Source organism: Mchenga conophoros, linkage group LG10, assembly GCF_057382185.1.
Source record: "Mchenga conophoros isolate Kocher_MC1m ecotype Shallow Benthic linkage group LG10, M_conophoros_male_GT1.1, whole genome shotgun sequence".
NCBI lineage: Eukaryota > Metazoa > Chordata > Actinopteri > Cichliformes > Cichlidae > Mchenga > Mchenga conophoros.
In genome coordinates, this window is record NC_140535.1 from 27,189,124 (window position 1) to 27,327,795 (window position 138,672).

General features: G+C 40.5%; 5 protein-coding genes across 13 annotated transcripts; 3 read left to right on the forward strand and 2 right to left on the reverse strand.

The window, feature by feature from the left end:
- Positions 1–7,556: 7,556 nt before the first annotated feature.
- On the reverse strand, positions 7,557–27,779 carry macroh2a1 (macroH2A.1 histone). Of its 2 annotated transcripts, none has more exons than XM_085289625.1 (9): positions 27,639–27,779; positions 26,132–26,332; positions 25,514–25,620; positions 25,223–25,414; positions 24,354–24,461; positions 18,542–18,632; positions 16,376–16,465; positions 11,235–11,409; positions 7,557–9,106 (listed from the first exon to the last, which is right to left on the reverse strand). In XM_085289625.1, exons 2-9 carry the CDS (start codon positions 26,301–26,303, stop codon positions 8,941–8,943), a joined length of 1,101 nt encoding a protein of 366 aa, XP_085145751.1. In that variant the 5' UTR covers positions 26,304–26,332; positions 27,639–27,779; the 3' UTR covers positions 7,557–8,940. The 2 variants fall into 2 exon arrangements, with proteins under 2 accessions (XP_085145751.1, XP_085145750.1); XM_085289624.1 differs by lacking the exon at positions 18,542–18,632 and adding an exon at positions 20,796–20,895.
- A 7,696-nt stretch (positions 27,780–35,475) lies between these two features.
- On the forward strand, positions 35,476–47,483 carry faxdc2 (fatty acid hydroxylase domain containing 2). The gene is made up of 9 exons (XM_085289635.1): positions 35,476–35,589; positions 36,601–36,644; positions 38,243–38,340; positions 38,861–38,964; positions 40,162–40,283; positions 42,919–43,124; positions 43,554–43,659; positions 45,754–45,920; positions 47,072–47,483. The coding sequence occupies exons 1-9, from the start codon at positions 35,565–35,567 to the stop codon at positions 47,226–47,228; spliced, it is 1,029 nt and encodes a 342-aa protein (XP_085145761.1). The 5' UTR covers positions 35,476–35,564; the 3' UTR covers positions 47,229–47,483.
- Positions 47,484–48,197: 714 nt separating this feature from the next.
- On the reverse strand, positions 48,198–106,086 carry larp1 (La ribonucleoprotein 1, translational regulator). 8 transcript variants are annotated; one of them, XM_085289632.1, is made up of 21 exons: positions 105,404–106,086; positions 75,587–75,651; positions 73,959–74,024; positions 69,359–69,430; positions 66,396–66,546; positions 64,228–64,362; positions 63,537–63,689; positions 60,886–61,048; positions 59,255–59,399; positions 58,583–58,763; positions 58,235–58,401; positions 57,802–57,882; positions 57,277–57,603; positions 56,223–56,346; positions 53,614–53,819; positions 53,409–53,515; positions 53,059–53,216; positions 52,788–52,932; positions 52,474–52,583; positions 52,236–52,363; positions 48,198–51,507 (listed from the first exon to the last, which is right to left on the reverse strand). In XM_085289632.1, the coding sequence occupies exons 1-21, from the start codon at positions 105,798–105,800 to the stop codon at positions 51,283–51,285; spliced, it is 3,306 nt and encodes a 1,101-aa protein (XP_085145758.1). In that variant the 5' UTR covers positions 105,801–106,086; the 3' UTR covers positions 48,198–51,282. The 8 variants fall into 8 exon arrangements, with proteins under 8 accessions (XP_085145758.1, XP_085145756.1, XP_085145753.1 ...); XM_085289630.1 differs by having other exon boundaries at positions 57,802–57,885; XM_085289627.1 differs by having other exon boundaries at positions 57,802–57,906.
- A 13,777-nt stretch (positions 106,087–119,863) lies between these two features.
- LOC146566087 (15-hydroxyprostaglandin dehydrogenase [NAD(+)]-like) lies at positions 119,864–123,029 on the forward strand. The gene is made up of 7 exons (XM_085289637.1): positions 119,864–120,018; positions 120,678–120,801; positions 121,255–121,361; positions 121,440–121,536; positions 121,682–121,758; positions 122,542–122,699; positions 122,812–123,029. The coding sequence occupies exons 1-7, from the start codon at positions 119,926–119,928 to the stop codon at positions 122,933–122,935; spliced, it is 780 nt and encodes a 259-aa protein (XP_085145763.1). The 5' UTR covers positions 119,864–119,925; the 3' UTR covers positions 122,936–123,029.
- Positions 123,030–126,692: 3,663 nt separating this feature from the next.
- LOC146566088 (15-hydroxyprostaglandin dehydrogenase [NAD(+)]-like) lies at positions 126,693–132,661 on the forward strand. Its single transcript, XM_085289636.1, has 7 exons — positions 126,693–126,872; positions 128,228–128,351; positions 128,819–128,925; positions 129,141–129,237; positions 129,351–129,427; positions 132,147–132,304; positions 132,448–132,661. The coding sequence occupies exons 1-7, from the start codon at positions 126,780–126,782 to the stop codon at positions 132,578–132,580; spliced, it is 789 nt and encodes a 262-aa protein (XP_085145762.1). The 5' UTR covers positions 126,693–126,779; the 3' UTR covers positions 132,581–132,661.
- Positions 132,662–138,672: the final 6,011 nt, after the last annotated feature.

Below are 138,672 nucleotides of genomic sequence, written 5' to 3' on the forward strand. Positions count from 1 at the left end.
AACTGTCATGTTGAATGAAAGCTTGGCTCTAGTCCTGTCTGGCAGTGTACTTCATATAATACTGCGCATATCTCGCCTGTGACATGAACCAGTGTTTGCCATAATAAATCCTTAAGTCTTAACCATACTATTATAGTTGTAGCAATTCAGTACTGAACAACTTCAGCTAAATGTGATACTAATACAGTATATATATATACAGGCTATTTCTGAATAGAAAGCTAGATAAGGAAAAGCACAGAGTTTAGTGTAACACGATACAGCTCAGTTTAACTAAATATAGAGTTGAAGTAGCCTTAAGTGTAGTTTAAAGAGACTTTTTAAATATTGAAAGATTGTAGCAGTATGTTAGATAGAGGAGAAGAAGAAGAAGAGCTGGACAGCGTCTCCAGGACTGTGTGGGTGTGATTTGATCACATTTGACTGATGGTGGCATTTTCCTGGCGGCAAAAGAAAACAGCAGCAACTGCCATCAGCTTCTGATTCCAGTATTGCTAACATCTGCCATTTCCCCAAAGATCGCAGCTCACTTCAAACCGACGGGGCTAGCGCAAGAAAAACAACAAATTTAGAAAACTATCATGTGAAACAAGCAAAATTGGCCTTTAAAGAGGTTGGCAATGATACTTGTTTTGCATTTCAGCCAATATCAACATTTTGTAAAGTGAGTGGGGTTTTTTCAAAATGCAGAAGTAAAAGCAGTCACATGTTATAACCCCCCAAAACTGCAATTACTTTCACATTTTGGATGTTTAGCAAACAAATGCTTAACTCAAATACTGCTAAATATTCAGTAAAAAAAAAAAAAAAAGGACTCTGTGCAGTCCTGTGAAAACATCTTTACAGCTGCTAATCAAATCAGATCATCAAACAAGTGTGAGCACCTCCATAAAGGAGGTTATGCTGTGTGTTAATACAATTCTACAGTCTTCCCAGCAAATTCTGACTCTAAGGTCAAACTGTCCAGCACTCAGAGAAAATGCAAGAAACAAACAAACATCTGAACAAACCACAAGACCTCTGAAGCAATGTCCTTTGGACAACATGACCAAAGTGGAGATGTTTGGCCATAAAGCACAGTGCCCCACCTTTTGTCAAAGCCAAGCAAAGCCTATCAGCACAAACACCTTATACCAGCTGTCAAGCAAAGCAATGGACAGGTGATTATTTGGGCACCTAGCTCTCACTGAGCCGTCTGTATACCAAAGTATTCTAGAGTCAAATGTGAGGTCGTTTGACAAACAGCTAAAGCTTGACCAAAACTTGGTCATGCAAAAAAAACGACGATCCCAAGCACAGCAGCAAATCTACAACAAAAAGACTGCAAAGGAAAAAAATCATAGCGCTCCGATGTCCCAATCAAGGTTCAGATCGAAGGAGCTTAAGAGAACTGAATGAACTGAAGCAACATTAAAAAGAAAGAAAATTTAGCCAAGATTCCTTCACAATGATGTGACAGGCTCATAAAGTCATACAGAAAACGATTATGTCAAGTTATTGCTGCTGAAAGTGGTTCTGCAAACTAATCAGTCATGGTGTGTACATGGGGTTTTTCACATGATTGGACACAAATTCTTGCTGGACGATTCAGCTAATGTTTTACATGGTCTACAACCTTATTGTATTAAAACAACTTTTTATTTTAAAACTACCGTAACTGTTAGAAACCAAAGTTTAGTTTTATCTTAGATGAAATTCACCCCTGTTGCTATGATGCCAGGGAGTAGAAGAAAGCATGTGAAAATAGAGCTCTTTAGACACTAAAGTTTGTCATTTTTGGACACAATTCCTGTTGTCTTTATGTGGTCAAACTGGGACCATCCGCTCCTCCAAAGAGTTTAAAATTTACAGTATACAGGAAGTGATTCAAAGTGAGTCTTTTGTTAGGTCTGCTTTAAGCCCAGATTCCATGGTTTTCCCAAAATAACCCACTTGGGTCACATGAGGTCAGATGCAATATTTTTTTGCTCATGTGTAAATCCATCTCTTGAGTTCTTGGAAATTATCAAATTTCTCGCCGTGCTTTTGTCCTCGACCACATGAAACCCCAGCTTGACCAAAAAACAACCAAAGGCTACTGTTAAACCGTCTCAGAGAAGCACAAAACACCAACCATGCTCACAAATATACTTCACAGAGGCTTTATTTCCTGCTCGACTTAAAAACCAGTTGCACCGCAGAGGGTTTAGGAGGTTTTTATTAACTTATTCAAACATGAGAAGCAGTCTGGTACACAGGTTTTTTCAAAATGTCCTTGGAGCTCTGAGAGGCACCATGAAAACGTAAGCTGTGTATTTACACTGGAAAAGTGACCAAACTGAACATGCTTTTTAAAAATAGTCATAATAATTTTTCTTTAAGTTTATGTTAATGTACAGTTTTGTTTCATTTGGGGGGGGGGGGGGGGAGCAGGAGGTTGCAGCTGAAATGTAAAAAACTGTAGAAGATAGTGACAATGACATCAGAAAGAAGCCAGAGTAGTTTACCAATAAATGCTGCTGATGAAGTTCTTTATTTGGAGGTTTTATGTTTTTTATGCCACTGAATGATCTGTATGTAGGGGTGTTTGTGTTGTAAGCTACATATGTTAGCTTTTTAGAACATCCTGCAATTTGCAGAGTCCGAAAGTGGCCAATTAATGGAAACTGTTTTTATTAAAAGAATAGAAATATAACATTTTCTTCCTCTTTGATTTCAGTTTTATGAAATAATCAAAGTGATAACACCTTTAACACACTTGTTAGCCTTTTCTTTGACCCTCTATTAATGACTCTTTCTTGTGTTCAACTCATCTCGGTGCCAACACGTACACTTCGATGTCCAAAACCAGTAGCAGTTGGAACCAGACTGTTGCTGTTATTAGGCTCCAGTCAGGACTCATGGCTATAAAGAACATAATATTGCTCTCGTCTTATGAATACAATGAAAAGCGGGGCAGATCTCTGATGACCAGCCTCTTACCCCTCATCTTTCTACTCCTTGATCTTTCCTCACTGTTTGCTTTACTTTATTTTCTGTTTTTCCTTCCCCCCCCTCCCCCTGTAATTTTTTCGTGCAAAGAATAAAATTTCATCTGCGCGGGCTCTGGGAAAGGCGACCATCGGATTGGCCCTTGCCCGTACAGATGCTTTGAATTTATGGGGCTTTTCTGCCTGCGAGCTGAAGCGGGGTTGGATGGAGGGATGGATGGTGAGATGGAGGAAAAGAGATGGGAGGGGTTGGAAGGGGGTTGAAACCTGCCTGTATTTCCTGGGGATTAGGCATCAGATGGGCGCCCTCAGAGGAGGTCTCAGGTCCCGGCCTCCCTGGATGGCTGGGAAACTGACCCCCATCTGACTTCCATGGTCTTCCCTGTTCCCTACCAGCATGTAGCCCCAGGACAGGACCAAGGCCTGGGCTCTATCCAATAACCAGCCGGCTCACCTTTTCCTGCATGGTGCACCAAATATAGAATGTTTATTTCATGTTTTTTTATACCTTCAAAGACTTCAGGTTTAGTGTAACTGTTTTTACAGTTTTTCTTCATCATTTCTATCTGAAGTAACAATATGATTACTGAGAGCTGGGAAAATCACTGAAAAAAGACAGCCTGTTTGATTTTGTTGGAGCAATTTTCCTCAGTAAATAAGACCGACATTAAAATGACTGAAATGATCCAAAAACTATTAAACCTAGCCTGATTTAAATGTAAATAAGAGGGGGGACACAAGTATACAGTTGGTTTGAGAAGTCTGATTCACAGATAATATACAGATGAGGTTGAAAAGCATGACATAAACTTGACACAGAGGACGCTCGCCTAATGTAATGTGTTGACATGTGTTGGCTGAAGCACTGAGGCACAATTTTGACCTTTGTGTCAATTTTGTGTCACATCTTTTTTCTCTTACAGTTTCTCTGCTTATAGAACCATTGGTAAGTGTTGGTAGACCAGTCTGTGTCTTCCAAAGCAATCACACAGCGGTTTTCGGTACAGAACCGTATGCCTCACGTCAGCCAGCTTTACCTTGGGACAGCAACCATTCAATCGGGGAATGCCAATTTTTCCTGTGGTTGCCAGACTGCCACCAACTGGTCTCCAGGCCTATGCCATTGAGGCCTAATGGTATAATCATACGAGGGAAGCCAGTGGTTGGACACGCCAGCGCAACCAAATTACTGCAACTGTGAGCAATGTTGCCTATGACAAGGTTGCTTTAGTGACAGGTACCAGGTCTGTAGTCAATCACCATCAGCTGCTGTCTTCAAAGCAACTTGGGCATCAAAACAGAGTTACAATTGCAATAAAACTGAATTTGCAACAGAATGGAGTCAAGTTGGCATTTATATGCAGTCTGTTTGCGATAATACAGCCATTAACTGAGATAAACCAGCTAAAATCACAAATCTTTTGCTGTTTAGCATACCAAAATTAACATTAACTATTGACATTCAGACTCCAGCCTGAGGCTCACAGATTTGAAATTCAAAGATTCCTTCACAAATAGTGAAACAGTTACTATAGAAACTATCGATTCAACTTTAAACTCATAGACAATCTGCAACGTTGCTTTCATGCAGGAATATAACCAGAAAACCACCAGTTGTTGAGTCCCGTATTGCAAAGACACACATCACAGACAAGCTGCTCAGCCCATACTGACTCAGATTGATTACACTGTGTTGGCAATCTGTCTGTGTTTATCACGTAGACCCAAATTATTTCCAAACCCTAACCAATCTGTCTGAGAGTGATTGCAGCCATTCCCAGTCTGGCCACAATTGTTGGGGGTGTTGCACGCTCAAACTCTGGGCAACCAGTTGGTCACTGCAACCACTTGGAGTCACTGTGAAAAACACTCAGTGCGATCACTGAGCAACCACCGATTTTTCCTAGGTACAAGGAAGTTGTCGTCTTGTTTTCACTATAGTATGACTGAGACATACCACAATTTTTTACCAGCAATTTTAATGAATTTTATGTTGCAAATATATTATTACTACTGTACCGGCAACATTTGTAGATCAACAATGGATCACATGGTGGTACAATATCCCAGTTTCCTTATTTTCATCTTTCAGCTAATTTTTGATTTTACCTGCTCTACATGCCCAACACCAAACAAGCTAGAGACAAGATAGCACCTGGTGGCTGAAATCAGTTGAGAACATAACTTCAATTTAATTGAATTTAATTGAAATTTTATTTATATAGCACCAGATTAAAATAACAGTCATCTCAAGGCGTTTTAATGAATTTGTTATAAAGAGCTTTTAATATAAGAGTGAGAACATCAACTATATGACAGTCCCCTGTAAACAAACTCTCCTCTTTAATAGGAAGAGACCTTGAGCAGTAGAGTCAGGAGATGAGAAAAACAGATGAGAAAAAACGAGTTTAAAAAGTAGAGTGAATATTAAACCTGTTCACCACGTGCCAAGTAACACAACTCTAAATGACTCCAAATGTTTTGTACTTGTTGAATGAGTCGGCAGAAAACACACACTACTTTAAAAATGATGGTGCATCATAATTATGCATAGAGGCTTTTTGCTCAAAATACCAAATGAGTATTTCAGAGGGCCAGCTCAGGTTGAGCTAAGATGGTTTGGACATGCAGGGCAATGAAGAGCAGGGATAGGGGAAGAAGACGACTACAGAGAAGGTCCATGGATGTAGTGAAGGAGGACATGGAGAGGGTTAGTGTGATAGAAGGGGATGGTAGGTGTAGGGTGAGATGGAGGTAGATGATCTGAATGTGTGGCACTTGTAGGTCGCTTTGCTTTCACTCTTCTGTCCAGTTCATCCCAATGATGAACGATGGGGTTTAAGTCTGGAGACTGTTCTGGCCACTCCATGTTTTCAAGCTTACCATCTTGTTCTTTTTTCCTGAGGTAGTTCTGGCAAAGCTTAGACGTATGTTCTGGGTCATTATCCTGCAGTAGGATGAACCCCTGATCAATTAGGTGCATATCAGATGGAATTGGATGGCGTTGCAGGATGCTGTGGTAGCCCTCTAGTAGTAGTTTGGTTCAGAGTGCCTCTCAGTCTATTCAAGTCACCGACCCTGGATCCATCATACATCCTCGTCCATGTTTGACAGTGGATGCCACACACTGTGGAGCCATCCTTTCACCTACTCAACAGCGTGCAAAGATCCTGCGTAACAATTTCAAATTTAGATTCCTCAGTTCATAATACCTCTTCCAGTCTTCAGCAGTCCAGTGGCAGTGTTTCATTTGTCTTATTCTGACATCTTAGCAGTGGCTTTCTTGCTGCAACTCGTCCTGTCAAACATGCAGCTCGAAGTCTTCTCTTCACAGTTGAAACTGAGACCTGATTACCACGAACACTATTAAGCTGTGCTTTAAGCTGTTGTCCTGTGAGTCACCTATCATGCAAGCTGTTAACTCTCAGAAACTTGTCCTCTGATTCAGTCGTGGCTTTGGGTCTGCCAGACCTCCTCCTGTGACAGTTTACCCCATTTTCTGAGTGCCTTTTAACGGTGAAGGAAGCTGTACTCACAGACACCTCGACTTTCCTTCAAATTTCTCTGTAGGAAAGATCGACATTTTTAAGTGTTACGATGGTCTGTCTCTCCTCCATTGTTATTTGCCCTTTTCTTACCATTTTTGTAGCAACACACTACTTTCTGCAGTACAATGTGGTGCAACTGATGCTCACGGGGGTATGTTACCGCAGTGTTTTCCAACACTGCTTTCATGCAGACAGAGGGGGTTATAAGTAATCCAGAGAAGTTGGAACACCTGTAAGAATTGGTAGCACCAGCTGTCAAGGCTTGATTAACCTCCAGCTTTAAATTGTGTTCCCTGAAAAAGGCCTTTTTGTATAATTCTGAAATGTACATTATCTTTCAGTTTTGAGTAACCTTAACTTTTTTTTTTTTTAACCATACCTTTGTACCATTTTAAGCTATTGATTGGACTCGAACAACTTGAATTGCAATAAGTAACTGGAAAAGTTTGGGTTTTCTACGATTATTATTTTAACATTTGCCTCCTTATGTTCCATTTTACACTGATGAAAATGGGAGATATGCGAGAAGCTCATGTGAAAAAATCTGTAGGGAAGTAAAAGTTAAGCAACGATGACAAACTCATCCTAACCAAAAACAGTTGCTTTAAGTCTTTTGGATTCATGCACAACTTGAACCAATCTTAAACGTGTGACCCTAAATTAAATTAAAAGAGAAATGAAAACTACTCAGGATTTCTTCCAGTAAAAAAAACTCGTTTGGGCCTCCTGAACACAGACACGCATATGCTCAATGAGCTGAGATTCGTGAGGCTTTCGCTGTGGCTCTCAGTCAAATCAAATAAATGTAGCGTGTCATCTTTTTGCCATTTGTTCTGCAACACTTACAATTATGCTCACTTTAAAACAGTGGAGAGGGATTTATTACTACATCCAGCATACACACACTCTTTTCCAAAGGGGACAACAAAGGCTTCTATTTCAATTAAACTTCACGCTCACACATGCATTTTTAATCATGAAGCTCACGGTTACTGGCAGCATCCCACAGATCTGCATGAAACACAAAATGATCTCAGAATTTTTGAAGGTATTTTATTACCGGAGTGTGTACAGACCTTTTGCAATCATCAATTGTAGCAATTATTAGAAAGCACCTTACTTTTTTTTTTTCCCATAAAAAGTTAGACTGTTGAAAAGTCTAAATGCAGCAAAACAGTCCGGTTCCTCATGTACGTTCAAATAGTCCCAATTCAAATCCAACCTCAAATCAACCGCTGTCTGTGTGAAGAGGTCTGCTGCTGCACAAGAAAATGGCTGAGATGGAAAGTCCAATTTGTGATTATAGGGCGCCATCTGGTGGTGGCTGAATGGAAAGAACCAAAAACCAAAAGCAACAGCAAGACAGCCTCTGAATGAGTACATACTGTATGTTTTATGGCTTAACAAAGACAAACACACTTCTACATTTTTTTTTCCTTCCAAATACCGTGCCACTTAGAATCAGTCAGAAAATTAAAATAGAAAATAAAAATCTATGTTACAGTTCATTATTTTACTATAACATTTCACAAATACTCCATCTATATAAACACTTATAGGAACACACAATATAACCTATTGTTGCTCTGCAAAGACCTCCAATCTCCACTTATTCAATGTAAATGTACATTTTTCCAGGTGCAAGTATAAACTCTTAATATTAGGGTCAAGACATATCAATAAACTCTTTCCAATTGAGGTTTTTTTTGGAAATTGAAGGCATCTGCAGCACACTGCGAAAGCATCTTTTGCCTGTGGAATCAAAGGCAAAAAAAAAAAAAAAAAAAAAAAAAAGAGGAATTTGCAACACACAACACAAAAACAAAACTCACTCCTTTAGTCTTTAACACCGATCTCGTAAAGACCAAACCAAACGGAACTTTTCTTTACGCTTTTCATTACACAGTGCGATACCAACAGAAATTATCCAAAAATGTAGACTTAATACCCAAAAAAATACAACACACGATTAAGTGTCCTGTGTTACTAAGCACGAAAGAATGAGGGTAGCTGTTTTTATTGACTGTACTGTGTTTACATGCATTAACCCGTATTTATCGGCCTTCTCTGGAAGCCTTTTGTACTTGAGGTGTAGCAATGTCTCATAGCATCTTTTTAAACCGTATATGTTCTGAAAATTAAATCTTAGAGTGAGTGTTCTCACTTGTTCAATCTGTTTTGTGTGGCACTGTGTGTTAAAAGACCGCAGAATGAACAGTGCACGTCTACATTTAAATGCCAGTGATGACAAGTAAATAGGAAATTAAAAACAATATAGGAATTTTACAAACTTAATGCAAAAACAAGTTCCCAGCCTTAAGAAAAAATTTTCTTTTTTTCTTCTCTTCAAAATTAATCGATCACTAGTAAATGCCGCCTTCTTTCCTTGCAGGTAAAAACAAGGAGGGGAATATTCCGTACTTTTAGCTCGTCTCCAGCTTCGCCATTTCTTGCACGTAGATCCCGATGCTCTCGCTGTCAAACAGCACGAAGTAGACTGTCTTGATGGTGGAAGACATGGTGGCCACAAAATAACTGGAGATGGCCTTGAGGATCAGCTGGGCTGCCGTCTGCTTCGGGAAACCATTCCTGATGGGAGAGTTCGCACACACTTGGTGAAATGTGGTCTCACACGCACACACTGCAGAGATTGTCATTATGTTAGTGGTAAGGATACACATGAAGGTAGTTATTTACTAGGCACATATTATAGATTGAATTTGGAACCAAGTTTTACTGCTTTCAACTCAGGCACCAATTTTAAGCTGTAAAAGGGTGAATGGCGAGGTAAAGTTTTTCCTATAGCTGTTCAAACCTCATGAACCTGAACTTTGGCTGCCCACCGTTATTCGCTGGTTTCCAACCAGTGGCTTAACAAAGGTTGGGAAGATCAAATCTGAGCTTCTGATTATCAAGATAAGAAATGAGAAAAAAAAGGTTTCAAGCTAAATGCTAATGAGAACAAAAGTAAAAGTGCTAAAAAGTTTAGCAGGCTAATTACACATCGTTAGCTAAAAAAGTCAGACGTAGCCAGTATAACATCATCCACTGGTCTTGAAATTGTCGTCTTGTTGGCATTTTGGTCTTTAGATACTGAATGCAGCCACATTTGGATGAGTGGGTGGTGTGGGTTAACTAAAGCTCATGCTAACTATCTTGTTTAGACCTCAGTAACACAGGCCTAAACTGTGCGACCATCTGACGAGGTTAAAATAAACGTTGACTAGTTTGGAGTACATGCTGAAGGTTTTTGCGTGAAGCTGAGTTAAATCTGTTGCAAAGAAGGTGCAGCACCAAAAAAACCTCCATGTGATTGCTTTAGCAGATTGCTGCAGTTGTCTGTAGTTTGCAGGAAAAATGACGACTTGTCTGCAAACATCCGCCAATTTAATTTCCCAGCCATAGTGAAACTTGGAAGACGTTCACGTTCAGCAGCCTTACTACGGCAAACATATTTCAAAAGGCACAGCTTTCACTTTAAAAGGTGAACAGCCTGGGCCACACTTTTCAGAGTTTCACTCCTGCTAAATAAAGACTGAGTTGCAAACAAGTCAGCATATTCCATGTAAACTACTACCACCAAAGAAATCGCAGAGGTTTGCAAAGGATTTCATGCTACCAATAGGCAACTGGTCAAGGAATACACTCTGGATTAAATCACAACCTATTTTATCTCAGTCTCCTCTAAATGAGGCCATAATTATCATTTCTTCATTAAAATTAAATATCATTTATTTCTATGAAAATGCAAAGATGTGGCTTTAGACCAGAAAAAGCAATCTGATTGCTATGCAGGAGTCAACTTCTGCAGGCCTGTTCATCTTTTATAGAGTTTAAGAAAACAACAAGTGTGTAAAGACATAAGATGTTTGCAGATCACCAAAAATTTTGCCAATTTCTCCTCAGACAGATGTGAATGTGTGTTAAGTTGACTAATGTAAAGCCACATAGCATTTTACTTTGGAAAATGTTGCTTTATTGCTTAATTTTGATGCTACAACATGCAGAGTTACCTTTTCAATCAAACCTTTGTTTGAACTTTGAACCATTGTCAAATATTCAGTAAAGTAATTCTGAGTAATTAATATCAAGTATGTAAATCTAAAATGAAGATTGGCACTAGAAGCGGGTTTGATTTCAGCCTTATAGGGAAAAAAAACGCTTAAAATGCAACATCACGTACAGTCAGGATGTCATGTTGGTCATCTCCATCTTTTACATACAGTCTATGACCTCATTGTGCTGCTCTCAGTGCTTTCTATGGGATCAAGCTGGATGTGTTCACCTCTGTTGCCAAAGAATTCGTCTCAATCCCCATTTTAAGTTACAAAATAAAAGAAGGAAAACTGTATGGGTACGCACATAAACATGAGCATGAACAATATTTTCTATAGCCGAAGATCCAAGAATGCTACTCAAAGGAGATCTGAGACGTTTCTCCCAGCTGGAATGTTATTTCAGGAGAACTCAGTACAGTTTTTTGGGTTTCCAAAGTGTTCATATTATCCCCCTTTTTTTAAAAAAAAAAAAAAAAAAAAAAAAAAAAAAAAAAACACTTTTAGCTTTAGACCAAAAAAAAAAAAAGTAAAAGTAAAAATGTCCTTAAGTGGATAATCATACTGCATACTGGTGATATACAGGATGTGGACCAGATAACATTACATTTTCTAAGAGTGTCTTGTTTTTACAGGCGTCTTTCATCTGCGTGTTTTCTTACCTTCCACTCCCGATGGAGGGAAAGGCCACAGACTTCAGTTTCTTCTCATCTGCCAGAGCGAGGCAGTTCTTCACCGTCTTGTCCAGCATCTCCTCGCACTTGTCGGAGCCCCAGCCTGGACTGTTACAGTGGATAACGTACTTAGCAGGCAGGCCAAAGCCAGCGGTCAACACGGCTGAGAGAAGGGGGAGGAAAGAATGGTTAATCACTATGAAGGAAAGAGGAGAGGAAATTGAGACACCAGACGGAGAAGAACTGGGAAACAAGTAAGGATAAATACTATGCTTGCACAAAATGCCAACATTTTTAGTCTTGTTGCAATTATGAGTTTTTTGAAACACAGCCCGAGATTCATTTAGTCAGAACAGTCAAATGTCACAGCTTCTTTCACTCAGTTTTGTCAGAAATAAAAACCTACAAGTTGTTTGGAGGCCAAAGGTGCTAAAAGATCACTGCTTAGTGGAAAATCTCCAAAATCTCCAGGATATTTCAGTGAGGTGGGCTGTTCCTCCAGACAGCAGAGAAGAAGGGGGGAAAAGAAAAGTAGAACAGCAAAGACGGGGAAGAAAAAGGAATGAAGTGAAAGTAAGAGAAAGAAAAATGAGAGAAGCCTGTACTCTGTTGTTTAACATTTAGCTTAGTCTTCCCTCAAACCCAGCAGCTGTAAAAAGTGTAACTCAGCCAAAGCCTCTGATTCTGTGAAGTGCAAAAGCCTCCAGTCAGAGTTTATTAGCCCACAGCGAACGTGTGACTGGACCGAAGTCAACGCTGAGGACGAGTTCATTTCCAGATGGCTCAGAGAGGACGGAGAGACTTCACACAGCTGAGCGAGAGCCAGTCACGCCGCATGTGTGATCTGGTTGTGAGGTAAAGTTGAAGGACGATGATGATTATGGTTTTCATGACTGCCTGCCGAGTCCAATTTGTTTTATGGTTTGGGTGGGAGGAAGTGTGTGTGGTGGTGTTTGTGCACTGCGCATAACCTGCCGATCAAACGATGATGAAATCCAGCCCTGCAACACTTATGTGGATTTTCTGCATCTAGGTGCAAGGAACTTATCTGGTTACGCTAATGATCGCTGTCTTTTAATCAATCTGCCACTGAAATATGAACACCATCACATTGCTGCAAGAGACAAGAACCTTCAGGAACCCAGCATGTACCTGTGGGTCTGATACTGCCATTTACAGGCTAAAAAAAACCAAACAAACAAAAAAATATATATATACCCAGTGCCAGCTGCTGGTCGATGGCCAGGCTAATCATATTGTGCATTTAAATTTTGATACTCATGTTAACCCTTTATTGACCCCAGGTCTGTCAGTCTTAATTTCTCCTAGAGACAAAATTCAGATGTTTCGGAGAGAAGAATGTGCTTTTACCACGTGCACTTCACATTAGCTTATCCCTCAACCATTTTGTGCTAGAGAGAAAATTCAAATGGTTCCTGAAAAGATGAAACTAAATTTTTGTTCAATTTTACAGACAAAATCCATCCATCAGTTCTGTATGAAACTTTGTTGATTATTATATGCATCCACTGGAAACATGACTGGCATTATGTACTGTCATCTGACATATATTACAAAAAACAAAACACTAAATATTTTTATTACATAAACACCTTTTTATTTACCCTCAGACCTTATTTGTTTCATCTCTGCTGGACTGGGATGACCCATCCAGCCTTAGGGTTGCATGGGGCCATCTAGAGCAGCAGGATGGTGTTTGTGGGACTAATTGTGAATAAAGTGCAGTGGCAAGTTCCTTCATTAGTCACGCAGGAACATGTGCAAGAGTGTGGTTAATTCCTGCAATTTTATAGTGCTGGACAACAATGGAGCTTTATGGCACTGATGATTAAGCCATATCGAGTTTTGGCTTCTTGTTAATAGATAAACCCACTGCTGCTTTTCGTGCAGAGTGTATTACAAATGAATCTATTTATCCTCTAAGAACAGTAAATGTTACAGATTTAATGAGCTAACGGTAAATCAGTAAAATTATCAGTTTTGCTGTTTATTCAATCCAAAATTCAGAATCTTGGCTGCTCATTTAAAAAATCTTCTATAATCAGCAGAGCAAGTCAGGCTTCGCAGAAAACTAATGAAGGGAAATTTCATGCACTCTGAGCTTTGCTGTATAAATAAAACAATTAGCTTTTACTTACTCAGCTAACGTTTTCTTTTATGTTATTATGCAGGCAGCAGCAGTAATTTTAGAAATTACCACCTAAAAATCACTCGTAATTTCAGAATATTAAACTAAATGAATAACCTGGGGTTGAATAATTCACTTTAGTACCTGCCTGGACTTAAAATGTGAAACTTTGCTTGCAGAGAGACAAAAATGTTGGTAAAAGACATCACTGAGGACCTTTTGGACAGCTGTCCTGAGGCAGGTGTGGTCAGCGTGACCACAGGGCCGATCCCAGAATCCCCGTCAGGCGCTGCTGGCTTGGTGTTCAGTCACCTGGTTATCTATTTACGAGCTCCGCATAGAAAGCAGGATTAGGATACTGAGCGAACTTGGCTGAAGGTGGGCAGCATTTGAAAAAGTGAGTGTGAGTGATGAATAATGAGAGAGATAAAGCGAAAGAACCAGAGACAGATGGAGAAAGAATAAGAGGCACTAAGAGCGAACAGACTGAAAGATAAAATAATCTTTAAGGACTAAAATAATATTGCTCTCTGAAGGACAATCCCTGTAGCTGCAGACTAAAGTCGCCAAGAACAGATGCGATGTGCCAGTGCTAAATGTCTTTGATCACAGTCATGACCAAAAGGAAAAAAAAAAGTTCCTGGATTCACGGTTTCAAGTTCAACACTGAGCTTTTAAGTAAAGAATGAATTAGTCCAAGTGTGTAAAATCTAGGCTTCCATGTCCAAAGAGCTAATCCTGGCTGCGGTGTCATTTTCTTAAGCTGGAAGGCCAAAAAGACCCTGCCCTGCTCTGCATGGTGTGCTAGATGAGAGATTTATGAGACACGCTGACATCACTGTCATACGAGCTGGGTGGTGCTCGAGTGGATCAATATGCACTTTTCCAACCCCTTTCAATCATGTAATCAGATCAAAGTGTGGAAAAATCTGATGCAGTGTGTGAATGTTAAAGTAATTTTTAAAAAGAGGCAGTTTCAGCGCATCTTAGTGTTACGCTCATACTTCCTTTCCAGCAAACCAAATGTTTCATTAAAAAGATAAAAAAAAAATTTTACAAAAAAAATCTAGAAACAACACTGATCAAGAATGTTTCTGGATACCAAATTACAATAAACTTGTTAACATTGTTAAAAAGACCCAGGAACAGTTACAATACACTTCGAAAAGAAGTGAGAACGAAAAGGTGGGAGTTGTTATTGAGCACTTAAAATGTTAAGCTAATCCTGTGAGGTGGCAAAATTCATTTTTATTTTATGGACAGTTTTGGTTTTTCATCACAGTGTGTGTGAAAGCCAGAGATTGTTTATTCCTAAATAAAAGGAAGACTTTGAAAACACACAAGACGTCAGGGTAAAGAAAATAACTGAATAATCATGCTGGATTTCTCAACTGACATCATGAACTGTGTGTGTTCAGTGAATAAGTGGATGCCACTTTGATTATGGAAATCAAAATTGTCAACCTACAGGGGCCTGAGTTCAAAGACACACCGAAAATCAAAGTGAAAAAAAATATTTTGGCAGGTTAGTCAATTTTACTGTATGGATGGACCAATCACTGACTTCTACAGACATGGAGATGGACCCACGTGTTTGTTTGCATGTTTGACAACATCAGGGCGTGCTTCTAACGAGACAATGTCATGGATACAGTCCTGGGGGATCTGGAGCCGGACAGTCTGAGGTGCAATCTGACAGCATCGGATAGGTCCCCTAACAGCAGTCAGGGTGCCGTCGCCTAGCCCGTAGAAGCCTGTGCGTCCCTCGACTATCATTGACCCGTCAGCAAACCAATCATGCTGAATGTTACAGGCAGCACAACGTTCTCTGTTGCTTCTCTGTGCTGGGAGGTGCAGCAAACCTTCTGGAAAAGGCACCCTTTGATGTATCAGGAGTTGGACTACTTGTGCCACCTCTGTAGGGTCCAGGTATCACCTCATGATATCAGTAGTGACACTAACACTAGTGGCAGCACCTATGGTAGGAATTTAAAATTCCTACATTGCTTTGTTCTCAAGTTATTGCATTCACAAATTTGGGTGTCCATGTCCTCGCCTGCCCACAGGTGGTGCACCTGTAGTTAATTTCTTGTTAACACCAAAACAGCAACAAACCTCTCTGCCATTTATCTGACCAGATCAATAGCCCAGATTTTTAAATGACTTGATGCCACAGCCTTATTAAAAAGTGTTCCTCTAATTTTTAATCGAGTAGTTTAAAAGTTTAAAGAAGCACATGCTTATTTGTTACTGTACAAGCCAGTAACAAGAAGACAGTGAGAGGAGCACTCTGATGTGATTGGAGGATAAGGTTAGTGTAGGCAGGTTAAAGCAGTAGACCTCATCCAATCAGCAACTTTTTCAGACTCCAAAGAAAACTAAACTCTGAACCTGCTCGCTCATCACATGGTCTCATAATCATTACCAGAAATTATAGGAGTTCTTGTCACTCTTCAGAGGATTTATCGAGCCTGAAAATGTCTAAAAAAATTATTAAAAAACAAAAAAAACAAAAAAACTCACTAGGATTATCTGGATATTCCATCATTGAGCAGGCATTTAGTTTTAAATTTCTGGATTTGGATCTTGTATTTATTTCTAAGTAAAATATATCATTTCCCCTTGTTCAGCTGATACTTACTCAGTGACGATGATGTTTCAGTTCACCTGTGTTGCCAGCCTAGCATCATGTAGCAGGTTTTTATACCCCTGTGTTTATGGCGATTTATCTTTTTATATCACTAAAATACACCAGCGTTTATTTGAAAGAAAAAAAAAAAAAAAAAAAAAACATTCTGCCAAATTTTTATCATTTCCACATGTTTATCTGTATGTGGTGTTAAAATAATGGTGATAGAATGATTTAATGTCTTATTTACAGTACCACAGCCAAGTCCGAGCGAGATCTTTCAGGCCTCCTGATATAACCTCTACTTTCTGTATCTAAAATATAAATAAAAATAATCCTCTGTGCACTTACCACCAGCCACCTCCAGAGGGCCGTTTTTCTTCTTCAGCTCTTGCACTGCATCGGCGAACTCTTTACCCCCCTTTTTCTCCAGAGCAGAGCCTGCGAGGGGAGAGAGGACTGAGGTGAATGCATCCTCACATACTGCAGCGAGAAAAACAGCAAGCAAGAAGAGAGCTGACTGGTGATCATGCAGACAGACAGGCAGGCAGACACACAACAGACAATGATGCTGTCAATCATTTCCCCCGGCCTCTCTCTGAATCTCTGCACTCACATTTATAATCAAACATACATGTTCCTGTTACTTTAATTTTAAGAGTCTGGGAAAGTCTCATAAATGAAGTGTAAGGATTCAAAGCTGCCATTTTCAGAATGACTCATTCTGAGAGTTAAACTAATGTATTAAAGCTTCAGTCTATAATTACTTCCCTCTGTCCTTCCATAGTGGCTTATATACAGTGAGAAGAGTATTTTCTTTCACTCTCAAAATAGCAACAAAAAAAGTGGGTGAGCGAATATTATAGTTAACAATGTAAAAGCTTTGCAGCACTGATGAATGGACTTAAAGTAAAATAGTCCTAGCAATTTAAGTTTAACTAGGATACTTGATTTCATGTGTATTCATGTCTCACTGACGACATTTATACCACTTTAAAATGCACTCAGAGCTAAAGAGAGAAGAGGGGAGGCAATTTAACGTCACCAGAAGCAGACAAATGAATGCTCTGGCTGCAACAATATTAAAAACAGGCAGGGGGGGGGGGGGGGGGGGGGGGGGGTAAAAATCAAGGTCTGGAAGTAAGAGTAAAAGTCAGCATTTTAAAGAAAAGCCCCTGAAATCATTTAACAGTCATTACAAGAAAAGCAGACAAAGGGTGATGGTCCTCGTAGGTAAAGAGCTAGTTAATATTTGTTCAGTCATTAATCCAAATTGCCACAAATCAACCCTGACGGGTTTTAATATGAAGCTTCAGGAAAAAGCGTCTTAGACATTTTCTCTCTTTCTAACCGTCTGAACTGACAGCACAGTCAGAGAGGTTAAATGTCACAGGAAATGAAGCGAGTCCCAGACTGTCTGCGTTTCAGTCGAGTGGAACAAAGCAACAACAAGCAGCAGCACTGTGTTAGGATCACACTGAGAAAGTCTGTGTATGCATTACTTGATGCTTGGACTAAGAGAATCACTAGGAGAAGCATAAACATTGTGTACATTGTCTTTGGTGGGAATAACTATGAAAGGTTGTTGGAGAGAGCACAGCACAAAAATATGCGCTACCCAGGTTAATTGTTACACATTCTGCAGGCCAGCTGGAAATAATACCTGGATGATGTGATAATAAACTGGCAAAGATTTGAAAGTTAGCCGAGACCATGAACGTTTAATGCAGTCTGATTTAAGATTTTGTGGCAAGGAGCCAGACTCAAAGCAGGAGGAATAATTTAGGCAGAAGATATGATATGACTCTGAAAGCTTGTTGAACACGCTTACAAAAAGCTTATAACACGCTACGCTCCAGATACATCTCTGAAAAGCTGTCACAGAAGTATGTGGCAGTCCAGCTTTTCATCCACATATAAACCTCACACAGTGTCAGCGCTTCGACCCCTGGTGCTGACGTGGGAGTTCGAGGTCACCCAGCTAACTACAGTTACACTGCTTTGCGAATGAGAACGAGCGGGAACCAGTTTCGAAACATTCTGAGTCGAGATGAAAACCAAAATTTACATGAACCAATTGAGTTGAGTGTCCACATTTTGTTTGCCTACTGGCTTCGGTTTGTGGAAAACATCGCGTGTGAATGCAGAACATTTTTTTGGCGGCCAACTTTCAGATCTTGGCAGTTACCCACAAGTACCTCATTGCACTAATCTTAAAGCCTTTACTTGCACTTTTCAAGCCTCTGCAAGTTAATTTTTCACTGATAATGAAGGATGGTTTTTCCTCCCTTTTCAATTTTTAACCATCGAGCAATTCTGATCATATATTCTGTGGTTATGCTTTTACAGTAAGAACAGCAGGGACCTTGGTCGTGGTCTAAAAAGCGCTTCATTAAAGAATAAAAACTGTGCTGCTGCTGTGATGTTTGCCCACAGACTGCAGCGCTGACCATCTGGATATGCAGAGGGAGAGCAGACAGGCAGTCGTGGTGTCTGCAGTGTCAGTGGTTCCTTTACCTACTTCACCACCTGTATAGAGGGAGGAGTTGGTCGGGTGAACGACAGCGTCGCTCTCCACGATGGAAATGTCGGCTTGGACAACTTGCAACTACAGACAACAACAACGACAGGCAAACAAACATGGTGGTAAAAAACACAGTGAGTGACCAGGAGCAATAAGATGGCAAAAAGAAAAGAAATAAATGAATGAAAGAGAAGAAGAAAAGAGAAAGTGAGCACGCTCCTTATTGGCTGAGGACATCACAGGGAACAAGGAGGCAACTGAGGGAATGGTAGGTCATGTTACAGTATGTAATCAGGAAGCAGGACTGCACAGTTGGCTAGATTTGCTTAAAATAAAACAAGAATAGAGTAAATAATCCAAAAGCGTGTAATCGTCAGGGCATATAACCACACCCCAAAATATTTTTATTCCTACAGTTTTCCAGCAGCAGAATTTATTCCGTCCAACTGTGTCATCCCGAGTCCTGAATGTTATGATCGCACTCCAGGTGAACAACCTCACAGTCAGGCTGAAGTGAGCGCCTAAATGAGGCTCGTGTCGGGTTTTCTCTCGCTCTACTTCAGTGCACTACACTGATCTTCAAGCATTACAAAAGGTCCTGCAGCCCTTTGAAAGGAGGACAACCTGGAATGAACCGCAACACATTTACACAACAGGAGGAGCAAGCAGGATCGCTGCTCTGAGGAGCTTTGAGAAAATCCTTGAAAGTCTCCACAGAAATCGCTTTCTTCTCCTAGAAGCGGCATTTTATCCATGCTTTTCTATTGATTTGAAGGAAAATTTCCACCTTTCTGCTCTTATATTCACGAGTCAAAGAGCAGGAACGGCTACTTTAAGAATCAAAGCATCTCATAGTTTATTCACACTGTGAGCAGTTCTGTTACTTCCAAGGAGCTGACCATCCAGCAAGCATCGAATAAGTCTACTAAGGAACGTTTACAGGAGCATTAACCAAATAGATTATAAGCATAAATAAAAACAAGACGCAGTTATTTAAACCCACACCCCCAAAAAAAGATCTAATCTAACATTTGGCGTTTACTAAGCTTTAATATATCTGATCTTCTATTTCTATTAAATAGAACATTATACAATTATAATGTTATATTTCATTTACATATAATTTAGAAAATTTCATTACTTCAGTGTTTTCAGACTGCTGCCACAAACGGTGTGTCTCCCCATGAAACCAATAAACAAAATTAGATTATTAATTTTATTTCCACAATTTGTGTGCACTTGTTTCATTTCAGTGCATTGTGAGTGTATCTACTTTTAAATGCTAGTTTACCCCACAGTTCTCTTTAGTGCATGTATGAGGGAGACACAGGAGAAACCATTTTCTCCATGTAGCAGAAAAGAGGCAGTGTTACTTAAGTTTCTCTGAAACTGTTGACCTAATGTCAGCAGAAAAACAAACTATTGAAGTATTAATTTGCCCCAAACCAAAGACGAACAGCTGATGTCATACAAATCTTATGGCAGGGAAGTTTTAGCTACAGCACTAAACGTCTCGATGCATTCTCAATCATCCAGGGAAGGAAATCTCCAAAAAGTTGATTCTGTTCATCTGGACGTAGCGTTTTGTGGGAGAAACGTTTCGTCATTCATCCTAAAGTCACTTGGATTCACCCACAAAACGCTACGTCCAGATGAACAGAATCACCTTTTTGGAGAGCTACAGCACTAAAGAACCTCTGTCTTTGAATGACAGCTGAACAGTGCAACTGCTGCAGAGGACCACCTGCCACCTCAAAGCAATCAACCCAGAGGAAACGATGATAAAAATCTTTTCTGATTTTCCCCCAATGGCCATGGGTGAACATAACTAAAGCCTTTTTGCAGTAGCGTCAGCATAGAAATGTCTTAAGGAACAGAAAATGTAGATAAAAATGCATCTCAAATACCTGCTGATTAGAAATCACAGTTTAATACAATTAATGTCGAAACTACAGACTGGTTGTGCTACAAATTGCATTTTAAAAACCTGATTTTCACCTTCTGTTAAACCGAAACCTAAAATATCTCTTCCACTGTCCACCATCTGAACCGAGCTGCTCACAGTGTGAAAGAATGGAACGGGTGGAAAAAGGCCCTCTAAGAAGCTTGAAACTTTGATATTTTTTAACCCAGTAAGGATTTAAGTTAGAAGAAGCTGTACTGTTGAACCTTCAATGATTTTGAATATCTAAGCCCACGCGGACGAGAGGGGGTGAAGGAAGGAGGGCAGGGAGTTGAGGAGCTCACCTAGATCATCTTTAAGTTCAAGTTCAGCATTGGTGGGGTTGATGACCCCCTCCACGTCAAAGCCAGCCAAGTTACTGACCTCGCTGTGGATGAGGTTGAGCTGCGAGGCGGAGAGCAAAGGGGGGGAGCAGGCATGCCAAGGAGGAGGTGGACAAGAAGGAAGAGGTCAGGAAGCAAAGCCATTAAAACCAGAGTAACACTGCAGCTCAGTAGGGATACCTTGACTTTCTGGTGAATTACAGAAATGGACACAGTGCACTTTGTTTCCTAAATTTAGATTCAAAGCCAATTTTGCACAGGGCATGCAAGAAAACACCTGAAAACTCCCTGAAAATGATTTAGTTTGCAAACCTTATATGCATTTATTAAACACTACTTTAAAGCTGAATGTTACCGTATCTAGTTGAAAGCCAACTATAAGCACACTGGTCCTTTAAATGACATGATAAAGTGCTTTCATTTGCAACTGTATATTGTCCAGAGGGGATGCAGCCTATGGTATTCTACATCTAAATGCAATGACTTCTTTTTATTGAACGCATTTTAAAACAAGCTTATATTAGTAGGATGTCCCGTGGTGTCCCACAAGGTTTCCAACTCCTACATGTCCTGCAATAATCTTTGTAGAGTACAAAGGAGAATCCTGCTGCATTAACTGGAAAAGATAAATTTGCTTCTTTGTTGACTTGATTTTAAAGTTTTATTTCATGGCAGCAGGACCAACAGTTTCAAGAAAAAGAATTGAAAATGTCAAGGTATTCCTCTGAATGTTTATCATTTCAAACAGACATCCAGTAAAAGCACCTCTCAGCTTAAGATTCAATAGTCATCTGCTATTCCCCAGACACTATATTTCAGCAACAAGCATTTGAAAGTCAGAGTTGATGATAAACGCCCAGATTGTGCCAAAGACAAACAGAAGCCAAGAAGATCAGAAAGAACGATAGCAGTTACAACAATTGAATCTTAAAAAACACACAGAATAAAAGACTAGATTTTCTATTAATGACTTCATTATCATAGTCAGTGGGAGGTTTATTGCATTCATCTGATTAATTATCATCCACTGATGATAACTGCTGCTGTAATCTTTGGTCAGCTACACAATCAAGCACTAATACTCTGCTGCTGCCGAGTATAATATTTCCAATCCGCAAATGAAAAGCTGAAAGCTTTTAATATTTTCAGCATCTAATCATTTTTTTAATCCTTCACTAAAACACTACAGTACACTACATGCATCATCAAGGAATGCAAGCACTTCATTGTTCTTTGTTCTTTGTTACAGCTCATAAAAGATTCACAAGCACGGTGCCAAGAGTAATTATGCTTTTAAAGTACCAGCGGTAGCAGAAGATGGCAGCTAAATCAGGGCAGAATCAATTCTAATTCACTAGCAAGAAAATGTCAAGTTAATTAGTATGAAATGACATATTAGCATCAACATACGCAGGGCAGAACAAAGCATGCAGAGCTGCCAACTGCCAGGTGAAAGCTAAACCCTCGGTCACACCGGGACAAAGAAGCAACTCCCTGGCGCATTTTTCCTTCGCAACCGGTTGTTGCTGACTGGTTCCAAGTCTGTGTGACTGAGGCCTGAGGTGAAACCTTAAAGTAAATTACTTCTCCCAATGCGTTTTTTTTTATTTTTTTTTGCATTAAAACAGTGTAAGAACATATTTTATGATTCAAGAATTTGCAAAATAAAAATGAGTACACTTAGTGGACACTTTGTTGGGTAAACCTGTTCTGCACATGTAGATATGGTCAAAATGACCTGCCGACATTCAAACTGAGCATCAGAATGGTTGAAAGACAGCTGATTTAAAAGGGGTACTGAATATGGCGTGGCTGACTTCCAGGTCTACCAGGATTTTCCTGCACAAGGATTTACAGAGAATAGCCAAAAAAGAAGAAATATCAAGTGAGCCAGGTCAGAGAAGACTGCTTTAAGCTGATACAAAGGCAACAGTAACTCAGATACACCCTTTTGTTACAACTTAGGGTACGCAGAAGAGCATCTCTGAATGCACAACACATCAAACCTTGAAGTAGATGGGCTACAGCAGCAGAAGACCACACCAGGTGCCCCTCCTGTCAGCTACAAACAGGAAACTGAAGCTTCAGTTTGAACTGGCTCACCAAAACTGGACAACATGAATCTAGAAAAACATTGCCTGGTCTCATAAGTCCTGATTTCTGCTGTGACATTAGGCCTAAAAACTAAAGCATGGATCCACCCTGCCTCATATCGGTGATTCTGTGTGGTGGTGGTCTAACTGCTACTACTGTCTAATACAAGTAAAGTGTCCAGATGTTGTTATGTCATTACTAATGTGTGTTTAATTTGTGATAAAGTACCAAAACATTTAGTGAAAGGTGAAAAAAGTCAGACTGGTGTTGACAAACAGGAATGCTGTTCATTCAAATATTTGTCTACACATCAAAGAAAAAAAAGTTAGCACAAAGGGTAAGAATAAGGGTCAGATTCATATTAAATCAGCAGTTATCTTCAATTCTCAATGTGTGAAATTAATAAAAAGGGAACCGGTGGCACTTCTTGCATCATTCTTGAGTCATTCATTCTCTAATACAGTGTCACTTCAGTGCCTTTTATGTGTTTTTTTTAAACCTCCAGTGATTTTCATGAGCATCTGATCTGATGACAGTCTTATGCTCTTGAAGTATATTCTGGAAAAAAAAAATCTTTTGAAGGAATTCTGATTATGACTTGTTGCAAACTTACTTTCAGGTTTCAGCTCAGCCAAAGGGTTAAAAAGCAGTTTTTAATGCTCAGCAGGACCAAAGCAATGGGAGCTAACGGATCACAAAATATCTCTGTCATTCATATCTTTATCTATCTAACTATCTATCTATACTCCAATTTAAGCCTATTAGACCTTCACGTGAGTTACAACAAAACTATCACAATGTTCAGTGTGAGGAAACTTATATTAAACAGAAACTTAAACTTCCTTTTAAGACACCAACTGAATGGCTTCGATGTTATCAAATCATCTTTGTCGGATTTCCCGTGTTAGATCTAGTTCAGTCATGAGGGAGCAGCACAGATAAAAGACTGAATAAAAACAGTCGGACGTAATATGGAGGCAACAGTTTGTAGTCTATTGAGTCTACCAAGAGCCTGAGAGACCCTGTGGCAGCGCATGAAGGATTCTTTTCTGCTTCTTATCTGATTTGAGTTGTACACACAGAGCATTTGGTTGCTAAAGAAACACAGGTCACATTGAAAACAGAAGAAAACTCACAACTGAAATAAGAAAAACATTATCTCAAGCTGTCCATCCTTTAGATGAAAAGTTATTAAACGCTGACCTCAGCATTGCTTTTTAGCACAATAGAGTCCCCTTAAAACCCTCACCAGCCTTTAATATCCAACGTATGGCTCTACGTATGTTTTACTGCATCTATAAAAGATTTGTGTAGACTTTCTTCGTAAGCCTCATGAATCACCATCTAAAACTTGAACTCGACTCTGTATAATTAGCGGTGACCTGTGTTGAGGTTAGTGCATGTCTGAATTGACAGAGGACTGACCTTTTGACCCAGGAAAAGGCTCTTGGTGGAGAGCACGGTGAAGCTGTCAGATGGAGATCCCTCTGTAGTGCTGTCTGCTGACGCCGCCTTGCTCACCTCACCCTGTTTCTGTTGAGGACACAGAATACATGTTGACATGTGACACTGCAGCAATAACGCCCCCACCATGGGAGGGTCAGAGGTCAGCTACTGCCTCTGTGTTAAAGCTGCAGTTTTTAATAATATCTTGCCTCAGTTTTGTGCCTTCAGTTGCATATATTTCTGAAAGTTAAAACAGTAAATCCTGCAGTGCCATTAGTTCCCGTTTTATTTTCCTACAATGTGGAAAAGGATGAAATCTCAATTTTTAATAATAATTTCCTGATGTTACCTGAATGCAAATTATTTTGTTCCAAACTTAAGCTCCAGAAGTGTTAAATCCACTCCAGACATAACTGGGGCAAAAAGGTTTGCTTAAACATTGTGTATGTTTTGTTGAAGGCTGGGGGTTTTCTGCTCCTACTTGTCTTTCCAAATTTGATTAGTCTCAATTTGCTTGGTTTGTGTAAAGAGGGTGTATTTCCTCTCTTACAGCCACAATGGGTCAAACGTGTGTTTGTGAAGTGGTGCAGCTCCACAGCTATCAGCAGGAGAGCTGCAAGCACTTTGGACAGGAATAGCTTCCCTGCAATCAGCAGTGGAGTGTCTAGCATCTGCCGCTATGGTCAGTATGGATGCTTTTTTAAAAAAAAAAAAAACCCAATAGTCTGGACTGATTTTGAGACATGCCCGACAATTAAGCGCAGTAACGACTAATGATACACTTCAAACAGTTAAATTCAGTCACAGTCGCTCTTAAAGGCATCAGTCTTGTTCACATTAAGGCATACCTTAGCCTTGCCTCCTGCCTTTTTCCCACTCAGTTTCTTAGCTGTCGTTTTCTTGACCGACTTGGGTTTCTTCTCGGGGGCAGGTGAGACAGGCGTCTCCAGTTTCCCCTTGGCGCCTCTCTTCTTGGCCAGCAGCTCTGGATGGATGTTGGGCAGGACTCCACCTGCTGCAATGGTCACGCCTTTTAGCAACTGAAACAGTTGCAAATGTGAAATTAGACAAACCAAGACAATGTCCATGATGCCCTGCACCACCTGGAAGTTAGGATCATTATTTATAGAGCAGCTCACCTGGTTCAGCTCCTCATCGTTGGCGATGGCCAGCAGGATGTGTCGTGGTGTCACACGGCCTTTTTTATTGTCTCTGGCCGCGTTACCTGCCAACTCCAGAATCTCAGCTACATGGATTTTTTTAAAAGAAAAAGAAGAAAAAATAATCAAGGGTGCTTTAAAAAAAAAACAGCTTTGTGTCCTGAATGCTGAATGTATGAGTGAACCTGATTAACTTTCATGAGGTCTTCAAAGAGTAAATGTGCCTCCGAATGTCATTTGAAGCAAACATCAGGACAAACATGGGTGATCTCTGAACTGTGAAATCCCTCAATAAACAGATTTCCAGTGCTTCCTCATCAGTATCCTCTAGCATCACCATCGCTAATAGCAGCTAATCTGCAGCACTTTGCATTCTATTGGATATCCATCTATTGCTATCCAATAGATTTACAAATATGTAAATAACAAAGCATGCTTCGTCACAGGGATTTTTCTTTCTTAAAGTGCCCTTACATACCCCTAAAATGATTTTAAAGTAGTCATTTGGTAGTTCTATTGTCTTGATTCTGGAGTCAGTCCTTGTGTTGCTGTCTGTTAATATTTAACCACTCTCTTCCATTGCAAAATAAATCTCACCAGTAAGATACTCGAGGACAGCAGCCAGGTAGACAGGAGCTCCCACCCCGATGCGGTATTTAGGCAATCCCCTCTTGATGTAGCGCAGCATACGCCCCACGGGGAAGATGACCCCGGCCTTGGTGGACCGCGAGGTCTTGGTCGACTTCTTCTTTCCTCCTCGGCTGGACATGATGCTGTCACTGCTACCAGCGTCAGGCTCTGCACGGGCACATCAGCCACGATCCATTGACAAATCTGAACAACACTGATCTCCTTTATTACAAACAATAATTTGTGCATGACAAAAAGACCAATACCCATAGCCAAATATCAAAAAGATTTATCTTTATCAGCTTCTTAAATTGCTGCAAACATTGTGGACCAGACCCAGTACTCTATTAAGCAATCTGCCAATAAACAGAGTAATCCTTTGATAGGAAAACGTACCCCTGCTTTAACTTTCCTGTGATTGGAGCCCCTTTCTTGGATTTACAAAGTAAAAATTATAAATAAATACACAGATAACAAGGACTGGGTGGAACAGCCATTAAATTCCAGACATAAATGAGTTTGATGTCATGGGTGCTTCTTAAAGAAGGGGGGGGGGGGGGGGGGGGGTTTAGTACACACAGTATGCCGCTTTCCCTCGGGACTCCTACTCTTTTGACCATTTGATGAGAAACTGCAGAGGACCCAAATAAGCCTTTCATTTTATGTCACCATGGGGAAATTGCGCAACCCAAATGTGACATTTTACGGTCCAGACATCTCGAGAGAGGTCGCTCATCAAACGTAAACGTGATACGCACGCGGTAAGGCAATAAAAACTTCGCAAGTCACCCCGCCGCTTTACGAAACGTAAAGATTACTGCGAGCGAAATCAATGCTGCTGCACCAGATGCAGACACCAATTAGCTGTGTGGTAATCAATTAGCCCACAGCACAGGCCACGCCACCCCTCCCCTCCCCAAAAAAACCCCTTCTCCCAACGCAAACACTCCGCGCGCGATACAGTGTCCAAGCCCCCGTTTCCCGCGGCTCTTCAGCTTTTCCCCCCACCAACACACAGCAAGCACGTTTTATTTCTCCCGCAACATCTGCGGCATTTTTCTACTCTGACCAGGTGTAAGGTGGGCTGAACCGCCACTGACAGCTATTTCCGCGTGTCAACAGCCCGCCGGATGCCTAGCGCGCGTGCGTTTAATTCCCCCACAGTCCGTGCGCGTGACTAACGCCAAATACCGAGCTGTCAGACGACCCGAGGACGATTTTAATGCTCGGGTCAGCGGGCTCTACCGGGGTTATTTCCACCCGAGAGTGGCGGCAGCTGCCCGCTCCTTCCCTCCCCTTCCTGCCCGTCAGCCCCAGCAACACGGTCTCCCTATCGGCCTCCATGCCAGGGAAAAAAAAAGCACGAAATGGCAACGTTAACGTCTCAGCCGGGGTGACGGAGACCGGCTCGATCGACACGAAACGCCAACACCAGAGCTGACACGGCTGTGCGCGAAGCTGGCGGATTACTTACAAATGCGAGAGAGGAGCGGAAAAATTTTCCTCTCGGTCTCCGGTAACAAGCCTGGGCAGTGTCCCCGTCTCCCACAATCCACAGCGAGTTGAAATATCGGAGCGAGCCAGCGCTGCTCGCAGAGCGCGACTGCTGAGAGCAGAGAGCAAAGCTGCTGAATCTGAAGCTAAGATTATCCTTAACCCTTTACACCTTTTTACTTTTGTCAAAAAACACGTGGTTTGAGTGGAAATACTGGACGTTTCCCGCGCATATCGATAATAATATTAAGCAGATTTAAGCTGATTCTTTCACTGTACACCAATTAATCCAATATAGGCTACCTTGATTATTTTCAGGGGTACAAATATTTTTCGTCTACATCAGACTACAATATGTTTATCTTTTAATAACTTATTTGAACATCCTTTAAAGACCCTACCTTATGAATTTATAATAAGTGTCCCACATGGACATCATTCTTGGACGTTTCAGCTAGCTTTTACTTGTTTACCTAATTTCTTTTAATAATGATTTCCCCAATAGTCTTAAATCTGGTGTACTGTTGGATTCATAACCCTTTGGGCAGTTAAATTTCCACCATCACAGTGGATTTTAAATCAAGCTTACATAGTTGTAGAAAAAATATATATATTTGGAGAGATGAAACCCAGGTTAACTTGTACCAGAATGGTGGAAAGAGAAAAGCATGGAGCAGGAGAAAAACTGCTCCTGATCTGAAGCATATCACATCATCTGTCAAACGTGGTGGATGCAATTTTATGGTAGTGGCATGCATGGCTGCCAGTGGAAACAAACATGTAGAGTTTATTGATAAGGAGATTTCTGATAGAAGTAGCAGGATAACCGAATAATGGCCAAAGTCAGTCATCCAATAGAGTAGCTTTTTAGTTAATAAATACAGAAACTGTCACACCAACCCTCTGCATCCATGAATCTTCTCTGTGGTCTTCCTCTTTTCCATCCTTTGTCCAGTGTATCCACTATCCTTCCTCGCCACATGTCCAAACCACCTCAGCCCTGCCTCTAACTTTGTCTCCAAACTGCTCAACTATGACTCCCAATGAAAACCTTAACTCTGCCATCTCCAGCTCGGCCTCCTGTCTTTTTGTCAGTGACACTGTCTCCAAGCCATGAATCATAACAGGTCTCCCTACTTTCTCTTTCCCTCTTGCTGCCATCCTTCTGTCACAAATCACCTCTGACACTCGTCTCCACCCACTCCACCCTGCCTGCACTCTCCTGTTCACCTGCCTGTCACCACTGCGAACAAGAAGGAGTTTAAAGCCGATCCCTGATGTAATCCTATCTTCACCCTGAATCCATCTGTTACTCCTATTGCACAATGTCTAGCCATCCTCATATATATCCTCCACCATCCTCACACACTTCTCTGCCATTGCTGGCTTCCTCATACAGTATCACATTTTCTCTCTTGGCACCCCACTAGGTCTTTCTTTATCCACAGACACAGTGCACCAACACTCTCAAAGGAAACATCACATCTGTAGTGCCCTTTCTCTGCGTGAAGCCAGACTGCTGCTTACTGATCATCAGCTCTTTCCCATATCTTCATGTTATGAGCCATCATACCATGTCGTTCCTATTGCTCTGCATATCACCCTTGCTTTCACATATTTGTGCCAGTATGAATGAAAAGGGCTGTGGTTGCAAAACAGTCAATGCAAACCTTTGTTTAAATGTTAAAGTCTGCACTTCGATCACATATTGAGTGTTTGATTTAAAATACACCGGTGTGCAGTGTGTGATATGAAAACACAACAGAGGCTTATACAGTTTACAATTTAAGCACAGTCCAGAGGCCTGTAGTAATAAGGTAGGTCCAGGAATACAATACATATGTGCACATGCTACATAATGACAGAAGAGATGATATAGAAAAAATATAGCGCTGATTTGCTACATATTTCAGTTGATCTACATGGACTTTTAACTGTATAATCCTAACGTGTATCTAAATATTACTTGCAGATCTCCACTGGATTTTAGCATCACTGCTGCTCTAACCAGACGGGTGTGCAAAGCCAATGATGTGGTGCAGTGCTCAGCACAGTGCCACAGAATGTTTGCTCACAGGATAGTCTGAGATTCTGTCTGTACGGAGAGAAAAGATTAGCTCATTGGTCCACTTTGTCAGAAATGTAAGCAGCAGAAGGAGGAAGCTCAGTTAATAGACTTATGGGCTTCATCATTTGTCTCACTTTGGTCAGATTTCTGTCACTGTTATTGAATAGTATCTTTAATAGTTTAGCTTTTACACGTGAGACCTGAACCTGAGATCCTGCTGTTACCTCTGCAAGACGCTTAAGATCACTGAGTGCATCAGAAAGGTCTTCTTCTTGGGTGTCACTCTTTTTTCCACTTAATCAGGCAGTGCATCACCTGAATTCAGGGGTGTAATTTCCAGGGGGGTGCCCCCCCCAAGAAAATTATGAATTATCTTGTGTAAATAGGCTGTTGATTTTCCTTACTCATTTCAGTTATTACCAGCAAAACAGTTGCATGTTTAATCACCTGGAATTTACCCAGATTTATTTATTTTTTTAGACACAGATTTTGACACCCCCCCCCCCCCACCACCACCCCCCCAATGTTCAGCACAAAGTTACACTGATCAAAGTCAAAGACCAAAGATAAAACACATGTCATCAACAAGTATGAGCTAAATCTTCCTTGCATCTCCTGGTGCTGAGAAAGTTATGCAGCTAATCCGTCGGCAGAAGTCCCAAATAAAATATGGCATTTATTAAAGCATTAATACTCCAACGGTGGAATCCCACCACCATCCACGTGATCTGAATAAAATATTTAAGCTGCAGGAAAAGCATAGAAAAAACCACAAAAACAAACAGATAATGCTGCTGACCACCCTTCTTCCAAAGGTTTATCAGCTGTTTATGTAAGTAGTTAGGCAGGTACCAGAAATCATCTAATACTTCATGACTGTTAAAAACTGTATATGTGCATATCAAACCTGAAAAAGGGAGATTTAACACAAAAATAAACAAACAAAAAAAGCTGAAGGACATTCAAAGACAGTCAAGGCTGTGCAGGACTCACATCCGATGGATGTGTGCACCATACTGATGCAGTGCGCACAGTTTCTCACCAGAGGTCAGACCTGAGCTGTGTAGTAAATTTGTATCAGCGTGAAAATACGCTGCAGGGACCGGATGAAATCGGACTGACTAGATCTCATTTAGTGCATAAAAATCTAAATCAGACTTAAGATGAGTTTTACAACAAATCTATTGATCCGTCAAAGTCTGCTATGCAGCATTTACAGTGAAACTATTTGACCTAAACTTGTGATGCATACTTCAGTTTTCTGATAAACCAGTTAAGTTATTTGTGTGTAATATAATAGAAAAGTACTGAGGATCATGTCTCCTCTTTCCTGTGATTCCCAACCAAAAGAAAGACAGAAATAACAGAAAACATAATATAATAACTAATATTATAATTTTTTAAAAATGCACTGTAAATTTATATTTATTAAATCAGATCCTATGGCTTGAATAAAATTTGGTTACACCATGAAGGTTGGAGTAGAGTGAGTGGAAATGTGTCGCCCCCTCCTGGAGGGTCTGAGTCTGGATCTGAAAGTGTAGGCTGATAATACAAATAAATAATAAATTAATTAAAAAATTAAATCTGCCGAGACTTTCATTTAGTTCTGGCTAACTGATATCAACAGTAAAATACTAAAAGACTACACTGCTGATATAGCACAATGTGTCATGTAATACAGGAACGGAGTCATCCAAAGGAATTAATGCAGTTGCCAATTTCATCAGTACAGGATATCATAAAATGTGTCATAAATGCATTAATTAAACAATTTAGAATCATAGCCAATAGAAGAATAAAACAGCAATAAATCTTCAGACTACAGATGAGAGAAGCTCCTCCGGGATGTAAGAAGAGCGTCACCTCTCTTTCCACATTTTCTACATTTGATCCGCAGAAGTGTTTAAAGCATATATTTTTTACAGTGTGCCGATTGCCTGTTTCACAATGATTGGTGATAATAAAAGGAGCCACATGTTGCTGACAAATCTGAATATCTTCTTGATAAGGGAGTATTAAATGATAACTGCACGAGCAGTTACAGCACGGAAAATAGGGGAAAGTGCATGCACGTGCATCCTGTAGACATTCATGTCATCTCTGTAAAGCTGCAGTGTTGTACATGGAAGTACAGCATTGTGAAGTTTGACCACCCCTCATTTGTTCATATTTTGCTAGAAAATTTTAAAAGATTTAGAGATTTATTGAAAAGAGTGCACATATACATGGAAATGCATATACAGAGAGCTTTGCAACGAGCTTGAAAGTAAATATTTAGTACCTTTATTCTTCGTCACCATCTGACATTTGTTAGGCCGCTTTCTTGTAATTTCTTTATGTAGTGTTTAGGAACAGTTCTCCGGGCTTCTTAAAGGACATCCAAAGCTCTTCTTTGGTTCTTGGCTGCCTCGTGTTCTATTCTCTATCAGCTGCTTCAATAATGTTGAGGTTCGGGCTCTGGGGAGGCCAATCCATGACTGATAGCGTTCCATTGTGTGTTTTTGGTTTTTCTGCACTGGCAGTGTGTTTGGGATCACTGTCATGCCAATTTTGTAATGTCAATATTAACAGGAGGCCTCATTTTTTTCTAAATGATAAAGCAATGAAAGAAATCTAACAACATGGCTCTTTGGACCTAAATTGTGATGAATAAATGTTTAAAACTGCAGAAAAAGCTCTGGTAGCTCATCACCAGCCTACCCAGTCACAGTCATTCACAGAAAATGTATTATCTATTTATTTATGCATTTATTTATTTATGTTACTGTGGAATCATTGTAAAAACCTGAAATATATAAGTAATTGTTTATCTCATTCATAATTACTTTGGTGCCATGTGAATGATCACGTGGGAGATCTTTATTAGTAGCAAAAGCTGTAAAACTTGTGAAAATACAGTTAAAGGTCTAAAGTTTATGCCTTTCATCACATTTTCCAAAACCGTCCTGTGGGACAGATTGGAGACAATTACTCTTGTAACTTTCTCCCGACCTCCTCCGTACATGTTGATGTGTTGATCCAAAAATGTTACATTTTGATTCATCACACCGTCAGACCTGCTACCACTGATTTTTAGTCTGGCTCTTTTGTGATTTGCCATACCTCAGCCTTTTCTCACTGTTTCCCTTTCTTAAAAATGGCTTCTTGAAAGCCACCATCACATCACACTTAGACCATTTCTGGTCTACTAAGGCTTCATTGTAGATTTAGATGGATCTACTGGAGGGTCAGCTGCATCTCTCAGGTCATATTTAGGGCCTTTGCAGGATTTTTTTCTCCATTTTTCAGATACTGTTTATCTATTCCAGATAGTTTTTTTAGGTCTGTCTTTTCCCTTTTTTTGCACTCCACTTGTCCAGTTTCAGCTAATAGTTGTTTGGAAATCACCCTATTGGTACAAAACCACTATTTTATTCCTGTCAAACTGTGTTACCGTTGGTATTTTTCATAGGTTCAACTAAAGAAAGTACAACCAAATCATATAGTAACAAAATGTCTAAAGATAAAATTTAAGATGGGTTCTTGACTAATTTGTTATTATGTCCAGCTATAACACTGGTTCATCCCTTGAGTTTTTTTGTTTGTTTTGTTTTAAGCGATAAGTCTTAAAAAACACTGATATAAGAATTGGATTGAAAAAGCAGCCACAGTCCACAGAAACCAGGTATGCTTTTACTCTACTGGACCTTTGAAACCTTTGAAAGACCTCCAAAATGCAAGAAAGATTCATCACACCATCACACAAATGCCAGAAAGACTGTTGCACAGAACTGTCCTTCCAAACTGAAGGTTGGACTTTCAGAGTTAAAGCAATACTTTGAGTGATTAGATAACAATATACTTTGCCTTTAGGATATTTTAACTATAATTGGAAGAAACAAAAGGGATAGTTACAGGTGCCGTCGGTGCAAAGCCTTACCTGTTATCTGTGCATTATAGCTTTATTGTTGTTCAGGCGAGGGGTGGAGCAAAGGTACGACCACAGCCACCACAGACTAACGTCTCACCGGCCCTCTGACCATTTTACACAACCAATGGTGAAGCACATTAGGATCAGCAACTCACAGTTTACAGTAGGGAAAGCACAATGTGTACAGCATACAGACCCATAGTGTAGTACAGCATTTTCAGACATACCACTAACCTATTAGGAGATGCTTTCTACAGTAAAACACAGCCATACCATATGTGAATATATTTAATATTTATGCACCATTCTATCAAATACGCTTTTGATGTATAGAACTTCAGACACATTTTCCTAAAATCTCCTTTGGAAATTTAAGCATCTCCACTAGAATGTGAACTGGAACTGCCTGCTGGCGCTGTTAGGAAAGAGCATGGCTCTGAATGAAGAGTTGAAGATTTTAATTCAGTTTGAAAGCACAGCTGAAAGAGTCCCAGGTCTGCGTTCACTGAGCTGTGTGAGCGTGAACGTGGCTGCACTGGTTTTAAATGGTTGGAGTTTTCTTGCATTAATGAAATGTTTGTTTGTTTTTTATGCTTTTTTTTTTTAAATCATGTGCTCCCATGCCCCTGCAGTTTCTCAGTCATCTTGGTCATGGTCGTCTACAGAGTTCGAACTAAGAAGACAAATGGAAGAAAAATATGTGCTCTTAATTTGCAAATTATTATTGTTTTTGTTCTTGTTAATATTAATTTTTTAAGGGTTTAGGTCAAGTTCAGTTTTTTCCATTTTGGGGGGGATCTTACACATTTAGTTATTTTATTTCATTTTATTTTTTTGTTGAAAGCTAATTGCCAGCCTATTCATTAAAAGCTCTTTTTTTGGATCTTGGCTGCCTTTTGTTCTGTTCTCTGTTAAGATGATCTCACTGTTCAGGTTAAGGTTCAGGTCCGGGCTCTGGGGAGGCCAATCCATGACTGTTGGTGTCCCAGTGTGTGTTTTTCTATCTGGGTATGCTTTTACTCTACTGGACGTGTGTTTGGGATCACTGCAGACTATGGTGAAAATTGAAGCTGCTGACAGTCAGATGCCTTCCAGATGGTATTGCATGTTGTTTTAAAATCTGGGCTTCAGTGAACAGTAGATAGATCAAATGAAATTCCAGATGCATCTCTCAGGTCCTGTGGGCTTTGAGCTTTTCCTGTTTCTTAAGGACATGACTTTCAGATGCTGTTCGTTTGCTGTAAATAGTTTTTGGAGGCTTGCCATTTCTTTTTTTGTCCTCTATTCTTTGAGTTTCCTTGTTTTGAGGACACATCGCACACCATGCTGAAAAATGCATATTAGCGTTTCAGCTAATAATTGTTTGGGAACAACCTTGTGCAGAAATATATTTTTAGCTCGGTTAAACTGTGTTCTTTGGCATTTTTTGCACATTTAACTGAGGAAATGAGAATAAATGATGTGGTTTATGACAAGCTGCTAATAATAAAGTGCAATAAAGATAAATGATCCTGCAGTGAACAGTTATTATCATTAATGATTAATCTGGTGGTTTGTTTCTGTTTTTCTCGGCGAATCCAAATGAAAAACGATTTCCTAAAGACGACAATTTTATCGTGTTGAACAAAGTACGAAAATAAAATATCCAAGGACTCTGACAGCGGTATTCACTTAATGAGACAGCTATCTAATGCATTGGATCACAGCACTGACCGGACTCCGCTGTGGTTTCAACCTTCACCTGGATCTCACGTGGACCGCAGGAAAAAAAACACACCGAGCAGGAAGAAGTCTTGTTTTCCGGGCTTGGGTCAGCTGACCGGGAGTCAGCCAGTGAGAAGTCGCTGGCTGTTGTAAATAAACTGCTTCTTTCCAGAGCTGCTGAACAGCAGCGGCCAGTGCGGGACTGTGAGCAGCGGGCAGACATGTCGGTGGAGACAGCAGCCAGCGGTAAGTCACCGCAGACTTGAAGCGCTAACGTCAGGTCAGGTTTGATCAGCGTGAAAAAGCCATTACTAAAACTGGGCACAGCCGTCTTTTTCCTCACCTGTAGGCCCAGTGATGCATAAGCAAAGGCACCTGGTGCGTTCAGGTACACGCAGTTCAGCTCGCAATATATAAACTCTGTATTACACTCCTGTAAGGTGCACAGCTGAGCATCATCTCAGTTGTATTAACGATTTTTTTTTAATATTTCTGTTTAGGATTACATGCCTGTTAGTTTTAGTTGAATAATGGCGTTATAATAATAATATAGGTCACCATAATTTGCTCGTGATTTAAACTGTGATTAAAAAAAAAAAAAGGTCTGTGAATGATTGCTGTGAAAGTAATTATTAGTTGGATGGATGTTTGTGCTTTTACACCGTTACTGCAAAAAGAGATGGGCCGAGTGGATGTAGGGCAGCCTGATCCCCAAGAATTTCACTAAAAACGTCCACACTCTAATAATAGGATTATATTTAATCCTCCTGTGGTACAAATTTGCACATGCACTCGGATGATTACTCTACAATGGAAAGATACAAAGAAGTTTGAGACAAAAATGTAAATGTTTTTGAGAAATGACAACATTTCAAAGAGAAACTTAATCTCTCAAATGTAATCACAAAAATGTAATAAAAAAAAATCTCCTGTTATCAAAGAGTCTTATTTTGAAGGACAGCTGGAGTTAGACCACTTTACTTTTCCAATAAACCTTTTCGCTCTGTAATTAGTTATTTTGAGATGGTACACTTCCTTAGGAGTTTTTGCTTCCAGAATCATAGTTTGATTTTTTCTTCATTTTAAAATGTGCTTCCCTGGCAATTACTGATAGATCATAGTTCCTTACAATAAGCGCCTTGAGGTATCTGTTGTTGTGATTTGGCACTATGTAAATAAAACTGAATTGAAATTGAATTAAATATTTGCTGTAGCATCTACGTGTTTTAACTCTTGTATGTAATTTTGTGTTTGCAGGTGCGAGGGAAGCTGAGGAGAGCAGAGGAAGCAGCGGCCGACAGGTAAGAACAGATCGTCCTTGCAGCCAAACACCTTGCTGTTATCACCATTCAACTGAAAAGATTCACAAACGGACAAGGCGGCAACACAATACAGCGAGTCATCGACAACACAGGCACAACCCTCGATCCGTTATACATTACATGACTTTTTTTTCCCTCTTAGCTGTCCGATGTGAATTGCTGGATTACTGCTCATCTGTTTTTGGGGAGGTCGTTGTTATGTGTATGTTATGTAATGTAATTTTGCCAAACAACTGCAGATACTTTGATGCGTGCAAAGCTTCAAATGAAACCTGTCTCATGTTGCCCTACATATCTCTATATTCCCCCCGGGGGCTGAAGCACACACAGAAGCTGATGTTTGGCAAATCCTTTTAAAAAAATCAAATCTGGATTTCTCACCTTCCCTGTGGGCTAAATACAAGTCAAATTTTAGCTTATTCTATTAGTTTTCTGCATACACTACTTGTTCGTGCATATTTTTCTAAATCACATCTTTAAAGGTTTAATTTTTATTTTTATAGCTGCAGCCTGATGTGTCTAATTAAGAATCTTTCCATCTGACTGCTGTTTTTAAACCGTGACTCCACCGAGACTTGCCCTCTTTGCTGTATGTTGTTGACAACAGGCTTGACCTGATAGGCACGTTCCTTTTTTTTTTTTTTTTTTTTAATTTTTGAATCTATAGAGGCAGCAAACAGACAAAAGCAAATACTGGATTGTGTGTATGATCGTGAGAAAAGGAGTGTTTTGATCAGTGAAGCGGTAGAGACGGGTTTTGTTGTCACGTGGAGCAGAAAAGCAAAATGAGTGTAGCTCACAGGGAAACGATAGCTTAGTTACTCAGTTTTCAGAAAAAATATATGGGTAATAAATGTAGTAAGCAAAAATGTCACAATAAGTGCACAAGGAAGCATGGGTGTATTTGCATCTTCATGATCATGATTGCATCTCTGAAAACGACCAGCTGAGGCGTGAGACCAGCACGGCATTTGTGTGACATTGTTCTCTCTGTTGTCGTGGCTTGGATGAGGGCAGCTGAGGTGAAAAGCTGGCATTTTAGAGAGTCTAGTGAATGTGACATCAATCCTTGGGCTTACTTCCTGCTGAGTGAACTGATCCGCATTTCTCAGTGCAGATGCATTTTGTCAGAGTCATCGTGCACATTTTCTGTGTAAACAGCTATATTTAGACCTTTCTAAACAGGTGTAAAATAGTGTTATCCTTTAACTGAGATGCTCTTTATGATGATTGAAAATGCACTATAAATGTACTGTAATTGCCTAAGTAAAATACACAGAGAGAGTTTTCAGAGTCTGACTGTTTCCCCTCCTGCTGCTTTGCATTCTGGGTTATTAACTTCAGGCAGTTCCTGAAAACCCCACACTCAACAGGAACCACTCAGATCCACAGTGTTCTCGTCCTCCTGGCGAGATAGAGGTTTCAGTAACAGTCTCGCTGTTGTTTTTGAGACATTTCTGTATCAGGAGAGGTTTCTGTGGGGAAATGCTAATATAGCGAAACATCATGAGATTGCATTCTCATCGCCGAAGCAACAGAGGGCTTCACACAACGCTGTTTCTTTTTCTGTCTCCCAGGAGGGCCCCGGAGGACTGTGGGACTCTGTGAAGAAAGCCGGGTTTGTCATTGGATCTGGGATCTTATTCTTGGCTGCGTTCGGGAACTCACTGACATGGTATGTCACATTTGCAAAACAACAGTTTGCCCTGACATAAACTGGAGGAGTGGCATTGCCAGGTTGTTACGTTATGCATAGTAGAAAGAGGCAGGCGCTACATGACAAGGAGTTGGACCCAACAGATGAGAACTGGATGGGAGGAGTGAGAGCAGGATGGTGCAGAGCCAGGACTGGATAGACGAGGACAGGACAGTACATGTTAGGCTGGTAAAGGGTGTAACGAGAACACAGCATTACATGAAATTACAAATTTCATCACCTGAAATTATGTAATGTGTACAAGTATTCAGATTGGAGTCTTTGCTGGACTAGTTGTAGCTGCAGTTGTTTGACACACTGTCCATCCCTGGGTGTTTTTATTGGTGGTTAGATTTTTGTTTGGAGGGGCTGCTGGAAAGGAGAGAGCATGCAAGCACAAGATGTGTAGACAAGTGTGTAACGAATAGTTTCCACAGAGGTTTGTTTAACACGTAGTCAGTTTTGTGAATTTAAAACTGAGCTGTAATTCCTCCTTCAGGCACCTTCAGAGATTCTGGGGAGCTTCGGGAGATTTTTGGCAGAACTTGTGGACCAAGTTGTACGTGGCATACGAGGGCCACGACGCTTCTTTGTTCTTCCTGGGTAAGAAATAAAACCAGAGTGCAACATTGCAAATGACTGTGGATTTGCAAGCACTGCAGACTGCTTTAAACATGCAAATAACTTAAATGACCTCCTTTTGTATCATATCATTTAGGTGGTTTCATCAATGCATAGATTTTTTCCCCTATATTTTGGACACATAAGGTCACATTAGCCAGCACAGAGGAAAAATCATGTTTGTGGAGCACTAAGAACACATTAGTTCAGATTTCTCACTTGCTGTCTCACAGCGAGCAGCTTTTGCACAATAGGTGGTTTACCTCATTCAGATGTTATCTAGAGTATGTAGGACATAGGATGTGTGCTAGGTAGGGTATGTATTTTCAGTTCAGTGTTTTCAGTCCACATAACATCACACTATAATAATAACATCACTATAATAACATTATCAACTATAATATAAGAATTGGGCGACCGTGGTTCAGGGGGTTGGGAAGCTCATCTTGTAACTGGAAGGTTGCCGGTTCGATCCCCTGCTCGTTGTGTCCTTGGGCAAGACACTTCACCTACTGGTGTTGCTCAGAGGTGATGCTAATAATGCGAAAAAAAAGTGATATGGCGGCCTCACTTCTGTCAGTCTGCCCCAGGGCAGCTGTGGCTACAACTGTAGCTTGTGAATGTGAGAGTGAATAGTTGAATTGTAAAGCGCTTTGAGGGTCTCGAAAAGCGCCATATAAATGCAATCCATTATTAATAATAAAAAGACCAGTTATCCAGAATATCAAAGAACTGGATTTGATATTAACTAAATACTATCAAAGCTAAAAACTCAACACACACCACGCATGAATTGATTCCCTTGTTAAGAAAGCTATCTGGACCTGGATTAGGGTGTAATGATATCATCAAGGGAATGTTTCCATTAATTTTAATTAATGAAAATAATAATCTCAGTGAATCATTCCAAAAATCTCCAGATCGAGTGATTAAGTTTTGGATCGACTCCAAAACTGAATCACTCCTCACCGGCTGGAGCAACACCTTTGGTGATATAATTTAATGCAAACAAACAAAAACAGCAGGGTGCACAGTGATGATGTCATTGTGGAAGATTTTGCCATGGATTTAACTTGAAATCTCCTCCTGATGTGTTTGGAGTTGTGCGTAAATGAACGCATAATGAAGGCCCCGGTTGAGTTAAAGGTTCTCTAATAGTTATCTTATTTATCTCCATAGGGACCATGCTTGTTCCCACTCTGGCCTTTTGGGGGTCAAATGCTCTCCTGCTGTGGGTGGACATCACTGGCACACCGTCCTTCATCACCCGCTACCGTATCCAGTTGGACAAGAACAACCCAGTAAGCTTTTTTATTTTTTATTTTGTTTTATCTGCACTGTTACTTGTTTTATTTTTTCATGCCATCTACATAAAATGTACAAGCTTATGATATGATCACATGATATCTTTTTTTTTTTAAGTGAATATGAGATTTAAAAATGAAAACAATTACATTTTAATTTTGAGTCCTGCTATTGGGCATGCTGCTGTAGGCCGCTGCTCTACTTAAAGATCCACACCATGCGCGTGTGTGCTGATGTGGTTGATAACATCTGCAAACGATGGGGCTCTCCACATGCCCGTCTGACCAAAGTCCTCTAACTGTGTTTGATTAACAGATGTTGTCAGACACCGCAGAGATAAAGAGGGGCATTACTGATAACCAGGGGTTACTGTGAAAAGTGTCCTTGTTAGTGATTGTTTTTCCAGTGCACAAACTGGAGACTCACTTTACCCAAATGAAAAAGACTTCCAGTTTATTGTTTTCCCCCTATTTTCTCTCGTTTTCCCATCAGAGAGTGTGTTATCGCTTCAAAAATCCCTCCTCCTCTGATTTGCATGTACTCAGTGGAATTTGCCGCTGTTACAGCTTGACATATATTTCTGCGGCCCTTAAATTTTATATCTTTAATGATGAGGTAATCTGCGAAAAGCTGCTGTCACAGTGTTTCTCTGTGACTCCGAGCAGAAATACTGCAGGTCAATGATCGAGAATAGCTGTCTGAACTTGGGATCTACTGGTCATAAACAAACCAGGATGTGCTATAATGGAACAAGATTATAAAATTGGGTAAAAGTGCTTGTGTACTTTAAAAAGCAATATAACTGGTTAAGAATGATAAAATTATATGACTTTATCAAGTAATGTAACTGTTTATCTAAATTATCTGATCAATGTGTCAGAGCCCATGTGTAGTGATCACACATTTGCTTTAGAAACTGCTAAATAACAAGTGCATGTCACTGGTGAATGAGAAGAGCTGTAAATTTGAATGTATAGTCACACTATCTCTAAGTGTAGGAACATTTATTTATGTTAAAATTAGCATTTTGTGGAGCTATTTACACTAGATGATAAAAAAATCAATGTAATCTACTATAGGTAAACAGCTAATTCAGCATGATAGTTATCTTAAGGGACTTTATACTATAACGCAAACACCCTGTAGATTATAGGGAACCAATGTTTCCCTTGGCAACAGTGGGGAGAAAAAAAGGCCTTTCTAAATGGAAGAGAGCCACACTCGTGGAGCTATCTGCTGCAGCTGGTTCAAGTAAAGGGAAAAAGATGTCAAATAAAAGAACATTGAGAGAGAAAACAAAGAGCATTCGATAAAGAGTCTGCACAGAAACAAAGTCTGCTGTTCAGAGAGCGTGTGTGCGTGCATGTTATGGAAAACACACAGATGTACAAAAGGTCAGTGTAAGCTTCAGAGACACACTGTTCTCACACTCTGGAAAGTTCATTATGACATGGCATGAGTTTATAACTGGGTTCCAAAGGTTGGAGGTAAAAGGGTAAATTAGCTGATACAGATATCCACTCAAAGACCACTTTATTAGGTACATCTTGCTAGTACTGGGTTGGACCCCAACAGAAAGGCCTTAATTCATCATGACAACAATTCAACAAGGTGCTAGAAGCAGTCTGCAGAGATTTTGGTCCATGCTGACATGATTGCATCACTCATGCACATCCATGATGAAAATCTCATGTTCAATCACATATCCAAAGCTGCTTTATTGGATTTTTAAGATTATTATTAAGATCTGGTGTGGAGGCCATTTGTGATGTGTGTTATCTTGCCGAACGCAGCCATTGGAAGATTGGTACAGTGTGGCCATAAAGGGATGGGCATGGTTGGCAACACTACTCATCTTGCTGATTTGGTACCGAGGCACTCTAAACATGCTGAGAAAATGTCGTCTAGGGCTTTACACCACCACCACCAGCCTGAACCGTTGATACAAGGCGGGATGAATCCATGCTTTCATGCTGTTTACACTGAATTGTGACCCTTCCATCTGCACATTTCTGTAGAAATTCATACCAGGAAATGCTGCTTAATGGATATTTTCTCTTTTTCACACATTCTCTGGAAACCAGTAGATTGGCAGGTTTCAAAACACTTTATGCCTTATTCAAAGTCACTTCAGTCGCCTTTCTTCCTCTTTCTGAGAATGAACTTCTGCAGATCATCTGAACCATGGATAAATGTGTAAATGCACTGAGGCGCTTTCATGTGATTGGCTGATTAGATAAGTGCATTAATGTGGTTGGACGGGTGTACCTAACAGGGGATGTCAGATGAGTATAAAGACTTATTTATAACACACTCTGCAGCATAAACAGAAACAACAGTATGGAAAAGGATAAGACATGAAATAAGAATATATATCAAGTATTAAGTGAAGATGATTAAATATGCATGATAAAGATACAAATAGAAAGAACTGGTCTGACCTTGTTATTGGTCGTCCTTTTAAAGAGAGAAGCTTTCAGTTTTTAATGTTTTCCTCTCTTTATGAAATAAAAAGTGTCTTTCAAATGAACGCAGTGTCATGCCATGTAAATTACATTTGTCAGTTGAAAGGGAAGCTTGGTAGTTTGAATAGTTTTGATACCTCTTTTGACCTCTTCATTTGTCTTCCAGGTGGATCCAGCTAAGCTGCGCCAAGCCTTGAAGTGTGTCCTCTTCAACCACGTGGTAATCTCCGGGGCCATGACTGTGGTTGTTTACTACCTGATGAGCTGGAGAGGAAACCCCTGTGGCCCCGAGCTGCCCACCTTTCACTGGGCTCTGATGGAGCTGGCCGCCTTCGCCATCTTGGAGGAGATTTTCTTCTACTATTCACACAGGTAAAGAACATTTATTTTTTACTTTAAACACCCATGACACATCAAAATGAAACATGCAATCAGTGGATCGTTGGCAGTAGATGACATTTCTTCCTCATTTCAGAGATGGAGGCGATTGTGATGTTAACACTATGCTGATCTGTGTTTCTTTCATGTGCGTGCAGTCACTCTGTTTTATAGTTATATACTGTTTTAATTCACCATGTTAGATTTTTAGCGACAGGACATGGACATTAGGTGCGATCCGTATAAACATTGTTTGTAGACTCACCCTACATAAAGCAATGCAGCCTGCAACATCGTCTATCAGCGTTAATCCGATTTTTCTTATGTGAGCTCAGAGCCTTTGCCAGCGCACAGTACAAACCTTGACGCAGGATAGGGTGCAGTCGTTTTATGCGTTCATTTTGTTTGTTTGATTTTCCTCAGGCTGTTCCACCACCCCAGCCTCTACAAGCATTACCACAAACAGCACCACGATTGGACCGCTCCCATCGGTATTGTCTCCATCTACGCTCATCCTCTGGAGCACGTGGTGAGCCTTCCTCTTTCTCCTACTCAACAAAAAGAAATGAACCGTTTCCCCTGTGAGTGTCAAAGCAGCTGGAACTATCTCACGTAAACAAAACAGATTCTTATTTATACCTTTAGGAATCTGGTCAGACCTGATCCTGAAAGAACTCTCTGCACTCTTAGCACAGTTAGAGCTGAGCGGATTAGTCCCTGAAGCAGAGGTGTGGACTCGAGTCACATGACTTGGACTCGAGTCATTAATTTTATGACTTTAGACTTGACTTGAAAAAATGTTCTAAGACTTGGGACTTGAATTGGACTTGAACCGGTTTACTTGAAAAGACTTGATATTTCACCCCAAATATAAAATTTAACATGCATATTATATAGAGATTGAAAATGTGACGTCATTCAGGGGTAAACCGCAAAGAATTCTGGGAACTTGTGGCAAGAGGTACTAGAGCACGCAGGTTTTCAATTGAAATCAGTTATACAGCGATAAAAAGAAACACAAAAAATGTCAAGAAGCTGTTGTATTATTAACTGCAATAGCCGGTCGCATGACAGCCACGGGAAGCCGACGGGTAAAGAGATCGGTTGTTATCGGATTACGTCGTTGAAGAGAAATTGTTCGAGCCATGTTTCCGAAGTAACAAAGACGCGACGGATGGCCTGGATTGCAGCCATTCAAATATCAAATATAACGTCCCAGAACACTACAGCTCACAGGTTAGTCTGCTCCAAGCATTTCCACGAAGGTCAGTGTTTTTTAGTAGTTAATACGTCATTTTTCATAACATAATTGGTGATATAGGTTACAAGCAAGTCTGGCGCTGAACAGAAATTGTCGCGCTATGCTCCTTTATTTATTGTGCATAAATAGTGAATTGTCCTGACACAATATTGCGTTTCGCTTCTGTTACCATGGTACATTGACAAAAACATATACTTTTATTCACAGGATAAAACAGGTTTTTTGTATCACCAATTGCCCAGTACGATTACAGCATACAGTATTATTGTCACTGCTACATTTCTGTGATGCTACCAGAAATTATTTCCACTACTAATTAATTACCGTTGAGCTCAAAGGTCCTATTAATAAACTGTTAACGAATCTGTATTTATGACGACAATTTGTGAGACTGGTAAACTTATGATACGTACGATGGTCTTTCGTTCTACACGGTGCATTTCAAGGTCCTGCACCCATCCGTCGGTAAACTGTACCTGGGCTTGTTGCAGTGACCTGAAGTTACTAAACTTCATGAGTGTATGCACTCACTCCAAGAACCGTATGATTATAAATATGCATATAAATATGCTAAGATGAGATAGCTGACTTCATCTAACTAGCAAATGTTGTCCAGGCTACGTTGGTGATACAGTTTTTTTTAATGTGTATGATATTTTTGTCATGCGATTTTAAAGCCAGTCCTACAACCGCATCCAAGAATAACATGCAGCTTATCTCAGAACCGTCGGTGAAAATTATTCTTGGAGCTAGGTTTAATTGAGCTGCATTTTAAAGAGGTGCAATTTCACAATTTGTGTATATTTTCTAAGTTCACTATTTTGTCATGTGTTGAGAAAAACACAGATTTAAAAATTACATGGTCTAATATTTACATTTAGCATAACTGCAACATTCTTTTTTCTTTTTTCTTTTTTTTTAAAGACCCGAAAGGACTTGAAATTCAAAGTTTCAGACTTGTGACTTGACTCGGACTTTTACACCAGTGACTTGAGACTCGACTCTGACTTGCCTGACATTACTTGAGACTTGACTTGAGGATAAAGACTTGAGACTTACTTGAGACTTGCAAAACAATGACTTGGTCCCACCTCTGCCCTGAAGTATCCCTGCTGGCTCAGTGATTGCCACTGTAGTTGATATTTGTGTTAAACAGCAAAAATGGATCAAACGTGCAGATACAGATCACACGTGTACATTTGCTGTAAATCACAGAGACTATTTCATCTTTAAATATGCAAGAGAAGAATAAAAGAAAGAAAGAAGAATTGATAATTCACACCTCAAACTCTCGCAGCACTTTACTTCTGCTAAGGGTAAGTGTGTTTCTGTTAAACGTACTGGATTGTTCTCTGCTGTTAGATCTCCAACTTATTGCCGGTGGTAAGCGGGCCGGTTCTTCTGGGCTCCCACGTATCCACCACCTCCATGTGGTACTGCGTAGCTCTGGTCAGCACCACCATCTCCCACTGCGGATACCACCTTCCTTTCCTGCCTTCTCCTGAGTTCCATGACTTCCACCACCTCAGGTGAGTTTACCTGTCCTGTCTTACAGAGGTCCTGTTCTGTTGTTTTGAAGGTGATATCTTAGAAATGCTGCTTAAAAGTTTCTTTAACTGGTGCAAATGTTCAGTTGGACTCAAACAGGATGTCACACAAAAGTCTGCTGGAGAGAAATAATGATGACTTTGCAAATCCGAAAGGTCAAAGTTCACAGTAACTCGACCGGATGGGAAGGCGGTGATGCTGGTACAGTTATCTTGTTTAGATAAGACCCGTGAAGGCACACAGAACCTTCACGTGTGCAAAGACTCGGGTGAAGCTACTCCAAAAACTTTTACCTCGACGAGATGAAGCTGATAAATGTATAAGTTTGAAAAGGCAATGTTATGTACTGCACTTTGTACACAGTGTTACTCATACAGGAGAAAGTAATTATGTACAGTCTGGGAAGTCTTTCCATGTGGCTTAATATGGCATAAGCAAGACACCAGATTAAGTAAAAAATATAGTATCTTGGTGTTTATGCTTGTATGACTGTGTGACTCTGAAATGATTTTTAATAGTTAGTGGGACAGCACTGTAGGAATAATCCACTATCATTGGACAATTAAATCAATGAAAATGTCCCATCAAGAGGAAGACGAGTAACACTGAGTTGGGGAAGATGCCAAATTACAGTAAAATGCACAAGAGTATTTGTTGTGGCATGCACTCTATAGCTGTAATATTGTAAGCAGAGATAATATAATAATACAGAGAATTCCCCAACAATCAGCTGAAACCCTAAGAGCAAGCACCTGGCGACAGTGGGAGCTAGAAACTCCGTTTTAACAGGAAGAAACGTCCTGCAGGACCAGGCGATGACCGGAGGAAGAAATGTTACTGCGTTTCCCCACATTTATAAATTCTATGCAAATGTGAGTTTGCTTCACAAAGCAGAATGTAAAAGCTTCAAATTAGTATCTGAGTTTTCACTTTGATACACAACAGCACTCATTGTGCAGTGCAGTGAGGATGACAAACTGAAGTCCACTATTATTCAGCTTTTTATAAGTTTCCTGTAGTTGAGTTGTTTAAAACTTAAATCTGAATTTGAAAATTATTATTATTGGGGCAATTGTTTCTAATTCTGCTTGGTGGATAACTAACAGTTGCCCTCACTTGTCTCGGTTTTCAGGTTCAATCAGTGTTTTGGCGTTTTCGGCATCCTGGACAGGCTCCACAGCACAGACAGCAAGTTCCGTCAGACCAAACAGTACGAGCGCCACACTCTGCTCACCAGCTTCACCCCGCTGAACGAGAGCATCCCTGACACACAAAAGAAGGGCCAGTGAGGACTGCAACGGTCGAATCTTATGCGGGGATATGTAATTCCCAATCGATCTTAAAAACGTTGATTTTTTTTTTTTTTTTATATTTTGAATCTTCAGTCAAGTTTGACTGTCAAAGTTTGCCGAGCCTCTGCAGTCACCCACCTGACTTTTATGTGCTAGTGTGTGGTCATTGCACTATAACATACAGATGTGATTTTACTTTTAAGCTCTGTTACCTGTTAATTTTTAACAATAAAAAAAAAAAAAAAGAGAGAAGTCAGGATGGAAACAAGCTTTTCCTTTTTCTTGTCCGTTGTCTTGACATTTGCTTCATTTCACATCTTTGAGTTTAGTCTGAATTAGTCATCGGTGACTTAAGCTACAGCACATTTGAAGTCTTTCTGTGATTAACGGGGTGAAAACAGGAGTGGACCGCACTCTGCAGTCTCACTATTTGCTGGCACTCGTTCTGAATGCATTTTTACTTGTACCCAACTGTTAAACCGTTTGAGGAAACCACTACAATTACTTGGTTTGGACAACAAATGCTCCCTCGATGGATGTAAAAGAGGCGATATTATCACCGCAAGAGCATGCAAGACAAATGTGAATGTTCCTGTTTGATGTATCTTATTGCAGTTTTAAATGCAATCGTTAATTTCTAATGAATTCTTTAACTTTTTGTAAGTTTAGTAAAAGCACTTTCACCCATTCAGACTCTTCTGTTGCGTTCACTGACCACTGGGACAGACGAGAATCTGTATTCTTTGGCAAATGACAAGCAATTCCTTTGCACTTTGCATATCTGTGGCACTTATACTTTCAGAATATCAATGTCTTTTTGGATTACCAAAAAAGTGATTAATACAAATGTAACAAATGTTCTGATAGAACTGTTTAATATTAAAGTATTAAAAAAAAAAAAGCATGTGGTCTTTCTGTGGGTTTCATAGACAATAGGAATGATCACATGACACCTGGTGTTTGAGGTTTTTTTGTGCGTTTTGTGGGTTTTTTTCTTTATTAAAGGAAAAGCATAATTACTACAAATTACAAATAACACTAATAGCGAATCACGTCAGCCTACAAAGCAGATATTATGAATATTAAATGTTATAATACAAGATCTCATTCAAGTATTTTACATTTTTCCATTTTATATATTTTTTTGTTCCTTTTTTCCTCGTTTTCATCTTTTTTTTCCTCATGACAAGCCTAGGATACTGTAATGTAATGAACTATTGATGTTCATATACAGTTATTTCTTATTCATATGGCTTTATGGAATTTTGTCCTCCCAGTCTCCAGCCATCATAACCAGCCATATTCCTCTGAGCGACATCACATCTTGCTCAGTTTCCTCTCTTCCTTCCATACGTCCATCTTTTATCCCGCACAGCTGGGAACTCTGACCAGCTGAACAGGCAGCGCCCCCTAGAGTTTATATGGACAGCAGCAGTTCAATGCCGATAGAGATGGATGAAAACTCCCAACGCACCTGAATCCCCTCAAATGTCCCGAGACGAGTGATGATCACATCAAAGGCTTTGCCGGCTTTGGGAAATGAGTTTTCATTTCTGAATTATTTCATAGCTCATTTTTTTCCTCCTCTCCAGTAAACACTTTGATGTTTCAACTGAAACTGATCCAAATCTCCCTGAAGATAAAAGATTAAAGGGGAGGGTGGGCAAAAAATAAAATAAAAAGCAAGTACAGCTTCACTTTGCATTTAAATACAACTCTAAATTTAAGAGGAAGAAACTGAACAACATAACACTGACAGGACAATGTGACATCCACCTCTGGGCCCCCCCCCCCCAAAAAAAATAAAGACAGGCACAGGTGTCTGATGCAGTTTCAAACTGAAGTTATGACTGGAGCAAACATTAGCTACAAGCACTCAGTAGGTCAGCAGGAAACACTTCTTCCCACATGTCTATTTGCACATGTGCATTTTTTTTTTATAATTTCTTTTAACTAGAATTTGATGAACTTCTGGTTGAGTTCAAACCCAAAAATCAAAGAATTTTCTTCAGTTTTTTTAGACTTTGCATACATTCTAATTGTAGAAAAACTGAAGGCTGCATAAAAGAGTAATATTAGAGATGTTTCTCTCATCTTCACTAAAAAGAAAATATCAAATCAACTGATTTCAACATGAAACACTAGAAGCTTACACATTATTTTTCGTTTTAAACATTGAAGACCCGTTGACGCCCTGATGTCAACTTTCCCTTTTGCGATGTGAGCTACGTTCCCATTTCTGTTTTTATATCAGCCCGACACAGAGCGCTCCTCCAGCATTACAACACTACAAACACTGCAAATTGAAATTAAAATGCATTAAAGATAAATCATGAGACCATTAAAAAAAAAAAAAAAAAGTTAGAGTACGTACACATGTAAGGCAAATATATATCTGTACTATAGACAATAAAACAAGAGGTGGGGAGCTGTTATCTTTTCTGTTCATCTCTCAAATTTCACATTTACACTCGTGGAGGAAGAGTCGCTCTTCTGCTTGATATCATCAGATTTAATAGTCCTGTACGAAGAGTGACGACTCAACAGGTTGTGAACAAACAATCCAGTCCACAGTGAGGCAAGACGTCGAGCGGTGCGTTTTCTACTGAGCGTGCCCACGCTGCTACATCAGTACCTGCCTGTCCGTGTTTTTGCCTGCACCTTACGTTTGGATCCGTGTGAGAACCAGGAAGCGGTGGCGGGCAGCTCGCTGAACGTCTTAGCATCGTTAGTGTCTCCACCCAAAGCACCTGCGTCACAGGACGACGGTCCTCTTTGTAACCATCGCCTCTTCAAGTAATCCAGATTGTAATGATTTCCAGTCCTGTAGCGTCACTGATGATCAACTGATGGATGGATGGATGGATGGACAAACGGATGGATGCAGCTCATCTGACGGGAAGGTGGAGGACGACAGAAAGTCAGGTAGCACCCAAAGGGAGATCAACCCCAACTCTCCATCACGTTTAAGTGTTTTATTTTATTTTTTTCGCGAGGGGTGGGGCGTGTTTCAGCACAAAAAGCCACAACTTGCAATCACAGCGATGAATTACAGGACTTGTAACAGACCAAATGACACTTGGAAGACAGATGAAAGGGGACTGAGGGGGATGGAAAATAAATTTGGCAGAGAGCACCAACTAGTGGCCTCAGCTGGAAATGGTGGTGAGATATATGGGTGACTGATGCTGTACAATCGACAATAAGGTGGCGGGCACAACTTAGAAGCAGTAAAACCATTAAAATAAGGCAACTTTCAATGATCTTGTCCATAGCAAGGGGTTGATGCAAGTCTCTCTCTTTTTTTTTTTTTTTTTTTAAATCATTTGCTTCCTTAAATATTTTCCCCCTCCAATGTGCAGCCATAAGGTAAATTATTTTTTTCATATATTAGCCCTTTGAAAACTCTCAGGGCGCTGCGGATGAAAAAGTTAGTTGCTCGGTTCTAACCACTTTGGTCCGACTGGATGTCAAAGAGCAGTACGGCCTCCAGCGGGCCGTTACTGGGGCTTGTTTTTGCGTTTTTTTTAGATGCTCAGTCTTGTTCAAACTATTTCCACATCTCAAATTCCACTTCGTGCTGAAGAAATAGTCATCATTAATCTGAGATTTGGATGAGGGATCAAAGATCTTTCAACCAGCAGGACAGTGACGATCAAAGAGGGTCCCAGAGACAGGGAGGGAGGGGCCAAAAACAAGGAGGGAAGAAAAAAATATTTTTTTTTCCAGAATGTTAAACCTAAACCATCCGGCGAAGGTCTGCACAAGTGTTTTGCAATGGATGGGTTTGTCGACCCATCCATTGCTTGCCTCATTAAGACAAAAAGTTCAGAAACCTTAGCAGTGATCAATAAACCGAGGCATATTATTTATTGTCTCTCTTATTTATCAAACCTTTCACAGGCGCAAAAACAAGGGGAAAAAAAAGAAAAAAGATATCACATGCTTGAAATGAAGAGCTGGATGCCCCTCCCCCTCCTGTGGCGCAGAGAGAACCGGCGACTTGCAGACTTGGTTAATTTAGTCTGTGTGGGCCAGTGTGTTTGTGGAGTTACTTCAGTGTTTTGGCATTTGATGCGGGATCAGCAGTGGGAGCCGGGGCTTTGTGGCTGGTAGGTTTGGCATCATCCTTGGCTGTGGGAACCTGGGTGGTGGTGGCGTGGGTGGGGCCTGAGCTGGCCTGACTGTGGGGACGGCTGGAGGGCTGAGAGGGGTGCCGGCGGCGACCATCCCCACTGGACGAGTGTCTTCGGCGACTTCCTTCCTCCATAGGCGGCTAGAAGCAGAAATAATCGTGTTAGATAACACGCCTAACGCAACAACATGCTGCGCTTCAAAAAACCCTTTAAGCTCTTATTGATACAAACAGGAGAAAACTTGAAGCACGTAAACTCCTGATAAAACAGATAAAACCTAGTGAATCAGCACCAAGGACAGTATCTGTTTCCGTGGGACGCCTCAGTCAGTGAGATCATGATAACAGTATAAGGAAACATGCAAACAGCTTCTGCTGCTCAGGCTCAACTCCATTTACACATTTCACTTGCATCCATTTGGTCCGACTTTCTGTTTTCCTCCCTGTCAGTAGACGCATTGTGAGACCATCATCCTAAATCGAAATGTTGTTTGTTTGGAAGACACCCAACTTTGAAACTGTCCACAGTGTGACATAGGACCACACATCTTTCATGCTCATCTTCTTTCACCTGTCAGAAGTCACATCATCTTCCTGAAGTTAGTTCGTGAACCAATTTTAGGCTCATCTTAGCATTTAAATATCAGATTATATCCTTTATTATCACAGAGAGCTTAAATCCGATATGACACTTCATGTGTGACCTCAAATCTTTTCAGGATAATTTCTTATGAACTTTTGTATCTCAGTTAATCCTTCTTACCTAAGAACTGATCATCGATACTGGAAGTAAGATCATGTCTCTTCAGCCCTATTATACACCTTACAGCCTGCTTATACCTACAAACTTCAAAGAATATTTAACTTACGTCGATTCTGAAATCTTCAAGGCGTTTAAACTTGCTCAGGCACTCCTGCAGCTTGGGTTCAATCTCCAAGTTCTTGGCTTTGGAGTATTTAAGGAAGGCCCAGAACTTCTCAAGTCCATACAGCTGCCCTGTGGTCAGAAAACAAATGTTGTTAAACGTGACTGTACAGAAGACAAGAGCTTGTTCATATAAAAATCTCTGCTGAGGTGCCTCTGAGAGTGTTTTAAGGTTTCCTCACCAGCTTCGTAGTCTTTCATGGTCTCCTCCTGGAAGTCCTTAAAGATGTCTGGTCTGAACTTCTTCTCTAGACCGTAGCTGTAGTACCTGAACAAGCACTCTAAACCGTACCTGCAACACATAAGCGTCGAGAGAGGAAACAAGAGAAATTAGATCACACCGAGCTTTGGAAATAACAAAAGCTAGATTCAGACAGCTGCACAGAGCCCGTTTCCACTGTGCTGCCAAAGCTTTACATCTGCTCTTCTCCTCATCACGTAAATCCAACTGTCCAATAGTAATGTCACTGCTACATACACAGGTTGCAGATCTTACCTATATCCTTCTTTTCCATCCTCGACTACCAGCTGTCTGAATTCCTCGTACATTTTCCTGTTGAAGTGGTCCCGCAGGAAAAATGACCAGAATCGGAAGAGCGTGTTCATCTCCTGCGACTGGCCGATTCCCAGCCGTTTCCGCTCTGTGATGGAGAAAAAGTGGTCAAATACATGAAGATAAAGGACACAGTTTCAATTAACTTGTAATAATTAATGCTAAACAGTCTCTGATCAGAACTTAAGGGATGTTTAAAAACGAGGAAATGCACCGTTTAGGCAACGCCGGCGGTACTTGTGGTAAACGTGTTGCGTGAAGCCGTTCTCCTTGAGCAGCTCGTGCGATGGGTGCTGGAACTTGGGGAGGGACTGGGGAGTGCAGCCGATGTTACCCAGGGCGGGGGTGCCCTCCGATGGGCTTGCATTAGAGCTGATAGAGAGAAAGGTGGAGGATTAGGTGGAGATCTACTAAAGTAAGTCCACCTTCAGTAAACCTTTAGTCTTGTGATCATTTTACTTAAAGGACAGTACACAATATGAATATCTTCTATGCTTTTCCTTTTATGTTCTGGTATTATCAAAGCTGACTGCAGAGTGTGTAACAGAGAGCAGAGGGTCTCACCTGACGGAGGCGGTACGGGACCGATGCTCTCTGGAGTCCATCACCCAACCGACGTGGAACTCCAGGGGCGGGTTGGAGCTGTGCCGGGTCTTCCTCTTCCTAGGCGTCTAAAAGGGCGCGGGGAAAAATCAACACGTTTAGTCGCTGAGCTTTTCATGCTGAACCCAACAGGTTTTGCCACTAAAACACAATTCCAACGTCTCACCTTGGCATCGACGGGCCGACTTTCCTTCACAACTGGGTAGAAGCGAGGCGTCATGGTCGGGTCCTTCCGGTGAGGCGTGCGAGGCGTGCGGGGCGTCCGGGCACTGCGGTAGTTGGGCGAGTCAGGCACGGTAGTTGGCAGCGAGCGAGCTATTGAGGAGGGGTCGGGGGCACCGAAGAGTTTGTTTGCCAAAGCGTCTGTGGGGACTGTGGACGAAGATAGATTTGTTGTAGAAAAGAACCGAAAAACTTCACACGCAAAGTCCCGACACACACTTAAACACTTTAAGAGACATCTAATGTCACAACATCTTTGATCTTATAGCTTCATTTATTTCACAGTGTGATGATAATGGACTACAGTAAAGCCACAGCTGTTACCACAGAACCAACATGGATTCAGAACTTCTTAATGTCTCTTTAATGCGAGTGATGTTGAACAAAAATGACTCAATGAAAATAGTGAGTGTTATTAAAGCCGTTTACAGCACATTTAAAGACTGCAGATTTTAACTGGAGACCAGTAACAGTTCCTACAGAGTACCACCAAGTTGCTGGAAATTGGGTCGTCTTTGTCTTGCAAGTCATAAAGCGAGACCGCATTTCTGTCATTTTAGACCAACCTCTGGACAAAACACTCAATGGTTTTCCACAGTAACGTGTGGAGCGCTGGTGCTTTAACAGAGCATGTTTAATGGCGAGTCGATCACAATAAAACTAATTTTAAAATTAGAGAAAGATCAGAAGAATATGACATTATTTAGAGCAGCATGCTGCCTCTCTTCTACCCAATCCTTTGTCATTCCATCAAAATTTTCCTCTCAGGAAATTGTTCCAAAGGGAGTTCAAAGATTCCTTCAGACCATTGTTCACATAGGACTATGTCGACATGTTGGCATATTTATTAGCACTGTTGAATGTATCTGCTGTAAAATAAAAATGCGATTTCTATGAATCACTGCTCTGTTTTTGCTGACGCCCATCCTCTTGATTCATTTCCAGTCTGTTTCGGTCTCGCGTCAAATCTTTCTTTACACAAGCAGCAATACAAAAATCCCCCCAACAACTATGAGATTTATTTTATATTTTTAAGCTCTTCTAGTTGTGTTGCCATTCTTCATCTGGGTTCTGCTAGGTTGCCTGGTTTTTAAAAATGGGTTCATCTTCTTAAGACTTGACTCCCATCTAGGAATTTTTCCAAGATGGGGGTCCTACACGAGGGGGGGGGGGGGGGAGAGAAAAAGAAAACAAAAAAGGTCTGGACAAGCCCGAGAACTGCCCGACTGTTCTTTCAGTGAAACAGAGCCCAGTTTGCAGCTCTCTCTGTATCTCTTATGGGTGATTTAGACGTTCGTGGTGAACTTTTGTAGAGCCGTGGGTCGTAGCATCACCTCCAGCATTTATGACCGTCTCTTAGGGCTGTGCGATATGACCAAAATCTCATATCCCGATATAAGAATTTTATCGTCCGATAACGATATAAATCACAAAAATGTGACATTGTCTGTAAATTCTGTGAATCTCGGGCAGCTCTACTTGCGTGAAGTGTTTCCAGCTGCGTGTCATGTACCTGGAGTCGAGTGTTTTAACCGATGCATGAAACTACACATTTTTAGACATAAGATGTAACGGCTGCCGTTTTCTTTGTGAGTATTTATCACACGGCGTGCTGCGGGGAAAAGCCTGTTCTAACGTTTGAGTCTAAGGTTTATTTTTTAGCACCTGGCGGCTCTTTTTTTGGTTCTCATCCGTAAATAATCTGCTCTTTCACGTGATTCAGTTTATTTTGAAAAGTCTCAACAGGATCCTGAGCTTTATTGTGAAAGGTTTATGTGGAACATAAACAAGTGGACACGCAATGATGTTACAGTCATTGTTGCTAACGACAACGCATAAAAACAGGCGCTTGTCCGTCCATAGTGTGGTTATATTAAATATAAGAGAAAGAGAGAACTTTAAGAAATTAATATAGCCACTACAGTGACCATCAAAACGATGAAAAAATATTGCCGTAAAAAGTTTATTTTGTGACACCACGAAACGAGCGATAGCGTAAAATGAAACGATAGACGTTTTTATATCGTCATCCGATATATATCGTTATATCGAACAGCCCTACCGTCTCTGGTACATTTTGTGTTAATGATCTTGTGGTCACGAGTGTGGGAGTGTGTGGTCATGTGGTGCCAGCCACTTGACTCTTTGTTGTGGACAATTTGTTTTGGGGGGGTTTTCACCCCAAAAAGGCATTTATTATTATTTCCACTTCTTTGTACACCCCTTCGTGTTCATTTCAATAGTTTTGGCAATCTCCATCTGGGAATTTACTAACATTTGTGAGTCCTTATATTGATGCTATGATTGTACTAAGACAATGATTATTATTTTCAATGATAAATTCAAAAACTGCATTGAAAAGGTAGCCAGAAACGCAAAGGAGAATTCAACAGCAGTGAACAGGCCTGTCATGGTGTTTTCCTTCTAGAGAGGTCTCTAGAGTTTGTGACATGTATACAGCATAGATTTCCCTCAGAATCCTCAGATTTGGGTGTGATAATTATTTAAAAACACAAAAGCGTTGTACATTTGGCTGTGTTTTTGAGTCCTTACTCTGCTGGGGTCGTGGGGGGCCTGGTGGGACTTCCTGGTTGGGGTCGACAGGCGGCTCAGGGGTCAAGCAGTCAAACTGTTCACGGCTGATCAGGTGGACCTTCTTGAAGTTCTCCACCTCTTGCTGTAAAAATGAGAAAAATCACATGTTAATGCACGAGGCGTGACAAAATGTCTCTTTCTGGGAACCGTGATACGAAAACGTCACAAATTAATTAAAATATAAAAGTTTAAAGCCAACTTCAATCGTCCAGAAAAAAAGCACATAAAGTCATTTTCATATTATTTCCCTGTAAACTCCAAAACACCACAGGAAATGTCTCTTACATTCTGGACAAAACCGATTATTAACAGACCTTATCTTCAGCAGTCTGGAGAGCGAGATACAGCTGCAAAAAATAGCTGCTAGAAACACTCTCTTCGCCCTCATATCTGACATCTGACTGCTCTGACACGAGCGCAGCAGCCAGCAGGTTCACATCAACACAAGTACCCTGAAGTTTCTGCACATGAATACATCTGTAAAGCATGTTTTCTTGTTCCTTCTACAACAAAGCTAGTTTAAAAACGCCACCAAAACCAAACAGCGACGAATCATCCTCCCTGCCAAGATCATCAAGCGCGACTCACACTGGCTCTATCCCTCCGAGCATCCTCAGATCTCTGACCTTCCATCTTTAGCTCCCCTGCAGCCCATCAGCTCGAGCCCTCAGGCCGAGGCCTTGCGTGTGGGGTTTATTTATAAACAGCAACACTCTGTTCCACACGACACAGGATTTGTGCCGGCGAGTACGTGAAGGTCGCCACAAAGAGTTCAACAATGCAACAATGGGCGGCCACAACAACAAAAAACACAAAAACAACAAAAAACTCTGTTGGGTGTTTTGTTTCCATATCCAGAAACAGCTGAAGGATCTACTCATCACCAGGCTTCAGGTGGAAACGTGTCTGACATGGCAGCGACACAACCTGGACGCTGTCCGACTTCTACATCAGGACGTCGTCGTCTCATAACCCACCAGATTAAGTGCAGAATCAAGCAGAACATCCTCACCTTGATGGTGGCGTATTCGGGCTCGTACGTATCGTCCCACAGGTCCTGCTCGTAGTAGAAGAGCCCGTCGTTGATCACCTTGGCCAGCTCGCTGGTCAACTTGGCGCGCGATGTGTGGTGGCCCGTGCGGTCGCCTCCCGGGTGCTTCCTCAGGTAGGGCGGCGTCTGCGTCACGATCAGGATCTTGTTGACGTCGTGGTCGTCGATCTCACCGTCCGTTTCCTCGTCGGACCAGTCGGTGAAGGTGTTGCGGCGTCCGTCCATCTGCTCCATCTCCTCGTCGAACATGAAGTCGAGCTCCTCGGGTTCGTCCTGCTCGGCTCCGTCCTGAGTGACAAAACAAAGCACAAAAATATTCAAACGTTAGCTGATTATGTAAGTTAACTGAAAAACTGATAAAGATTAAAAAAGGTGCAGATTTAAAAATCACAGAGTTGCAGAAAGATGAAGCTACAGTCTCAATCTCAACAAGACTCTAAATAAAATAGCACAAACACATTATATAACACACATTTCCTTCCTCACCTTATTTCCTGAGGTAGCAGCGGAGGGTGAGGAGCCGGGCTGGGGCACCGGGGAGCGAATCGACTCATCCTTTTCCTTCTGCTGCTGATGGTGTAATGAGGAGGACTTCATCAGTCAACCGATCAAACAAGGGGAAATAAAGGAAGGAGGTGGTGGAGGAGGGTACGGAAAGCGAGGTTTGATTAAAGAATGATGTGAAAAGACTAAAACAAAAGGAAAGTGATGCAATGGGGTCATGCAAAAATATATGCTGCAGTTAAAAGAATAAAATAAACTGCAGTGCCTGCTGCTGTGAAGCAAAAGTGATATGATAGTCATTATATTAGAGGTTCATTTTGTCTAACAACCACACATGATCACTTCCTTCTTAAAACGTTTTTAATTCAACATCTCGTTTGTGTTTTGCTCTGAATTTCACCTTTTCTGAGCTGACCTTGGGTCTGGCCGGGGAAGGTCTGGGTCTCTTCTTAACCTCGATCCAGGACTCTGAGTCCAGGTCAGGGAGACTAGCTGAGAGGCCCTTGGGCATGGTCTTGAGGTTGGAGACATCTGGTTCAGCCTTGGTCTGTTGTTGCATTGGTGTGGAGGCCCTGGGCAGACCTGCAGCAGAGAGAAGATTACAGTCAACATTAACTTTGATCACCAGGCAAGGATTACTTATCTTAAAATTCTCACTTTCTTCATGTAAATGAGGGAAATGCTCATTTCACGTGATGCAGAATTGAGGGTCAGTTAAATGCTAAACATTACAAAATGTGCAGCTTCAGGTCAGAGTGCTCACCTCTGGGCTCCTCAGCCATTTGTCTTGGAACAAACTCGGGGCAGTTGATGAGCTGGGAGAAGTCCGTATGCGTGTGCGGCATGTTTGGCATGTTCAGGCCCGGCAGCGGCCACTTCTCCGGGTCCACCTTCCGACGGATCTTCATGTCGATAATTTCCACTTCCTTACTGTCCTTTAACGCCTGACGGGACAGATGAGGGACCGGTTAGCCCAGGTGATTAGTAGAAATTTGCGACCATTCATGTATTGACAAGAAACGGGAAAACTACCCAGACTGACTCTGTCCAAAGGTGAAAATATCCCAGTAGCAAATCTAAAGGTCACTAATTAGAGCTGCATCATTTTTTAATGTATTTATTCATTTTTTGAAGTTGTACAAAAACCCAAAAATGACCTGCCAAATATTTGTTGTTTGGTACCCTCGAGCTACTTCTGGACAGAAAATTGTTTCACATAATGAACTACAGAAGCTTCTAGAAAACAGTCCCCAAAGGTTTTTTTCCTTTAGTGCATTTTAACTTGAACGCTGCTTCACATTATTTTTTATGCAATTTAATTGCTTGTTTTTCTGTCCTACAGCCGCTTTCAGACCAGTTCTGACTGCGTTTAACATGAATTTTTAAATGTCTTCACTGACTGACATCATTCAACCAGTCAAAGAAACGCGCTTACATCCAGAATGATGTTGACGTCGGTAGTGAGGGCCTGAACTCTGTGAAAACTGGCGATGAGTCCGATGGGCAGGAAACCCTCCTGATCCATCTTCCTCCGCAAGAAAAAGTCTCTCTCCAGGTTGTCTAGGCTGAAGTAGTACTCACTGGAAGGGAAAAAAAACACAGGGAGAAAAGTGGTCAGCAGATGCTGGTATTTCATGCCTAGTCTTTGACATCAGAGGGAAGTAAAGTGAGAAAAGGAAAAAAAAAAATCACAGGGAAAGACTGAATGAAAACTTATTTTTGTTACGACTGGTTATGTAACATTGTCTAGATGTCAACAGTCATCACATATCTTCCAAACTAAAAACAGAGGATTTAACAAGGTTTCAGAGCCTGAGTAAGTTGGCCAAAAATGTATTGTTTCGACACACACAGCATCTCCAGCAGCAGGTGCTTTACTGGACTATGTCAGGTATAATCTGAACAGCTTCAGTAATGTTGAAAAGAGATACTTTATTCTTATAAGTGAAGTAAACTTAACCACTTATCGACAACAAGACTGTTAAGCATGCAGACCGGGGGCCAAATGTGGCTTTCCGAAAGAGTCCAAAATCAACTAAATGTGTGACTTTCCAAAGAGTGAAAATGACTCCAATTTCATCAGTGAAATGCACTGCTAGTCCTGCTGTGGGGATAACAGTCTTACAACACAGGAGTGTAAACGTATGAAAACTTTGAAGGATTTCTAGACATCAGTTGAGATCTGAACCTTGTAAGATCAAACTGGGCCCTAAGGTGCTGATCAACTTCAATCAGTTTAACAGCTCTGGTTTAAAGCAGTTGACTGTAATGGGAACAAAGATGTGATGAAACCAGTTTCTTTTTGATCCATCATAGTTTGATTCATTGTGTGTGTCCGTGTCACACAGATAATTTGCCTAAAACAAAATCCAGAATATGACACGATGAGGTGGAACAATAGCCGTTTAAATCTGGTGCCAGACAAATGAGGTCACACTACTCAGAATCTGGAGAGTGAGATGCAACTGCAAAGTGCTGAAAGATGAACGCAAATGATCAAAGCTGATGTTGCAGAACCAGAAATACGGGGGAGGGGGGGGGGGGGGGGGGGGGGGTGTTTCTCCATGTTTCCTTATCAAGCAAATCACAGTGCAACTCGGCCACCAACCAGATTCAAGTGTAGAGGCTCAAGCTGCTAGTGTCAAGCACCGATGATGTTTAGCTCCATCTCCAGCGCCACACCACAAATGTCTAATAACAGTTTGTACCAGTAGAACCCATTTAACTGACATTATTTGCAGCAATTCCCCAAATTAAGCAGCTCTAATCTTAGGAGGAAGAAAAGCCAAGCCATGACGTCAAGATGTGACATCATGCAACCTTAAGGTCTGCCATCTTTGCAAAAGCCAATCACTTCATCTCATTATGCTTCAATGCTGAGATCAGAGTTGTGAAAAGTTCTCTCCACCGTCATTTAGTCAGAGAAGAGACATGAAGAGCTCATCACTTCTGCAGCACATCTGCACATAATGTCTGAACACAACCCAATAAATACGAGTTTACCCCCCCCCCCCCCCCCCCCCCCCCGACATCGACCTATTCCTGTGACAGAAAAGCTAAACTCACATTTGCCGCTTGATGTAGTCCTTCAGCAGATCCTGATCGACAGAGTAAAGGTCATTGCTGCTCATGTTGTCGTAATAGTAGGTCACAGAGTTGCTGAACTTCTGTCCGTAGGGTCCGTCTTTTACGTCGTAGGACTTGTAGCTGTAGTGATAGTCGTAGTGGCCTTGAAGGGAGAGGAGCAGTCTGTTAGACAGAAAGCGTGCAGCACGGCGTGCATACATTACTCGTGTGAAAGACTGTGCACGGGAACAGCAGATGCTCTCTGCGTTGTGAACCTTCTCAGCTATCAGTGCTCACATCGTTTTTACCCTTTACTATTCATTTCTTGCAAAACCAGCCAATCAAAAGATTAAAATTCTTCCACTTGCTATTAGTAGGCAGCAAAATTGATTGGGAGGTGCATCTTTGTTCTCAGATCGATGCTATCTGATGGCTCTCACATTGAAGACATGAGAGAAGACTCTTATACTGACACTCACCCCCAAAGCATTAATTCTTATTCAAGTACTGTTAATTTTGTTGTGTTTCACCATTTCTATTAAAAATCCCCTAAGAATAGTTTTTAAATGTTCCATTTATTGCATCTCTTTCGTACCATATTGTCACTTACGCTGCTAGTTATAGTTAGGAGTGAGAATTATCGAAGGTTACACAAGAATGAAAACAGCAGACTGACAATCAGTAAGTAGGAGCAGATTAATGAGAATAAGTCTCAAGTTTAACTGCTGTTTAACTCAAAAGCTATTCAAGGCACAGCCAAGAAAAAAAAAATGTGTTAAGATGTAAATTATAAAGAACGCAGAAGTGAAGGAGCAGTGAGCCTCTTAAAATACAATTACACTGTGTGTATGTGTATTGGCATATGTAGGAGGGCACCCACTTGAGGGCTGAGTAAATACACAAAGACAAAGTTCATGTGCTGAGCATTAACTGAAAGTCTCTTCAGCGCTGCTCAAAGTCAACAACCTCAAAAAAAGTTGGAAAAAAGGGAGAAAAGTGGAAATAAAATTGCTTCACTCACATTTCTGGGCACCGTTATAAAGTTTATGAGTAGCCGGTGCTTCTGGGAAGGAGGGTTTAGGATAAAAGGAGGAAAATGAGTACATGAAGAGAGAGGTGGGGGGGTTGGAATAAGGAAAAATGTATGTATGAAGAGAGTGAAAACAACAGGGAAGTGGGAGGGAGACTCTGGCCAAAACCAACAAGCCTTCAGGGAAACCAGTTTCTCCTGCTGGAGCCAAGGCCAGTCCTCATTCCAACACTCTCTGGTTGTTATTGCACTTTTTTGTTTTTACTCTAGCCTTGGTGGGGGCCAGATCAGGGTCATCAAACACTCGGATTCAGAGCCGTGGCAGCCAAAGCAACCAAAACTAGATAAGACACTGTCTACCTGTACCAACTTAATTCATCCAATTCACCAGCTTAAATCCTTGAAACATTGATAAAGAGAAAGTTGCTGTACTCCATGATTGCAGATGAACAGAAGACTGGACTGGAAGTAAAACCCTCAAACTATACTATTAAGACAAATTCACTTAAGTTCATGGGGAGTCTTTCCACAAAAGCTGTGTGGGTAATGGGTTTGTCAAAGCACTCAAAACACTGACATCACCAACCAAACGGTACAAAATTAAAAACTGCGATGTCTCCTGTGAAAGTAATTTTGAAAGGATTTAGCCCAGGCAGCTTTACTTTCAGTGCTGAGATCAGAGTTGTGAAAGTTCTCTCCACAGATGTTTAGTCAGAGAAGAGACATGAAGAGCTCATCACTTCTGCAGCACATCTCTTATAGTGATACCAAGCGCTCTGCCATATCACAGCGTCTGCAATAATAGCTGTAAATTCTTAAGTGATATAAAAATGTTATATAGCGATACCCCACGTTTACGTCCCCTGGTGTGCACAATGGCACGTCCAAGACCGAGGAACACTCGTGTGCCTCCAATGATGATTCAGTATCTAAAAAGAGGCCTACTTCAACAATCTCCACACACAATACTCTGCATAAATATGCATGAAAACAGTTCCTGCCAACAGTGAAAAATAAACCTGTTTCACCACTTGGGGCTAAAAAATACACAGCAGAGTACAGCCAGTGCAGCTCAAATGTAAACACATTCAAACAAGCGTTGCTAGCTGCGGTCCATATGACAGGAAGAACAAATGGTGGATGGAAGTTTCTGCTGCTGCTGGTTAAAAAGCTCCAACCAGGATATGCCATCCAAGGAAGAAACGCTTTATTATGTGACAATACTGTGCAGCTCGTTTTCTCCAGCATTAAGAAATCATGTTATACTTTTTCTTAGAATTTCCAGAGAAAACACTACAAGGCTACTTTTGTGCTGAGATGTGACTTCTGCTGTGTCACTGCTATTGCACTATTATCTGGCTACCACCTTGCTTCAGTGCATTCAGACCTCAAATTAGGAAACGTGTGTAAGTATCCTGCATGATGCTGATTTGTCAGTGCAGTCTGGTCAGCCTTTTAACTTAAAAGGAAAAAAAAAAAAAACTTACTGTGGTTAAAAAAAACAAAACAAAAGCGATGTTCATATTATATTACTTATAAACATTTTGAGGACACCTGCCTAGCGGTGAAAAAAAAGTGTTCTTTTGATATTTTTGAGTCGTCTAAAACGAGTAAGATGTACCTCTCCCGGCACCTCTGCCTCGTCCCCGACCTCTTCCTCTTCCACGTCCTCGACCTCTGAATCCTCCGCGGAATGGCGCCCCCTCACTCTTCACGCTGGAAACCTCATCGTGGTCGTCACGCCACTCGCGCTCATACTTTTGGCTATGCCAATCTGCAGGGAAGCCAACCATATTCCTGTCAGCAAACACTAAACCAGACTGGATAAGTAGGTCTGAACAAATATCCAATGAGGCTAACTAATTCTTTCTTACTAGTTTTCTAAATTGTGATAAAACACATTTGAATACGATACAGCGTCTTCCTAACAGCGAGTAGATTTCATTTCCTGAACACAAGTGGAGTAATACGTGAAGTGCACAGCTGAATAGTGAAGCTATCAAAGCAGAAGTATAAAATTAGCAGTCGAGCATGCACACGCACACACACACGCGCACACACACACACACACACACACACACCTCTCCACATCCTGCTGCTGAGTCATGTGCACTTTCTTAACCAGCTAAATGTAATAATAAGCTCTGTATTATCAACATCTAAAGACACGGCATCAAAGCCACTTCCAGTAGTCGCATATTCAGATGTGCTATCATGTGCAAGCACCAGAGATGACCGCCATGTGGAGCCAACTTCCTACTACCTCTCACCCAAAATAAACCTGTTACCACGTGAAGACATCACAGACTAACCTCTGAGGTCGTTCCTGGCGTTGGGAGGCAGGCGCGGGTTTTCATTCTGTCTGCTGTTGTTCCTAGAGGCCGAGCGCTCCCTGGGCCCCTCTGACTTCACCTCGATCATCAGAGGAACCCACTTCTGCTTGTTTCCTGTTTTCAAATGACATGTAGAGGAAACACCGTTAAAAGGAAGAACAAATCCACGGACTGTTTCAGATGATGTTATTTTATTTAGTCATTCTTACATCTACCAAATGAATATCTTAATCACCACCATGCTTTTTGTGTTTAGAAACAGTATATCTGTAAGCTAGATGATTGGCTGATTCTAATAGCCTTTAGATATGTGCATGTGATAAACATACAACTTTTATTCTGAAAAACTGATAATCGCTTTCAGGACTTTCATAGATGTAAATGTATCCTGCAGTACGCTGGCTGTCCAGCAGGGTGCCTCACAGAGCTGCCATCTGAAAGGACTGCTGGTTGTCAGGGTGCTGTGTGGACATGTGGTTAAGTTTGTGATAGACAGCATGTGCAATAAAGAAGGGAAGTGACTGTCCCTGCAAATGTAAGAGATGTGGTCATCAACCCTCTTGTTCTTAAAATACTTGGTTGCTTGTACTTGACAGCAGTTCTTTGTTTACTTATGCATCTCGCTTAAAAGGTAGCTTGTAAATTTACTTATATTCCACATTTTGTGGCAATTGCAGCCTTCCGTGCAAGCCCAGACCCGTCATTTCCCTTCTCCCTCCCTCCTGCTTGTGGTATCTGAAAACCTTACCCATGTGTCCACGTCACACCGTGACAATCAGCTGTCCTTTTAAACTGCAGCTCTGCAAGGCAGCCTGCTGGACAACTAGAGCCAATTAAACTCTACTTAAAACAGAGCCTGTTTTACTCAGAGTCCTGGTGATTTACCTGTGGCTGAAAGCCAAAACCTTTTTGATGGGCACGAAAAACATGATTCATTTGCTTCAATACTGTGATCAGAGTTGTTCAAGTTCTCTTCATTTTAACATTTTAGTCAGAGAAGAGACATGAAACTCATCACCTCCACAGCACATATACAAAAACCGACAAATGCATCTCCAGGAACAAGAAGTTTTACTATTATAAACCCAACTGCTTTAAAATTGATACGAGTACGTAAAAATGTGCACTGTATGCACTGATCTTAAATACTGCAATTCAGTGTATAAATAACTTCATTGTTTAAGTCTCTTCATCAATACAACAACTGGCCTGAATTGTTAGGAAAAGAAAACGAACGGGCAGGTCGGTGCTAAAATTCGTGCCAGACCATTTGTATGCCGGTATGTTTTTTGAGGGGTGATGAAAACATGAGAGCCAGGAAACGCACCCCTCCTCCACACACACAGAGCAAATTCAGCCATGCACACTGAGGGCCAGCTATGCTGTGAAGGTCAGAAAGCACTCGCTGGCTGCCTGGCTGGCACGGTTTAAACCTTTAACTGCTGCCAAAACTGCTAAACTATAACCAGCCACCACAAACTTCTCCTAAATGATCAGTTATGGGCACGAATTTAAAAGGCAACCTGTATTTGACTTCGAGTGATACAACCTTGTACTGTAACTGACTCTGCTTATTTAGATTTGCTCCCACACTACTAACGTGGTTATTACAATTAAAACACGCTTTGTTTAAGCAGCCATGAAAGACCCAACTTATCTTGCACTCACTTTACCCTTTACACGTGGAGTGAACGCATCTGAAACACTGATAAACGTAGGCAAAAGTGGCCTTTTGTTCTCTGATATTACACAGGGAGTACGGCGTATTTGCAAAGGCACAAGTGGAGAGCACAAAATCATCTACCACATAATGTGTACCCCTGTACCGGTTACTGATCCTTTGACTGGCCATTTAAGAGCAAAAACAACAACAAAAAACAGCAGCACAATCCTAACATCTTAGTTCACAGTTCTGGAGTCATTACTGCCATTTTTAGAGCTGCTTAACTGAAATCCTTTCATTTGTATTTCATCAACCTTACCACCAACTTTAGCACCGGATACTAATGAAGCCAATTATTTAAAAGTGAGAACCCCAAAAGCTCAGAGTGGACTTTTTCCTTCAAACGTTTTAATGTCAAAACCAGATTCTTTAGCAAGCACTATAATTACAGACAAATGATTAAATCAGTTTGATCATTGGTCACCTTTTTTCTTCGGTCCGTTCTTCTGGGAGTCGTCGTCACCGTTCTTTTCCTCTCCCGAGTCGTCTGACTTGGCCTTCACGTTCTCCTTGCTCTCTTCATTGCTCTCCCTTTTCTCCTTTGACTCCTTTTTAACCATCGTCTTTTTGGTGCCCTAAGTAGACGGGAAACACATTCAAACCGCTATTTAGAGGAGGCGAAGAAAAGTCCATGAAAGGAGACTGAGACAATTTCATGTAAGACTTGAATTATATGGAACTTGCCACAATGAATTCTTAATACACTTGCTTAACAAATTACACTGGCAAAGATTCTGTATAATGTTAGACATTTTTACCATTTGATTTCAGTAAAATTAAAGCATTATTTAAAAACCCTTTAACAGTTGGCACTTTGACGGGACAGGTTAGCTTTCAGTAACCAAGGGCTCATTTTCACTGAACCAACATCACTTTTATAATCTTGACCTAGAGTTGAGCAACTCAGTATGTTTACATACGCACACACACAGCCAGCAGTCTTTTTTAGTATTTTAAATCAATTTTTTTTTTTAGTTTTTAAAAATAAAGTTTGCAATAAATCGAATGCAAACAGGAAAAAGAAGCTCCTAAACCAGCAGTCTAGTGTGTAAAATCAAGAGGCTTTGGATTAATAAATATGGTGGACTGATGTTTAATGAAGGCTAAAACTGCAAATACCCACCAGGTCATAAAGGTGATTGGGACAAAGGTAACTTTGCATGTGGTTTGGGGTTTACGTGACCTTTTTTTGGGACTGCAGCAGAGTAACACACTGCTCCTACTGCCCTACACCCCAGCATAACCTGGCACAGTAACGGACACTGGGTAGTTCACCATATATAAAGTGGCTCTGCTGGTTATCTTTGCTCCCAGAGCTGATATAGTAGTTTATTCAAATCGGCCACTCCTCTGTGTTATGACAGCTCAGCAATCAGCAACATGCATATCTGCAAACTATGGCACTCCTGAGGTCTTTGCACAAGAGTCACGTAAATTTGTGTGAAGTTGGGTAAATAAAAGCAAGTTCATTTCCATGAACACGCACAGCCATGCACACCCTTTATTAAGTTTAATATGATCATACAAACTCAATTCAAAGACCAGACCAACCCAAACAGACTTGGTATTTCTGAACAACAGTAAGAAACAAAGCAGTCTGTAAAAAAGTCAACATTAAAAAAGTGCAAAGTATGAAATTATACTACAAAATAAAAGCATTTTTAAATTAAATTACACCAAAAGCTGAAGGAACCCATTTCAAATCTTGCTACTGAAAGCATTTGTATTACACATAATTTTATTTGTTTGTAGCTTTAAGAGAGACAATTTGTAATCTGTCTTTTTAACTTTGTACCTCCAACAGAAAATTAAGAATCTTGCAAGGCTCGAACGTTCCACTTTGCTGAAAATAATTACTTCAGGTGAACATAAACCAGATTACTCATAATTCTTGATACGATTTCAGACAGTGACTGCACATCTGACCTTACACACCAGCTAAAGTAATTCCTTTCAAATATATAACTGTGTATTATGCAAAGCTGACACGTGCTGGGCCTAAACATTACATACTGTGAAGTTTATTTTTGAGACTTGCCCTACAATGATTCAGTCAGCTAATATATTATTAACCCTTTTAACCAATGTGAAATTCTTCCAAAGAAATCACTGAGCTATAAAGACAAAAAAAAGTTAAACCAACTCCAAACGAATGTTAACGTTTTATCTCAGATGGCATCCATCCCTATATTATACAATATAGAGAACACAAATAGCACAAAGCAAAGAAGTCTGGCTTTATTGGGTTATCTCTGTTATCCTCTTTTGCCAACTCTTTCTTTAGGCCAAGCTTAGAATGAACAAATCTTTTAAATCTAATTTGGAATAAAATGGGATAAATGAGAAGGAAAGAAAAAGAACAAAATCCTAACAGCACAACAGGTTTTCCAAATTCAGTAGTGCAGAGTTTTGTAGCAATACTGAGTCTGAAAATCACTTTCTGTTCTAGCACATGTAGTACTGTTTTATTCAACAGTCCAAATTCTTGTCTACATTCATCTACTATGCTGTGCCCTTGATGGCAATCTACGATGCTCATTTCTGCTTTTTGGCTCCACTGCAGCAATTTTTTTTTATTTAAGCGCCCATCTCCTTAACACCCTCTCCCTCTGACCCCACTTCCGATTGACTGCCCCTCACCAGGCTTCCGAAAAGAGAGCACAAAACTTGTAGGCTCCGCCTCCTCTGACATCGCTCATAATAGATTAGAAAACCCTTTGACATCAGCTGCTTAGAGCAGCCTGGAGCTTGAACATCTGACTCACAGATTACATTTACAAATATGCTGACCTCATTATGTGAGCTCCACCATCATATGTGACAGAAACAAAGGAACAACACAACAGGCCCCCCTCAAAAACTGCATAATGAATCAAAAACATGGCACCGGTGACCATTACATGACTCAGCAGATGATGATGATGATGCAAAATGACACTGACAGGGAAGAATCATAAAAAAATAAAAATAAGTCATTAACTTACTGCTCACTGAGTAATGACTGTTGTTAATGGGAAGAAAATACTGAGATTTCCTCTGAGTTTAAACGGACAGAAGTTGACAGTTTGTCTCATAACAAAGGCTCTCCTAAGGTTACCCTGGGATACGGCCACTTAAAGGCACAAGGCTTACCCAGTGTCTTAAAAGAAATGTTCAAAAACTTCTTTCACATACAGAAAAATTACAAATAAAAGTCACAGCACAAATGTCTTTAGTCAATGGTGAGTTATCTGGATCTTTTTGTTTAACTCTAAAAAGGGTAAAGCGATACTTCTGTGAGTGTAATGCTAAGTTTTACATATTTCACTTGTTTTTGGTCTAAAAATCAGATACAGTTATTGAAAGTGAACAGGTAGGCAGGCAGCAGGGTTCATGGGTTGAACTTACAGTGAATTTCCATGAGTCTCTGACCTGCCTGACAGTCGGCGGGCAGGACACGGTCCGTGTCACTGCCTCGATCTGAACAGAGGGAGGGAAGAGCAGTTTAGAGAAGACAATGAGGTGGGACCATGATGCACAGACAGACAAACACACAGACCCACACGTACGGTATGTAAAGATGTTTAAAAAAAACAAAAAGCTCTAATGCTAAGCAGTTAAAATGGATCAAAGCTTTCTAGCACCCGACCAATTAATCAGTGTACTTCGCAGCCCTATAGTTAGAATCTGGTAGTTTTCGGATATAGTGCAGATCAGACCTACTGGGCTTTTATAGCCTGCGCTCCTCTGCTCCAACAACATCATGCTTTTTATTGGTGTTGTCAAAAACAATGAAAATGCCAAGTCAATGTTGCACAAGCTGTGGATAATAAGAAGCATCTGCTGCAACTATTAGTCGGCCGAGCTCCCTCTGGGCCTTCCACACTACAGCCAAGCTCATCTCAGTGGAGACAAAGCTAATGTGTGTCATAACATCAAGAGGTTTATTGCTGTGAAATCTGTGCGGCTTGGACGAGGAGTGAGGATACTTTCAGCGATGACAGAATGGTGTGAGATAAACCATTAAAGGATCAGGTGTGAGCGGTTCAGTGAGTTTTCTTAATCAATAACACTGCTGTCGGCATTTTCAGCCGCACAAAGCTAAGATCACAAGGATGCTGAGTCATTCTTCCTGCGCTACAGGGAAGGCACTGATGACGCGTCTGTTTCAGCCACTTTCATAATGAGACATTTCTAATCCCGAGCATAGGAACAGTTAACCAAAAACCCAGCCCAGAAAGCAGCACCGCCCTGCTATTTACGGTGGGTGAATGAAAGAAAGAAAATTACAGGCAAGACACTGATGAGATGATAAAAAAAAATGGGGTGAAAAATGAAAATACAATCAGGTATAGATGACATGACACCAGAAGCCACTGTGGACTAAACAGTCACATGCATGTATATGGCTTTTCTCCCCAGACTGCAGGGGAAGAGGGGCTTTCTTCTGCCTGCATGACTCAGACAACCTACAGTTATATATGTGGCAGTAGCTACTTAGGCTGCTGCTCTCTAAGAGGTGTGGAGTGGTTCTGACTGTAATGGCACAAAAGGGCTGATAACATGACACACTGAATTTTATACCATTATTTTTTCCAAGTTTTTAAATATAAAAACATTAAATTGTAATAAATTAAGATGGATTAGAGAGATTTTTGCACTTCAGTGTTCATCATCATAATTATTCCCCACTAGGCAAGTGGGCCAGTGGATCCAATTTTTACTACAAGCCAATTTAATTATTTTATGTACCAATATCTTCAATATAGCAACACAGCATAATTTGTTGATAGTGGAGTACATGCATGCTCCTACAAAGAGCTGGAGTGGCTGCGGTCAGCCTGAAGCAAAAAAATCTGAAAGGTTAAAAATCTAGCACCTTCTTAATAAGATAAGATAACCTTTATCAGTCCCACACGTGGGAAATTTGCTTTGTCACAGCAGGAAGTGGACAGTGCAAAAGTTATGTAGCAAAATTAGAATATAATAAGAATAAATACAGTACACAACTGTAAAGAATAGAATAAAATAAAATACTATATACAGTAGAATAAAATATGTTGGTTGCGTTAAACAAACTGGTGGTGGATGGGAACAACTGAGGAAACGGCTTTTCTTCACATGTAAACTGAGGGGCCAGTTCAGCAAGTTTGCGTCACAGGTCAACCAATAAGTCGCAACGCCATAAGTGACCCAAACAGGATCAGCTGCCTAATCAACGTGACTAGTATACGCACGACAACAGTCGCCCCAAAGCATTTTATACTGTAAGGTAAGCATGAGCCAGCAAAATCCCAACAATCACATGACTTCCAATGAGCAAGCATTGGGACGGAAAAAGGGCCTTTTAAACAGGAAGAAGCCTCCAGCAGAACCAGCATCAGTGAGGAGGCCGTCATCTGCAGCAAGCAGTTGGGGGTGAGGGGAGGAAGACAACCTTTTTATTTGATGATTATTCTAAACATTTGTCCCAAAACAGAGGTGTGTACACGCTTTTCAGTTTTTCACTGATTTAAAAAAAAGAAGAAAAAAAAAAGTGCAACCTAGCTTGATTAGTATTACAAAACAGTTGCTAAACTTGGATCCAATTTATTCATCTAATTAATCTTACAACAAAAAAGTAGCACAAACCCTTTTATTACTTATTCAAATCTACTTTCAGTGTCTGGACTTTACACTTTGTTAAAAAAAGTTGTAATTGTTTTGTCTAAATGTGTTATTGCACCGCACGTTTCTTTGAATCTCTGCGGGCTGCCCAAACAAGTGTGAAGTACTTTCTGCTTGCACTGCTGTGCTGTAGTTCATGTTGCATCGTGGAAGACAATTTTAAAACTTAAAAAAAGCAGATTAACTTTATGCTTTATGCTTATGGAAAATTAAAGTACACTATGCAAATTCCCCACCTTCTCTTAAATATCGGAGTCCCCAGCATGAATAATCCGTGGAATTGAGTGACTGATTTACACCTTTGAATGTTGCATGATGGATGGCGAACTTCAGCCCCCCCTAAGAATAGCACCACCACAGATCCAGGGGTGGCTTCTTTGAGGGGGGATCCCTAAAAGGACATCCTTTCCCAGACCTTGGCCTACCTCCAGACTCCACCCTTCCCACCGGTCCTGCAGGTTATTCCTGGTGCTGATGATATGACCCACATTTTCGTGCTCGAGGACACGCTCTCTCCTTCATGTTCCCTCAGACCTGCCTGCCTAAAATAGGGGAGGTTACCGGGGGTTGCTTGCCCAGTGACATACTATCATCCAGAGACCAAAAATAGAAAACAGTTCTGGGGGGGGGTGACTGACTGCTGGTGCTACTGTAAGTGGACACAAATTAGACACATCCCACAGCTGACCTGCAGCTCTAAGGGACAAGTGCAGTTTAGAGGGGAGGGGCTTAGAGTGTCATGGACCTCTGGGTAAAGCTTATATGCAGGCGCATTTCAGGGTGAGATAATCACTAGCACAGTGGTTCTTAACGTTGTTGGAGGTACCGAACCCCTCCAGTTTCATATGCGCATTCACTGAACCCCTCTTTAGTGAAAAATAAAATGTGATTTTTTTTTCAAATTCAAGACATAGATATGGTTTTTTACTGGTGCACAAAATGAGCCATGCATGTCATGGCGGAGGCTCTGCCGAACCCCTGAGACCGACTCACCGAACCCCTAGGGTTCGATCGAACCCAGGTTAAGAACCACTGCACAAGCAGAATAGAGACTTTTTTTAATGTACATTAATGCAATTTTAACAGACTCCCACCTCCTTAGTTCTTTTGTTATATGACAGGAGACAGCGCAGGGCCAACAAACCTGTAAACATCCCTCAAATTTGAAGGTTTAACACTAAGGTGCTACTGCAGGATCAATGACTCATTTGGATGTTTTTTAAGGCACTTAAGTAACCAAATAGGCAGCTTGAAGACTCAGAACAGCTTACTCCTAGACATAGCTAACATTTTAATCACAATAAAACATGCAAAGTCATTTTAAACTCACTGAGTTTATAATGACTCAGGCCTTAGATACCGTCACAATTTTCTCTTTTTGAAAGAAAAAAGAAACTAATCCTTAAGAGTAAAAAAAAAAAAAAAAAAAAAAAAAAAATTTGGCAGCTGCTCGTTTTGTGGTCAGCCATCTTTGCTTTGTCTCCACAGATGGAGACATGGTGGCAAATCTTGGCTAACCCACACCTTAAAAGAAACAATCAATCCTGGGGACACAAAGTCAGGGCCAGCAGAAGCAGACTGCTCTGTCTGGATGTGCTGTTTAGCTGGCGTGTAATTACAGCCACTAAAATACCCATTGAAGAAAGCTGCAAACACCCACTACAGCAAAGTGTAGCAGGCTCGGCTCCTCATTTTGCTTGGTGAATATTTTTAACTTAAAAGTTACTGAAATCTGCTTCCAACTCTAAACTGTTGCAACGCTTGTGTTCCCTCAAGTCTTCACCTTCTTCCCATTACTATAAAAGGATTTCCTCCAGACCCCGTAACACCACAGCTCGCTTATAAAGGCTCCAGTTCGTACATTCGTCCCAGAGCAGTCTCTACATGCTCTACCTCAGATTTTGTGACCCTTTACCCTGCAGACATTTTCTGCAATTTTGGTCCATATTTTTCAAAGACACAACTCCTGAACACAAATTTTCAAAAACCTTTCTGCTAATGCTTTTCTCTACAAGACAGATGTGCTCTGTAGCAATGGGTTGAAAGAACCAATTCTAAAAAGAAAAAGTTCTGTAACCAGAATGAAATGACATATCATATCCGTCTGCAGCTGAAACCTAATGCACCAGCTGAGAGCAAAAGAAAAAAAAATTATGCAAATCAGATACGTCTCATAGCAGACAAAACCTGTTGCGCACGTATGGATGTCGCTGCTTCTACTCAAACATCAAACAATGTAGTCAGCTGAAACAGAGCTTAATCTCTCCAGTGTATCTTCTACATATACCAGGCTACAAAAATACAACACGCAGTAATAACAATAACAACAACAACCACCTACCTGCATGTCTTTAGTTGCAATCTCCCCTGGAGTTGGCCAGCTGTTCGTATCTCCGAAGTCTCCAACCTGAGGACAAAAAACAAAGAAATTACGAAGAAATTCAAGAGGGGGGAAAAAAAAACAAAAACCATCCGATTGCTGCTTTTCTGTTTAAAAATGTCAATTTCTTCAAGAAATAGAGAAAAAGGAAAAAAGATAAACACCTCTCAGGTTAAAATGCAGTCTAAAAGCTGATCATGTCTGAACAGGCAGTACCGCTGTAGTCCTTACACCTTAAGCTCAAGTATAATCTGGTTAAAAACACTTTACATGAGTGTTTTTTACAGCTTTTTACTGTTTATCTTCAGCAATGTGCTGCCGGCTGATTGCCAGTTTATGTCTTTTGTTCCTGGGACTGGGTAGTTAACTCCAAACCAGCCATAAAAAGTTTATGGCCAAGGTGTGGCTACAAACAACCAACTGTAGAGTACTACAGTGTCAGACAAAAGGGGTGGGAAATTCTGAATGAAAGACTTCATCTCGCATGCAATTGGTTCACTGCGAGCACATCTGCATTCCAGCATGTGAGAGGAGGTGACTGCACATTTCTCGAGGCATTAAAGAAATACATTTTTCTAATACCAGGTAGGACCGCCCCTTTTCCCATCAGAACTGTGAAATCCTTCACAGCATAGATTTATTAAGTTTATGGAAACATTTCTTGGGTGATTATAGTGCATATTGACAAAATATCATCATAAGGTTGCTGCAGATTTGTCAGCTGCACATCAAATTTGCACTATTGGGTTGAGATCTGGGCACTGTGGAGGCTGTGAGCTCATAATCATGTTCAAGAAACCAGTTTAGAGAAGACTTGAGCTTTGTGGCATGAAGACTGATCGTGATGGAATAGCTTTACTCGAGCAGGCTGCAGTGTTTAGTTTCAACTAGGCATCATTTTAAAGGGGACCGAAGTGTGCCAAGAAATTACTCCACACACTTTACACCAGCAGCAGCACCTGAGACAATTGGATCCACACTTTAATGCCATGAATGCCAGTTTCTGATCCTACCATCCAAATGTCACAGCAGAAACAGACTCAGAACACAGATTTTGTTGATTCAATCTTATAATTTCCAATTTTGCTGAGCCTGTGTGAACTCTAGCCTCGTTTTGGTCTTCTTGCCAGGCAGGAGTGGCACCCAGTCTAGTCCCCTGCTACTGTTGACATTTTGACACCAAAGCAGAAAGCCTGATACTACAACAGAAATAAAAAGCCACTTCACCTACATTTTAATAAATCACTTTTGTTTTTAAATGCAGCACAACAAAAATCTGTTATCTGGTGAAAGTTATATAAAATATTGATTTCTTGGCTGGGAATTATTAAACAATGACAGACAAAAATAAATCTTATAAGCTTACTCGATGGGGGGAAAGTGTCTAATTTTTCCCATCAAGTAAGCTAATTTCCCTTTGGACAAATTCCCGTCAACACAATCTGGATTTTAAAAGCACTGAATTTTCCTTCGAGATTTTTAAAAACAAATTGAGCCATATTAATACGTTTAGAGCTTGTAATTATTATAAACCCTTTAACTGTCCACTGCTTAACATTCAACACAGACAAACGCATGAAAAGTATTACCTTGCCGCCACGCCTGGCTTTAGGTGGGTTGCCTGCTCTCACTACCTTGGCAGGGCCGGTGGACTCTGTGGGGACACAAAGATGACTGACATTACAACTTGGTCTGCATACATGAACAGAGTAAGATAGAAGCACAATCATTTATATGCATTTGATTAAAAATGTAGAGTCTTCTAGGAAGAAGAAAAAACCCCCGCATAAGACAAACTTGCTTCTTTCTCCCACAGGTACTCGCTTGTCTTTCAAACAGTTCGATTTACATTCTCATTACTTGTCTTATCTACCAGCAGCAGGCAGGCTCTCGGTGAATAATCTGGCTTTATGAGTCTTATTTCCCCTTTAATAAACTGCTGTGGTGTCTGTTTTCACATAAACTAAACTACAAGCCGACACCATCATTCTTCTTTTCTGACTCTGTTGCATCCAGCGACAATCACTGCAACAAACCCACACAACACAATCACTCGAATAAGCAGCCACAACAGGAGAATACAAATTCAAAAAGTGTGTTGAACAACATGTCAAGGCATGTCAGAAACTCTTCCTCTTATATTTAATATAATCACACTATGGTGATTATATTATGGTATGGTTACTATGATGGTAAAACCATCGCATGGCTCTGCTGTCCGCTTGTTGGTTTTCCACGTAAACCTTTCACAATAAAGCTCAAGATCCTGTTGAGACCTTTAAAAATAAACTGAATCACATGAAAGAGTATGCAGAGAGTTTACGGATGAGAAGCAAAAAAGAGCCGCCAGGTGCTAAAAAAAAAAAAAAAAAAACAAAAAAAAAAAACCTTAGACTCAAATGTTGGAGGAGAAAAAAAAAAAAAAAAAAAAAAAAGGGGGGGTGGCCGTTACAACTTATGTCTAGAAATGTATAGTTTCATGCATCGGTTGAAACACTCTACTCCAGGTACACGACGCCCAGCTGAAAACACTTCACACAAGTCGAGCTGCCCGAGATTCACAGAATATGTTACATTTTTGTGATTTATATCGTTGTCAGGACAATAAATGTCTCATATCGGAATATGAGATTTTCGTCATATCGCACAGCCCTAGTGATGGTGATAAAATTCTTGGCAATAAAAGCGAAAGATTTTCAAGAGCTTGAGGCTATGTTAAGTTAAAGTATAAAAAACAACAAATGTTTTATATTTTTCCTTTAAAAAATGGAGCACTTAGCATACCGAACACACAAACCAACCAATAAAAGGATTAAAATATACATATTACTCAACTGAGGCCTGACAGCTAATGTGTTGTATATTTTGTTGGCTCTTCCTCAGAACAATAAAATAAAACATATCATAGCAGGATCTGAGTTATTCCTTAAAATAAATACATAAAACAGCAGGTGATGTCCATACAACATGACCAGCTCAACAGCAGCACACACCACCATCTCTTACGTGAATGTAAATTAGTAGATATAGAATTTAAACAAAGGGTTAAACACGTCAGTAACAAATTATTGCTACAATCCAGATACAATTACAACAATTATCCATAAAATAAAAAAAGAACAAAGAGAACCTCGGAAAGATAGACAAACTTGTTACCTTTAACCAGTTCTGAAGAAAACGTGCACGTTATTATCAGCCTTTAAAGACGTGAGTCTGGTATTGCTGTAGTTTCCCCCCCAATGAAAATGATAGTCACGCTCGCCACCTCATTGTCTGGCTCATGCCCTGAAATCAGAGATGTTTCCTCCTTTCTATCTCCTCCTGCACTGTCACCAGCCACAGTGACACGAGCGAGGCAACCAGCTCCCAGGCAGCAGTTCACACCAAAGAGTAAATCTTACTAAGCGCCTTGAGGACAATCACCAGGAAGAAAGAGAGCGGGGGGGGAGAATAAAAATCCTCTGACGGATACATCGCCAAAAGCACAAAGAGAAGCAGCATGCCAGAGTTTCAGTAGAGGCGTCTATGCTCTACATGTTAATGACAGCAAGATATTTCAGGTTTGGAGGACAGTACAGTCAAACAGGAATTTCTGGGCCCAGAAAACCTACTTATATTTCACTTTTCAATGCATATACCTTCTGAATCGCACGTCCACATAACACCCATCGCTCAAATCTTGTCTTTTCACCATTCAGGTAACCGTAAACAAAAGAAACTGTTTCCAACAAAACAAAAAGCATCTAACCTCCCATTTAGGAAGGGGAAAAAACAAACAAACAATACTTGGGAATCTGTATTAAAATGGCACAAACTTAAAGACCCAGGCAAACAATATTGCTGATTTCATCGCCATTTTTCAAATTCCCAACAACCTCCAGTAATGACAAAGCTTCTGGTGTCTAAAAAGTTTGCAGTCACAGTGCATGAATGAACGTTTAAAAGTAGAAACAACAGGAAACATGAGATTAAAACCTTAACCAGTGCAACATGTTTAGCTGCTGTAAAGCAGCTGTGTACAGGCGCCTTCAGTGGCGTCTCCTGACTCCAACTCCAAAGGGACTTACCGTACTCCTCGTCTCCAACTACCTCTCAATGATCTAATAATCTCTCAAGGTTAAACACCATAGTGTTTTAAAATAAAATGAATAGTTAGCTTAGGACATGGTCAAAGTTAGCATCGGTTTTCAATACTGATGTTTGCAATTTGGGACTAATAAAGGTTATCTTATCTTAAAGACAAAACTAAACATCAAAAGAAAGAAGATCCAGAATTTAACTAGTTCTCCTGTAGTTTGGCTTTCCGATTGTATTCTCTCATCGCAATGCTTGCTGTTGTGCACTCTCTTTTTCCCAGGCTGGGAACGCCGTCATAAGCCGATTCTGAGGCATTTTAAGTACAAGTGAGGATGAGGAAAACACTGAAAGCCACAGCAAATGCTTCGCCAGCTAATCGCATGGAATTATATTAAATTAGCCACTGAATTTAAAATTTCTATACAGAAATATGTGTACATTACCCATGATGCAAGTTGACCAGTTTGGTTAGCAATTCAATGCTAAAGACCTCAAGATGGTCACATTAAGCAGATGAAGAGGAGGCGGCGGCAGAGGTTTTCTTTTTCAACATCACTCTTCAGCCCATGTGGAGCCACAAATATCCTTACACACAGGCTTAATAATCAGAGTCAACCTTCAAATCAGTTGTTTTTAATCAAATAGAGGACTGCGAGCTGAACCTCATGTCTCTTTACTGTTCCGTAGTATCCCTGGACTTCATTTACATGATTCCTGGACTTCAAACTTAGACTGTTTGTTTAACTTTGAGCCATGAATTTAGGAGATTGTGCAACAGTGGTTTAATTTGAGCTTCCTGACACTACACAGTCTTTAACTTTTGCTTCATGCTAGGCCGTTTAGGAGCCTTGTATCCCCCAAGGATTACTCAACAGAAGTTGCGTAGTAAATAAAAAATGATTTCTTGGAGAGATCAAAGATGGGACGCAACATACGACAGCAATCACGCAACATGAGCTAACAAACAGGGCGAGGGCGTGGTGTCTTTCTGATCGCTAATACATTTGTGCAATGCCCATTTAGATAAAACGGTATGAAGAACATTCAAAAACCACATTTTCTTTCAACATCAACCAGCCAGGAGAATCACAGTGTAACTGAATAACCCATTTAGAAACTAAGGCGGAAAGTGTGTATATTTTTTTATTTATTTATCTTTTAAACATCCTTCCTTTAAAAGAACAATTTTATGAGCAACAAATTTGCAGATCTTCTCTAATAACAAAGGATTTGTTGCAGATACAGACAGCGCAATTTTTAGTCAGCCCCTCATTAGCTCCAATCAGAGGACTTCAGGTCCATCTCCCAGGCTACTACTTTGTTTTCATCAATGCAGTAGGGTTGCCACAAACGATTATTTTGATAGTCGACTAGTCACCGATTATTTATGCGATTAGTCGACTAATCAGATCATCATCCACTGGACGTAAAACTACAGCTTATTGCACCAGCAGCATCTGCTCTTATATAACTATCATTAGCTTACAGCTTTAAGCTTTTAAGGTGCTAACTAAAAATAAAGACAAGATGATAGTTTATTCAATTTTAATGAAATTTGCAGATTGTTTCGGTAAAGTTTAATAAACTCCTTGCTATCTAAAATATAACAGGACACCGGAGTATATTCTCCAGCATCTCACACTTCTGATAATCAGCTGTCTGCTTGACGTTTATTCAGCTGTGTAAAAACTATAACTTTAATCTCAGCCAAACCGATTTACTCAGGAACAAATAAAATACTAAAAAAAAAGCCAAACAATAACATTTTTAATTTATCTAAGTGACTCATATATATTTAACCTGAGTCGCGAAAGACGGCGGTGGGTTTGAAAACAATTTGCCGGGAGTCCGGTGTTCTCACGGCGCTAGTGACCTAGCCCCCGGCTAGCTATCGAGCTAGTGGGTAACAGATGTCTCCGAAAACGTCGGAGCGCTTTTGAAAATATGTGGTGTCCTGATAAACTGAGCAGATATTTGAGGTTTACACAGCTACATTCTCGCCTGAAAATATGTTAAACGTTTATTTTGTGACCCAGAAAGAATAATAAGAGTAATATTAAAACTAACTAGCTACCGCCATTGTTGGAAACTAAGCTGGGCCGCGCTATGAATTCTGGGACACAGCTGCTTCTTCTTCTTCGGGGTTTAACGGCAGCTGGCATCCATGTACATGCTGTGCTGCCATCTTCTGTTTCAGTCCGTTATTACACTCTTAAATCCTGCTACTTATTCCTGCGTCTTTTGCGATCTTACAAAGCTTCAAACGACACGTCGACTATTAAATCAGTCGTCGACGATTTTGATAGTCGACGTAATCGTGACTAGTCGACAAATCGTGGCAGCCCTACAATGCAGTCTTTCATAAAGAAGCTGTGTGAAATAATTAAACAGCTAAATGTTTGCTTTGTGAAACTGGCAGCTTTTTACCCTTAAACAAAAGCTTCTTATAACCTGGTGACGTTTCAGGTGGCGAACGCAACATCCCACACTTAGCAGGCATAAAGTTGCGTCAGCAGCTGGCCGCTTACACTAATCGCGGCTGATAATGTCACATGAATGTGCCAGTCTGATAAAACTCACTAATGGCAGGTGGAAACCGAAGGATTTCTCCAAATAGGAACCTGATTCTGCGCTAACCTGGTTTGCTATTTTAAGCTGGAACCCCCCAGTGTTAGGCGGCCTCATGACCGGACTTTTCAATCATCCTGGCCTGTAGTCATTTTACCACCAAAGTTAGGAAAATTCCAACAGATACAATTTGAGACACAAGTGAAATCAAGTAAACAAAAATCCCTGAAATCTGTTTTGTTATAATAGAATTTAAACCTGCAAAATCACTAAAAGTAGAAGACTTTTACAATTAATGGAAGAAAACTTTGGTTTACTTTGACCTAGATTTGTACATCCTTGTTCCCGACCTTCATAGGAAAATAGAAATGTGCAGCCAAAAGTGGACAAAGTGTGAACTATTACCCCTGCCTCTTCAGTTAAAGAGATAAACGTCTCCACAGAAGATCCCGCACAAAGTTATGAGTCCAGCAACTGCGCAAAAAGCCTGACATCAAACTTATTTTCCTCCAAAAAAAATCCTGCAACTCTAAAATTAAAATTTGTACTCTCCTAATAGCTAGGAAGAGCAAATGGCACTCCTCAGCTGGATAGTTTGTTCATGGTATGCTCAGCACCAAAAATAGCTTTAACTGGCCTTATAAGTAAAGATCCAAAGACACATGGATCATTTGCCCGTGTCACATTGTTCTGTGACCAAGTCTCAACTACCAAACAGGACTGAACATATCCTCCTGAACACAGGTATGCATCTGCAAACACCTAAGATTTCCACCCACCCACCTACTTAAACTCCAGCCACATTTGGGTCAGGTTAATGCATAACTGAAACTCCTGCTCTCCTGTCAGCAGACCCATGTTGAAACACTGGCCAGCGTAACAACTTTGCACTTATTTAGTCAAGGAATCCGTGTTAATTCCTCAAGCATTTAGCCCTCTCTTATCTGCTTAGTGTATGAACAATAGTAGTTACAAAAATTTCTCACTGCTCCTTGTTGTGCATGATTGTTCATTTTGTGCCTAATCACAGGAAGTGGGACAACGGAGGAAACACTTTCCTCGAGTCTTTCTACCTCGTCACCATGACAGAGCACTCTGACGTGGCCTCCAACAATCAGAACTCTAGAGGAGCTGTTTTAGTTGGGCAAAACCACCAACTTTTAAAGTGCATTTAAAATCAAAAGTCAGAATACTTTATTAATCCCTAAGGAAATTATGTTCTCTGTAAAAAATTACAGTCCTCTGTGAAAGGGGTGATGCCTTGCCCATTTTTGCTATACTCTGTACTGCTTCTGTGATTCATCTGCTTTTCTCGGAAATCAGCTGTTCGGTGGTATTAGGATTATTAAAGATAGATTTGCATGACCATTACATCAGTGAGCGAGTAAATGCAGAACAGAAGCAAAAAGTGAGATTTTCTTTGACTGTATGGACACAGTATCTATTATAGGTTCTAATCTTTAAAAAAATAAAAAATAAATCGACAAGTGACATCAGGAGCCAGGTTTACCATTAACAGCATCTATCAAGTTACTTATGTTTTGATTACCCCTCCCTTACCTGTGTAAGTGGTAGTGCCCAGGTAAATGAGGCTGGTAATGCAAAAGCAATGGGATTAGAGAGAAAACGTGGCATCTTCCTGTAAGTGTGCATTGTGTTTAGTTTTATTTTAGAGTCACATGGTTTAGTTGATGTTTCCAATTTTCTCCCCCTTTTGTTAATAACTACCAGATACAACTGTTTGTGCACGTGCTCCTGCACAGTTGATCTGATATCCTTGTGTTGCTGTTGTTCCCAGATCATCATACTAAATGTTGTTCCAGGATCAACATTGCAAGTGACCAATCAGAATGTTGTGACGTCATACTTTTGCGACTTCGGGAAAAACCGGCGTAAAACAAAAAACTGTACTTAAGCTGCGTGAAACCGCCTCTGTCCGCCGATCAATGGACCCTGACCCTAACCCTTTAATAAACAGTAAGCAGAATTTATATTGTCCTTGCAACATTGGAATTTCATAAATGCACGAATGGCTTAGCGCGCAAAGGAATAACGTCACAACAATGTGATTGGTCACTTGCAATGTTGAACCTGGAACGACGTTTTCATGATGGTCTGGGAACTAGGGCTGGGCCATATTATACCGTTCACGGTAATACCGGTATAATGTTAGGCAACGATAGGAAAATGAAATATGGCGATAGAATATGAGTAAAACGCGCATGCGCAGTGCCTTTGTTTTCATACGCACATGGCCGATTGTTGAGTGAAACAGATGAACCAGAATTGGTTTGTAAAAATGGTGCAACTTCAGTGATGTGGAACTGGTTTGGTGTTTGTCCGTCAGATACACGACAAAGCACATTTTTTTGCAGAACATGCAAGCGGCCGTCGTTATTGTCGTATTTGTCGGACTAAGATGCTCTTAAATCTGGGAGTAATCTGGGTCCTAAACTCCGTATACTTCAGGTCAAACGAACACTGCAGCATCACAGAGTTTAAAACTGTCTAAATTCTTTCATCTTTAAATAAAACGATCAGCATTGCTGCTTTACCAGGTGTAACTATAAAGTTTAACTTCCAGGCATCCATGAAAACAAAAGTTATTACATTTAACGGAGTTAGAAGTTAGCAGGAAGCTAGCGAAAGTTAGCTCGCTAGTTTTGCTAGTTACCTAAGCATGATATAGCATGTTCTGACTGAGAGATTTCTGAAAAAATTCAAACGTACAGCTCTGCTATCACTTCCAACATAAATGAAGACAGGAAACTAAACAGCAGTGACGTTTGTAGGGTTACTGAAGTTGGGCTAGCTGGTATATAATGATGTGCTACGTAATCGCTAGCGACACAGCTATGTTAGCATAACATAAACAGTGAAGCTGGAGGACGAACACTAACACTTTTCCACTTATAAAAGTTAACGTGAAGGTTCCTCATGGTTAGAGACAAATGCAATCGCATGGCAGGATGCTGTAAACGGACCAAACTTCAGTCAGGAGAACAACTGAGATAATCCATCCACAATACGAGGTTAGTCATTAATATACTGCAACAACATGGGAATAGAGCAGCTGCTAGAGAATTCAACATTAATGAATCAATGGTACAGAAGTGGAGGAAGCAAGAAGAATGAGTTTAATCAAGTTTGATTTATCTGACTGCTTTGTTTCGCTTAATGTGCCTTATAATCCCGTGCACCTTATGGTCCAAAAAATACGTACTGCACACTGCAGTTTAATGTTGCAAAGCACCTCTTTTTAACTTCAGTGGATATTATATATGGTTATGCTCAGGATATGTCAGCCCATTTCTACTGGAAATGCCTTTTGGTTAAACTTTCAGCAAGGAATTAGCATTTGCACTGTTACATTTTTATAAAGCTTTAATGTACATAAAAACCAGCTTCTTGTTTGAGTGAAAATAAATGGAAGGTTGTCTTTTTGCGCTAGTAATGTTGTGGAGTTGTATTTTGTCTCGCATCAATTATATCGTCAGTTATATCGTTATCGCAAATTTTCAAATATATATCGTGATAAATATTTTTGGCCATATCGCCCTGCTCTACTGGGAACAACACCAACACGAGGATATCAGATCATCCCTCCTGCACATCGTCTCCCTCTTAAAATATGGACTGCACAACTAACATCCCGGAGACGTCACCAGGTGGAAAGATTTGCCACTAGAAGGACTTGCTGATGTTTTCTCACAAACTGATCTCTTTTACTTCTGTAACTAATTGTTCATACACTTACAGCAATTTATTTAGTTTTATTTTTTTTTAAATATCACTTCGACCACTTCTGGGAACCCAACAGCAGCAATGAACCAGACTAGTTCCTGAAACTGTAATTACATTTCATAGTCCACCAAACTCTGCAAAAAGTGGACAATCAAGTGTTGTTCAGTACTAAAAAGCAAGCTGTTGAACTAAACTGCCACCTCATGATCATCTGAGCCGCATGCTAGGAATCCTCCTCGACAGACATGTAGGCATTACTTACAGGGCTGCTCAGTGTTCAGTGCACGTCACATGATGATTGCAGATGATCGTTTAAGGTCAGAGGAGAGCCTCCCTGGGCCAAGATGTTAGGCAAACTATAAGCTGATGCTCCTCAGGCAGTCACATCGTCAGTGGGTTCACATAAGATGCTCTTTGTGTATCTAACTACCTTCCAGGGCATTTAAGTAATGCAAGCAGTGACTGATTATTGCAGCAAGACTCCGTGGTATAGCCATTAACTTAACCTCTCTACTAATTTAATGCTTCAGCCCAAGAGTACAAACAAATGCAACATTTCCCTCATTAACAATTATTTCATGATACCTTTATAGTTGTAATGTCACTTGAGAAGCTAAAATTGTATTGTTAACTGTATTAAGGGGACTCAATTTAAACCACAGAAATCCATCACAAATTTCATTGCTTCTGCCCAAAAGCAGAAAAAAAATAAATGTGATATGTGGCCTTGTGTTCAGGTCTTTGAAATATTAAGGACGCAACTGTAAAAATATTTTACCACAGGAATTATTGTTGATGTTGGACAGTGTTTGTGGTTTTGTTGACTATTGTTCTGACACAATAGCAGCTGGACAGCGTCTTATCGCACAAAAGTCACCTTGAAGACGGCACCTGAACGGGCGTGGCTGCACAGCTGGTCACTTCTAATTTCACTAGTGTGACTCTAGCATCAGTTTGAGCATTTGGCTGAAACTGATGACAACCCTTCAGTTGTCTCCGTCCTGTTTGCGTCATAATGCTTCAGAATTATTACACAACTACTGTAACACCTATTTAAAATGCTCTCATAAGCCAAATTGTAGATTTTAATCTCTTTAATGTGGCCCATTTCACAATACTTTACTACACCACATCAAAAAGTTTCCATCTGTGATCCCAAACCTTCACTCCTGAGCTTTGCTTCATGACTTTTAAGTGTTTTTGACTTTTGGCACCTTAAAAACCCTCTCTGCAGGTATGAGTACAGGCTGGTTGTATTTTAAGTTTCATGGGGGCAACTGTAATAAAGCTCTGACAACTGTGCTACTGAATACTCTCAAACTGAAAGATGGGTGTAGGTATGACTATGTGTTACAAAGAGAAATGGCTAAATAACAGAAACCCTACAGAGAAAAAAAAAAATGAGTGAAGATGTAAATGGGGGAGGAGGAGAGGGAAGTGTACGACAATCACGTCATCAGACCACGTGGTGCCAACCTGAAAAAAACCTCAGAATTAAAAAGAAAATAATTTATTTTTCCTGCGCATAAAGAAGAAACAAGTACACCAACTGCTGCACCTCCACCCACCAGTCTGTCAAGCTAATCAAGTTCGCAGATGACACCACCGTCATTGGGCTCATCTCGGACGGGGACGAGTCTGCCTACAGGAGAGAGGTTGAACGTCTGGTGTCTTGGTGCAGCCACAACAACCTGGTGCTGAATGCCCAGAAGACAGTGGAGATTATTGTGGACTTCAGGAAGCACACAGCCCCACTCCCCCCCATCATCCTGACTGACACCCCCATCACCTCTGTGGACTCATTCCGCTTCCTGGGTACCACCATCACCCAGGACCTGAAGTGGGAGCCCACCATCACCTCCGTCATCAAGAAAGCCCAGCAGAGGATGTACTTCCTGAGGCAGCTGAAGAAATTCAACCTGCCAACACGGACGATGATGCAATTCTACACTGCAATCATCGAGTCCATCCTCACCTCCTCCATCACCGTGTGGTACGCTGGAGCCACTATCAGGGACAAACAGAGACTGCAGCGTGTTGTGCGCTCTGCTGAGAAGGTGATTGGCTGCAGACTCCCATCTCTGCAGGACCTGTACACCTCCAGGACACTGCGGCGTGCAGCCCGGATCTCAGCTGACCCTTCTCACCCTGGACACAGTCTGTTTGACCTGCTCCCCTTAGGCAGGAGGCTCCGGTCCATTCGCACCAGAACCTCTCGCCACAAGAACAGTTTCTTCCCCTCTGCTGTTGGACACATGAACAATAACCACATGATTGTCCCCGCCACTAACACATGACCCTACGCTGTGTCACTGCATCATTTCATGTTTGGCACTGATCACCACCTGCACTCATGTATATATCTTTCTACGTAGCACTCATAATTCTTATTCTCATGTATATATCTCATGTATTTCTCATGCACATATCTTTCTTTCTACATAGCACTTTAATTCTTATTGTCTGCACTGAAGCACCGCAGCAATTTCCTAATGTTGTAAACCTCAACATCTGGCAATAAACCCATTCTGATTCTGATTCTGATTCTGAAAACGCTGGCCGACTAAAACACCCAGTGAGAAGAATTAATCAGCGAGCTCATTTTTCATTAAAAGTAAATCAAAATGATACAAACAACTTCACCATTTGCTGTTTGCCGATCCTCAACAGCAGCTGTATATGAACTGAGGCAAAGCCACTTAAATACAATCTAAATGCACAACAATTAAACAAACAATGCTGCACTCGCACACAAACAAGTGTTAAACTACTGAAAGCCAGTCATGAACTAAAACTAACTGAATATTACTATAAGAAGGAGTGTCCATATTTTGTTTACAGTGTACACAAGACTAAATTATATGTAGCTTAAGTTGCGCATCAGCTGATCAAAGAAAGCACAGCCTGTGGCACACCGTTATTCCCCTTTTAAGCTTCACAGTTTGAGTGTTAGACCCTGATGAAAACTCAAGTTTTTCTTTGCTGTACTTCTACTCATTTTATTAAATATTTTTAATTTATGTCCTAAAAGTTTCTGCTTTTAGGACATGTTTTTACCCCACTGAGGAGCACCTATCTGGGGTATATGTTTTAGAAACCGCACAGCACTTCCATTTACAAATAAAAACAAACAAACAAACAAAAAGACTGCTCCATGCTGATGGCTACTTAAGTTAGCGAGACCTATTCTCATGCATGTTACAGATGAGTCACCGACTGTTACATTTTTAAATGCTTAAAAAATAAATAAAATAAGATAGACAATGAGTTGAAAGGTGAGTCTTCAGAGTCGGGTAACACCGGGGTACTTTCAGCCTCCGGGAACCTTTTTAAGACTTCTAGGAAGCGTTACAGATAAGTGTTCCTGTGTCTGCGTGCCAGATACTAGGAAATAGGGCTGTTCGATATAACAATATATATCGGATGACGATATAAAAACGTCTATCGTTTCATTTTACGCTATCGTTTGTTTCGTGGTGTCACAAAATAAACTGTTTACAGCAATATTTTTTCATCGTTTTGATGGTCACTGTATTAATTTCTTAAAGTTCTCTCTTTCTCTTATATTTTATATAACCACACTACGGACGGACAAGCGCCTGTTTTTAATGCGTTGTGGTTAGCTACAACAACGGTAACAGCATCGCGTGTCCGCTTGTTTATGTTCCACATAAACCTTTCACAATAAAGCTCAAGATCCTGTTGAGAGTTTTCAAAATAAACTGAATCACGTGAAAGCAGATTATTTACAGATGAGAAGTAAAAAAAGCGCCACCAGGGGCCCGTTCTTCGTACCTCGCTAAGTAAGTTAGCTGGATTAGATTGTTGACGATTTTGCGTGATCCTGGATCGTTCGGTTCCCCGAAGCTCATCCGGGACTTGCTGTCATAGCAACAGAGCCGTAAGCGTAAACCTGCTCGGGAGCAGGTTTACTTTATGTAAACAGGATTAGATCGCGGCCACGCAGGTATGTCCGCTTCATTTATACGAAAGCAACAGCGATATTCCACCACTGTTTCACCATAAATAAATATTATCAATGTAACTAAAGATAATGCAGCACTTGATCCTTTTATTGATGTCACACAGATACATACAGGTCATTTCCTAAAAAAGGGAAATGTACTATTAACATTCTATTACATGTATGTGATTATTACAGATGTAATTCATATTTCAGAGTAGTAATTGTAAATTACTTCGTGTAATCAAGATGAGAGACCACGGCTATAAAAGCGAAGGTGGATTTGGGAAGCCTGTCGCAGCCATGTCCTGTCCGTATACGCGACCAACCCATTGCGGAAGGTGCAAGATTGATAAGGAGAGTCCTCAGAATTCAGCGTATATTGCGGGATAGACAGGATCCTTTAGCTCAGCGCGACAGTGTGCTCATAGAGAGATATCGATATTCCCGTGAGGGTATTATTTACTTAACCAACTTGTTGACGAGGGGGTGCAGGACCACCACCTGTCTTTTTTTCCTCTGCCCTTTTCTTGGTTGCTGTTATGAACAAACTAACAGAGTATTACAAGCCAGTATTACCTTGCCAAGAGACGAAAAGCAATCTAAGAGATAAATATTACCATTCTGTAGAATACTCCTGTATTCCACTTTTACTTGTTCCCATGTTCTTGTGGGTCCTGTTGTGGCTCTAATGTGAAAGGGGATATAATATAACATATTATAATATAATATAATGCCATATGATATTGGACAATATAGTGTCATATGATAGATCTACCCTACCGCCTACTGGTGTTGGCCAGAGGGGCCGATGGCGCGATATGGCAGCCTGGCTACAACCGTAGCTGCCTCCACCAGTGTGTGAATGTGGGAGTGAATGAATAGTGGTATCGTACAGCGCTTTGGGTGCCTTGGAAAGCGCTATATAAACCCAATCCATTATTATTATTATTATTAAATTACCTACGAGTTTGATTTGTCAGCAACTTTCTGCCAGCCCCTCTCTCCTTGCTTTTGCAGCCTTTGCAGTGTTCTCTTGCGTTTTCATTAAACTCTGAAACTCCTGAAATCCCTCACTCATGAGTTCTTGCTCTGCTGCCGGAAAATACCGAGCGCGCTCCTTCGACATTTTCGCCGACCAATCAGCGGGTTGCCGATCAATGTTTCTACTATCGATGCGTAGCCCCTTTTACGACACCCAGTGATGTCACATTACTGCGTCCAGCTGTACTAATCGTCAACAGCAGGTGTGTTCGGGGAACCGGATTAGCGAGCTCACGGTTAGCGCGATGGATTGGTCTTGGATGTGTCATTTGATCTTGGATGTAGTAAGCGACGTACGAAGAACAGGCCCCAGGGCCCTGTTTCAGAAAGCCGGTTTAGTGCAAACTCTGAGTAAGTATACCCTGAGTTAACGAAAACTCTGGGTTTTCGGTTTCACAAAGCGAGTTCAGCTGAAGCCTGAGTGAGTCACTATGACGACACACTCCGTGAAGCTAACCTGCCCCCTAGCAGGTTTACTACAACTAACCCTGACTGTCCCCGCCTCTTTGTCGGAAACCTGACAGTAGGAAGTGTCAGACATGGCGTGTCCCTTCCTTGAAGAGCCAGTAGATCTTGAAGCCCAAATACTCCGCAGAGCTCTCCGCCGGGAGAGAGTGATCAGAGCGCGTATGGACATTTTATCATTACCTGATGATTTCCTGTGCGAACGTTACCGTTTCTCAGCACAATCAATAAGTTATTTGGATAACATCCTCAGGCCATATATTGCTCATGTGACACATCGCGGACATTCTCTCAGTTCTGTACATATTATTTGTATTGCACTTCGGTTTTTTGCAAACGGGAGCTTTCTGTATAATATTGGTGACGCTGAGCACGTTCCCAAGGCTACCGTCTGTCGGGCAGTCAGGAATGTTACAGTTGCACTGAAACGTCTCCTGTACTCGTCTGTGGTGTTCCCCGGTCATAGACCCACAAGATTTATCAAAGAGGGATGCCACAAAATTGCAGGTAGCAGGATGAACAAAACTTAATACATGATGTGGTGATACTTGAACTACTACTTAAATTTTACATTTATTCTCACGGTTCCCAGGCGTGATTGGCTGTATAGATGGCACTCACATTCCAATCATTGCTCCTTCAGTAAATGAAGGAGACTATGTGAACAGGAAGTCTTTCCACAGCATTAATGTACAGGTACATAGTTCCCTGTAGCATTTCAAACTAACAAATTATTTCATTATAGTAATGGATGCTAATTTGTGTTCTCTGCACTGTGAAGATCATATGTGATGCTGCCAACATTATCACAAATGTGGAAGCCAAGTGGCCAGGCTCTGTGAGTGGTGGTGGTGGAGGACCCCCACCTGTTTTTCGGGCCTCCGCTTTTTTTCTAGTGGCCATAATGGGTCACATTTGAGCATACAGAGTAAGCAAATATGTACTTATAATGTGCTCAGATAATTTCAATAAGTGCTTACAGAGGGGAAATTAATGTAGCCTCTAACTGCAATTGATTTACATAGGACAAACAGACCAAGCACTATGGCTCATAATACAATTACACCTTACCTGTTTGGACTATATTTTTATATTTCATTTTTACTTGCTGCCAGGAACGTTGGGGGCCTGTTGGGTTGCACCTGCGCTCAAATCAAATCACAAAATAAAAAGGTATAAAATACAAAATAAAATATAATAAAATAATGTGTTAAATGCGTGGAAATCCCTAGATCAATGTTTAAATTAACACTCACGCATTGACTCTGTCGGCTATGTTTTGCCATGCATGCTCTCTTTCTTTTGCAGCTGAGGCTGTGTTACTTTTTTTCTGCAAAATTTGCATGTTATCAACATATGCTGCCATCAGAATTTCGGCCTCAAGCGCTGTAAAATACATTGACCGCGCCTTCTTTCCCTCCTTCTCCATGGTAATTCGCTTAATCTGTGCTCCACTAATCAGGGCTTTATGTATCCTCGTGCGCGCGCTTAACTTGGGGTTAAAGCAACTCCGCGTTGATTGAACTAATTGTTATCAGCCTTTCTGAAACCGAATATTCCGAGTTGGACAGTTCGGGGTTACTCAACCCTGAGTATCGTTTTTCACTCTGAGTTTTCTAAACCGGCTTCCTGAAATAGGGCCCGGGTGCTAAAAAATAAACCTTAGACTCAAACGTTAGAACGGGCTTTTCCCCGCAGCACGCCGTGTAATAAATACAAAGAAAACAGTGGCCGTTACAACTTATGTCTAAAAATGCATCGTTTCATGCATCGGTTAAAACACTCTACTCCGGGTAAAGGACGCGCAGCTGGAAACACTTCCCGCAAGACGAGCTGCCCGAGATTCACAGAATTTACAGAAAATGTTACATTTTTGTGATTTATATCGTTATCGGACGATAGAATTCTTATATCGGGATATGAGATTTTGGTCATATCGCACAGCCCTACTGGGAAAGCGTTTACAGACGTTTCTTTTAGCTCCTGCACTGGATTAGACATTTTCTCAGCATTGGTAATAGGCCAACACAAGAATAAAGCACTGGGGGCAACCACTTAAACAAAAGCCTTAACATTACACACGTAAAGAGCCTAAACACAAAAATGGGGGGAAGAAAGATTTTGACAGAGCAAAATGTGATAAATATGCTCTTAGCATCCACCAATGAAGAGGCTGAAACACCACGAGAAAATAAAATTGTCACAGCTGACTGGATTTACACCATTACATAATTTTTTATTAGTGCTTTGTAGGGCTGAACGATATATCGCATTTGCGATAATATCGCGACATGATCAAGTGCAATTTTCTAACCGCAAAGGCTGCGATTATACTCTGGACATGTCCAAATTCATGGGCTGCATCCTCCTGAGGCCGCATTTGTAGACCGATTACGTCACAGCGACGCGCCGAAGGCTGTCCAAATTACTACCATATCCCAGAATTCATAGCGCGGCCCAGCCAAACTCCAGTTTCCAGCAATGGCGGCCGCTACTAAGTTTTAAAATTACTCATACTAATCTTTCTGGGTCACAAAATAAACTTTTAACATATTTTCAGGCGAGAAAGTAGTTGTGTAAACATCAAATATCTGCTCGGTTTATCAAGATATCCCATATTTGCAAAAGTGCTTCGACGTTTTCAGAGGCGTCTGCTACCCACCAGCTCGACAGCTAGCCGGGAGCTCGAGGGTTACTGATGCGGCCGAGAACGGCACAACTCCCGGCACATCATTTTCAGATCACCGCGGAGTTTCGCTGCTCGGGTTAAACGTAATATATAAGTCACTTAGACAACCTAAAAATGTTATTGTTGGGCTTTTTTCAGTGTTTTGTTTGTTCGTGAGTAAATCAGTTTGGCTGAGATTAAAGTTATTAGATTAGATAAAATAAAACTTTATTAATCCCCCGGGTGGGTTCCTCCTTGGTTTTCACACAGCTGACTAAACGTCAAACAGAAAACTTATTAAACAGAAGTATGAGACAGTCGAGAATTTACGCCAGTGTCTGGTTATATTTTAGATAGCAAGAAGCAGACGGCCGAGTTTATTAAACTCCACCGAGACAGCGGTGACGCTAATCAGAACTAGACCGTCCAATTTCACGCCTTTAAACTTTAAAGGCGTGTTTGTGTGTGTGTTTATACAATTGCTATTATGTTTGCACTTTGTGTAATGTTACTGACTGCAAAGATCAGTAAGATGTGTGTATTTTTTATTTATTAGTTTTATTTATTTAATATTATTTTTTAATTGAATGACTGTCTAGTAGTTCACAGATGTCAAAAAACTGAGTGTGGTAAAGCCACTGATTTTTTTTATGTATATTTCTGCAATCTGCACATTGTACTGACTTTCATTTTAATGTTTACACCAGGGTTCCTTGTCAGCACTTTATGCTCAGATGTTTGTAAGCTAAAAATAAACTATTGTGTATGTTCAAATATACTGTTGTGATTGAAGAAGTTAAATAAAAATGTCAGTCATCAATTCATGCATCACCTCATGTCATCATAACAGAGGTCTGTCTTCCAGGAAAGAACAGTTTAAAATTAATGTAATATAGTATTGGCCATACTATATGATGTATTGCTTGTCTTTGTTTAATAATACAGAAGACAAAGACCTTAAAAAATAATCGCATATCGCATCGCAATATTGGGGCAAAAAATCGCAATTAGATTATTTTCCATAATCGTTCAGCGCTTTGACAGCAGCATGTAGTTGTAGTTGGATTTTCCCTGCAGGTAGTCCCCGAAACCGTTTGCTCCAGCAGAAGCTCACAACTAAGTACTCATAACAACTGCACAGACTGATGACATCCATTAATAATATAGAAATAGCCCCTAAAGGTTTGAGATGCTTGCACTCTCATGCAAACTGTAATTTGCTCACATGCTAAATGTAAATTTCTTCAAATCTGTTTAAACAGAGGGACGTTTAACTCTTCAGGACTATTAAAAGATTGCTGTTGTAACCAACAGATTATTTTTAGACAGAATGTAAAATGATTATTTACATACCAATGTGAATGTTTGAGAAGCTCCAGCTGCTAGAGGAAAAAAAAAAAACCCATTCACTGCTTAACTGCTTCACCAAGATCAGCGTGCTCTTGTCTAAAGACATTAGTATGTAGTGACTCTTCTCTCAAGCACTACATCAACTACTTCTTTCAATTCTCTCATTTCACCCACTCCTATGTTTATTCCCCACAGTGCTCACTAAAGGTTGTTGCAGCCTGCTGTGCATGCTGGATTGCCAGAGGCTACCATTAACATTAGCCACTACCAACCAACAGTTCAAATCAGCCATTGTCTCTTAAAGTTACTCCAGTGGGAGCTTCACATCTGTTCATTTTGTAATTCTAATGCTTTACTGTAATATACACTTAAACTTATTTTGCAGTCAAGTGCTCTAACTTGACAAAACAGATTTCTGCACATTTCTGAAAAGCTCTTCCTCCACATCTCGTCCTCCTTCCCGATCAACAGTCCCAAGAGTGCCTCCCCCCTCCCCATCCTCGCAAACCAAACAACCACTCTACACAACGCACATGCCTCATGGGAATTTGTGTTTGGCCTCCACCTGAATCCTACAGCACGGAGCAGCTTCAGTACCTGCCCCAAGATCCCACGGGGGCTCTCTTGGTGAATCCTATAAATAAACTTTATGCCACGTCGGCTCTGCAGTCTTATACAAACACAGTCGCAGCGTTGGGAAACGGGCCCATTCCTCAGCCAAACGCTGGGGGTTTTTTGTGGTCTGAATCACACAGGTTTTTCCTCCACTCCCACATGTGTTGTATCATGATTTCGAGGTTGTACATTCAAAAGATTTGTTATTTTGACTCCATATTTGGCTTCTGGAATTTCCCCCATAACTGTCACATTCTTGATATATGGAAAAAAAAAAGTGTTGAACATAGAATCTCCATTATGATTTCTTTAATTAAAATAAATCCTGGTAGATCTTGTTTAAATGTTTGAGACACACCACATTTCCCCCAAAAGGCACCGAGGAAAGCAAACAACCATCACTGGTTGGATAAAGCAATAATCACCTAATAAAAAAAATATAAAAAATATAAAAAAAAAATCACCACACACTGGTCACAGCCAACATCTCAAGTTATGAGTGTGACACTTTCTCTTGAGTTTCCTCTACTCACTCTTGCAGTCTGAATTGTTAACAGAGCGGAGTAACCACTGAGGGTGGGAAGCCTTTCTGCATGCAAGAACCAAATATGGAGGAAACGCGTACAATCGCAGCGCATGCACAGTCGAAGACTCCCTCTGAAGTCACGTGATCTGTAGGGTGATGACATCACAAGCTCACATGGAGTAAAAAGACTAGGAGATGTCTCGCTCAGTATTCTGTGCTGCATTCGCAGCCAGCACAGAGACACACATCAAATGAAGCGACCCGGGCTCTAACTTCACCTCAGATGTGGAAAGAGTTCAAGTTAAGAATAAGATGAAAACTGTCCAATCGCCAGAGTCACGTACAGGCAGGACAGTGGTGACAGATGGTGGTGGGGGTGATAAACAGTAGGCAGAGTGAAGAACACATGACTTAAAGCTTCAACAATTTTTAAATGAACTAAAACCAAAGCTGCGAAACTGTAACAGTATCCCGAAGGGTGATGATCAGCTATGATGAAGGGCTGAACAATTATACCAACTTCAACTGCTTAAAAAGCTGTGGCCACTTTATGGGTGCCTGACAACGATTTCTACATCTCAATACACTGTGTACAGTACTTGAGACACCCCACATTTTACTTTTTTCCCCCCTTTCAAGGAGTGAGACTTTCTTATTGTTTTAAATGTGCGCTTCAGCAATATTTCTCCATGCTATCTAAAAGGTATTCAGATACTTTTCCTTTAGATATCAGCCTTTTCAGTCCAGTTCCTCTGCCTAACGTCTTGCACAAAACTGCCCTATTGATATGTTCCAGATTAAGTTGGAATTTCTGAGTTTCCAGTCAAATTTCATCTGGAATGCCCCCCCAACTTCTGGATTTTGCCACTCAGAATTTAGGAGCAGCCCCACCAACCCGGGGTTAACAATCCAAGCTGGCAGCAGCAAAATGAATCTTAAATAAACAAACAAACTGCCACCGTTGTGCATTTGTGAGTCGCTAAAAAAAAGCAATACGCACAGCAAGATCCATGAATATGCTGCAAAACAAAATTATGTTGCTTCTTAGCAAGGAAGAACCATTGCTTTATCGACTTTCCTACAGGAACGTACCGAGTTCCGACATGCAAGACTTCCAATGTAACTGGAACTGCATATGAATAATTGCAACATAAAAAAGGCACCTAAGTCAGTCGATGAACCAACGTTACAAGGAAATTTAAAGTATCTTCAGACACTGAATCTACCAAATAAATAAAAATACGAAACAGTCTGACAGGGACAAAATTAATAAAAATACAGGGCTACAGTCATTTTCCATTTTTCTAGCAAAATATAAAGAAATGGTTAATCGTCCAAGGCTTCACAGAACTATAAATGCCAAAAGTGATTCAACGTTTGCATGAACATTACCACAATTATTTCCCCCCATAATGTACACACTTCATAACAAAGGAATAAGATGAAATATAACTGGCACCCACCCACCCTTCAAGCCAATAAAAAAATAAAAAAAAATACAGAGGAGCCAAGTCATATTTCAACGTGCCACCAACTGGACACGTCCTCGATATAAACTGTCCACACCCGAACCTTCTTGGAGGGATGTGCCTTTATCACAGAGTCCAGACACAAGCCGGTGATAGATAAAAGTAACTCGAGCTGGACAACCTAAGAGAGGGACTATAGTTTGTATGTGACACGCGTGTAGTGTGTGGGGAGAAGTGCAGTACAGTGAGTACAATAGACACTAGGCTGCTACCTAGCTTAGCAATGCTACACTTTGTGAACAAGCCATGATGTTCTCAGTTTTGCTATCTGACACTTTAAAAAAAAAAAAAATTAAGAAAAAAAACAACACAGGATTGGTTATGTTGAAGACTTCCATTTTCAACTTTTGGTTGTAATTCCTTCTTCCTACAGAACAATGTAAAACTGTGCATTACATCCTACTCGTAGCCCAAGAGCACACATGTTAAAATGGCTCATTATGCAGTGGCATTAAAGAGGGGAAAAGCAGAAACTCCTAAAATTAGAGACACTTATGCATTTCAAATATAAACATTTTTGCCAGTCAACTCATTATTTGACTATGACAGTAGGGCTGCCACAAACGATTATTTTGATAGTCGACTAGTCACCGATTATTTTTGCGATTAGTCGACTAATCAGATCATCATCCATTGGACGCAAAACTACAGCTTATTGCACCAGCAGCATCTGCTCTTATATAACTATCATTAGCTTACAGCTTTAAGTGTTTAAGGTCTGTGCTAACTAAAAATAAAGACAAGATGATAGTTTATTAAATTTTAATGAAATTTGCGGATTGTTTCGGTGAAGTTTAATAAACTCCTTGCTATCTAAAATATAACAGGACACTGGAGTAAATTCTGGAGCATCTCACACTTCTGATAATCAGTTGTCTGCTAGACGTTTATTCAGCTGTGTAAAAACTATAACTTTAATCTCAGACAAACTGATTTACTCAGGAACAAATAAAATACTAAAAAAAAAAAAGCCAAACAATAACATTTTAAGTTATCTAAGTGACTCATATATATTTAACCTGAGTAGCGAAAGACGGCGGTGGGTTTGAAAACGATTTGCGGGGAGTCCGGTGTTCTCACGGGGCTAGTGAGCCTAGCCCCCGGCTCGCTAACGAGTTAGTGGGTAACAGACGTCTCCGAAAACGTCGGAGCGCTTTTGAAAATATGTGGTGTCCTGATAAACTGAGCAGATATTTGAGGTTTACACAGCTACATTCTCGCCTGAAAATATGTTAAACGTTTATTTTGTGACCCAGAAAGAATAATAAGAGTAACATTAAAACTAACTAGCTGCCGCCATTGTTGGAAACTGCGCTGGGCCGCGCTATGAATTCTGGGACACAGCTGCTTCTTCTTCTTCTTCGGGGTTTAACGGTAGCTGACATCCTTGTACATGCAATGCTGCCATCTTCTGTTTCAGTCCGTTATTACACTCTTAAATCCTGCCACTTATTCCTGCGTCTTTTGTGATCTTACAAAGCTTCAAACGACGCGTCGACGATTTTGATAGTCGACGTAATCGTGACTAGTCGACAAATCGTGGCAGCCCTATATGACAGTAATGAAATCTTCAGAGAAAAAAAAAAAAAAAAAAAAAAAAAGGAAAACTCTGCAGCACCAGAGCATTGAGATGCTTCTGTAGGTTCAACAGAAGCTCACAGAAGCTATCAAATTTCCCCCTAACCTCCAACACAGTCTCATTTACACAAGCCAACCAGTCAGCTGAGCTGCCATTAGCACATTAAGGACCCATTCAGCAGCTGAAGCATGGTGGCAGCCTGGTCTGCAGCTGTAGTTCCATTTTACCCATTCAACTGTTAACACTCATTCAGGGATGGCAACCTTCACTGGGTCCCGACACCTCGTAAAACCCGCCAACAAACAGATCCGTGGTGTGTGACGACACAAGAAGGGGAGTCGGAGGGGGGCTCTTCACTAGTGACATTAAAGATGACAACGAGAGCTACGGGCTGGGACAAATGCAGGAGAAAACAGAGTTGTCCATGCTAATTTTAAAACAGCAACCCCCTACAAAGCGCTGAGCAGCTCTGAATAGCCACAAACTACCAGAGTACTTCAGATTTACAACTGAGAGGTGAGATGAAAACCATACCATGCTACAGAAACAAAAGCAGCACATAATCTTATACAAATAGTGTGCTAAAAATAAACAATCTAAAGTGGTGACAATAGAAAGTAAATAAACTAAAGGCATGTGATGCAAATTATAAAGAGAAGACAGTTGAACTGCCTTCCTCTACTCAAAGGTTTCTGTACGTGCTATAGGAATGCTAATGCACTGAGCTCAATCTATATTTGCATGTATTCTGTAGATCTGCCGATTGTTTCAGACTCCCCAGCCAAGCTAAGGTCACACCTCATCTGACAATTACCACAACAGCAAAAAGAAAATAACACTTTAAATCATTTAGGCGCTTTGAGCTGAAAAATGTATAAATCACCTCAAAAATTGTGGCTGTGTACACCAATGTCTGCACTAAACCACAACTCTCCAGGTTATACTTTTAAATGCGCCAATTCTCAAAAACACAAGAACATTTGAGTGATTAAGGACAATTCAAGACTATGATTAGCTGGTGTGTTCATGTTAGCATGACTTCATCACACAACACAGCAGATGCACTGCACCTCCAGTCCTACTACAACTACGTTTAACTGGAAATGGGTAAATGGAACGCAACATTACACCCACACAAAACTCCCGAGTGAAGAAAAACACCAACTCCTGATCTCTAAATGAGAGAAAGAGTCATATCAATGTTAGGGAGATCCACAACGAGTCAGCCCTGTTACCGTTTCGACACCATTAGCCAACACTGAATTCCCAACAGATGACAGTGTCTCTCTTCCATCTGTGAAGTTGTAAATTTGAAGCTCAATTATAGAGGAGTATACCAACATAACCATGCTACCCATCCAAATTGTAGCTCAGGGAGTGGACGCAATGTTAGGTACAACACAAAGTGCAACACATTAAAGCAACATTTAATACACTTTGATTATTAGACAGCATTAACCTTAAATACACACGAAATATTTGCATTACCAAAGTTTAGCCATTAGTCCGCCCTCAGTTTATTGTTTTCTGACTTTTAGACTAGACTAACTACCAGGAACATCCATACTGAACGTTTTGAATCTGTTATTGCCAATCACATTAAAATTATGTAGTGACCCAAAGAATAAGACTGGATACAAGTGCTGGAAATTAATTTCCTCTAAAGGGTGTCTGGCTGTTCGGGAAGGGCTCAGTATAGAACAACTCCTGCATATTGAAAGTTGTGAGTTGCGGTGGTTCAGGTACCTGGCTAAGATGCCTCCTAGATCAGCGGTCCCCAACCCCCGGGCCTCGGACCGGTACCGGTCCGTGAGTCGTTTGGTACCGGGCCGCGAGAGTTGAGGCTCAGGTGTAGAATGTGTGGTTTTCAGGGTTTATCGGTTTTCAGCGTTATTTTGTTATCGTTTTTATCGTTAACTCTGTTTTCCTGGGTCTTTTCACGTGTGTTATGAATAAATCTTTTTTCGGTACCGGTACTAGTTTTATTTTGTTGTATTTATCCGCGACACCTTAAAGGCCGGTCCGTGAAAATAATGTCAGGCATAAACCGGTCCGTGGCGCAAAAAAGGTTGGGGACCTCTGTCCTAGATGAAGCATTTCATATATGTCCTGCTAGGCGGCGGCCCAGGGCAGACCTAGTATACACTGGAGAGATTACAGAGGAGCTGAAGAACAAAAGCTAAAAGAGAAGGTGGCTAAGTCAGGTCTGGGCTTCTCTGCTTAGAGTGCTGCTATTATGACCGTTGAAAACAATGGATGGATGGTTGAAACACTAAAGTCATGGTAAATAACTGGAGTGAAATCTCTCCAGAAAACAGCCCTGGTACTGCAAACTAAACTTGTTTAATTTTATTAGTACCAGAAGCAACACCCACAGAGCCAGAACAGAGCAGTGAGGTGTTGTAGGAGGACAGGAAAGAGAGTGGTTTAGCCAAAGTGGCTGCACTTTGCTCCTAATTACAAGTCTTTTATGCACTGGACATTGGTCAGCTCTCTATATCACCTTGTTTTTAGCTAATTGATTTTTGTTATCACCAAAACTACTTTGAAAATTAGCTGGAAAACACTTTTAATTGCCCTACTTTGCCTGAGAAAGACACAAAACAACATACTACAGATGTTAAAGAAATCTAAAGGTCATCAGCTTCAGCTTCTAGGTCAGACCTCTCTCAGTAATAGTGAAGGTAGACTGGATTTTTTTAAATGTACTTTGCTGAAGTGGAAAAAAGTAAACAGGACAGGAAGTAGAAACAAAAACAGCTCATGGGGTTGGCAGGGTTGACAACTGCAAGCCACAAAGTTATCGCACCCCTCACCTGGTTTTGTTAAATTTCCTACAGGCAGCAGTGGTGGGGTACACATGCAAACGTGTTCATGTTACAAATGGAGCTTTCATCGTTTCACAGTTTAAAATATTGCATCGACCAACTACTTTGTGACAAAAATCAAATATAATCAGCTGTCTGTGAAGATTCTCCACCCACAAATGAACTACAACTCCACCCCGTCTTGTACTGCAGTCTTTGTTAAGCCACAGAGTTTCTTGTAATGGCTCAACCCGTCACCCGTCACTAGAAAAGAGCCCATCAGCATGAAGTCCATGGCAGTGGAGTCAGCCTACGTCCAACTCAAACGAGGATACGATCCTTGTTTGATGAGCAGCTTAAATTTATTAAGGACCAATATTAGTACCTGGTCATTTATTTGTCTAGTAGGAAAAAAGAGACAGGAAGCTCTGATTTTTGCGCTACCATTAAAAATCAACTGAGGATGGTGGTGTCCCATCAAGTGGATAACAGATGCTAAAAATCAGATGCCCCACACATACACAACACTGGCACAGTCCCCCCCCCCTGCTCCACAAAGAAAGTGAAGGAGATCAAGATATAGTGTACCCTGTGGGAGTTTTGACTTCCAGTAGGTCTACAGAGCAGTTGTGTCATGCATGTGGACAAAAAACAAACAAACATACAAACTTCTCCTAAAGACATGCCAAAGGCACTGAAAAGCATGGTTGCAATTAAGGAAATCCCAAAAAGTTGATTCTGTTCATCTGGACACACTAAATCACTTGGATGAGTGCCGAAACATTTCTCCCACTGAAAACGCAACATCCAAATGAACAGAATCAACTTTCTGGGAAGTCTCAATTTAAATATACTCAACAAGCCATTGTTGGAAATGATTGATGAGAAAGGAAATGCTTTAAACATTTGCCATATCTTAAGGAGCCCAAGAAAGTGCTTTGGTACACAACACCGGATGTAAACATAATTTGTGTGCTCATGGTAACTCCACAGTGCACCTTTAAGCCTGTGGTCATTACTCTTTACACGCCAGTCTGGGGGAAACTGGTGTGGTGTGCTTGAGCGCCAGTGGTGGTTTGGGGAGTAAACATGAAGCCACACTCCCTGGAGAACAGCCCCACTCATGTTTACTACAAATATTAACAGTCTTACACTGAAGCTAACAAATAAAAACTGCGCTTTACTAATTTTGATCCATCATCTCTGAACAGAAAGGTTACACATGCCTTTAAATTTCAACCAGAGTGTCGTCTCGTATTTTCTCTAGGACAGCAAATTCAAAGGTCTGATAAGAATGTCCTCTCTGAACTCTGTACGATGACATGGAGCAACTACCCATCCAGGTCCTTACTGGGTCAAACATTTTATCTCTCACTCCTGTTAAATGTTCATAATGAGTCAGCTGATGATCTTTCTTTTAAATGGTGGATGGTAACGGTAATTATGACTGTATATGTAACAGGATTTATGTTATGCTACTTTGCACACATTAGGTGTGGTTAGAAAACTCAAGGTAAACTTGACATTAATATGAAACCAAATCAGTCTGAACCATGGGGAAAAATTTTTTATATATCTTGTCGAAATCCGCTTTTAACATATAGCAACATACTCCCACTGTGACATGTGGATAACCATTCCCAGTCATGCAGGTTCTAGCTTTATCCATAACAGAATTCCAGGATCTTGTTCAAGGACACACAGAGTACAAACGGCTGATTAGAAACTACAGTGTGATCGCTTACAGGGTTTTAAACTCCATTTCCACCTTCTGTCTTACCAATTTCCATGACGGAGGGGATCTTAGTTTCCCTAAATGATCACTTGAAACTAATCATAAGCCTACTTCTATTAGCTTTTTAAGGTGACACTGATGCAAAGCCAGACCAACATAAAGGTTTGCCAGGGTTTGGCAAAGTAACATCGGTTCAACAGCCATCAGAGATGGCCAAAAAACACCCACAAGCATCCCCTGGCTATTTAAAATATCCCACTTACAGAACTCCACTTAAGAGTAGGATTATTCCCACCAATGACTCTGACTAGCTAAGGAGCAAAATCTTGACCTATTGTTTTGTTTTTGAAATCAAAACTCTAGCGTTTTATGTCAGGAATTTGTCTGTGTGGTGGATCAAACTGAGCCAAAAGTTCTGGAACCACACAACCACAAAGACTTATTTTATCATTTCTTCAATTAATATAAAATAGCTTATTTGGACCAAATTCAGTCCTTGTGAAACATCTGAGTCGTAAACATCATATATGTGTGTTATTAAAACTATTTTGCAAAAGCAAACACTTGTATGTTGACATATTTTATGCTAAACTTTCTCACAAAAAAAAGTTTGTTTTTGTACATATTCCTTATGTGTTCTCATTCTTCTTGGCTTTTACCTGGGACCTGTGTGCAAAACTTAGTTTCACTTCCTGCGAATGAAAGTGTTGGAATGACAAAAAACACAGAAGAATTAAAAATTCCTCATGGTAGACATTTCTATATCACTGCCCAACCCAAAACCATGGTTTACCTACATACCCAAAAACTGAAATCTATTTTCAGGGAACTGCTCATAAGTCATGGAGACAAAAACCTGTGACTAGAACTTCCCAGCAACACTGGTAGTGGCCTTGAATCATAAGTAAACAAGAAAACAAAAAGGTTTAGAGCCACTGCCTCAAAAAGTCAACCAGCAAACCGGTTTCAATCAGGATAAAGAAGGGGTGGAGGGGGGCAATGCTGCCTGGCAAGCTACAAACTGGCTCTTCATGTGCTGATGTGACAGATTTAGGAGCAAGAAGCAATCCAATCCACCCTGAGTACAGGCTGAAGTCTGCATGAGTTACACACGCTTTCAGCTCTTGTGCAAACAAAGACTCGGACCTGACTGAGCGGCTGCAACACAGCCGGCGTGCAGGAAATCACGCATGGCTGTGAGACATGAAAACCACGTTGCTTTAACAGGACAGGGAACTGTCCCCTACATGTGCATCACCAATTATCACTCCACCTGATAGATTATCGACAAGCGGTGTGGATTCTGGGGCAACTTCGTGTGAATTGTTACAGACAAAAATATAATAGTAATCAGTTTTCTAGATCACTGATCGATAAGATAAAATCCACGATGAAATCTGCCTGCTAGCTTCCAAGCTAACGACACCTAGCAGGGTGGAGGAGCAGACTAGGTACCGGGTTTTACTCTGACAACACATGCACGACGTGACAACCGGCTTCTTTACCACGAAAACCCCCGGACCGCCTCAGGCAAGACCGCCACATGCGACATCTGCCCTCTAATGCAGCGAAGTCGCCCAAGCAGACAGCTAGCTAGCTAACAGCTCTCATGCCTTTCTCTAGGGGAACACGTGGAGTGAACACGTGACGTCTCACAACAAACATGCTCGTTTTTAGAGCTTAAACCACCAAATGTTTCAGGTTTGACAAGAATTTTAGCACCGAGGAGGGCTCTCTAAACGACTGAGAGGCTGACGTACTTTACACGGGCTGATCGGAAGCGAGTATTAGCCACATGGGAGCTAGGCTAACATCTGAATGAGAAGGGCCCGGCCAAGGACTAGGCCAAAAAGGGAGTCAGTGTGCTATTGTTAGCCAGCTAAGCTGCTACACAACCGAGCATACTCGTGCCTTTAAAGCTAATTGATGCAATGCGAGAGACATGGGCGGATGTCTCGATCGACTGATGCGGTTGATGCTGTGTCGAAACCGGTCCCAAAAGCAAACAGTAGTAAATACTGGTTTAAATATTTGGCAAGCTTGGTGTGGGTCAGCAGAGCAGAGATGTGGCTGTATGCAAGGGTGGGTGTCAGCAGAAGAAGGGGGAGAGAGATCATCAAGACAGAAGTCTTCTCCTTCCAGTCTTCTCCTCCTAACTTGAAAGTTTAAAGTCTATGCAAGCAAGCATGCACGATGACATCGCTAAACATTAATACGCTCCTTCTCCTAAAAAGCCCCAAGAAAGAGACACCAAAACTCTCTCAAGTAAAAGAAAATGCACGATCTGATGACACACCAGTGAGCAACTTCACAACCTTTGCACCACAACACACAGTGCCCATAAAACGTCCACGCAAGTGAAGGGCTATTTGGGGTACCGGATCCCTGAACTGCACCTTTAAATTTCAGAAAAGCTGCAGGCACTTTGGAGCACCTTTACTTTTTTTTGGGAAGGGTGTGCTCACTTGTGCAATCAGCCACCCATGTTCCCCCAAGAATAGCCTTCACTATGAGGTTGTGGAGGGAGGGCTTTAACTCCAAATATAACCAGCCTGCAAAATACCACAGTTAGAGCTTGTTCATCAATTCTGTTGCCTCTCTTTTTTCCTTTCTTTTTGGTTCAATAAATCACCCCCATGACTCCCCCTGTGCAAGCAGGACGACCACACCTGTGCAGGCAGACACTAAACACAACACTGACAGCCAGTAAATCAACACGTAGGGAGGGTACAGACCGTGGTGTGCTTGTCCATTCACGCTGACCACGGTCACAGCATTCATTTTCCTCGTCCACGGGTTCACCTTGGGCGGGGGAGCTTCAGTAAAGTCCTTTTTGTTGCCACCGCCGCCTTTAACTCCCTCCTCGCTTAGCTTGTCTTCGCTGTCACAGCCGCCTTTGCTCTCCTCTGTCGCCCGCTTGGAGGTCTGCTCCTCCGAGCCGGTGGTCCCTCCCTGTCCTGGACTGCTGCTGCCGCCTCCGCCGCTCCCCTGATCGGCGACACCCGTCTGCCGCTTGGCCCCGTCGCCCCGGCCGCTCGCCTCCTCCTTAGGCTCACTGCGGATCACTTTACCGTGCTCCTTCGCTTGAGCAAGCGGGTTGCCGGGTAGGAGAGCCTCCACCTGAGTGGCCATTTCCCACCACCGTCTTTCTTCCCCCCTCAGGATTACCAGTCCTCCCCCCCGGCCCGAATTCGCCTTCAATTTCAGGGAAACGTGAAGTTTTTCCGCAGAGTCTACCGCCTCTGTGTCGCTCCGAGACAAAAAGAGCTTCAGTCCACGACGCGGAGCAGTCAGCGCCGAGTTAGAGCATATACAAAAACCCAAGAAACGTCTCCGGGGCCTCTCAGGATTACAACCTTATCTCCACCACTAGTAGCAACATGGATGATCCCCACCACGCGATAGAAAGGTGCGCGCACGTACAGTGTGGAGGGGGAGGAGACACGTAAAACGCAGGGAGCGCGCTTTTGGGTCAGGTCGACGTGCTGCTTTCATGCGCTTCCTCGTCATAAAACCTCTTAATTTCCAATTTGGGAAGTCGTAAAGTGGCTCTTTGTCGGGCGCATTCAAGTGCGATCAGTAACGAAATGTATCACTGAGTCACGCTGTGTGTTTTGGACGAAGTTAGCTGTTGAAACCAAGGACTCACACCAAAGACAAAGACATTTTTATAAATGAAAAAAGAATTCATCATTTTAATGCATTTTTTCCACAATGAAACTGGAATAAAAGTGAAACACATCATTTATATATATTAATGACTTTCACATAACAATTGATTTAACCCAGCTGTCTCAAATTTTGCTGTTGGGGTGTGACTCAGCATGTAAGCCCACCATGCATGAAGTTACAATATAGGAATGACCAATCAAATGCTCCAAAAAGGTTTCCCATCATGACTTATGACCCTCAATCACATGCTACGTAAAAAAGCTAGTTAAACACCTGTAATGTTTAAGCTGTATTTAACTAAGTAAAGGAAGCGTGAAGGCAAAATAAAATAACTTAAAATAGCAGTGCCTGTCCCACAGAAAATACTATCAGTGTGAAATGTGTTACAAACATGCAGTCAGCTCTTTTTGAGATGACCAAAAAGTCTGTTTATATTAGGCTACTGTTATTGATTTTATACAATTTTATTAGTAAAAGACAACAATGTTGGATGAGATGTCTTTGAACTTTAGGAGGAAATCCAAGCACCTGTAAAGGTGAGCAATTAATTTTCCCAAGAGGCCACATGCCAACCAGGGACTGTTGTGCAGGGCTGGACTAATGACCTTATAAAGAGATTAAATAAACTTGTGGGGCCTTCCGCAGTTTCTCATGTGGTATCTCGGAAATATGAAGTGCCCACCCCCTGATCCTGGAGGAAACTTATGCAATTATAACCATTATCACCATCTATCATTTCTTATACCCTCGTCTACATCCATGTCAGATTTTTCCGATAGACGTAAACGCACCACGGATCTTTTGATGACGTCTGGCTCGCTCTTTGGACGTGTCACCGTTTCATCACCTTTACCTCATTGACTTGCTGACCAAAACACAAGCTTATTATTGTAACAAGTAGTTTACAAATACATGTTCGTGGGTACCACGTGGAATTTGTCCTTTTATATGCTTGTATAGATTGTTTTCTCTCTTTTTTTAATTTTAAAGAAAGGAAAAGAAAGAAAAGGAGAAAAAAAGGTGGGCATGCAAACCCCCTTCTCAGAGTTCACACACTATACACACACGTGTGCATACCGGAGCTGCACGTGTGTGCTCCCTCCTGATTTCCCCCCAAAAAACAAGCTCTTCCTATGAAGTTTTCTACTTTTACCGAAACACACAGATGTCCCAGTTGACTATGCGTCCGTTGTTCTGCGTGTGTTTGTGTTGTGTCTTTAGCGACATTACGCGTGGCTCAGCATTACAGACCCTTTTTTAGCTGGTCTGGTTGATTATATAATGTGCTACTTGATACTCGGCGTGTGTAAAAGCGAGAGTATGGGAAAGAGGGGACGCGCCTGTGCGTTTGGAGAAAGAAAATGATGACTTGTGTTGAACGCAGAGGGAAAAAGTGGCTGTGCATTAGCAAGCTGTCCCTCAGGCAAATATTCAGTTTACTGAATGCTCCAACATTAGATTAGAGTCAGAGGCTCTGAGATATAAAATAGCAACATAAAAATATTGCATTCAAACTCTATAGTAAAACATTATCTGTGCAGTATACAGTATATGAATATACTAATATAATATATAAGTACAAAAAGCAGTCATGTAGGGCCTGGAAGTACTTTTAGAGTGTTTTTGGACTGTAGAAATATACAAAACCTGGATCAACCCCGGTTTCCACAATAGGACATAATTAAAGTTGATTTACTCTAAAACATTTCAAGTGAATACAATTTTATTTATTTAGTACTGAATCATAACAGTTGTTGCTTCAGAGAACTTTATATTGTAAGGTAAAAGCCCTGCTAAACCACTGAAAACCCCCAACGACCCCCTACGAGCAGCAATGGAAAGGGAAAACTCCTTTTTAACAGGAAGAACTCCAAAAGAACTAGAACATTGCATAATACATAAGTTAATGGACGTAAATATCGTATCTATTCGTATCTCTTGCAGCTAAAATGTGAAATGTACAGGACTGAATAATGCAATATTTCCTTTTCAAATGTACTCCCTGGTGCGGTGAAGTAGCAAAAAACTAACCTAATATGATACATATAATATAAAAGTGATACAGTGCAAAATACCATTTGAATTATAAATTCTGTACACTGTAAAATAAACATATAAAAGTACAATACTGTAAAAAATTCTCGAGCCACAACTCATGTCGTTATATTCTGCTTTTAAGGAGCAAGACTTTCTTGTAATCTTTTGAGCAATAGTTCTACAGGCTTTCTGAAGGTCAGTTTTTCTTTGGACATTTGCTGTTTTTTCACTTATTTTCAGCCCACTCCTTACACCTGACTATTTTCAGATGAATGTTTTTGTCTTAAGCCACTAAAGACTGACCTATGAATCATTCGAGCACAAAAAAGGCACCTAACTCAAGGAAAACCAGTGTTGTGTCTGCACAACAGGCAACTTAACAAAGAAACATTTTTACATTGTATCTTTAGAAACTTTGTTACCAGCAGCTTGCCACAAAAACATAATGAACAACGCCAAATAAAACACAGTTTGGCAGGCATAAAATATTATTTTTTTAAGCAACAAGTTGATTCTCAAAGAGCTCTTAGCTCAAAAGTTCACATATCTGGGTATGGTGTGCACAGTGTCCTTAAAAAATTGAGGAAATTGGAAAAGTGGAGGAAAAAAGAAAAGATGGTAGGCCCAAAAAATATCTACAGCAGATGAACAGTATATTTGTTATATTGCAAAATCTATCAAAAAAACAACAACAACAACAACAACAACCAACAAATCGCAAAACAAAAAATAAATGAAGGGTTTTAAAAAAAGCAAAACTAAATCTGAGTTAGCTGATTCTTGATTCATGGAAAAACGCTTTCCAAATAAATATTGCAATCACCAGCTCTACTAAAACACTAACTTCACCAGCTTCACAAAGTGTTTAAAAATAAAACATATGTTATGTGTTACAAAGCATTTATAAAAAAAAATTTGACACATCAGCCCAGGAGCTGTAGTTGTTGTACTCAACCAACAGGATTCCTGGAGTGTTTTCTGAGTAAAGCCAGAACTATGCTGTCAGCCAGTACTGATCATGGCATGCACAAACTTCCTCTTAGCCTACTAATGGCTGCATTATTATGAAGGGCGTAGCATCAGTTGCTATATTTGAATGACGGGTGTGTGCAAGAGATAACAGTTCTGTGACAAGAGAAAGTAATGAGAAAAAAAAAGTTTGGTTTGATTTAAATTACACCAACCATATGAATGAATTCACACCCATCACATTCCTGCACGCACATTCTCCAGCTTCCTTAAAGCGGGTGGTCCTGACTACTGAGATCAATAAAAACTGACAGGTCTCTTTAAAGCTAGCACCACCATTTCTGCAGCATTCATATAGCCATAAATAGTATGCTATTTTTAAACCGACCCAGTAGCAAAGTGACCTCACTGCAAAGAAACCAACTACACGTTCATTTTTAACATTAAACTATCTCCCAAATCCTCTATTAGGGATGAATTTTCATCTACGCTGCCAACATTATTGTGTTTTTTTCAGTCAGTGCTTCACCACAGGGAATGCTTTAAAGTTAAAAATAAAAATAAATGCTTAGTGGAAGAGTATTAATTACTAGCTGTTACACCAGTACCAATTTGTGATGCCAAAACTGTGAAAACTCAGACACCAGCTTATGTAGACCTAAATCTCCCACGTGAATGAGGGCATGGTGGACAAAACTGGACCAGCTGCTTTTCTCTAGCTGTTATCCACATTATAATCATATAACTGTCATAAAAGTCAGTCGTCCTGCTTTAGTCCTGCCAGAACACAATGTGTTTAAAAAGTGTGTTCAGGTATGTTAATTAATAAAATACTTTCTTTATTCATAGAGTTGAATATGAATGTTTCCAGCAATACATTTTTTAAATAAGGAACATTAAAGGTACAGTGTGCAAAAATCTCACCACTAGATGTCACTAGATTGCAGGTTGCAGTCGATTGGATTCTGTCTTCTTAACCCTTCCAATTAAAGTGCAGAATCCTGGGTAAGGTGGCCACCGTTCTTCTGTAGTGAGTGTGGGCTGTCAGGCCACTCTTTACCTCAGCTGTCAAAACGTGTCCACATCTGTTTACTTTGCAGGAGGTTGTAAAACGATTGTGTTGATGAGCCAGGGACGTTCGCTTCTGTCTGATGACAGCAATACTGAAATGAGTTGTCGAGGATATCCTGAAGTTTCCTGTCAGTAAGCATCACTGTTTTTGCTACTGTTAGCCAGCGTTTGTGAAACTATCTTTGAAGTGGATTTAACATTTTTGGACTCTCTCATGTCTTTTGTCTTCTTCCTCTCACCCCAACTGTTTGCCCTGAGCCTGGTTCTGCTGGAGGTTTCTTCCTGTTAAAAGGGAGTTTTTCCTTCCCACTTTCTCAAAAGTGCTTACTTATAGGGGGTCACATGAATGTTGGGTTTTTATCTGTATGTATTATTGTACGGTCTACCTTAGAATATAAAGCGCCTTGAGACGACTGTTGTTGTGATTTGGTGCTGTGTAAATAAATTGAATTGATTTATATGAGAGGGAATAAACCCTAATACAATGTGAGAATGTAATCAAACTGTTCATCAGAGGGAAAATGTGATTTTTGGGACACTCAGGTCTAACATTAGCACAATGTTAGCTGATAACCAGCTGTGTTGATGTTTAGCCAGTTTGTTGTCAGCTTTGCGCAGAAGAGATGGCCACATGTCTAATCTGCTGTCAATAAGTAATTGTAACAATACTGAAAATAAATAAGCATGTTTTGTGCCAGTTTGTGTGTGTCACAGCCCTGACTTCAGTTTAGGAGACGAGGAATGAGGTGAGGAGAGGTCATTTAGATATCAACAAAAGTGATAATATTTAGCAAAAATGAAAAGTGAACTCCAACAGCATTATACATAATTTCACTTTTAATATATGAGCCAAATAATGTGCAATTCCAGTGGCTTTCTCACATCGCATGTCACAGCATTCAAACAACACAACAGTGTCTGAATGACATAAATGCATCTGCACAGCTGGATGCAGCCTGTAATGTTGCTTATTCCACAAATGAAAAGCAATAAAAATTGATGACCAAAGGTTTTAATGTGGGGCACTGGGGCGCTTTGTTTACCATCACAATTATAACACTTGGTGGACACTTTCCCAATTTATCCCATAAAGCACAAGACCTAATGAATGTTGTGCAGCAAACTTGGATGAAATCAGCATCTAAAACAAACAGGAAGTAGCTTACCTAAGGTCATCTAAGACCCCCCTGAGACATTAAAATAGAGAGTTTATATTATGAATCTATAAATGAAACGAGGGAGGCAGTGATAATTGAAAAGAAAGGGAGTATGAGGAAAGATCCCCAATTCTTTGAACCATCTCCCTAGGATCATTGGCCTCTGAGAAATAATTTCACCCCAGGCATCTCTTTATCTTTTGTTGTGCAACTCTGGTGTAAACAATGCGACACTTGAAACTGTAATATCTAATCACTGTGTAATTGTAAATGATTGTCTTTGCAGTCATTTTATTATTACACTGACATCATTAATCTCACTTTCTGGTGTCAGGTTTTAACAGTGCAGTTCTGATGCTTTTGTGGTTTTGATTGAAAATAGCACATGACACATCAGCATCAGACCTATGTTGATGATACTTCCTAATCTCTTTCTCTCTCCTCCTCTCTTTTGTCTCTGAAGGGCTACTCAATTCATGACAACAACACAACACACAGCTGAGTAGACATACACAAAATACACAAAATGTGGTAAAAATGTGTGTGACTGATGCTGTCACCGCAGCATCAGTCACCGCAGCATCAGTCCTCCTGTCCTCTCTCGCTCTTTGTTCCTGCACATCCTGCTACTACTTAAGACAGAAGTCGTTCGGTTGTTGCCCGAGTGTTGGATTACCATGTTAGTGAAAAGTGACTCTGTTTTGCTCCACACCTACAACTCACCTGTTTTCTCATCTGCACAGAAACCCTGATGTTATCCTGAGAGCCAGTGATCAACGAATGTGTGGAGGTGAAATTTGACTCTGACCTGTCCTCGACCGAACTCTCAACCTCTGGAAATCCTATTTCGATGTGTGCTCTTTTGCATTTTGGGAATGTGTTTTGCTGCTACAGTTCATGTACATTAAGCTGAAAGCAGGAATTTCTGTTGGTATTATAGGCAAATATGTCACATACCCTCATTGGGCACTTTTTTAGGTACACCATGCTTGTACTGGATTGGTCCCTCTTTTTGCCTCCAAAACTGTTTCAGTTCTTTGTGGTATAGATTAATTTGTCAGAGATCACACAGTTGCTACAAATTTCTGCACATTCATCTCCCATTCCAAAAGAGCAACTCTTGTTTTAAAAAGTGCTCTTTTGGATTGAGATCTGGTAACTCTGGATGTTCAAGACACCATTGTGATGATCTGAGGCTTTTGATGACTCGAGGTGGATTATCAGAAGACACAGATACGGTCAGCAACAGTTCTCTAGTAAGCTGTGACATTTAAACATTTTTTAGTTGGTTCTAAGGGCCCCAAGTTTACCAACAAAATATTCCCCATGCCATCACACCACCATGAGCCCGAACTGCTGATACAAGGCAGGATGGATCCATTCTTTCATGTTTTTTGAGTCAAATACTGATCCTACCATCTGAATTTTGCAGCAGAAATCAAGATACATAAGACCAGGCAATATGTTTCCAAGTTGCTATTGTCAAATCCTCTGCAAATAGCCTCAGGTTCCTGTTCTTAGTTGACAGGACTGGTACCCAGTCTGGGCCAGTGGTCTTCTGTTGCTGTTGCTCATCTGCTTCAAGGTTCATTCAGAGATGCTCTTCTGCATACCTTTGTTAATACGAATGGTTATTTAAGTGACCGCTGGCATCAACAAGTCACTCTAATCACCTTTCTTCCTTATTCTGATGCTGTGTGAGCTTCAGCAGGGTCTCTTGATCATGACTGCATGCTTCAAATGCATTGAGTTGCTTCCATGTGATTGGCTGACTACATATTTGCGCTAATGAGTAGTTGAAAACCTGACAAAGTGGCTGGAGAGTGTATTTATTATTGGTCCATGTTTCGTTAGAATTTTAAATTCTGGCTTTTATTATATGTTTGATGATATAAAGTTCGGCTTTTACAAACTTTTAGAGTCTGATGGCTATATTCACGTTATAATGGATGCTATTAGCATTAGCAGTGATCTATCACAGATATACTGATGTTGGCACATACAGTAGTTCTCTGATTAGCATCAGTAAAGAAACATTGTTTTTTTTTTAATTTAACATAACAAAATGCAGAAAAAAATGCAAAAAAGGTTTTTAGGTTTATCGTTTATAAATTTGGCATTGTTTTCGTGGTGAAGTGGATCTGAATGCACGGTTTACAAGTTTCTAAGTAGTTTGTGAAATATATCCCGGACGATAACATACAATGAAGCCATATTTTTCCTTTTGCAATGTAACTCTTAACATGTTGTTCTAAAACATCATGAGAAATATCGAGCAGATATATGAATACTGGAGGTGTTTTTCTCTGAGACACTGGTACTGGCATCTGTCTGAAACATCCAACATGGTTAAATCTCTAACTTGTATTTCCACATTGTTAAAAAAGTTACATTAGGAGTAACGCAGTTAGGAGCAGTGACTTAGCTGACTGAAAAGATTGAGGAAGGCACTGACTTTGGAGAATGCTGTGCATAATATAAACTGATCACAGGTCCAGTTCCTTTTCATTATGTTGCTTTCATTCTCAAGTTTTTCCGTCCCCGGGATCAAACCATACATGTCACAATAATGGGGCGATCGTGGCTCAAGAGTTGGCAGTTCGTCTTGTAATCGGAAGGTTCGAGCCCCGGCTCGGACAGTCTCGGTCGTTGTGTCTTTGGGCAAGATACTTCACCCGTTGCCTTCAGTTAGGAGCACTACTGGTGGTAGTCAGAGGGCCTGGTGGCTCCAGTGTCCGGCAGCCTCACCTCTGTCAGTGCGCCCCAGGGCAGCTGTGGCTATAATGCTCCAAATAATGAGAAAGGAGGACCTGAAGCTCTCCCATCTGACTTTGGCCACTGTGGGCAGGTTGATAGTCTATCAAAAGGCCGACAGGGCAAAAACGCTTGAAACCTTGACACAATGACTGATGACTGATGACATGTGACGACTTCCTTTACAGCAGATGTGATCACCCTGTCGTCAGGGTACGCTGACTCTGAAACTAAAACTTCTAATAACTTAAACTTAAAGCTTTTATTCTGTCATTAAACACTGACCGATTGCTGTGTGTGCTGAAAGGCATGAATGCAAAAAGTGTGTGTGTGACAAACAGCAGAATGGAAGTTTGTCAACAAACCACCACAAGGTCTGTTGTGGAGCTGCTTCTTGACTCAGTGGCTTTTAGGTCATTGTGCAATTGAATGAAGCTGCGTCTCATTTTTAGGGTCACGTAAACACGTGTGAATGACCGAGGAGTGAGGTGTGATCCGCTATCTTTTTGGCACACCAACAAAACCCCGCTCTATTAAGTTCCAGCAACCACCACACACCTTCATACCACATAATCTCTGCGCATTTGCACTCAGTCTCCTGTAGATACCGACATACAGACACAGACACACACCGGCAGCCCTGCTCCTCCCCCATCACGGCCTCACACTGTAAACAGGCTCAAATTTTGTTCATTGGCGGCTGCCTATTCTTTGCGGCCGATGACACTGGTGACATGTAAAGCTCTCTGGCATTGTCCAGCTCGCTGGAGCTCTTTAGCAGTGTAATCACCAGTGAAATGGCAATGGGCCACTGGGATGAAAACACAAGTCAGCAGCTGGTCAGCAAATCACAGCTGAAAGCCGTTAAATGGTGGATTTGCCCTGTAAGCAAGACGAGCTCGGGGGCCCTTTGTGGACCCAGTTTGTGAATGCGCAGAGCTGAAAGGATATTTTTCGTAACAGTTAACGGGCATTTTATAACTCGGCCTTTCACACGTCTGACACATCAAGCTGATGAAAATAGTTTTGAGACTGTCTAAGCAGACTTCATGTCAGGGCTAGCAGGGTACTGAAAAGTTTGATTAAGGTGTTCAGACAAGCAGAATTCTTATCAGAGTCGAGTGTATTTATTTTAATTAAAACTTGACACAAGCTGAGCACCTTCTGTACAGATAAAGCACAATTTCCATATATGACTCACAGCCCAGATTTGCTAACTTTACGCTGACAGTGATTGGAAGATGCTGAAGAGAAACACCTTCACTGTCAAATCAATTTTTAAATTTTTTTTATTTAATTATTTAATTTATTTAGTTTAAAAAACAAAATAAAAAAGATTCAGGCAATAAAGGATATGACACTTACACCTCTCGCCAAGGCTCCCGGCAGCAGAGAGACAAAACTGTAATTATCGTCTTGCGGTTGCATGCCTCCAGCAGTGAAGTTGCAGTTGACATCCATTACTGTCCTGACTCATAATATGGTGGAGGCTTAGGAGGAATTTAATACGCGGGCATTAAAGATTAGTGTCACTATTTCAGCATCCCACCAAAGTATGATCGCAAACTCTAAGTATGGTGCTAAATAATAAGCAGAATTATTGCAGTTTTCTTTCAAACATCATGAATCTACAGTGGTGATGAACTTTAACCCTCTTAGATATATTTAATGTCATCACTTAATTTCATGCTATTTCATGTTTACCTGTAAAGTTGAGTTAGATCTCCTTTCAGTCTTAGTGAACATCTGTGCTAAATTCAGTCCAATGGCGTTTATGAATGGGACAGATCTATAGACAACCCCCAAAACATAATGATTCCTGCTACAAGAATGAATATCACAAACAATGTGTGTGCCTGGGGTCTGACGAAAGGCAGGAATGTAATATTGAAAATACAAAAGTGGAGCAATTTTAGCAAAATATGCCCCGTCAGTCTTAAAGTTTGATCTTTACATCAGGTGCTGGTCTCATGATTGTTGTTTCTTACAGTTCAGCCAATAAAGCAGACCCTATCAAAAAAAGAAATAGAAGGAGAAAAAGTAATCTTTAAAGCAGTGGATAAGTATAAAACTCATGTTTTATAATTTCTGTGAACGGTAGAAGTTAGGAGTCTGAATGTCGAAGCAACTGATATCTTCAATGTGTTTACGGTTACAAAAAACTGACGAAATGACTTCACTGAAACAGGCAATCAATCACCATGAGGCCACCGCTGCTATCAACTCTCTGCTCCACCTAGTGGCAGGTCAGGACCAGAGCTCTGCAAACCTCTCCACACCAAAATGAGACATGCTGCATTATGATGTACAGCGGTGTCATAAATTTATATATTTATCATGGGCATGAATGTCATGGTAATTTTGATCTTTTAATGATTTCCAGCGTGGAATTAGTTTACAGTTTTAATTACTTTAAAAAACAAGAACTGGGTGCACAAGTTTGAATTTATTTTGTGTGTTTTCCTCATCCACACAGGTTAAAAAGTATATATACAGAAATCTGTACATACACTCCCACTAATATATTGTTAAATGTCCCTTAGAGGATAAATACCACTAATGTTCCTTGGCTGAATAGCTTCTTGACCAGATGCTTTTAGTGGCCATCAACACGCTGCTGGCATAATTCTGGCTGGATATTTGACCACTTTTATTGGCAGATTATCAGAGTTAATTTAAAAAGTCTTGGCTTCCTGGCACAGATTCGACTTTTAAGTATATTAAAGAATTTTCATTCCAGAATCTTGATGTTAGCCTTCTTTATCTGTTCAAATCCAGTTTTGATGTGCGTTTGGGACCATCGTCCTGTTGGAGCACCCAGATGTGTTCAAGCTTCAACCATCTAGCTGTTCATCTGAGGTGACGTTGAAGAATTTGGAGGTAGTTCTCCTTCTTCACAATACCACCCACTTTGTATAGTGTACCAGAACAACTGGCAGCAAAATAGCCCCAGAGCATGACGCTGCCACCACCATTAATAAAAAGACAAAAAATGAGGTGCTGGCTCTGATGCATATCAACAGATGCTCCTCAGTAGGGCGAAGAAATTCAATAAAAAAAGAGAAATTCTTTTAATTGCTTTACCTTTAACAGAGTGCCTCAGCTACCAGCATGACCCTTGACAGTTGGCATAGTTTTACAAGTTTTGAAAGCCTCACCTTTACTCCACATTTGGCTCGTCTACGTGGGCAGCTGCAAATTCCAGTCGAGCTTGATGGTGCCAGTTGAGCAGGGACTTCTTCATCAGTGATGTGAGATCTACTTCAGTGTGGAGAGTGATGCTGGTATTCCAGCTGTTTCCAATTCCAGGCTTGATCTTTCTACATGGTTTCTTTTAAAAACTCCTTTTTGCATAAAATGATTGAAAACCAGAAGCATTTCATTCGAACATTTTAGAATATCTATCATAGATATATGAAACAGAGCCGTGACAAAAGTATTCTTATATAATGGGGTCATTAATGGCATCACTAGTTCACTTAAATTCCTAAAAAAGCACATACCTCACTGACACAAGGATGCAGACTATCCGCGCTGTAAAAACTGCTTTCTTTGAGCTGCTGTTCAGTTCAGGACGGCTGTTGAGTCACATCGCATTAATACTTGAGGTTCCCACCCTGCCCTAACAGCAATTATGTGTGTTGCTGGAGCTGCAAAAACAAAAGTGATGCAGTTCATAAAACTGTATCGGCTACTGACCTTCCTGCTTAATGGACTGAACGAAAAAGAGAAAATATTTCAAGGGCTAAGCATCATCATCGTTATCTGCATCAAGTATGAGCAATGCGCCGCTTCTGTTGCAATACTTTCTGTACATTTGCAGCGGTTGTGACAGAAATATTTTGCCAGAAGCCCACACAATGAGTTCTACAGTTATAATCAACTTGCACAGTCTTGCCGTGTACGTTTATGCTCAAAACCCTTTAAGCAATATGTGTCCTGAGCACGCGCGCACACACACACACACACGCACACAGCTCAGTATGTGGCTCAGTATTTATAAGTATGACTAATACACTGTATATGCATACTATCATGCGTGCTTAAACCTGCTTTCTCTGCCTGGCACTGAATAAAACTAATCAGACAGCTTCTTGACCTTTGATGACAATAACCACTCCTGTGTCTCCTGCAGAGCAGCAGAGCAGCAGTAAATGCAATAAAAAGCAGCTATATTAGCAAGAAAGCATCCTGCTTCATTGACCATTACGCCTAAAAATCTAATCAGTGACTCATTGTGACTCCTCATAATAAGTTCTGTTTGTAGTGGAATGTTTTTCCAGACCCCTACAGACTGCATACCAGATGCTTTCCCGTGCAGTTTGTTCCACACTTGTTCATATTAAGGAGCTTTAACATCAGTGTTAGCTCAGAGTGCTGCTGCTCTTGCTTCACTGCACTGACTTAGTATCAGATTTGGGATTGAATTTAACTTCATGCTTTCTCAGGCCCCACAAAGAGTCTCAGGCTTTCAGCCTATGACCTGCTAGAAGCTAACTTTGGGATAACCGGGCTTTAGTTGTGCTGGAACCTCTGTTAATGGATCTGTTTGACTCATCAGCATTTCTTTTATTAAATGCTTCATTAATGCTTAAATATTAAAGTCAGCATATGGAGTATTTGAGCCAGCCAGTGGAGTGTCATATCGGTCGAGTGGGCTCAGCTATCTGGACCAGCTGATAGCACTGCTGCTCAAACTCCTTCCTAAAAGAAACTTTAGGCTGTTTATTTGAATGCAATCCTCATAAATGCATGTGGCTAATTGGATTTGCCACTTGAAGGCCTCAGAAAAAAACACTTACAATGTGATTTAAAACAACAACAACTTTACATTGGGCTACTCTCCTTGAATTTAAAAACAAACAAACAAACAAACAAACAAACAAACCATTAGGTAAAAGCAGAAAAAAGCTGAAAATCAGGTGTTTTTGACATTCTCTTTCACTTTTCTGACAGTAGATCAGAGACACTGGCCACAAAGTTGCACAGCTCCATACCTCCATCTGCTGGCCACATGCAGCTCCACTAATGGCTGTGGGGATTAAGAGATTTATGACCGTCAGGTCAAAATAGATTTCAAACATTTCCAAAGTATTTCATTGGTCAAACTGAAGAGTGACTTATCGTGACAGATTTAGCCCAAAACATTTAACTTATTTGTGTTGCCTGTATCAAAGACATCGTACTAAGTTAGACTGTTTCCACTTCAGTAAACAAACAAATCAAATAAATGAGGGCAAATGATGTATGTTTGTTTGTTTGTTTGTTTGTTTGTTTGTTTGTTTTCTTCTTCTTCTTTGTGTTTAACGGCGGTTGGCAACCAACGTAAAGGAGCATTATTGCCTCCTACTGTTCCGGAGTATGGGTCAGACACAAATGATGTTTTATTGAGTTGGGCCAAGTTTCAGTCAGCAGAGCCACACCTCCTACAGGTGCACTCACTCACTCTGATTGCCTCTCCCTGTATTCGAACCAGCTGGAAATTGTATGGCTTCCTGATGACCAGCAACATATAAAAACACATAACTTCTCTCTGCTTAACATTTTCTCATTTCCTTGCAAATCTACTCTAGGTCTTTTCTTGTGAAAGAGCTGAAATGGCTCTCAATGGTAAAACTGCAGTAGTGACCGGAGCTGCGATGGGAATAGGAAGATCAATAGCTGAACTTCTTCTGCAAAATGGTGCCAAGGTAGTGTTTGAGATCAGATATTCTTGTGCTTCACATTTTGAAGTGCTGAGGTTGAATACTCTTTTTTTCCTGCAATAAATGAGTAAATTTGTGGTGATGAATATGAGCATGTAACTGCGAGAGTAGATAAGTTTGTTAGTTTTACTAGTCATAGGTGAGTAAAATCAAATACTCTAAGTAGACTACTGCATGGCCTATTTAGAGTTAGAAAGCGGATACAGGTTAAGTCAGCATGAATGAGTTTGATTTGAACTGCATCCTTTTATTAAGCTGTCTTCAGTTTGTCCCCCCTGGTCTGAAGTTGGTTGCCCACCAAATTACTGTATTTGTGGTGTTGGAAGGTGGATGTTGGAGGGGAAACTTGCTATCCATTTAATAGCATTTATTATAGCTCTTTCACTAAAAATGGTAACACTTATGCTTTTTAAACTCTAAGCAATGAAATGTAACTTATTTTTTGGGTTGTATTTGCAAGAATGGAATGCAAGGAAGACTATCTGATGAAATTTTCATCCTCACTGAGGAGGGATGGAAAAGGAACAGGTTCCTGACCTCTTTTAGTGTCTGTGGCTAAAACCCTTCATGGGGGTAAATCATAACATTTCACTGCAGGATGTGACCAAAAACAAAATGCTTAATGTGTTGTCCTGCACATATAGGTGGCCATCCTGGACATGAATGAAACTGCAGGACAGAGTTTAGTTGAAACCCTGAACAAAGAGCACGGACCAGACCGAGCCCTGTTCCTGCTGTGCAACGTAGAGTCAGAAGAGGAGATCAAAGGTAACATGCATACACAACAAAATGTAAATGGTGGCGGCAAAGGCGTGTGTGTTCTGCTTTCCTTCAAATACTTGTAGATTTAGTTTGTTCCAGTCAGTGAATTTTTCTCGAACTCACCAGCTTGAGTCACAGTATGAGCAGTTATCAGCAGCTGGAGCTCCAGACCATGAGAAATTACTTGCTCTTCATGTGGGAGTCAATGAGCCATCAGAACTTTACCAGAGCACAGGGGTTTTGCTAATGTAGATGCTGCTAATAAAGCTGATCAGATTCTGGAGGTAGTTGTAGTTGGCATGCTTCTGTAGTCAGCTTAAAGTTGCTTCATGAATTGGGAATGCTGCAACAGTTCTTGTAGTTCCCAATAAACAGCTAGAGATGAATTTGTCTTTTTATTGTTGGCTTGAATTTTGTCACTTGGTTTTGAAAGGACTGTTATTCCTGTGGTGTCTCAAGCTGCCTTTCAGAAAACTGTAGAAACCTTTGGTGGAATTGACATCCTGGTCAACAATGCTGGTATCTTCAATGAGATAACGTGGGAGAAGACTATTGGCATCAACCTTGTAAGAAACACTCACATTGAGCTACTCAAAATCAGATATGCAAGAGATTGCAAGTGTCATGGATGCCTTTTGTTGTAGGGTGGCTGTATTAGGGGGTCTTACCTGGTTATCGAGCACATGAACAAGCTGACTGGGGGTCGTGGAGGGGTCATCATCAATGTGGCATCCATGGCAGGTAAACTTATGTATTTGCGTCTAAACAGACCATTTCATGCATGGTAGTCACTTCATTTGAAATGATGAACAGCCTGAACTATCAGGACTACTTTGACTGCTAAAGGAAAACTTGAGTTGAACTTGAACTGCAACCCATCCAACAGGTATTGGCCTTCTGTCTTGCTGCCCTGTGTATACAGCCACCAAGCATGCAGTGGTTGGGTTTACTCGAGCATTTGCGGTAAGGAAACTGACACAATTTCAGGAAAAATCAGTTTCAATTTGTTTGTACTGTCTGGAGAGTCAATGTAAGCTGCATGTTGGGCTTAGTGGCTACTAGGGCAACTGTGCTACTGCTATAACTTGCATGTTCAACTGCTCATTAACACATTGTCTAATCAGCCAGTAAAAGTCAATTGGGTCAATATGACTTGAGGCTCAAAGAGACATCAAAAGAAATATGATTGAAGTGATTTTAAACAAGGCATGGTGGGTCTGAGTACTTCAGAAACTGATCTACTAGGATTTTTCCAGCACACTTTAGGGTTTACATAAAATGGTCTGGAAAGAAATCAGCGAGCATCAGTTGTGAGTGTAATGCTAGGTCAGAATGACCAGACTAACACGATGGCAACAGTAATTCCACCAAGCACTTATTGCAACAAAGGTATGCACAAGGGAATGGACTGCACCATACACTGAAGCGCATGGTATTGAAGAACTGAAAACTGAAACTAGAAATTGCATGGATCATCCTGCTTTGTAACGTCAGTTCATCCTGCAGGTGGAATAACAGGGTGGAGGATATCCTGACACACATGATTACTGTTGCTATTCATGTCATGCCTCTGACCAGTGTGGCAATCATCTGATGGTTGCTGCTAGCAGGAGAACATGCAGGTCACAAAGCTCAGTTTCTCTTCGGTGTTCGAGTGGACTCGATCACCATCTTTCTCCTGTGACCATTTTTCAGCCCCTTATTGAATCGAGAGCTACACAAAATGTAAAGAAACTTTCTTACTAGGCTGCCTCAGTTGCATCAGGCTATGGTATACGGATGAATGCCCTCTGCCCAGGATTCGTTAAAACGGACCTCTTCTCCTCTATCAAGTCCAAACTGGGACAATTCTCCAACTTGGCAGGTGCCAACCAGGAACTGATAGAAAAACTTGGCGTGTTAACGTGAGTCTAAAATTGTACAAAGCCTTAAAATGTCTGTGCACATGGCATTATGTTTTTAAAAGTATTTTGCAGTGGAAATGAATATTCATGGTAACTGTATCTCTTGATGCAGGCTTGCAGAAGTCGTCGAGGGCTTCCTTGAGCTCGTGACAGATGAGACCAAAAATGGAGAAGCTCTCCTAGTTCTCCCAAAAGAGAAGAAATATGCAACTTTTTCAGCATCACCCACTGATTAACTCATGACAATATTTCAAGTCTTTCAGGCAAGAGTTTCAACTTCTGTACAATGTATGAAATGTACTGCAATAACAGATTAAAATATAAAATCTGTGTGGGTGTTTGATCTGCAACATCCTGCCACTGGCAAATTTCAGTCTTGTTATTGCACAAGACTGACACTTAAACCATTTGACTGTAGGAGCTGCTGAACTTGTGTCACAACACACCGCAAAGATGTAGTGTCACCTGTATCTAGCTCCCCCTAGTGTAACTTTTTTCTTCCCCTATTTAAACAAACGCACGCCTGACAGGGACGTAGTCAGTCACTGTACCGGCGTAGAATAAACTAATATATCTGAACAGAAAACAACTTCCTCTGCCAATACCCGAAATGACAAACCACAAGGGAAAATGCATTGTCACTGCAAAATATCACACCATATGTTTGAAGGCACTGCAGTCAGATCTCACATAGATACACATGGGTCTCTGTATTAAGAATTAGTTATCACCCACAGTCAGCTGTGAAAGGGAAGTCACCAAAACAAAGATGTGTTTTTAAAAAAAGGGGAAGCTAGTCTGCACTCACAAGAAGTATGTCTAGACAATGGTTTTATCTAAAAGGTTACACGGCAAGGTGGACTAATGTGATTAAAGGCTACGAATGAAATGAGAAAGGACTGAAAGAAGCAGTCACAAAATCAGAGTATTTGATCAAAAACCAGCACAATGTGGAGCCCCCGAGCCTTCATACAATTGGTATTAAATGTGCAAGAGCCTAAAACAAAGATGTACTTAAACACTTGCTATTACTAATAGTACAAAAGTTTCAAAGGAAGAGTATACATTAATCATTCATGTCACATTGTTGCTCGGCAGATTTATCCATAAGAACACTTCATCATATTTGTAGATTTATGTTTAAAAATCAGTGAGTTACTAAGTAATTAAAGCTTTTTGATGGTATTGAGAACTTTGGCTTTCAGCTGCTTCCTTAAGGGGTCGGCTTAAGAAGTACTCTGTACCACTAATTCTACAGCTTTAATTACTTAGTATATCGCTGATTTTAAAATGGTGTGTCACGATTTATGAGACAAATTATCAATTTAGAAATTCAGAACACATATTTTTATTTTCTAGTTAATGCAACAAAACAGGTTTCAGGTTTTCATGTACTTTGAAACTGCAGTTTCTTGTAAATGTGCCCGTCTCGGAATCAACTTTCTTTTGTTTAAATGTGTTACAGGCTTAAAATCAAACAGATGTGGCACTTACCAGAAAACATTTATCACAATGCATGTTTGAGGTATATATATATATATATATATTTTTTTTTTTATTCCAAAAAGTTTATTTAACACAATTATATGGGCTACATATTAACTTAAAGGATATATATTTTTAAAAAAAATCGATCCTATCAGGTTGGTACCAATCAGACACCAGCGTTGGCATCGATACTATTGATATTTGGATCAATCTGCTCATGTTTACTCCTTGTTTGTAAGTGGTTACTACAGTGGATGGATGTGCAACACTCAAAATATACTTACATTTAATTGTCTCCTGGGAGTGCAATGACACAAGGCACAGTATTCTGGTAACATGACTAATCACTGGCCCTATCCATGTGTATTATCCAGTTATATTGGGGGTGGTAAAATTAACAGTACTCCTCTCCAGGGACTGTGATGCTGGAGCAGTCATTTCAGGGAAATTGGTGTCACCCATGACCCCCCTCTGAGCACACCCCTATGATGGAGTTTTAGGCCTACATTAAAATAAATACATTAATTAATAAAAAAAAATACAATTATTAATCATTTTGAGAATAAAGTTGAAAATCTATTTTGAGAAAATCGACTGATTAGTTTTTTGTTTCAAGACAAACTGCTATGGTAGGTATATCCTCCGACTTAGTGAACTTGTACTTCAGAATCGGTTTTAGTAACAAGGAAGTAAATGGTTTCTCTCTTAGCACCTTTTTTTTCTCTCTCTCTCTTTTAGCACATTAACACAGTGTGGTGAGCCGTATAAGGACATTGAAAAGATGGTGCGGAAAGCTGCATCTGGTCAAACGGAAAAAAACACAAACTCCAAAGCGTGGATTTGTACAAAATGAAATGGCGCGTAGTGAACAGAGCCGAGGTTATCGGGGATGTACGTTGTATCACAGGACAGCTGATCAGTTTGTTTAATTCAGTCATCTATACGAGGCGTTTTGTAGAGGATACAGCCGCTTAGAATTACGACTTTATTCTTGAAATTTTGACTTTAGTCTCAAACAGAGATGGGCAGTAATGCGTTACTTGTAATCCGATTACTTTATCAAGTAACGAGTAAAGTAAGGGATTACTATTGCAAAAGGTAATTAGATTACTGTTGCTTTCCCATAAGCACGCTGCGTTACTACGTTACTAAAACGGTGATTTTTTTTTTTTTTTTTTTTTTTTTGGCCAGAGAGTCTCATAACAATGACGTAAACGAGTACGACTTTCGTGGCAACAGCTGTGTGCAGATCAACAATGGATACTAGTGCGAGAGAGAGTATGAGCGTGTAGCGTTTAAAGCGTGGAAGTACTGACCTTACTTTGAGTTTGATTCCATAAAAAGTGACAAAAACATTAGCGTCCGCTGCTCACTGCGTGGGAAGAAAACGTCTTTTTACAGCAAAAAACCCCCCTAAACTTCCGAGCAAGCACCAAATATGCTGCCACTGGAATGTGAAACTGCCATATCCTTACACTGACCGCTGCGACATACCTGCACCAGGGCAAACCGCCGCCTGCCCCACTCCTGCTATACAGGTGAAAATAGAGCAACAGGACCGCTTTGATTTTATTTATTTTCTGCTGTGTTTTACGTGCATCTATTTGAAAGAGTGAGTGTAAACACAAAAAAATATTTTATTTTATATGCTGCAATATGCAGAAAATAGGTTTAAATGTTAAACAAATTTCTTCCAGTCAGAGAATGTTGCATATAATTTAATCTTTGCTTGATGCATAAAGTTAAAAGATTAAAACTAATAAAACAAGTTTTAAAAAGAGACTTTTTCATTTGATTACATTTTATATGATGGATTATGCAGAAAAAGTCGAATTGGGTTGAAAGTTCTATTGCTTTATTACCTATTTAGGGTGTAATTTATGTTTTAAAAGGTAATCAGTAACTAATTACTTTCAAATAAGTAAAGTAACAGAATTACTTTTTTCAGGAAGTAATCAATAACCAATTACTGATTACTTCCTGAAAAAGTAATCCTGTTTACTGATTACTTATTTTTGAAAGTAATTAGTTACTGATTACCTTCAAGTAACTTGACCAACATTGGTCTCAAAATGGTCAGTAATATTTGTTTTTCTTAATGTGGCCCTAATACCCCTTCAAGCATTATGAAGCCATACAGTACTTAAAATATACTTCCATTAAATTGTCTCCTGAGAGTGTAATGACACCACGCACAGTGGTCTGGTAACATGACTAATCACTGGTTTTATCCAGTGGCATTGGGGGTTGTAAAATAACTGTACTCTCCAGTAAAACCCCGACCCCCCTCTCGTTACGCCCCTGCTGCACGCACCATCGAAAAATGACCGCGAGAAGAGTTTTTGCACAGTTGGGATGAATAGGCTGGTCGTTAACTGTGCAGTTACCAGTTACTCACTCTGACCGCCTCCAGTCTCTCACTCAACCTCCGCACGGTTGCCACACGTTTGAAGCCCCGCGCGTCTTCCTGGTGGGCGGCGACAGATGGGCAGTTTAAATAGCGACCAATTTCTCTCTATTTAACATTCTCTCAGTTCTTTGCGTGTGTAAGGAAGCTGACCACCTCCTGGCTCTTCTTAATAAACAGCTGAAATGGCTCTGGACGGTAAAACTGCGATAGTGACAGGAGCGGCGATGGGAATAGGGAAAGCGATAACGGAGATTCTTCTGAAAAACGGTGCTAAGGTAAAGATTAAGCTCGGACTTGGATTTCTTTTGTGTGTGTGTGTGTGTGTGTGTGTCTGTGTGTGTGTGAGTGAGAGATTATATGTGTGCGCTTGTTGTAAACAGTGGTGTAGAAAATATTAATTTACATTTACCGGCACCCTTTAGTTGAAAAAAATAGCAACTACAAAACAACCGTCGAAGAGTTGCCAAGCTGTTGACACCATGCCAAATTGTGACACATTAACTGGTAACACTTGACTAGCAGCATGTAATCCATGACTAAATGTGGAAATTCACTTGTTGCACACGTCTCTCTTTTTATTTAAGTTTTTTTTTCTTCATTTTTTTGTTGCTGTTTTCTTTTATATTGTGTTTTTAGTTGTTCATGCCCCACAACCAAGAATATTTTAATCAGCCTGTGGGGCAAAGAGCAGCTGGCGATGGAGTCAGCAAGAGCCTGTATATTTAGGGGTGTCTGAACATGTAGGTGTGCCCTTTACTTAAAAAAAATAAACACCTTGCAAAGCTGCCAAGTTTAATCTTAATCCTTGTCTTAGATTAAATGTGGAAATCTACCTGCCGTGTCTGTTTTTGTGTCAGCGCTGCATTTGTTATGTGGTTGTTGTTTATGTATTTTTAGTTCGTAAAGGTTGGGTGTGGATGAAAAGTGGGCAAAATATTGAGTTTTATGGAGAAAATAAAACGGCACACATTCAGAGGTGACACACATGCAGTGTTGGGAAGGTTACTTTTAAAATGTATTCCACTACAGAATACATGCCCCAAAATGTATTCTGTAACGTATTCCGTTACGTTACTCAATGAGAGTAACGTATTCTGAATACTTTGGATTACTTAATATATTATCATGCTTTTTACAACTGCATGAATGTACTATTGCTGTGTGATTTATTACTATTACTGAAGGTCAGAGGCTCCGAACCACAGTAAAGGGACCTCTGGCTAATACATCGGGTTCCTTGTCGGGCTCGTAGCCGAAAACTAGCTTTACTTTATTGTCTGGGTCAACTTCGCTTATGAGACACAGAGAGAGGCGTTGAAAGGCTGCTCCAACGGAACTTATTGTTTCAGAGGAAAACAGGAACACGGTGTACAGTCGAGTCTTAATAGCTTACTTACAACTGGGCTCTCAGGCACTCTTCTTGGCTGCAGTGGTTATTATTATATTTACATGATACCAGCTCCCGTTTCTGCTCGATGACAACTTCTTTCTACTCTGCTTTCTACTTCCTTTTTCTCTCTCCCCCTCCCTTTTGCATAAGTCGAGGAACGTGTCAGGTTACATTTCACTGTGTGTTATACTTGTATAACTATGCATGTGAACCTTGGTCCTTGAACCTTCCTGTCAATAGGTTGCCGTCCTGGACGTGAATAAAGTTGAAGGAGAGAATATAGTTAAAGACCTGAATAAAGAGTATGGAGCAGACCGAGCCCTGTTCCTGAGCTGCAATGTTGAATCGGATGAGGAGTTCAAAGGTAAAGCACACAAACCTGGAAAAACATTGTGAAAGGTGGAGGTACCGAAAAGGGGGAAACAGCTGGAAATGCTAAAGTAAATGGGTCCCTGGCTCATCCTGAAGTAAACAACTGCCGAAACACATGAAACTGATCAAACGCGCTGTGATTTCGTAGTATGTGTTCCAGGCGGCAGATGTTCACCAGATGAAAGGAAGTTTCCAAAATTTGGGGACATTTTGTCTTGAGTCATGCAAGTGGCATTTGATTGCGGCTGAAAATCCACATTCAATGAAAAGGGAGAGTAGAACAAGGTCAGTGAGGTCTGAAAAAACTGAGTACAAGGGAGAGGAGAAAAGCACAGCAAGATTTGGATCCAACAACAGCTAAATTGGGCTTGTTTGTTTCATATAAAGGTGGGTGGGAAAGGTCAGCATAGTTGTAAAGTGACTCTTGCAAAGTTAAGTGACTCCTGTAAACTCTCTCAGCTGCCTTTCAGAAAGCTGCAGAAGCCTTTGGAGCAATCGACATCTTGTGCAACAATGCCGGCATCTTGAATGAGGAGAAGTGGCAGGATATGATCTCCATAAACCTGGTAAGAAGCTGAAAGCACAACAGACGTGTTAGATTTGCTCTGTCTCAAATGGGATTAATTGCTGAAGATTTCAGAGCGACATCTAGGACAGTTATTGGTCTGACATAATAATGTCACAATAATATTCCTGTTATTCATTTCACAACATTTTATATGCAGGCAAGTGTTCATAGACAGTTGAAAGATTTTCGCCAGATATAAAGTTTGTGTTGTAGGCGGGTGTTATTAGGGGGACTTACCTGGCGCTGGAGCACATGCGCAAGACGAATGGAGGTGGAGGAGGGGTCATCGTCAACATAGCATCTATGGCAGGTAAATACTGTTTAATGGAAACTTGGAGAGATCACAGACAAGAGTGTTAGAAGTCATGAAATTCAGGTTTAAACTTTAATCTTTTACAATGATTGATACAACCCGTCCTACAGGTCTGGGCCCTCTTCTTACCTGTCCTGTCTATACGGCTACCAAGCACGGAGTGATCGGATTTACTCGAGCCGTTGCGGTAAGAAAGAACTCCCCATGATATTGTTCAAGAACATCAAGACGATATTTGTTTGCCTTGTGATATGCTAGCTAGCAGTCTCTATGAACATGCATGCGTGATGCAAGTTTTGCCTTAGTTTTTTGTATTAAGTAATCACATTATGAAAACATCTGAAAGTGCAGGGTGTTTTTTGGTGTGGCCTGTCATTGTGTGAAAATGGTGGAATTGATCAAAAATCTGATCGGTGTGGTGAATAATCACTGTTTCTTATGATCTAAGTTAGAGAAGGTAGCTAGCCTTGTGCGTTGTGGTTGTTTCTGTCGCAGCATAGTTGATAGTTAAACAGCCTTCAACTACACATGGACACAACTCGTATGCATCATCAGGCAGAATTGAGAAGAGGTGAGACGTATACTTGTACACGCACACACAAAACCCCCAAAACAAAAAGTCCTACAAAAGTTCAGAAAAACTAGAACCAAAACCTAAGAAACACATAAAGCAGGCAAAACACAGTGCAACTTAGCAAAAATGTAATAAAAGGACATAACTGTTTAGAACTGAGCATAACTGATGAGTTGAAACAGCTGGGTAACAAGAAACAGCTGGAACTAGTCAAGTCCAACTAACTCGGGGATGCAAACTACAAACTGTGCTGAAAATCAGATATAAACAAAAAAACAAACTAAGAATGAAACAGCATCAAATAATAAACAAGAATTTAAAATTTAGCAAAAACTCAAGGTCCAGCACCCAGGACCATGACAGCATGTGTGAATGCTCCTTTAGTCATTAAGAAGCTGCTGGTCTGATGATAAAGTTACAAGCTAATCTTTACTGGTAGTACTTGCAAAGCTACATTTTTGCAGGGCAAGTACCAACTTGCCCTCTCAGAAAATGTGCATTATTATCATATTAGGATATTGTGTAATGTGTCTTAGTAAACAACAATGAAAAGTAGTTATCCATGATTACTGTTTTTTCTGTTGGATAACAAGGATATCGAATAAAACACACACAACTGATATTAGAAGCTGCACTCTTAATTTGTTGTTATTTGTTCTGCTTTCAGTGGCAATAAAGCTATCCTCTTCTATTGAATTAAATGGCAGTGCCTTGGTTCAGTAGGTTTAATAAAATACATTAGATTAAATTAGATTTATGATATGTGCAATGAAATCATTTATAACAGCTACTTTTTGTGAGTGTTCCTGTGATATTATGAAGACTGGCTGATTTAGTGATATGTAAAACCAGTTGTACACTGGTGTGTTGGTGTGCTGCCAGATGGTACTTCATTAGAATAAGCATAAGCTAAATGAAGACATCCATCACCATATAAGTGACTAACCACACAAAAAAAGTGTCATTGCAAATTAGTTGTACCAGGAATTGTCAAGGCAGTGTCATTATTTTATTTTGAAATCCTTCCTCAAGATACTACCCCCCCCTACAGAAAGCTATGTTGTTGAGTCATTCATCTGATAGAACACAGTTATGCATTTATTATTAAAGTGACCACAAATGTCAGTTTTTGAAAGATGCTATGGTCGTGTAGTATCTGATCTGTAGCTGTATGGACAATAAGAGCTTTTCTTCTATACACCAACAAAGTGGATTTTAACATTTCTTGCAAACTCTCAATGTGACGTCCAATTATATGTTGACACAAGTGAAGGAGGCCAACATTACAGCGATGGAAATTCTGGCTCTTTTTAGAGAACTGGCTCTTTCGGCTCCCAACCGGCTCTTCGGGTTGTTTAGTTGATAATTCTATATTATCAACAACAATATAAAATTATACACACAATTATGTGTAAATTATGTTGTCTCTTGTTGTTGCCCCTGGCTCTCTTTCTCTCCCTCCTGCTCAACATTGTCATATTAGAAAGTTATAGTAGTGAAAATGAGTGACACCAAGAAAAGAAGCAAAATCTGGAACCATTTAAATTTTACTGACAATACATAGGCAGAGTGTAGAGTGTGCATGAAAAGGATATCATGCACAGGCACCTGAGAACTGTCCACCCATCAGTGCAATGGGAAGACGAAACGCAGTCAGTTGAGTGTGATATTAATGAAGATGCCAATGTATCTACTGCAACAGGTGTCAAACTCCAGGCCTCAGGGGACGGTTTCCTGCAGGTTTTAGATGTGTCCTTGAGCCAACACAGCTGCTTTAAATGGCTAAATCACCCCCTCAACATGTCTTGGGGTTTGCCAGAAGCCAGTTAAATCATTTCGAGGTCAAAATACTCATCATTTTTGAGGATTTTAAGTGCGCCTTATAGTGCGGAAAATACGGTAGTCACTAACTGCAGTGGATTCTCACTCAAGTATTAAAAACAAGCCTCAGACTTAAAATAATGTTACTCTATCCTACTACTTTCGAGCCTCTGAAAGTGGGAGGCTGTGTTTAAACTCTACTGTGTTGGTGTATTAGAGACAAAAACAATGGGTTGTCCAAAAATCTGCTGCTCATGTTCATTCAGTGCAGAGTTATGAATCAACATGTACATGCGCTCTATGTGTAACTCCAACCTACTGCTGTTTTTTTTCCAATTTAAAATGCCCAAATAGTCATCTATTGATCTCCGAACACTTGAGAAATATATATAACCTGCATTTTAATGCCTCCGATTAGAAACAAACAGTAACTTAATGTTTATGTCCGTGCTATGCTTTACTTAAACCAAGAAGGCTAATTATGTGAATTTTTTTTTTTTTTTTTAACTAGGCTGCCTCTGCAGCATCAAACTATGGAATACGGGTCAACGCTCTTTGTCCAAGTTTTGTTGGAACCGAACTTTTTACGACAATCAAACACAAACTGGGACAATTTGCTCACCTGAAGGGTGTAGCCAACCAGCTTGTGGAAAAGCTTGGGGTGTTAAAGTGAGTAATTTTCTTCTGTTTCTTGTTAAAGCAGTCATAAACCTTACAACATCGACATTTTGTTTCTCTGCTCCATCTGTATAACTTGATATAATAATGTGTACATGCATATTCACTGATGTCACTGTACCTTTTTGATTCAGTACACCTGAGGTAGCAGAGTGCATCCTTGAGCTGGTGACAGATGAGACCAAAAATGGAGAGGCCTTCATGGTGCGCACAGAAATGAAAGGTTACGTCCCTTTTCCATCACTAAGTAGCACCGATAAACCTTGAAACCATCATGTCGACATCGGATATCATTCCTTAAGTATGTAACAGATATGTGAATAATAAAGAAAAACCAAAAACCTTCAAGCATAATTTCTTGTGTCTTTATTTAAACTGCTGTAACCAACTGGAAATCTGACAAAAGTAGAAAAAGGTTATCTAGGAGACCAAAACTGCACCTGCTCTGCTAGATTACACATTTATGAATCTGGTTCGTATGAGATAACTTCACTCTGAGATGGAGAAAGATGTAAGAAAGACAGGACAGTAGAAGAAGAAGAGTGGTTAGAATCAAAAGTAAGGAATTTTAAAGTCAAGATAGTTCCCAACGTGTTTAAGTACTTTATGTAAAAGTTGTCTGTGTAATTTGGACAATTTAGTGTTTACTGGGACAGAACTGCAAACCAGGTAAGACACATTTCTGATCAGTCAGCCATAGTTTAACAGAAGTAACCAATTTGTTTAGGTGGGACAGAACTGTTATGTTTTGCACTAAATTTCTTAACATTTAACATATCACAGGTGACGTTTAGCCCCACGATAAAGCAGCACAGAGGATTTTACATTTCATTTTCTAATTTTAAACATTTTTCAGTAACAATCATATTTCTAATTAATATAGTGGATTTTTTTTGTTTCCTTAAACGTGTAGGGCACACTATAGCAAGCAGAGCAAACCATGTTTTTGTTGTTATGTTAGATACTTTTCTTTCGTCAGTGCAAGTTAGTATGGAAGTGCTTATTAACATTTTTCTTAAATTTATAAGAAATATTTTCTGCATCATGATGCAACATTGTTGTGTGCGGGGTTACATATTCGCAGACCAGTCAGGGGGCTGGTATGTGGCCTGCTATGATGAATCATGTTTTCTTTGACGTCACATGAAAGGTGTGTTTGCCATTATTTATTTATTTATTTTTTTAAAATCTTCCTGTGTAAAAGTCAAAATACAGAAGGATTATAATGAAAAGCTAAGTAACTACTACAAAAAACTAAGTATGTCCTTTCTGCTTCCATAGGAATTAAGAGGTTAAGTATGCGAAGCTCATCCGGTGTCTGCTACTTGTGAATTACTGTCTCACTGCAAAATGATTCACAAGTAGGAAACATTCAGATGAAGACATTTGACTTTGTGGACATCACCCCAAAGTCAGACTGTAGATCTCAGATCAGCCTCAGTTAGCACGAAAGACTGAACAAGTATTCCTTTTTGGAAGGGTTGATAGAGTTGTTGGAATGGTTTCTCTCCAAAAAGAACAAGTCAACACAAAGTTGACACGTCGCAGTCATTAAGTCAACCATTAACTCCTCTGTATACCAAAGTGTTCTAGAGTCAAATGTGAGGCCGGCAGATAAAGCTGGCCTGAAACTGGATAAACAGGTTAATGAGTGACGCACAGCAGCAGATCTACACCAGAAGAAAATAATCAAGGGGTTGCAATGGCCCAGTCAAAGTTCAGACCTCAGCCTCATTGGAATGCTGTGGAGGGACCTTATAAGACTTGTCTATATAGAACTATCCACAAATAAGGAAATGAAGTGAATATTTACTCAACAACACCATGGGAAAGTGAAAGCCATACAGAAAAGTTCCACATTTCTTCCATATGAGTTTAACTTATTACTTTTGATCAACTTCAACTTTTTTTTTTTTTGCATATTAAGTAGCTACTACCTAAAAATGCCATTTTATTTTACTTATTTCAGTCACATGGAGGTAATATATTCAAAAGTACATATTGCTTTTTTGATATTTCTCAAATATTGATAGTGCAGTGTGTTATTGGTGGACGCCAAGAAAACAACGTTGAACTAAAGAAATGTACTTAAGGCGTTAAAATTAGTAGTACTCAGCGCAATTGTAGCTTTTAGTTCCTTTCATTTTTTTTTTTAAGTTTTGCCTGAAATGTTTTGGAGTTTTCACTAGATTTTTAACTTTTTTTTTGTTTAATTAAAAATGATTACAAAAGTGAACAAGAGTTTTGCTAAACCGAAAAAGTGCCCCTGTTATACTCATTCCTTTTAAGTTATGTCAACTTATTTCCATGGGAGACATGACTGAAAACTTTAAGTACCAGTTACTGAATATTTTTTGAATGTAATGACTAAACATCTTAGTTTTATTGTCGTCAAAATATATTGAAGTTCCAATAAGCTTCAACTTTTAATAAAAACATTAAGACAACCCGTTTCCCAAATTTCTTTAAGTTGTGCTAACATCTTTGGGTTTACAGTGTGCCGAAGTTGGTAATGGAAAAAATAGAATACTTTGTGTGCCGTTGGACACCTGACATTACATTTAAATAATTTTGGGCTGTAATTTCTTTGTATCATGACTGTAATGTGTTTCTCTAATAGTTATGTTGTTAAACACAGTGATGTTTCCACAAAAAAAATCACCACTGTTTTCTTTGTGTATACTTTACCTTTGATCTGCTCCTCAGACTGAACATTGCACTTGAAGAACAGAGATCTCTTTTCTCCATACTGTTTGTTGAGGGCTTCCTCTAAAGTCTTCCCTGCAGTTTCATTTATATCCAAAAGGGTTACCTGAACAGGTGAAGGCGAGCAGAGATAAACACCTGTGGCTTGCTACATTTGGAATTGTTTATAGTTTACAGATCAATTTTTTTTAATAGTTAATGTTCATTCAGCATTTAAAATTTCCACCCTGACCCACTGCAGCTTGGGGTTCAGATGGTTGCAGTACATTGGTCCAGTGTTTAATGATCGACCGAAGCACCGAGTTCTGAAAAATAAGTGCCAGCCAAGGACCAACTCAGTGAAAAACAAACATTTGGCCTTTTTTTTTTATAGCATATGTTCAGTTTCAGAGACTATGCAAACTGTATTAATAATTTTCTTTGAAGTTTCAAAATAAAAATAATCCTAAGGAGTGCAGTCAAATACTGTTCAACTTGGATATTACATTTTAAGTAGTTTTGTTAATTTCTGTGCCACAAAAAGAAAACAAAACAATGTAGATAACCACAAAAGATATGTGCGCTGCTCCGGTCACTACTGCAGTTTTCCCATTTAATGCCATTTCTGCTCTTCAGTAAGATGACAGTCAGAGGTGTGCTGTGTGATATCCACATCTGAACAGAGACAAGTCGGTGTGCTTTTATATTAAACTACTGCAGCCTGCTGGGAAAGCTATTTTTAAATCCCGGTAGAACTGCAACTTGAAATGCTCCCAAAAATGGTACTACAGCATGTAAAAAATATAATATAAGCTCTGGCGGAGTTGATTCTATGGTAGGTCTTAAAGGGTTAAACATCAATAAGGTAAATTCTAGGGCAGGGCTGGACCTGGACACAAAATCGGCCCTGGCATTTTTGGTCCAGGTGGCCCATCATGATTGCTTATGCACAGAGATGGGCAGTAACGCGTTGTTACTGTAATCCGATTACTTTTTTCAAGTAACGAGTAAAGTAAGGGATTACTATTGCAAAAACGGTAATTAGATTACCGTTACTTTTCCGTAGGAACGCTTTTTTTTTTTTTTTTTTTTTTTTTTTTTTGCGAGAACGTCTCATGACAGTGACGTAAGCCAGTGCGACATTCGTGACAACAGTGTGCAGATCAACAATGGATAATATATCGAGTGCGGGAGAGAGTATGAGCGTGCAGCGTTTAAAGCGTGGAAGTACTGACCTTACTTTGAGTTTGATTCCATAAAAAGTGACAAAAACATTAGCGTCCGTTCTGCGTGGGAAGAAAACTTCTTTTTACAGCGAAAAAAACCCTAAACTTCCAAGCAAGCACCGAGTGCGCTACGACATAATGGGAAACTCACAGAGAAACTCGCGGATTCTTCCACTGACCGCTGCGGCACACCTGCACCAGGGTAAACCTCTGCCTACCCCACTCCTGCTTTACAGGTGAAAATAGAGCAACAGGACCGCTGAGTCTTTGACTTTATTTATTTTCTGCTGTGTTTTACTTGCATCTATTTGAAAGAGTGAGTGTAAACACACACAAAAAAAATTATTTTATGTGCTGGAATGTGCAGAAAATAGGTTTAAATATTAAACAAATTTCTTCCAGTCAGAGAATGTTGCATATAAAATTTAATTAAATTTTTGCTTATGCATAAAGTTAACAGATTAAAACTAATAAAATAAGTTTTAAAAAGGGACTTTTCCATTTGATTACATTTTGTATGATGGATTATGTAGAAAAAGTAGAATTGGGCTGAAAGATCTATCGCTTTATCACCTCTTCAGGTTGTAAATTGTGTTTATAAAAAGTAACTAAGCAGGGCTCTAGACTAACTTTTTGCCATGGGCGTACCGGTACGCCTAACTTTAAAAAGTTAGGCGTACAAAAGTTAGGCGCACACAAATTTTATAATAATTTATGTAATATAATGTGTTTGTCTGGATACACTGTGCTTTTTCAGCATTCAAAGATTGATGACACCGTGTCAGAGCACTGGCTATGAATTTCAGAAGGATCAGGCCTTAACTTAAGAGAAAAGTTAGCAATAGTTCTTTTCCTATTACAGCTACATCCACTTCTGTCGTGCCTAGGCGGCTCACTAGGGCTGGGTATCATCACTGATTTCTATAATCCATTCGATTCTGGTTTTCAAAGTCCCGATTCGATTCAACTTAGCCAGAAGAGTCAGAAATATTATAATTCTGATCACTTATCAGTACTGACTTCATCAGAATTGTGAGCATCACAGCAGATGCCTTTGTGTGAAAGTAACTGAGAATAAAACACAGAAAAACATGAAGGAGATTTTCCTGGTCTGGCTTTTTATAGCAGATAACCTTAAAAATATTCTACAATGTTCTGCATATAAAGTTTAAATTTCTTCAGTATTGAACAACAGAAAAAACAGGCTTTCTTGTCCGAGGTCATTTAAGTGAAAAAAAGAAAAGAAAAAGACAGCAGCCACAGCGCTGTAAACAACAGTAGACTGGTGGGTAATAAGCGAATGAATAATACAGAAAACAGAGATTGGAGACGGGAAACTGTTCTTGAAGTACAGAGAGAGAGAGAGAGAGCTAGCTGTGCATGGAGTGTGATTTTAATAGTCGTGGAAGCAAAACAGCAAAATTCATGACGACATTGATCAAATGTGAAGCGCAGTTTGCTGCTTCTTTTGCTGCTGGCTCTGTGAATTTTGGCTGGAGAGACAAAACCTGCAGCTCAGAATCAGCGCAAAAAGACGTAATCACAGCGCGGACCGGACGCATCAGGATCACTGAGCTCCGACAGCGTGTCCGTCTGCGGGCCGTCGGGTGAGAAAGCCGAGAAAGACAAAGTTGATTCTGATGCGTCGGGTCCGTTCTGTGTTTACGTCTTTGTGTGGAGTCCGTGTACCTGCTCTCATCTGCTGTTAGGTTGTTGTTGAAATGGTTTTGTGAGCTTTAATCTGAGAATCTGGCGTTTCTGGCAAAACACAGTTATATTTAAAAGTCGAGTCAGGATCTAATGAGTTGATATGGCTTTATTCAAGCTACTCACCGCCCACTTCCACCTGCACTTTCAACTGGACCACGGCCAATCAGAGAGGTCCCGCCCCTTACTATCTCTGATTGGTTTAGTCCATGATAGGGGCAAAATGTGTGTCTGTTGACCACAGGGAAGGTTACAGATTTTTTTTTTTTTTTTTTGCTACCCGAACATTTGGTCGCACAGGTGCAACCAAATTTTTTTTTTTAGTCGCACCACTGAAAAATTTGGTCGCATTTGCGACCAAATTGGTCGCACTCTAGAGCCCTGCTAAGTAATTAATTACTTTTGAAAATAAGTAATCAGTAAAGTAACGGGATTACTTTTTTGGGGAAGTAATCAGTAATTAGTTACTGATTACTTTTTTCAAGTAACTTGACCAACACTGCTTATGCACTGCAGCAGTGCAGCACGTGACAATTAAAAGCTACAATTAACGCTGTTAATGGTGACTCACTCATTGTACTTGAATCCATCTATTTTCTTACCTTGTTAAGGTGACCTCGCGCTGTCTTGTCCTCACTGTCTTCTTGGGACTGCTGTCCATCCTCCTGCACTTCTCCATGGAGCCACTGCATCCCTAGCAGCTAACATTTCGGTTAAATTCACACATTTATTCTGCATTTA

Bases quoted from the DNA above. Each gene is read 5' to 3' on its own strand.
- macroh2a1 (XM_085289624.1), bottom strand. From the start codon at position 26,303: ATGTCCAGCCGAGGAGGAAAGAAGAAGTCGACCAAGACCTCGCGGTCC. The intron at 25,621-26,131 runs GTGAGATTTATT...AAATCCATGTAG, and splicing joins TGTCCTCGAGTATCTTACTG to CTGAGATTCTGGAGTTGGCA. The intron at 16,466-20,795 runs GTGAGCTCCTCA...CTCCCCTCGCAG, and splicing joins TGAACTTAAAGATGATCTAG to GCTCTGCTCTGGAGAAAAAG.
- faxdc2 (XM_085289635.1), top strand. From the start codon at position 35,565: ATGTCGGTGGAGACAGCAGCCAGCG. The intron at 35,590-36,600 runs GTAAGTCACCGC...TTGTGTTTGCAG, and splicing joins GGTGGAGACAGCAGCCAGCG to GTGCGAGGGAAGCTGAGGAG. The intron at 43,660-45,753 runs GTGAGCCTTCCT...CTCTGCTGTTAG, and splicing joins CTCATCCTCTGGAGCACGTG to ATCTCCAACTTATTGCCGGT.
- larp1 (XM_085289626.1), bottom strand. From the start codon at position 105,800: ATGGCCACTCAGGTGGAGGCTCTCCTACCCGGCAACCCGCTTGCTCAA. The intron at 52,933-53,058 runs GTGCATTTCCTC...TCTCCATCACAG, and splicing joins CCGCCGGCGTTGCCTAAACG to AGCGGAAACGGCTGGGAATC. The intron at 52,364-52,473 runs GTGAGGAAACCT...TTCTGACCACAG, and splicing joins CATGAAAGACTACGAAGCTG to GGCAGCTGTATGGACTTGAG.
- LOC146566087 (XM_085289637.1), top strand. From the start codon at position 119,926: ATGGCTCTCAATGGTAAAACTGCAGTAGTGACCGGAGCTGCGATGGGA. The intron at 120,019-120,677 runs GTAGTGTTTGAG...CTGCACATATAG, and splicing joins TTCTGCAAAATGGTGCCAAG to GTGGCCATCCTGGACATGAA. The intron at 121,537-121,681 runs GTAAACTTATGT...CCCATCCAACAG, and splicing joins CAATGTGGCATCCATGGCAG to GTATTGGCCTTCTGTCTTGC.
- LOC146566088 (XM_085289636.1), top strand. From the start codon at position 126,780: ATGGCTCTGGACGGTAAAACTGCGATAGTGACAGGAGCGGCGATGGGA. The intron at 126,873-128,227 runs GTAAAGATTAAG...TCCTGTCAATAG, and splicing joins TTCTGAAAAACGGTGCTAAG to GTTGCCGTCCTGGACGTGAA. The intron at 128,352-128,818 runs GTAAAGCACACA...AAACTCTCTCAG, and splicing joins ATCGGATGAGGAGTTCAAAG to CTGCCTTTCAGAAAGCTGCA.